Source organism: Dipodomys spectabilis, unplaced genomic scaffold (assembly GCF_019054845.1).
Source record: "Dipodomys spectabilis isolate Male_0828 unplaced genomic scaffold, ASM1905484v1 ptg000107l, whole genome shotgun sequence".
NCBI classification, from domain to species: Eukaryota; Metazoa; Chordata; class Mammalia; order Rodentia; family Heteromyidae; genus Dipodomys; species Dipodomys spectabilis.
Window position 1 is genome coordinate 560,377 of NW_024870784.1, and position 143,488 is coordinate 703,864.

The following is a 143,488-nucleotide window of genomic DNA, read 5'->3' on the forward strand; positions in this document are numbered from 1 at the left end:
CCAGAGCGGCGGCGAGGGCGGAGACGTTCCTTCACCCTCCCACCCCCGGACTCCGAGATCCAGACCACCGGACTCCGGGGCTCGGCCACTCGGCCGCGCCCCTGCCCCGGCCAGCGCCGCACCCCGCACCCCCTCCCCGGACGCCGGTCCCTAGCCCCCCGGACGGGATCGAGAGTGTTCTGGAAGGGGCTGGGCGACCCCCTCAGGAAGAACTTCCAGGGGGCGGGTCCCCGCTCTCCCGATCGCTCCGGGGCGGCCGCTATTGTCTGCGCGCGGCGCTCGGAGGCGCGGGGGGGCGTGAGCGCGGCCGGCGGCCCGGAGGCGCGGGGCGCGGAGACCCGGGGCCGGGCGGGGCCGAGCCCTGAGCGGCGGCGGCGGCGGGCGGAGCCGAGGCAGTCCGGGCGCGGGACCCGGAGGAGCAGCGGAGCCGCGGGGTCGGAGCGGCGCGATGCCGGCGGCGGCGGGGGACGGGCTCCTGGGCGAGCCGGCGGCGCCCGGGGGCGGCGGGGGCGCGGAGGACGCGGCCAGGCCGGCGGCGGCCTGCGAGGGAAGTTTCCTGCCGGCCTGGGTGAGCGGCGTGCCCCGCGAGCGGCTCCGCGACTTCCAGCACCACAAGCGCGTGGGCAACTACCTCATCGGCAGCAGGAAGCTGGGCGAGGGCTCCTTCGCCAAGGTGCGCGAGGGGCTGCACGTGCTGACCGGAGAGAAGGTGAGGCCGCCCGGGGTGCGGGGGGGGCCGGCGGGGCTGGGGGGGGTCCCGGCTGGGGACGCGCGGCGCCGCGCCGATCCGCGCGGGGTCCCGGGCCGGGGAGCCCGCCCCCAGCCTCCTGCTGGCTTCGCGCGCCCTTCGGGTGCTGGGTGTGTGTGTGTGCACGCGCGCGCGCATGGAGGGGGGCCATCGGGCACCCGGCGGTGGGTGGATTGAGGTCAGTGTCCCCGGGGTGCGGGGGACCCGGACTGCTTCACCCGCGAAGCCGTCCCGCGCAGTCTGGCTGAGCCGGCGGAGGGCGCCGCCTGGCGGACGGCCTCGCGGGGTCGCGGGCGGGAGGCGTGGGGGGCGGGGATCGGCGAGGGGTGGGGGGCGGCCGGACCCAGAGTTGAGGAGGGGCGGGGCGGTCCTGGGAGGGGAAGGGGAGCGGAGCGGAGCCAGTCTGCGGTGCGGCTTAGTTTGATCCCTTCTTGGGGCCGTGCCGCGCAGGCGGGGTGGGGGCGCCGGGCCCTGCAGACCTCCCCGTCCCCCCAGTGGAGCTGCGTGGCAGAGTTTCTTGCACCGTGCTGCGCACCCCGCTCGCCAGCCCGCGCTTCTCTCCTCCAACACCCCCACCTGCCTTCGCCACCAACTTTCTCACCTCCAGCCTCCCCCCCAACCTCCATGGAGCTGAAGCAAAGAGCCTCCCTCTAGCAGAGGTGCACCCCGACTTTAGGGGGCCGGGGATGCCTAATCCTTGTAGAAGGAAAGCGCCTTAGGCGGCCTCCACCAGTGACCCGGAGCGCCACCTCCTCACTCTAGTTAGAAGTTAGATGGTGGGGACCGGGGACAGGGACAGGGACATCTCGGGTGACATTTTGATCTAGGAGAAGAAATCCCAGAGACTTGAGGCTGACTGGCTTTGGGGACTGCGAGGCCGGCTGGGGCTGGGAGCTGCCTCCCGTCATCTCAGACTTCACAGCTCATACTCCCGGCTCAGGGGAAGGGAGGGAAAGTAGCCCCCTCGGGGTGTCCTAACCGAGCTAATAGTTGGAGCCAAGCCTTTCTCCCCTGTGTCCTGAGATGCTCTACCCAGCCCGGGTTCTGTGCACCACTCCGACCTTCGGCCCGTCTTTCCTTCCCACGCCTCACGCAACCTTTAGCTTTGCCATGCTGATCCGCCTGGAACCTCTTGTATCTGGGCACAGGCCTCCAACACCCTGTAACTTGCATTTTCTACCCTTTCTTCCCTCCCTTCCTTCCTTCCTTCTTTCCTTCCTTCCTGGAACTCAAGGAATTCAAGGACTTGAACTCAAGGCTCGAGTGCCATCCTTTAGCTTTTTTGCTTATAGCTGGCACTCTACCGCTTGAGCCACACCTCCACTTTCAGCTTTTTTGATGGTGAAGTAAAGAGTCTCATGGACGTTCCTGCCCAGGCTGGCTTTGATCTTAGGTCTCAGTCTCCTATGTAGCTAGGATTACCGGCTTGAGCTACCAGTACCTGGCTTGTCCTTTACTTCTATAGCCATTCAGAGTGAAGCCCTTCTTTAGTTTGGGCAAGTGGGATTAGAGTAGTTTCAAAAATCTGCCTTGGGGGTTGGAGGAGTGTTCAATATAAACTTACTATGCTCTTCAAAGAAGAAAAAAAGACTTTGAAAACCTCGCTGTAGTCCAGCCAGAGCAAGCAAGCAGTACTTTACCTGTTGATGTGCAGCAAGCTGTGGCGTTAGCCATGGGGGTGGGTGTGAGTCAGCCGACTCTTCTCCAGTGTTTCCAGTGGTGGAAACAAGTGGTAGAAGTTTGTTTGCAATTGAAAGCCGGCCAGTAAATTTCTCTCCCGAAAGTGCTGACCATTTACAGTGGCAGATGAAGAGTCCATCCTCCCCTTCCCACCTTCTCTCCACTTTATTGGGCTGGGGCCTCTAGACCTAAATAAACCCGTTGGCCTTGTCTGAACCACCTGTGGATGGATTCAGAGCTCACTTCCGCCTTCCCTCCACTACTCCAGTTTTGGAGCTCTGTGCTGGGTCCCCTGGAATAGTAGACATTATTGCTGAAAAGGATGATGAGGAGACTGGTGTTCTTCCCCTATTTCCTTAAGTGGTGACTCGACTTCCTGTGTGCACTGATCGGAGGTATTAATTGGATGTAAGATGATCCAGCGTCCCTGGCCTAATTGATTTGATCTAGTTAAAGACCTGTGGTTCTTAGCTGGGCCAGGGGAGAAGGGAGGAGGGGAGCAGGGGTGGTTTAATGGTGAAGAACTTGCTTTTCCCTGTTGTGTTTTTCCCTAGGATTAGAGCTCCAGGGACTTGTAAACCCTGGGAGAAATCTGGATTTTTAGCTCACTCAATTGCTGGCTTTCAAGAAACAATGGTGCCTTTCATAGCATTTATCTCCCAAACCCAAAACCTTTAATGCTTCACTAATAGATGTGTGGTTTAGCAGATCCTAGAGATTAAAATGTGCTGTTTTGTGTGTGTGTGTGTGTGTGTGTGTGTGTATTTGACTTTGCTTGGGAAGAATCAGTTAATGTGTGTGTGTGTGTGTACTTGACTTTGCTTGGGAAGAATCACTTAGTTAATGAATCCCTAGCTTCACTCTTGTTTGGGGCATTTATTTGCCTGACTAAGCTAGGCCAAAGCCCTTTAGGTGAAGGAAACTTCAGGCCTAACTTCTTTTGACAAGGCAAGCTGCAAGCTGAAGAGAAGACTTTATCCTGGGGAAGGGGTGTTCTGATGAGCAGAGATGTTGGTGTGAAAGGTCTTTGGGAGACATCTGCCATTCCCCGTTCCTTTTTTCTTGGGATACATACTTTTGGATAAAACACACACTCTCTCTTTAAATTGACATAATGAAGTCATGAACAATAGAGTGAGAAATAGATATAGCCCACCTCTCCCCAAGCCAAGATATAGCCCACCTCTCCCCAAGCCAAGCAGAGTAGAAGGATTCAGGGCTGCTTCTCTTGCTTGGGAAATCCGTTCTTGCAATAGAAATCTGAGAAGACAAGACACATCAAGTTTTGTGCGATCTAGCTGATCAAAGTGGCCTTCATCAAACTTAAGCACTTCATTTTGGGGGATTCAGGTACCGTCCAGAGTATCAGTGGGTGTGTGTTAGGTTGGCTTGTGAGCTTTGGTATATTTCCAAAATGCATTGGGTAAAGAGCTCTGTAGTCTCCTGGGAGATCATCTGAATTCAGCTGACAAAGGAGACCTTTTTTCTGGCTTTCACTTTTTTGGATTCAGCACTATCTTATCGAGAGGCTGTCTTTGCTGCCATCCGACATGATTGCATCTTACTCGCCTGTCCTCTGAAGTTGTTTGCTTAGATGTTCCTGGAAACTAGACGGCCTTTTTCACTGCTGGTAGAGAAAGGAGGACTCTGGGCTGAGACCTAATTTTTTCTTCCTTTGGCTCTGAATTAATACAATCTCTGTAAACCTGGCTTTCAAAATAAATAATTCACTTGATCGGGAATGAAGTTGCTCAGCAAAACTATGGCATAATGACTTTGAGAGGCAGAGTCTGAGCTTGCTGAGTGGTTTTTTTTTTTTTTTTTTTTTTGGTAGTAAGAATTGAACTCAAAGCCTCAACTTTGCTAGGCCAGTGCTTTACCACTTGAGCCATACTCCAATCTTTTTGATTTTAGGTGTGTGTGTGTTTGTGTGTGTGTGTGTGTGTGTTTCAGATAGAGTTTGCACTTTAACCCCAGGTGACCCCTATCTGATCAATCTGAGGTCAACTGCTGATCTTCCTACGTCTGTCTCCCATGTCTTCCTATGTCTGTCTGGGATTATAGGCGTATGCCACCATGCCTATAATCATACCTCCTTGAGATCAGTTCTTGGTAACTAGAAAATGTACAGTCCCTGGCATATAATAGGTTATGATTGCATTTTAAAAAATTAGTTGAAAAGGTTGATTGAGAAAAAAATGTAAGCATCTTAGGAATAGAGCTGGTTTGGCAGGCAAGCAAAAAAAAAAAAAATATATATATTTTTGTTAGTTGTGGGGCTTGCACTCTGGGCCTAGACACTGCCCCTGAGCTCTTCAGCTCAAGGCTAGTGCTCAACTACCTGAGCCACAGTGCCACTTCCAAGCAAAAATATATTACCAGAGCAGGCAGTCAATGCTGGTTACCTTCTCTGTGATTAAGAGAGAGACAAAGTTGAGAGCATAAAATTACCTGTTAAAATATTTCAGTATCTTACTCTCACTCTTGTATCCTTATTGTTATTTTTTAAAATTCTATTTATCACTTTCATCAGAGCTATTTTGGGAGAAAAAATAAGGATTGCCTGCTTAGTAAGTTGTCAATAATCACGCACAGAGCATGACAATGCCAGCTACCTGGAGTGAAGGCGTTACTAAAAATATCCCTTACTATGTTTTGCAGAGAAGGAAATAGGACTAATTTTAGAGGTGGCCTTTTGGCAAATCTGTTTTTAGCAGTATTTCTAAAGCAAACAGGTGCAAACTCCTGTATTTCATTGTCAGGGCTTGAGATTTCATGGGGGTAATAACTTAAGGAACAAGAAATGCTCAGAGAACTGGAAATTCCTATTACCCTCAGCTAGGTCTTCTTTCGAGAGAAGGAGGCATTTGCAAAAAGCACCTGCCTGGGTGTCCTGTGTTGACAGACAGTGTCTATAATTTTCCAGATTGCAGGGTACAGTCACGGGGCACATTCTTTTGAACTTCCTGCCCTGCCTCATCTTTTTGAAGTACATGGGAATGGTGGAAATTGGCATGTATGGCTCACTTCCTAGTGTTCATTGATACAGGACCCGGGGACTTCAAAGGATTCTGGGAGTCAGTGGAATTGTACCCACCAGGATGGTAACAGCCCTACATTTTCTCGGCAGGTGTTGAGGCTAGCTGTGGGTGTGTTTCTTATCCTTATGAAGAGGACTCAGTATGTGAGACTAGACTCCCACATTCTCTTTAGGGGAAGTACAGCAACTGACCATCCCTTGCTTATCTTCCCTGAAGAAGGGGCAGCAACAGCCTCATTCACCAACCAACAGACAGGCAGGTTGGGTGTTCCCCACAAGCAGGCAGTGCAGCCATGAAGTTTCATTCGCTTCGGTATTTTACATCCTTTCCCGATTATTCATGGTAACTGAGACTTGCTCTCTTGGGTAATTGCAATCCAGTTGGCGCGTCTTGCATTAGCTGCTGGTGCAGCCTCTTCTGTTGCTCAGCTTGGGCTAGGACCACATCTAGGTGCTGACCTGAACAGAATTCCTTGCTCTCTGATCAGATGCTGCTGGCTGTGGCAGCATCTTTCCTATGGGAAAGAGGTAGAATACTCAGGGTCTGAAGGCAACCTTCTGTTGATGCTGTGACCAACTTGAGAGAGCTGTTATGGTTTCTGTATCATGCATACCAGACTGGTGGCATTGTGGTTCATGGTTTATTCAGCATTGTTCATGCAGTGTTCTCATTTAATATGGGAAGCAATCCTGGACAGATGAGAACCAACTTGCTGATCTTCCTACTTGCATTGATCAGATGGGGGGAATGTCTTAGAATTTCCATTGTTTGCTATGATGACTGTAACAAACAACCAGGAGCTGGGTGTTTAAACTATAGCAGTGTATTCTTTTATACTTCTGGAGGGCAGAAATCCAGAGTGAAGGTACCTCCCCATGGAAGCATAAGGGGATAATTTTCCTTTGCCTCTTCTGTTGTCTGACGTTTGCCAACAGTTCCTGGCATCCCTAGCTTGTACCAATAGCATGCCAATCTTTGCATGTGGCCTTAGTGTGTATTTGCTGTGTAAATTTCACACCAGTTCCTGGGTTTAGGGTCTACCCTCATCCTATGTGTATGACCTCCTCTGAACTTGACCTTATTTATATGTAATGTCATGTTCACAGACACTGGGAGCTAGCCTTGAAGGTGTCTTTGCGGAGGATACATACCGTGTAGCCCTCTTCACCTCCTTAGCCTGTTGGGCTGGGTTGCAGGTGGCAACCCAACCCAACAAGCTGACCTTGTAATAAGATGGCTTGTTTTTAGGGAATACAGTTAAGCAAGTACCCATGGGGGGACGGGAGAGGCTGGAAGAAGGGGCGGAGCAGCCTGGTGAAGAAGGGGCAGAGCAGCTTGGTGCATCCGGAGAAGCTGGGCTCCAGTACAGGCTCAGGCACAGCCTGTGCCTATGCCAGGGAGATCCCTGGGGCTGACCTGGGTCTTGTCCAGGCTGGGAGTGAGAGGGCTGGCCTTTTCTTTATCCCTTTAGTCCTTAAATGGAGCCCACCCTGGCCCGGGACATGGCCTTGTTGAAGACTGGTCCTGGGAAGATGGCTCAGAGCCATCTCTAAGTTCTTTAGCAGTGTCTGTGGGATTTGGCCAGAGCCATGGTTCCGGTCTTCTGAGAAGAACAGGGCCGCGGCCTGGGGACTCCATCTTAGGCCAGCTCTGTAAGCTTCTCATTCAGTCAGAAACATGGTGTCTTGTGGGCAGATCTGTGCTCCACACACAGTTCCTGCCTGACTCCCCATTTCTCTTAGGCTCCATTTTCTGGCTGTGGTACGTTTTTGTCCTTACCCACCCAGGGCTGAGGGCTCTTGCTGTGCACCCTGAATTGGCTCTGAAGAACTGGGTGGCCTGTGAGTCTGGCACACTTGTCAACCCCGGACCCATGGAGTTTTCCTGGCAGACTCATTCCCTGCCTCCATCACTTGTGAGTGGAAGAAGTCAGTGAGGTTGTGAAGTTAGATTTTTGACAACTAGATGAAGAGTGCATAGTGTGTGTGTGTGTGTGCGCGCGCGCGCGCGCGTGCGTGCGTGCGTGCGTGCATGTGCACATGCGCACCAATCCTGTGACTTGAACACAGGGCCGGGGTGCTGTCCCTGAGTTTTTTGCACAAGACTTGTGCTCTATCGCTTGAGCAACAGCTCCGCTTCCAGTCATTTGGCGGTTATTTGGAGAAGAGTCTCATAGACTTTACTGCTTGAGATGGCTTCGAACCCTCAGTCCTCAGATTCAAGCCTCTTGAATAGCTAGGATTATAGGCGTGAGCCACCAGTGCCTGGCAAGAGTGCAGACTATTTTAAGGGACAAACAGATGCTTAGAGGAGGGCCATCTTTAATATTCCCTATCCCCTCCCCCGTCTCTGTCCTGGGCACTGTGGTTTCTGTTACTGGTTGCTTCTCAGATGGTAATCATTTCTGTGTTTTTAAGCTGAGCAGGGAGGTTGACAGGTGCTCTGTAGAAAAATCCTGGCTCAGAAACAGTGGGGCTTTCTGTAGGAATCGGTAGAGTTTTGGAGTGACCAGTGATCAGGTAGAAGCTGTCAAATATTTTATGCTGTCCTTGGACTGCTAATGGACCTCAGCTCTTTCCTGAGAATATGTACCACCACTGCGACAGATGGGAGAAAGGACTATTTGCAAACATACGTTCTAGCGAATGTCTCCCATGGAGATATATGTAGGTTTGGAGGCGGTCTCTTTGACGACCAGGTTTTTATATGTTTATTAGTATTTTAAGCCAGATCTTGCTAAAACATTTGCAGTCTTGCATCTGGCCTTGCCCATTTTCTGAGCTCACTTTGATTCGCGCCTCTATGATCTCTGCTGTGTTCTTGCGGCGTGTGAGTTTTGGTTGTCTTCCCTTCTACATCAGGGCTTTTAGGGAAATTGTCAGGACGTCTTTCTGCCCCTGTTGGGACTCTTGCTCTGTGAGGGGCCTTTCTTAGTCACCAGTTCTTGTTCTGTCTCTCTCCCTCTCCCTCCCTCTCTCTCCCTCTCTTTCCCTCTCTCTCTTTTTCTTTTCTAGTGGTTCTGGAGTTTGAACTCAAGCCTTTGCATTTGCTGATCTGTTAATTGAGGAGCCATGCCCCAAGGCGCCCCCCCCCTTTTTTTTTTTGCCAATCCTGCAACTTGAACTCAGGTCCAGATACTCCCTCTAGGCTTGCTTACTTATGGCTGGTGCTCTACCACTTGAGCCATGCCTCTAGCCTGACTTAGTTAATTGGAGATGGAGTCTACAGACATTACTGCCAAGGTTGGCTTGAACCATAATCTTCCAGGTCTCAGCCTCCTGAATAGCTAGGATTACAGGTATATTCCACTGGCACCTGGCTTGGTTTAGTTCTGTTTTCAGATGAGAGCTCAATCTTTTTGCCTAGTGCAGTGCTAGACATGAACAACAGTCCTCCTGCTTTTGCCTCTCACACAGCTGTTTATGGGTATGCACTACCACACCTGGGTTTTTTGTTGTTGTTTGATTCAGAGATAGTCTTGCTAACTTTTTTCCTTCTGGAACTGCAATTCTGCAAGTGTATGCTAGCATCCCCAGCCTGATCACCTGCTCTGTGCCAGAGGTCTGTGTATGGCTCCTTGGAAAGGGACAGCAAGAATGGGCATCCACTGGGCACAGAAGAAAGTTGTGCTGTCTGTGAGGGACAATAGCATGAAGTTTACATCCCTAGAAATTCCTCCAGTAGCACAGCCATTTGTTGGCCTGAAACCTACAGTGAGTGCTCTGTGCTTTGCCCACAGGAGGCAATTCAGTCCTGGTAATGACTGACACTTACCGAGGTCCTAACATCTGGGCTGTGGCCTACATGTTCACTGCATAAGACCAGCTTTGCCACAGAAGCTTTTTGTGGCAGGTACTGCTTTCTTCATGGTGTAGGACAGGTTGACCCTGTGTCTTGCTTTGCCCATGACTCTTGAGTTCAGCCTGGAAAGTCTCACATTTTGGGAAGCCTCGGAGATAATGGCAAAACCAGATTCACCCAAAAGACATCAGAGGGGTTGGCTGAGTGTTTCCAAATAAACACTCAGTGATGAATGAAAGCCCCAGGCATTAGTGGGGTGCTGGGTTGTGGGTAAAATCCTCCCTGTGTGGTCCTGGGGAGTTAGGGTGTTCCTACATCTGCAGGACGGATCTACTTTTTTTTGTTTTTCCCTATTTTTTTGTGCCTGTCCTTCCAGGGTCTTGAACTCAGGTCCTGGGCGCTGTCCCTGAACCTTTTATTTCTTTCTTTTTCTTTTTTTGTTGGTTGTGGGGCTTGAACTCTGGGCCTGGGTGCTGTCCCTGAGCTCTTCTGCTCAAGGCTAGTGCTCTACCACTTGAGCCACAGCACTACTTCCGGTTTTCTGGTGGTTAATTGGAGATAAGGGTTAGGGACTTTCCTGCCTGGGCTGGTTTTGAACCACAATCCTTAGATCTTAGCCTCCTGAGTAGCTAGGATTACAGGTGTAAGCCATAGGTGCCCGGCTCCTGAACTTTTTTTTGTTCAAGGCTAGTGCTCTACTCCTTAAACCACAACTCCACGTCTGACGTTTTTTTTCTTTTAGAAGTTCATTGGAGAGAAGACTTCCTGTTCAGGCTGGCTTCAACTCACAGGTGTCTAATCTCAGCCTCCTGGTGATAGGTGTGAGCCACTGACATCCAGCTGTTTTTATTTTTTATTTATTTTGTAATGGATTGTCTATGAAGTGATGAGCTTGAGCTAATACACACCCTTGTGTGTGTGTGTACACACACTCATATTTACATACAAAGGTGGATGTATATGTGTCAATGAGTATGTATACACAGATGCATATGTACATATGTATATATTGAATTAAATATAGTGATGGAATACAATGCTAAGTATAAATATATACAAACACATGCCTTTTTTTTGTTTGTTTTGATGGCAGTGAAGGAAGCAGGGGAGTCTGTACATTCAGTCTAACGTCAGAACTCCTCCTTGCGCTAGAGGGGAGAAGAGATAGTTAATTGGATGCAGCCCAGAGAAGTTTCTTTGTTCACTCAGCCTCTTACCACAGTGAACACAGAATATTTATTCAAAGCCAAACAGAATACCCTGTGCTTTGGGCCAGGTTTGTATGCAGGCTGTTGGAGCTGGACCAGCTTCCCCCAGCCTTTGAGGGGTCCTCAGGCAGACTGAGGAGGAGTATCAGAGGCAAAAGAAATGAGAAAATGCTTGGAGGGGAATTAAAACCTGGGGAAAGTTGTCTGTGTAGTTTGAGATTGGGATATTGAAGCATTTTATCTGAGTCCCACTTCAGTGAAACTTAAATAGATGATGATAAAGCGTTATCATTTATGTAATCTGGTTTTCAGTGGGAATTTCGGTTTCTCTGATGTAGGAGCCTGGTTTTCTTAGTATGGTCTTTATTCCAGGTTTAAAATTTAATTAGAGAAACGAGCCTATGACTCAGTTCTCAGTTGAACATTTACATTTAATAATACTAATAAAGCAAGCCTGTTTTGAAAACAGTTTTCCAGGTTTGTGAAGTGTCACTCCCATAGGAGGACATTTTATTCTATTAAAAACTAACATTTGTGAGCAGTAGTTGCAATTTCAAGGCCAATTTGATGTAATAAAACTTGAATTTCTCTCTGGAGGGAAAGTGTTAGGCTGTTGTACTCCTACCTAATTCATTACTCCCAGATGCCTTTCAGGAATGGCATGACTCCCTTCCTTCCTTCCTTCCTTCCTTCCTTCCTTCCTTCCTTCCTTCCTTCCTTCCTTCCTTCCTTCCTTCGGTCTTCTTGTCTCTCTCCTTCCCTTCCTTCCTGTCTCCCTGTCTCCTCTCTTTCTCTCCCTCTCTCCCTCCCTCATTCCTTTCTTCCTCCATTTCTTCCTCTTCTTTTTCTCTTTCCTTCTTCCTTCTTTCTCTCCTCATTCCTCCCTTCTTCTTTTCTTCTCTCCTGTCTCTCTCCCTTTATGGGAAGACCTTCGCTTCTTAGAATTCCTTAACTCAGTTTGGTCACAGGTATATTTTAGACTAGTTGAGGTTTTTGACACCTTCCAATAAATCCTGGACTAACCTTCGCTAATCGCCACACACGTTTTTTCTTATGTAGTCACTTCACTCATCCCTGTTAACTGCATTCTTTCCTGTGGGCTGTCCTAATCACATCCCACCTCAGCTCTCCCTCAGTCTTAGAGAGTGTCCAGAGACCTCCCCACTGCTAAGTTACACATGATTTCTTGCACTCCATTTCTTTTTAGTATTTATTTATTATTATTATCATTAAGTAGTTGTACAAAGAAGTTCCCATTCTACAAAACAGTCTATGAGTACAAGGTGTCTGACAACATTGTCCCCATCCCTCCTAACCCATCCCTTCTCCCGCTTTTTTAAAAATTGAAGTTGTGTGATTACATAAATTTCACATCTTTCACAGTATTGTGGAATAGTGACACTTAGTTAAAGTCACACACACATTTTAACTTTCACAAGGCAAATTGTCATTATCATGGTCTATATAGTTTGTGAATTCTATGAGCTTTGACAATACAAATTATTTTTTCCACATCCGGTGATGTGTACATTTCTTTCCTTTTGCTCAGTGTAGGCTGTTCCCACTTATTCTCCTGGCTTCCCTCTGTTGTGTGCATATATCTACCGTATATATGGTCTAGAACATGGAGTCATTTAGCAATGATATGACAAAATGGGTGGCTGTCCTTTGTTTTTTTTTTTTATTGTGAAAATACTGTACAGAGGGGTTACAATTACATGAGCAAGATAATGAGTACATTTCTTTTTTTTAATTTTTTTTGTCGGTCGTGGGGTTTGAACTCTGGGCCTGGGCGCTGTCCCTCAGCTCTTCAGCTCAAGGCCAGTGCTCTACCACTTGAGCTACAGCGCCACTATGAGTACATTTCTTATCAAGCATTGTAGCCTCCTCCTTTGTTTTCCCTTCCCATCCCATCCTCCCTCCCCAACCCTCTCCCTCCCCACAGAAGTTGTAAAGTTCATTTTCGACATAACGACTTGTACTGTATGTCTCATTGTTGCATTGGGCCCACCTGTATCTTTATTTAAACGATTTGTTTTTTCCCTTCCCCTCCACAAATTATAACAACATCAAATACAGTGAAAGCAGGGGTTATACTGTGGGGGAGGGACATATAAAGCAACAAAGAAATAATCTTATAAATGTGTTAGAAACAATCACATGAAAGAAAAAAAATTAAATACATATCTTAGGGTTCATTTCCCTAACGTCAACTTATCTGACCTTTTGTGCTTGACTCAGATCCTTTGTTTCTTGAGTCCTGTTACTTTGCCATATCTTCTTGCATTTTGGCTTTAGCCTCCACATATCAGGGAGACCATGTTGCACCCCATTTCTTGTGGAAAGTAAGCAAACCCACAATGAAGACTCTAGAAATCACCTGGGATCCCACAATCCAGCGCGCATCAGTTGTATGGGGTGTAAATACATACTCACAGCTGCTCGCTCTCCTTTGAATGCGCATGGTACAGCACTGGGGCCCCTGTGCGACTGTTCTGCAGCAACTGCTTCACAGGAGATAGAACACTTTTCCATGCTGCTAAACATGCTTTGAAAATTTAGTTTGGGGTGGGGGAAGGTGTGGCATTCTAGTGTTTGAAATACTGTAATTGTAAAAAGGACATGGAGAGTCTTCCAGTGTTTTCCCAATACAAATGAAGCTTCGAATCTATGCTGCTAAGTACATCTCTGAGCTGCTTTTTAGGATAAATGCTTAGAAGGCTTTTGATGTTTTACCCAGCTCCACTTTGGAAGGATCATACTACGTGGAAGAGCATTATGTGCAAATGACTTCTTTTTTTGTGGTACTAGGGTTTGAAGTCATGGCCTTGTGCTTTCTAAGCAGATGCTATACCATATAAGCCCTTTTTAATTTTTTTTTTTTTTTTTGCTTTCATTGTGCCTAAGCCAGCCTTAGATTGTTCTGTCTTCCTATGGCCTTCTGCATAGTTGGGATGGCATATGTATACTACTGTGCTCAGCTCATTGGCTGAGATAGGGGCTCACTATTTGTGTTGAACCACGATCCTTCTGAGTTCTGCCTCTCAAGTGTCTGGGATTACAACCATGGTCTACTGAACCCAATTTAAAAGTGAACTTTTTTTTTTTTTGTCAGTTGTGGGGCTTGAACTCAGGACCTGGATGCCGTCCCTGAGCTCTTTTGCTTGAGGCTAGCACTCTACCACTTTGAGCCACAGCACCACTTCTAGTTTTTGAGTGGTTAATTGGAGCTAACAGTCTCACAGGGACTTTTCTGCCAAAGCTGGCCTCCACCCTCGATCCTCAGATCTCAGCCTCCTGAGTAGCTAGGATTACAGGTGTGAGTCACCAGGACCTGGCTGAAAAGGACTTTTTAGATAAGTATTTTGATAATTAGTAGAGTTAATCATAATATGTGGTTGGGAATAATTGGTTGGGAAGTTATTTCTTCTTTTTATGAAATATTGTTACTAATTTCCCCATTTTTCTTCTATTTGTCTTAATGACTTGTATGAGCTCCATATGGTAAGGATGACCCCTTTTCATCTTTGTTAGGTTGCAAATGCTCTGATTTATTATATGGTTCTTTTTGGTGGGGAGGAGGAAGCTGAGGCATAATGAAATTTCTTATTCGTCTAAGTCAAACCAGTTCATCTTTTTGCTCTTATTTTTATGCTTTTATAAATCAAAGCGTTGTTACTGACTTGACTGTATCCATTATTGGCCAATGTCGCCATTGTTGTCTGAAGAGAAGTCTGTGTTGAGTTGAGACTTTTGCCTATGTCTTCTCTCCTAGTGCATAATGACTTAACATACAGGTACCATGAAAGCACAGGCTTTGGGGCCTAGCAGCTTTAGGTTCCTATCTTTTGATGAACTTGCAGGTGTATAATTTTAGGGAAAGGATTTAAACCTCTCTTATCATCAGTTCCTTAAAGCTCTAGGTAAGTTACTCTCTTTCAGTTGGTCACTGGTAGCTTATACCTGTAATCCTAGCTACTTGGGGAGACTTGAGAGCTGGGGGATCAATGTTTGAGGCCAGTCTAGGCAGAAAGGTTTAGAAGACCCCTCCTCAACCCAAAGCAGGGAACTGTGACTCATGCCTTTGTGGGTAGTTGACATCAGGAGGATTGCGGTTCCAGGTCAGCCTAGGTGGAAAAGATTCCATCTCAAGAGAAAGAAGCCATACCGGGTAGCTCGTGACTGTCATCTAAGCTATGATGAGAAACCTCAAATAATGCAGATAGTGGTTGAGGCAAGTTCCTAAGCAGGAAGCAAAAGGGTTAGAGGTGTTGTGCAGAGGAACAGCCTGTCTAGCAAGCATGAACACCTGAGTTCAAACTCTGGTGCTGGAGAAACTAAAACCTCCTTCAGATGGCAAGAAAGATACACCCTCAGTTTATCTGGGATGCTGGAGTTTCCTGGCAGGAGCAGAGGGAAGGCACCTTGCAGGAATCACTGCCCGCCACCCCCCTCCCCCTCCCCAGGACTGGAATGCCTCTCTGGACACTTTGGGGGCTCAGATGTCTGCATTCCTTGAATTCCTCTGTCCTGGTATCAGCTTCTGCCAGCAGCCTTCTCTGGCCACCCTGCTCCCTGCCTTCTCCTTGCCCCTGCCTTCTCTCCCTCCTGGCTTTTACTTTTTTGTTTTTCCTTTGTGCAATATTAGGTTCCCTTGATGATGTACAAGCAGAAGGATTGGTCATTGAACCCTATGGCCTCGCTCCTTGTCTCCTGCTTGGTACTAAGTATCCTTAAACGAATCATTTTCAAGCTAGAAGAAAAACAAAGTAAATGAATTACCACGAATTACCTCGGAACTCATGGAAAGATTATTGGACAATTTTTTTCCTCATGTTTTTAAATTTGCTATCAACCTCTTTCTCAACGAGCTCTCAGAGTTGTGATTTCTTCTTCACCAATGGCTTTCAAGGTGCCTAGTTCCTTTGTTTACTACCCGTTGTCACAAGTCCCTGTTGTTTCCAGGGTGTTCTATGATCTTCCTTTAGAATATGGGACTGAGTTGAGAGAATTTTGTCTGATTTGATTATTATTTCCCGGATTTCTGTGTTTCCAGTTTCTGTCATGTTCTCTGGCGCTCCCATTCCCCCAAGGAAGGCTACCTTATTTCTGTGTCTTTTGAGCCACTGGTGGTTCTCATTTGTCCTGTGCTGTGAAGATGGGATATTGATTGCTTCCTGTTGCCTGTGGGCCTGGAATGCTTCTTGACTTAGTGCTAATTTTGGAGTTTAAAGTAGTAAATGTCAACTTTGAAAGAAAGCATGTTAAGGTTCCTTTGTTGTAGAAGGGAAGGTCACCCAAGGCCCAGGGGAAGGGAAAGAAGGAAAGAGAAAAGAGAAAACAACCAGTGAGTCTCCTTTTTTCCAAACCATTTCCTCTACACTCATGGAAAACTCTTTCCATTTGCCTAAAGTCTGCTTGAAGATTTATTTCTTACTCTTAATGCCGTTTGTTCAGTAGACTGCTGGGGAAGTTCCCCACATATAACTGGTTGCAAACCCAACCAAAACTAAACAAAAATATAACCATTACTTGTTATCTTTAATTTTTTTTTAAATTATTATAAGGGGGAAAAACACCTCAGGGCTTGGGTGCTGTCACTCAAGGCTGGTAGCAGTACCACTTGAGCTATGCTGCCACCTCCAGCTTGTTGGTGATTAATTGGAGATAATAGTCTCATAGACTTTTCTGCTCCATCTGACTTTGACTCTTGATCCTAAGATCACAGCTTCTTGAGTAAGCTACTAAGGATTACAAACATGAGCCACTAACATCCAGCTTTGATAACTTTTATTAAATGTAGGACTTTTATCATCTGAACTTCTGTACAAATTAGAAAAGCTAGTCTAAGACAGACTTATTAGAAAAAGGTTTCACTTTGGGCAGCCAATTAGAAAAAGCCATCTTTCTGTACAGGCCACTTAGAAAAGGCTCCTCCTCTGGTAGACCAGTTGGACAAATGACTCCTGTCAGTGGATACAGCTTTGGGTGCTGGGAAAGGGGATGCACAGGTTAGCAACACACACTTTTCCTCTAGGCCACAGAGGGTGGCAAGCCAAGTAGGGTCCTGAAATTCTGTTCCCAGTGGACCCCTCAAGTGGAGGCCATTGTGCAAAATACCAAAGAGGCTGTCCCAGGCATAAGAATTAGATGGTGCTGGATAGAACATGCCCTTCAGGGTTAGTACTGAGCTGTGAATCACGGACAAAGAAAACCCCTGCTTTTACAATAAAAAAGTAAATCTTTCCTACAGAGTGATAGATTACACATCGCTGGAGGGTAGGGAATTGTCAGTCAAAAATCCATCCTGATCCCTTTTTGGCAGTCTACTTTGTTGCTTGCTTTGTGAAAGCAAGGAAAAGCAAGATGGGGAGTCTAGGTGAGAAATAAATTTAGTGTGTTTGTGTCATTCATTATCCAAGAGACACATGATATTGTCCATCATGGAAGATCTTCAGGAAATGCTATACCCTGTACGTCAAGACCTATAGCCTCTGTCTCCTGAGTCATCACTCAAGCCAGTCCAGGGACCAAGAACTCAGACTTCCTGTGTATGAAGAGCAGGAACAGCTGTTCAACCTGGGTCTAAGAGACCCCAGTCCATAAGTTCAAAGCAGAAAAATAAAAAATCTCTCATGGCACTGATTGCTCACCAACTCCTCTGCACATTTCCTTCCTCGGATGAGTAAATAGTGTGACAATTTCATCAGGGTCCTGTGACAATTCCATGCAAGTGGAAAGAATGAAAATTCAGAGCCTTTGAACAGGGATTTTGTTTTGTTTTGTTTGAATGGGAAAGGATCGTGGTGGTGGCTTGGGGTTTCTCAGTGTGTAATCCGAGATGCCCATCCATCTCTTGTGCGACAGCAGAAATTTTCAGCATTAGGAGTGGAACTTTGGATTTCTCACCAACAGCTGGGTGTGCTGTACCTCACTCAGTGCCCAGGCAGATGCAGCTTTTAAATATGGTCGCTCAGCGACCTGCCTTTAACAAGCCTGTCAGACCCTGGCACCCTGCACCTGTGTCTTGAGGCTCAGGTGGAAGAGGGGGGAACACCCAAACCTAACGAGTCTGACAAGATGGCTGCTGCTGGTTAAAGTGTGTCCTCCTACAATTCATATGGTGAAGTGATTGTATTTAGAAGTCTTGAAAAACGTAATTAAGCTGAAATGAGGCCACATGCATAGGTCCTATACCAGTCTGTTCCTACAAAAAGGAAATTTAGGCCCAGAGATGTGCATACACAGAAGAAAGGTGAAGACACACAGAAGTCATCATTTACAAGCCAACAAGAAAGGCCTCGAGAGAAATCATCCCTGCAAATGCCTTGGACTTCTTGCCTCCATGTGAAAACGCCTTTCTGTTATGTAAGCCATCCAGAAAAGTGGTACTTTGCGATAGCAACACTAACTGATGGTTTCTATGTCCAGATCCAGTAAGTGTCCCAAACTCCAAGGCCACCTTTAGCAGTCAGGCTAAGGCTCTTGAGCGGGGCAGGGAGTGGGAGAAAGGGTTCTTTCCTACAGAGAAAAGCTATTAAAAAGATCTCCTAAGAAAGAGCTCAGTAGCCAGCTCAGTACCAGCAGCCCTGCACTGTGGAGAAACAGCCTTCTCTGCAGTAGGGATTCTAGTCTTGCACATGGGACCCCTGGTTCCTGTGGCTATATGGCTCAGTATGGTGAGTGGAAAGACAGGGGAAAAGCCTTCTTTTTGAAAATAACCACTGGTTTCTATAACCATCAAAAGAATGAAGTGTCTTAAGTTCTAATTGTAAGGGATACATTTATGAATAAATGGTTAGGAAGCAGGGCACTGGTGGATCATGCCTGTAATCCTAGCTACTGAAGAGGCTGAGATCTGAGGATTGCACTTCAAAGCCAGCTTGGGCAGGAAAAGTGATAGACTCTATTCCAATAAACTCCCCACAGCCCCCCTACCCGCCCCAAAAAACAAAGTGGAGCTATGGCTCAGTGATAAGAGCACTCGCCTTGAACGAAACAGTTCAGGGACAGGGCTCAAGCCCCGAGTTCAAGCCCCATGACTAACAAAAAAAGAAAAGATTAAAAAAAAAGGTTAGAACGATCCATAAAACCATTTTATGATTAGTGGTTTAAAGGACATTTACATATAATTTAATCTGCATATAACTTATGCCAAGCCACAAGTGAAAAAGTTGAGCAAGAGTTTAAGTGCCTGAATTCAAGTCCTAGTATTAGCATGCATGCGTGCATGCACGCATATGTACAGAGATACACACACAGACACACACACAGACGCACAAAGGTGTTGTTATTGTTAATGACGTATTGTCCTGTGATTCTATTCCTGGAGTTGACTGGATAGCTCAAAGAACAGAAATGGTGTCTCATGATTGTCGGGTTGTTCCTTCTGTGACTGGGAGGGGAAGGGTCTTTTAGGCCTCTGTCTCAATTTCTGGTCGTCCTTGGTGCTTTTGGACTTGTAAGAGCATTGTATCTGTGTCTTCACATTGTCTTTTCTCTGAACATCTGTCTCTTGTCCTAATTTCCCCTTTTATAGCCTTATATTAGATTGGATCCCATCTTAATGACTTCATCTTAACGTGATTGTCTGCAGAGACTCTATTTATAACTTAGGTCCTATTCACAGATTCTGAAATATTCCAACATCTTTATAATTCAACCCATAACATAATGTGATATTTTTTTCCTCTCTTATTAGATTCCTAAACCACTTTGGTTTTGCACAGTGAAGAACAAGAGACAGGGGGGTGCAGTGAAAGAGGTGAGGTGGTCAGATCTAAAATCCTCAGGTGCTCAAATCTTTTAGATACCGGAAAATAGCATTGTGTTTGCATAGGACCTAGACACATTCTCCTGTGTACCTTCAGCAGCTCTAGATTGCTCACAATATCCAGTACACTGTCAGTACTATGTGAACATTTATGGTATTAAAGGACTGTCCCCTGAAATTCATGTGTTGGAAAGTCAGTTCCTTGTGTGGAAGTATTGACAGGTGGTGGGGCCTTCAAGAGCTGATCACGTGGTGGAGTACCACCCTTATGGATAGATTGTCATTCTCAATGGGACTGGATTAGTTACCATGAGAACAGATGGTCACAACACACAAGACTGACCTTTGTGCTTCTGTCTTCAGCATATGACCCTTTGCCTTTCTGCTCTTCCTCCCTGTTAGGACACAGCGCATGGCCTTTACTAGAAGCCGAGCACCTGGCAGCCAGCTCCATGTTCTCGAATTTGCCAGCTCCCGGTACATGAGCTAAATAAACCAATTTCCTTTATAAATCACACAACGAGATGTTTAATTGTAATTGTGAACTTGATTAGATTGAGAACTGTATGCTGTAATTTTGGGTGCATCTTCAAGAACATTTCCAGAGAGAATCAGCTACAGTGGAAAGTCCTGAATGTGGGCTGCACCATCCAATAGGCTAGGGGCCCAAAGGCAATAAAAGAGAAGCGAGACGCATAGCTTGTCCCTCTCTTCTTGCTGTCCAGCATGGGTGAGCTGCTCTGCTCTGCTTTGCCTTGCCTCTCAGGTCCAGAAAACCATGGAGCCATCCGATCATGGAATAAAACCTCTGAAACTCTGCATCTATTTTTTTTTGTCAGGCATTTATCGTGGGAATGAAACACAGGGACATCTAGTCTGGGGTATTTTGTCACAGGAACAGAAAATAGATGAAGACATGACATCACTCTCATCTCCGTTTCTCACTCCACATGGCCTTTCCTCCCTGTGTGTCTGCGTCTCCCGCTCTGATGAAGGCACCCGCCATATTAGATTTTTGGTCTGCCTAAATGGTCTTATCTTGACTGACTACATCTGCAAGGACCCCATTTCCAAGTGGGGTCACATTTGAAGGAGTGAGGATTCCAACTTATCTTTCTTGGGGAATCCCAGCTCAGCCCATAGTATTCCAAGCTGAGGTAGTATTTACCACTGCCCATCTGCTTTCCCCATTTCCTTCTTTGCCATTTTCAGCTTCTTCAGCTCGGTATCTTGGTACTGTCTTATTTCTTCCATTTTCCTCATCCTCTATTGGCTTACTTGGCACCATGACCTCTACATCTGGGTTGCCTTTTTTTTTTTTTTTTTTTTAAATTTTATTTTATTTTATTTGAGAACATACTGTACAGAGGGGTTACAATTACATGGGCAGGATAATGCATACATTTCTTACCAAGCATTGCAGCCTCCTCCTTTGTTTATCCTTCACCTCCCTTCCCAGCCTCCCCCCTCCCCCCCACTCAGTCATACCCCCCTCCCCCCCACACACCGACATTGTAAAGCTGGTTTTGACATGACATTTTGTACTTCTCATTGTTGCAACAGGTTGCCTTTTTTTTTTTTTTTGCCAGTCCTGGAGCTTGAACTCAGGGCCTGGGCACTGCCTCTGAGCTTCTTTTGCCCAAGGATAGCACTCTACCTGATAGCACTCTACCACTTGAACCACAGCACCACAACCAACTCTTTCTGTTTATGTGGTATTGAGGAATCAAACCCAGGGCTTCATGCATGCTAGGCAAACACTCTACTGCTAAGCCACATCCCCAGGCCTCCAGGTTGCTTTTTGATACTTTCCTTTCTGGTTCAGTCCTTTTCTACCCTCCCGATCTCAGTTCTTCATGACATTAATCCATCCTGGCTGGCTAGAAACAAACTCTAATTATGTATGCCACGTCCCAGCTGAAGAAGGCCAGTCTGTTCAAAGCAGATTCCACATTGAGAGCTCTCTGTCATCAGTTTCTCTCACAGTGCTTCTGGTGAGTTCTTTGCTCTCTTGAGTGTCCTCTCTGTGTGTAGGGGGCGGTGGGCAGGGGAGAGGTTACTGGCTACCTCTGCTTTCTGTTGGCACCCATGCCAGGTATTCCCATCTAGGCCCACTGAGATTCATTAACAGGGCCTCCCCCCATATTCCTGGCATAGAGCAGTGTCTCCCACATCTGCTCTGCTTCTCTATGTCACCTGTCCTGCTCTGTGGGGTGTGTCAACAGTGGTGATGGTGTATTGCCTTCTGTACCTCAAAACTGCAGGACTGTGCAGGGTAGAGCTGGGTCTTAGTCATTTTAAGCACATGCTGGTTGTGAAGATTTTCCCCCCCCCCACCCTCACCCCCCGCCCCCGCCACCCGTGAGAAAACTCTGGCTGCACGTCTGATTTTCCCACGTGGTTCCAAGTCTTTGAGCCTGGCGCTCTCCACATGGCCTCCGTGAGTCCTGTGAGCACAGTGACGAGCTAATCAGTGTCTGGAAGTCAGTCTTTATCTAAAGGCAGCTGTGGGTTTATTGTGGTTTATTTTTTAACTTCCTCATGGACTGGGTGCAGAGTGATTGGAAAGAATTTCCCAGAGGCATTTCGGGACAGACCAGGTGCTGGTAAACTCCTGCGTGCTGGGTTAGATTCCTGGAACCGCTACAATCCACAGCACAGGGTGGGTGGCTTAGAGCAGCAGAAATGTACCACACACAGTTCTGGAAGCTTGAAGTCCAAGGTCAAGGAGTTGAGAGAGTCATATGGCCTCTGAAGGAGTTCGGGGGTGGGGAGAATTGGGGGTCCACACTGCAGTGACCCATGCTTTCTTGATATTCTTTCCAGCACTGTTCTATGAGCATCTATGGGCATTGTTCCCCTTTCTATAAGAACACCAGTCATTCCTGATCAGGGTTCTTCCTAATAACCTCATCTTAAACTACAGTCGTGTCTGGAACAACCCTTGTTTCCAAAGAAGGATAGCCTTCTTTGGAAGGTTATTTGGAGGTTCTGGAGCCAGGACTTCAACCTGAAATGTTTTAGGGAACACAGTTGAGCCCATAGCAGTGACTAGCCTGGACTCTTCATCAGAGACTAGAGTTCTGTCTGCTGGGTGGTGTCGGGGAGTCACTGAGGTTGGTCAGCTGGGAAGGGCATACCCTCCGTGAGAGTGGTGACCATCTCTACCCACGGTGCCCCTTGAATCCCTGGAAAGACAGCTCCACATGTGTGTACCTGGCTGTTGATCCACTGTTGGCAGTTTTCCAAGGACGAGGCTCTAGGCTGGCAGGTAGGCTCATCCTGTGGTCCTGTAACAGAGATTGGGAGATCCTCTTAGAGGGAACTGCTGCCTCCGCCGCCGCCGCTGCCACCGCCGCTGCCTCCGCCGCCGCCGTTGCTGCTTTTCCTGTTCCTGCTCCTCCTCCTCCTCCTTCTCCTCTTCCTCCTCCTTCCTCCTCTTCTGCTTCTTCCTCCTCCTCCTCCCCCTCCTCCTTTTCCTCCTTTTCTTACCTTTCTTTCTTCTCCTCTTCTTTTTCTTCATCCTGTTCTTCCCCTTGTTCTTCTCCCTTCTTCCTTCTCTTTTGGCACTGGGGATTGGACTCAGGGTCTTATGCTTGCTAGGCAGGTGGGCTATTGTGTAGCCACTCTTCTATTCCTTTGTTTGCACTGGTTATTATTATTACTTTTTCTGGTTGTGGGGCCTGAACTCTTGGCCTGGACACTGTCCCTCAGCTCTTCAGCTCAAGGCTAGCGCTCTACCACTTGAGCCTCAGTCCCATTTCTGGCTTTTTCTGTTTATGTGGTGCTGAGGAATCAAACCCAGGGCCTCATGCATGCAAGGCAAGCGCTCTACCACTGAGCCACCTTCTCAGACCCTGCACTGGTTATTTTTGAGATAAGTCTCTCTTTCTGCTTTGGCATGCACTGGAACCACCATCTACTCCCTTTAGACTTCCCACCATAGTTGGCATAGCAGGCGTGTGCCACCATACCCAACTTCTTCTGTGGAGATGGCCTTTTCTGCCTGGACTGGCATGGATTCTCGAGCTTTCCATTCTCAGGGTTCCTCGTAACTAGCATGACAGGCATGAGTCACCAGGACCTGGTTTCAAAGGGAACTTTTGACATCTCAGAGTTCAGGACCTTGTATCTGTCACATCTGTGTTAATTAATAGAGTTGCTAGACACCTTTCCCTCTTGGCCTCGTTCTACCTGTACAGTTTCTTCCCCTGCAGAAGTATTCTGATGATCTGTGTTGGAGACCCTTCCTTCTGTATGACAGATGGCAAGAGCCAGCTCCTTAGGACATCGCTGGTGAAGAGATTTGGGTGTTATGTTCTGCAAGTGACCAGTCCAGGGAAGCCGATACTGTTCTTCCTTGCCTGTGTGGAATTACCATATGCAACAAACGCACTGGGTGGCCCAACACAGGCCCCACCCAGATCAGATCTCTCCTCTATACCAAGAGTGAGTTGAAAGTCAAATTTGGGCCCAGACATGGCCTAGCCTTGGTGGGTTGAAACAAAGTCAACTGAAAACAATAGCCTATTTAGGGGTAGCTATGAATATATCATTCCATGGTTTCAGTTTCTGTAGTAGAGTTAAAGATTTCCTTATGGGATACAGTGCCAACAATCATTTCTTCCTAGTGTCCATTTGCGTTTCTCTTTCCTCTGTGTGGAGCAGTTACTCATAGCTTTCTGTCCAGTACACAGATCATGGCCATTTACCACAGAAGATTGACCTTTTTATGTTAAATATTGAAATACTTGATGATTATTGATGTAGATTTGCTTTGGGAAATTTCTTTTGGGGAGGGTATATACTTTTGGCTTGTTTATGTTTTGCTAACTTTGTATTTTTTTTCTTACTTTTCTTTTAATTTTTGGCAGTACTGGGTATTTGGACTTCAGGCTTCATACTTGCTAGGCAACCACTCTACCAGTCAGGTCAAACCTCATCCCTATTAGCTGTATTTCTCAGGTAAGGTCTTGTGCTTTTGCCAGGAAGGCCTCAGATGATGATCTTCCTCCCTCCACCTCTCTTGTAGCTTAGATTACAGTGTGAACTACCACACCAGCTTGTTTTTCAAATAGTATCTTAGTAACTTGTGCCTGGTTGTGTCTTGAACTTCAGTCCTTCTGGCATGAGCCACTACCCTTGGCACCTTTTGCTAAACTTTAAATGGTTAAGAGTAGGAAGAGTCTTTATCTAATATTTCCTAAACTTGGCACATTACTGAAAGCAGCTAAGAAAAGGACAACCCAATGTGAAAATGCTAATGAAAATATAGTGTTCTCTTGCAGGAAGTGCAGATGTATAAAGTTAACATGCAAAGATTATACTCATTGGTAGAGAAGTAATAAAGTAGTAAGTGTACTGAAATAAACAACCAGGAAAACGCGACAGGGAAAGGAGAGACTCAGGTGCCATGTATGCTTGGAGGTGCTTGGATTGTTGGAGTTCAGTTTTCTTAACTCACCTCATTTCCCATCAGGAGCTCGGTCTCCAATCCTTGCACTGTCATCATTAAAATCTGTTAAAAAAATATTGAGTGTTGTTGGGTTGGGTTATATCTCCCTCACCATTAAGTCATATATTAAAGTTCTAATACCTAATAGCACAAAATGTGGCTGTGTTTAGAGATGAGGTCTTTAAAGAGATAAGTAAGTTTGGATGACAGCCCTTGGGTGATCGGTGCTGACTGGTCTCTGTAAGTAGTGGCCATTGATCTCCACTGCAGACAGCAGGAAGACTGTGGGACCTCAGTGCAAAGATGCCATCTGCAAGCTGGGGACAGTTCCCACCCTCCTCCCCCCCTCTCCCACACCCCCCAAGCCAACATCATTGACAGCTCACTCTTGGTCTTCAGACTTGAGGCAAGAAAGAATTCTGTCATTCCAGCCACCCAGCGATATTAAACCTGCCCAGAGATATTAATGACAGTGATTAAAAGAACGTGTGTTAAAGAAAGGCGAAGGATCCAGGGCCTGAGTCTTAGGATATTAGTCAGGCATCCTCTATGAACCTTTACCCCATGGAGAGGAATGGAGTGTGCAAACACACACCCGCCTCCCACCCGTTAGTCCCCTGTGATCTGTGTGTGGCTTGTGTGCCTTTCCTGAGCCCGCTGTCAGCGGCTGCAGAGCGTTCAGTCTTCTCAGGGAACAGGAAGGAGGCCAGGAGGATTTCTGGGGCCTCACAGGAACATAGATTGTGCTTCATTCAGACTGATAGCATCCACATGAGGAAGGCAGTGCTTGGTGGGAGAAAGGCCATGCTCTCGATTGCCGATGAGCACGCAGCCCCCCTCCCCCCCCCCCACACACTTCACCTGGTGTTCATGTGTCTTGGCAAGGTCTTCTGCAGCGTGTTGAAGAACTCTCCTGTGTGCATCAGCAGCCTGGGGACTGGGGACAGAGAGATGCGAGGATTCCTGAGCTCAGTGTAGTGCACAGTCTTTCTTTCCCCAATCTGCCAGGCCTGTCCTGCCTCTGACTCTCTGCCTTCCTCAGTGTTGGTTTGCTTGCATTCCCTCCCTCCCTCCCTCCCTCCCCCCTCCCCCCTCCCCCTTTCCCTCCCTCCCTCCAGCTGTCCGCTGTCCACTGATCCTGCTTTGTAACTGCCATGACTGGATGGTCACTTGTGTGCCAAGCACATTGCACCATTTACCTCGGCCACCGCATTCATCTGCATTATCCTCACTGGTGCAGCATCTGAGGTTTGTTGGGGGTGAAGTTTCTGGCCTGGGGTTTCTCAGTACTGGAACTCTGACCTTGCTTGGGTTCTAAAAGGCGTGGTTTCATTCTCATGAAAATGTGAGGCAGGTGATCTCCTGTGACTTTGGAGATGAGCCAGTGGCCATTGTTCCATCCTTTCCTTCCCTTTCCCAGCTTTGGTTGAGTGTTAGGCTGGGAGCAGGCTGGGTTTTGGTTTAGAGGGTGTAAGTGACTCTCGTGAAGCCACTCAGCCAGAATTTCCTGTCTACAAGAGAAGCTTCTTACCACTTCTTCCCTTCTTTGTGTTTGAGTGTAAAACATGAGCTGTAAGTGTAAAATGCACAACATACTTCAAAGCTACAGTGCTACAAATAGCTTATAACTCGTTGAAAATTTAAGGGCTGAGGCTAGGTGCAGTGGCTTATCCTTGTAATCCCAGCTACTCTGGAGATGGAGATTGGCAGGGTTGGGGTTTGAGGCTAGTCTGAGGAAAAAGTTAGCAAGAGTCTCATCTCAACAAACAAGCCGGGTATGGTGGCGAATGCAAGTGAACTCAGTTCCTTGAGAGACATGGGTTGGAAGATCAAGGTGCAAAGTCAGCTAGAGCAAAAAACTTGAGACCCTATTTGACAAATAACCTAGGCAAAAAGGGCTGGAAGCATGGCTCAACAGGTAGAGTGTTTGTCTCACATGCTTGAGGCACTGTCTGGTTGCATCTAAGCACAACAAAATAGAAGAAGAAAGAGCTAGTCATAGTGCATACTTGAAATCCTAGCATCAGGAAGGCTGAGGATGGGAGGCTCTTGAGTTTGAGGCCAGCCTTGCAAGGTAGCAAGACCCTGCCTCAAGCAAAAATCAAGAATCCTGAAATAGGGATCATGTGCTGAAAAACCATCTAAATACATTGGGTTGTAGACATTCAGTGAATGAACTTCCCTCGCTTCTTTTTTATGCGGCTAGGAAGAAGATATAAAATTCCATAGGTGGCTGCCACATTTTGGTTGGACAGTGATGGATGTGTGGCTGGGTTGGCTTCCATCCTGATTTCAGGCTTGTGCCTTAAGCCTGTGTGCTTCTCTTCCTTGTGGATCCTAGAAGCGTCTTGATTGGGAAGAAGGAAGAGCATATTCTCTTTAAGCGTCTGGACTTGTGATAGGAATCCCAGCGATCGATCACACCTGTCCTGGTCTGTGTAGCCTGGTGTCTACCTTGCCATCTCAGAATGCTCCACATTGCAGTTTTTGTTTTTTTTTTCCTCCTGTCTTGCAGGAAGCAGTTTCTCATTTCCTACCAGCGGGCTGTATTTCCATGGTGATTTGCTCAGTGAATCGCAGACAGCGCAGAGTATCCCCGGGAAAGTGGCTTCAGACCTCCACGGGTGGGCGTGGGAGGGCTTTCCCAGTGTCTGCTTTGAAAAAAGGTTCCATGTTTTTGCCTCATCCCTCTTAATGAGCTCTGTTGTTTCAATGGGGAAGGAAGTCCTTTTCCCCTCATTTTCAAAGCTGAGGAAAGAACACTTATTCTTTTCATTTACAAAAAAATAAATAAATAAAAAGATCAGTTTTTAGCATGCAGCAGCCCAGGAGAATAAGCCTTGGAGAGCTAAGGGTCAGAAGCAATTGAGCTCCGCTACATAAATAGCAGCAATTAATGGACCCCTATAAAAGACAGCCGTGTGTGTCGGCCGGTCTGGCATCCTTTCTGTGAATTGGAGCAACACTGAAATTAATTATAAAGGCAGCAAAGGAAATTTTCTGCTTCCTGTTAAATGAGTACCCTCCACACAGGACCACGTTCCATTTGGATGCGTTTACACACATTGTTTCTTGGGAAGAAGGCGTGAAACCAATTTATTTGCAAAACTTCCCACTGGATCTGGTTAATCACCTTGGCTTTCTGCTTTTTTTTTGTTTTTATGCTGAATTCAGGCCTGGGCTGCCACAGCCAAGCCCTCTGCCCGCTGTCATTTTCATCCTGGATTTTTGGGGCTTGCCCTTGTTACCCGTTCTGCTCAGTTCATTTTCCCCTAGCCTGTCATCCAGATTTTATTATTTCTGAGGAGATTTACAAGACAAGGCATTCTAATGACTAGTTGTCTACTCAGGCTTTCATAACAAAACACCAGGGACGGAGCAGTTAAAACAACAGTCTTAGATTCTCACAGTCACAGAAGTTTCAGGTTCCAAGATCAAGGTGTTGGCAAGTTTGCTTTCACCTAAGGCCTCTTTCTTTGTCCTGCAGGTGGTCATCGAGTTGCTGTGTCCTCACACAGCCTTTTTCTCTATGTGCTTTTAACAGCATCCAGACTGCTCTCCTTATAAAATCACCAGTCTGATTGGCTTGGAGACGCACCCCCTTTTTTTTGGTCATGAAGCTATGGCCAGCATTAAATTTATGAATACAATATGTCTTGATCAGTGTCATCCCTTTCAACGTTCTCACTCATCCCTTCCCTACCACCACTTCCCTCACTCTGCTTCATTTTGTAGGAGGCGCATTAGATTCTTGTCTGCATTTCCCCCTCTCTTCTCCTCTTCATTTGTCTACTGCTTTCGCCTCGATCCCACCCCACCTCTTTGAGGACCTGCTTCTTGATGTTTCACTTTGCTGAACTTTGATGTTGGAGACCAATTCCCCCTCCTCCCCCCAATCCTGGCGCTTGAACTCTCTGCCTGGACACTGTCTCTGAGCTCCTTTTGCTCATGGCTAGTGTGCTACTTCTTGAGCCACAGTGCCACTTCCAGCTTTTTTCCTGTGGTTAATTGGTGATTAGAGTCTCAAGGACTTTCCTGCCATGGCTGGCTTTGAACCATAATCCTCAGATCTCAGCCTCCTGAGTTGCTAGGATTACAGGCTTGAGCCACTCTCGCCCAGCTTGGAGACTCATGTTTATGACAATATTGAACCTTAATTGTGTCTTTGCAAAGCTCCTTTCTTCAAATATAGTCACGTTAGGGGTTCTAGGTTGTTGTAAGCGAGCTAAACCAGAAATGGGGACAGACACACTGTGTCTTTCCACAATGTCTAAATTCACTAACTAACTCTTAAGTCCACAAGCCGTGTCAGTGTCACTGGCTTGCCTTTGCCCAGTACTGTTGTGTTTACTTGATAGCCACAAGCCCTTGGCAGCACAGGTTGCTAACTCTCAAATCACACAGTACACGTCACACAAACTGTTTTGGCAAATGCTGAGAGGGGGTTAAAGAGGCCCCCGGGGCCCCGCTGGAGTCACCGGCAGACAGCAGATACACAAGCAAGGACAAGACTCTCAAGAAGATCGGATAAGAAGTTTGGTAAAGCTCAGCCACAGAGCTGTTCACAGAGTGGAGTTGTCACATGCAAGACGCAGTCGCAGGAGGCTTTGTCAGTTTGCAGTAGCCAATGTGGCACGGGCAGGAGAAACTGTCCCGGGACAGAGGCAGAAGTCCTCACTGGCGATTTTCCTGCACACGGCTCGTGGTCTGGTGAAGGGTTGGTGTGCCTGCCATGTCTCCGTCTTGTGGGGTTCCTTCTCTTACAGACCCAGGTGACATCTTGTGTGATGGATCAGTTCATGTGTCTTGAGGGTCTCAAAGGACCCCCAGCATAAATGCAACTCAGAATTAGAGGGCAAGAGAGAGGTGGCAGGGATTCCAGGCTTCTGTTTCGACCTCTTCCTCTTGTGCAAAACACGAGAGTTCTAATGATTGCCTTTCACCAAGGGCCCTGTTGATAGTTCCTGATGTTAAATACCGCTCCTGGGTTCCTCCTTTATCTCTCCAGTATTGTCTGAGGTGGGTGTTCTTGTGTCTGTCTCACCCCTCCCCCCCCTTTTAAAACAAGAACAAGTTGGGAGTCATTGGATCCCAAATTCAGAGCCTGGGTGCTCAGCTGCTGTTCTGGGCAGCCCTAGACTTAACTAGCAGCATGGAAAGTTGGGTGGGGTTAGGAGAAGAGCTGGAAAGTTTGTAGTCCTTATTCTTATACCTTCACTCCTCCATGGTGAATACTGTAGAACTGAGGCTGGGCAGGTGGCCTGTGGTCTTCCTTGGCTTCCATAACAACATACCATCCTCTAAGTGGCTCAAATCCTGGACGTTTGTGTTCTCCCAGTTCTGGAGGCTGGATGTGTGGGATCAATGAAATAATAGGGTTGGTTTCTCCAGAGGCCTCTCTGCTTGGCTTACAGATGTCCATGTTCTTGTGGCTGCACATGCCCTTTCTGGGCACAATCTGAGAACCAGAGGAAAACTCCAGTGTCTCTTCTCATATTGACACTGGCCCTATTGCATTAAGACCTCATCCTTACAGCCTTACTGTGTCTTGGTCACCTCTTACTTAAGATTTTGTTATGTCCGAACCAGGGCTTTGAACTCATGGCCTTCATTTTCACTCAGCTCTCTTGCTTATAACTTCTGTTCTGTCACCTGAGCCATGCCTACAGCCTGGCATTTTTCTGGTTCATTTGGAGATGGAATCTTACCTCTTGAAGACAATCTCCAAATCTAGTCTCCTTGCTTAGGACTTCCTATGTGTGCCTTCTGCGGAAGACACCTGTCTTCTAACAGTAATCTTGAAACAAGAAATGTAAAATATCCACCATGCATGACCCTGGAAAGCTACAACTGTTTCATAGCACAGGCTTGTCACCTGCCTCTGTGTCAGGTGTATTTCAAGTGCTTCATAAATGTTCACTGAACAAGGAAAGATTAATTTCATTCCAGCATACAGTACTCATTAAGAAACCAAAGTGTTCTGGGAAAGAAAGCTCATTTCCATGTCAAAAGAAAATTCAGTTGATCGGGACTTCTTATTCCCCGTGCATTTGGATGATTTAAAAGTGATTTGCTGGGGGATGAACTTTGTAAAATACAGCATACTATTGTACAAGGGGTAAAGCAGGTACATCTATTTCTGTGATATTACAAAGGAGTCTTGTTGCTCAGTTTATTTTCCTTCTTCTCAGTCATATGGAAGTTCCACTTTCCATCCGACTTTTCATTTTGGAGATTGGATGCATTGACAGTTCTTGATAGGGCTCCGAGTAATACATTTTCAAGGCAGTGAAGGGTGAGCCTGGATAAGGGGCTGAATTTAAATTCCTGCTAACGCTGATCCTATGTAAACATTCTCAATGAAGTCAGTAAAGAGGATGAGTCTAGGGCTGGGAATGTGGCTTAAGGGTAGAGTGCTAGCCTAAGCATGCATGAAGCCCTGGGTTCAATTCCTCAGTACCACATAAACAGAAAAAGCTGGAAGTTGTGCTATGGCCCAAGCCCTGAGTTCAAGCCCCAGGACTGGCAAAACAAAACAAAAGAGGATGAGACTAGATGGATAGATACTGCTTTGGGATGTAAAGAATATTCTATTCTAGACAGTTCGAAACACTTAAACACAATTCAAGCTTGTTTCTGTGCTCCGGCAGTGGGTCAAAGAAGTGCACATTTCTTTGTCAGCTGATGAACTTGAATGCTTTTTCACTGTCTCTGTAGGCTGATTGGTTGGAAGTAGAACGGTAATGGTAATAATGACATCAGTTTAGGGCGCATTTAACTAGTGGCAGGCATTGTGCTAAGTGCGTTATGTACGTTATCTTAGGGACCAACTGCTTTATGAAAGTGAGAGCCATTACTGAACATGGGTGGTTCTGTGCATCTCTCATATTGCTCCATCCTTGGTTTCTCTCTTAATCAATGACAAAGGCATCTAGCAGGAATCCTCTTCTGACACCGCATTTAAGACTGGGACCTTTTCTCCTTTCACACTGGAGACAGCCATGCTCCCATTCCATCCCATTCCATTCAGGACAAAAAAACCTTTCTGCTTACTCATTTCCTTCCTTAGGGTTTTCATATCCTCCAATCCTCTTACGCTGGAGAGACTTTCTAGTGTGCTTTTCTAGCTCTAGGATTTTCATTACTTTCTTAGATGCTTTAGCTTTTTTTTTTAGGAAACAAAAATTTTGTCTATCACTGGTAGTTACCTTGTTATGAACTTGGCAGAGGGGAACGAAGGTAGAGAGTTACCATATTGTTTGATCCGTTAACTTTTTTTTTTTTTGGGTCCGGTCGTGGGGCCTGAACTCTGGGCCTGTGCGCTGTCCCTCAGCTCTTCAGCTCAAGGCTAGTGCTCTACCACTTGAGTCACAGCGCCACTTCCGGCTTTTTTCTTTTTGCTTATGTGGTGCTGAGGAATCGAACCCAGGGCCTTGAGCATGCAAGGCAAGCGCTCTACCACTGAGCCACCTTCCCAGCCCCTGATCCGTTAACTTTTGAGAAATGAATAATCTGCTTCCAACTGTCATGTCCTAGAATTGCACAACACTTTGCTACTTCCTTTGTTGGAAATGTGGGGGGAAATCTTTGAAAACAGATTGCTGTGGAGAATTGGGGGTGGGGGTCGCTTTGCATTTCAGCTGCAATGAAGAGCTAGAATTGTGATTTCACAGTGAATTGTTTCCATTGCTCAAGACAGGATCTAGCCAGATACTGGTGGTTCACACCTGTACATCCTAGCTGCTCAGGAGGCTGAGTCTGAACCCAGCGTTGGCAGATAAATTTGAGGTTAACTAGCAAAAAGCTGGAAGTGGAGGTGTGGCTTGAGTGGCAGAACACCAGCATTGGGATTGCAATGAATGAGAAGCGTGAGGAGGAGAAAGAGGCTGTAGTTGTTAAAGATGGTGTTTTTGCCAAGCATGGTGGCTCATGCCTGTAATCCTAGCTACTTGGAAGGTGGAGATTGAGAGTTTCAAGGTTTGAAACCAATCTAGGCAAAAAATGTTCATGAGACAACCCCCACTCCCACCGTGTCCTGTCCTACCCTGCCTCACTCTGCTCTTTGATCGACTCCTGTCACCTTAGCTACACTAAAAGCTTAAGTAACAGGATTGTGATGCAGGCTACCTAGGAAAAAAGTAAGACACTATTCCAGCCCCCCACAAAAAAAACCAGAAAGGGATAGAGGCATGGCTCAAGAGGTAAAGAGGTAAGATTAAGGCCTTCAAGTTCAAACACTAGTACCACCAAAAAAAAAGAAAAAAGAAAAAAGTGATGTTTTTCACAATCACCATGGAAGGTCTCATAGTGCCTGGAAATGTGCCCTAGAGGGGCTGAATCAGGCGACAATTCCTGTCCTTAAAGTTCTTGTCGTCTTCTTCAAACATACAGTTAGTTTCTCTTGACTGCAGCGACAAATTTCCATACACTTGGTGTTTTAAAGTAGAAAAGTGAGAGTTCTGGATGCTGAGAGCCCCAAACCAGGCAATTGGTAGGACTTACACCTACTCCAGAGACTGGTGAAGAAGAATCTGCCCTTGCTTCCTCTAGCTTCTGGTAGCTGGTAGTCTCCCTTGGCCTGTGGCTCCATCCTTGTAAACTGGCTCTTCCTCCACATGCCTTCTCTTCTGTGGATTTATGCAAAACTTTTCTCTGTCCCAACGGAGAAAGAGCCTGGTGCAGACAGGCAAGGCCCACCCAGGAATTCATCTCATCTCCGAGTCCTTGACCACATCTGCAAAGTCTCTCTTTCCAAATCAAGTCGCACTGACAGAATCCGGGGATTAGCACTTAATGTCTTTGGGTGGCCAGTATTCAAACGAGCACAGGCAATTAACGAGCGAAATAAATTATCCTAACAGTAATCGTGTGCTCTGTTTTTTTTTAAAGGCAGATCGTATTACTGCTGGCTTTTAGACGGTTGTTTATCCATAGTACTTAGATTAAGATTTCATTGCCAAAGGGTGTAATTTTTAAAACATTACAACCACCAAGCCAAGCAGAGACAGAACTTAATAACTTAATTCTACTTTTCAGCCCCCACCCCCATCGCCCAAAAAGGATGATCACACACACACACACACACACACACACACACACACACACACACACACAGCGGTCAGGAATAAACATGGTTTATAAAGCTGTTATTCTAGCACTTATGGAATGGGTTGGGGCCAAGCCACAGCTGTTGTGTGCTGGGCGCACTGACCGCAGACTTGGGGTGGTGCAGGTCTTCTGCTGTGACATGCAGAGACCTGTCCATGCTAGTCAAGGTCCCTTTGCTGATTGCCTTGATCGTGTGTGTGTGTGTGTGTGTGTGTGTGTGTGTGTGTGTGTGTGTGTGTGTGTGTGTGTGTGTGTGTGTGTGTGTGCAGAGCCTGAGGCTTAAACTCAGGGTCTTGCCACTGTCCCTGATATTCTTTTGGTTCAAGGCTAGCACTCTACCACTTGAGCTACAGTGCCACTTCTGGCATTTTCTGAGTAGTTTGTTAGAGAAAAGAATCTCACAGCCTTTCCTGCCAGGGCTAGCTTTGAGCTGTGATCTTCAGATCTCAGCATCCTGAGTAGCAAGGATTACAGGTGTGAGCCACCAGGACCTGGCCTTGGCTGTTTTCTATCTTTACAGGAAGGGCCTAAAATTCTCTTATTAATTTGAAACTGATTCTTTTTTGTTGTTGTTGTCGTTGGTCATGGGGCTTGAACTCTGGGCCTGGGTGCTGTCTCTGAGCTTTTTAGCTCAAGGCAAGTGCTCTACCACTTGAGCCACAGCACCACTTCTGGTTTTCTGGTTGTTTATTGGTGTTAAGTGTTTCATGGCCTTTCCTGCCCGGCTGGCTTTGAAACCCCATTCTCAGATCTCAGCCTCCTGAGTAGCTGGGATTACAGACACGGGCCTCCAGTGCCTGGCTGAAACTGGTTCTCCTAAAGTGATAATAGATTGAGCTGTTTACAGCTAAGTTTACCTTGATGACTCCATGGATTAGCAAGCTATCTGTCACCTGTTGATTAGATCCTGTGTGTGGTGTAGTGGGGCTGGACCCTGCCTTAAAATACTGAGTTTCTCATGTTGCACAAATACCGTGCGCATGAAGGTAGGAAGCGGCAGTTGGAAGGGCCTCTAGAAGGGAGATGGCTCTTGTCTTGGCCTCTGAGGACTGGGGTGACTTGAATGAGGGCAGCAGGAATACTTAGAGTGTGACAGCATGTATCTCTGGGGAGTGTGGAGATCACACTCAAGACAGCCTGGTGGCTGGGTGGACCCATGGTGTGTGGCTGACAGAAATACTCCTCTAGGCAGCAGTGAGCTCGGAAAAGCTTCAGCAATCAAGCAGGTAGCCGGGCGCTGGTGGTTCACACCTGTAATCCTAGCAACTCAGGCGGCTGAGAGCTGAGGATCCTGGTTCAGAGCCAGCCTGGGCAAGAAAGTCTGTGAAACTCTTATCTCCAGTTAACCACCAGAAAACCTGAAGTGGTGCTGTGGCTCAAGTGGTAGCCCGCTCACCTTGAGCTGAAGAGCTCAGGAACAGCGCTCAAGCCCAGAATTCAAGTCCTAAAACTGACGAAAAAAGAAAGCATGGCACACGCCTGTATTCCCAGCTACTCAGCAGACAAGTTGGAAGGTCATGGTTAAAGGCCAGTTTAGGTGATGGTGTAAGATCCTGTTTCAGATGAAACACAACAAAAAGATTTGAGGATGTTGCTCAAGTAGTAGAGTTTTTTGCTAGCAAGAATGATGCCTTCAGTTCCGTTGCCAGTAATGCAAAAAATTAAAATTAAAAATGCAACCAGAGTTCAGCTTACTAATTTCCAAATGGAGTGTAGACTGAATTCAAGGACCAGTTTGAGGGCCAGAGAAGCTAGGGCAGAACTCTTTAACAGTTCAATCTGGCTAATAGGGGCAAGACTTTTTTATTAATATAATCTAAAGTTTGCCCTTGGTGTGTGTGTGTGTGTGTGTGTGTGTGTGTGTGTGTGTGTGTGTGTGTGTGTGTGTGTGTGTGTGTGTGTGTGTGTGTGTGTATTTAATTGTAGCTAAGACTTTTGAGGACTTTCCTGCCTGGGCTGGCTTTATTAATATAATCTAAAGTTTGCCCTTGGTGTGTGTGTGTGTGTGTGTGTGTGTGTGTGTGTGTGTGTGTGTGTGTGTGTGTGTGTGTGTGTGTGTGTGTGTGTGTGTGTGTGTGTGTGTGTGTGTATTTAATTGTAGCTAAGACTTTTGAGGACTTTCCTGCCTGGGCTGGCTTCAAATCTTGATCCTCAGCTCTCCGCCTCCTGAGTTGCTAGGATTATGGTTCTGATCTAGCAGTGCCCAGCAACTTGTGCATTTTTTAAAAAACATTCTTTTCATTGTTTTTTTAATAGCCTAATTATGTTTTAGTTGACAAGTAAAATGCACATGTATTTACTGTGTTTAGTGTGATGTTTTGATATGTGTATAGATGGTGATATGATTTCACAAGCTCATTAGCATAGCCATTATCTCAGTGGGGGACATGGGTGTGTGTGTATGTCTGGGTGTCTTTGTGTTGTGTGTATTTTAAGAACATGGAGACTTTACTCTCAACAATTTCCAAGCATGAAATACATTTTCATGAACAGTAGTCACAGCTGTAGTTCAAGATTTTATCTTGAACTATGTCCGCAAACTAACATTGGAGTCTCTCACTGCAATGTATATTTACTTACTTATCTATCATTTATGTATATACCTACACCCTATTCTAATATATATATATACACATATACCTCCATTATATATCTCTCTCTGTATATCCTATACTAATCTTGTGCATTGCCTATGAAAGAGGCACTATGTAATTAGAATATATAACAGAAAATATAGTTGCCAAAAAAAGGAAGGAAACAGAAATGGAAGGTCTGTTGTCTTCTTGCCATAGCTGGCTGTGAAAGTGTCTGTGGGAGACTGTGGCTTGGGTGTTTGGAGCAGGGTCCAAACCAGCATCTGTCAGATCTCTGTTTCATCAGAGAGGGAAGTAATAAAGCCATGAGAAAGAATAGGTGGCCAGGTGCTGGTGGCTCACGCCTGTAATCCTATCTTCTCAAGAGAATGAGACCTGGAGGATGAAGATTCAAAGGCAGCTTGGGCAGAAAAGTCCCCCAGACTTTATCTCCAATTAATTGGCAAAAAGCTGGACTGGAGGCATGGCTCCAGTGGTAGAGTACCAGCCACATGCAAGCAATGAGAGCTCAAAGTCCTAGTTCGTCTTGTTATTGATGTGCAAACACTCCTGTGTGGGTGCACATGCACACACATACATTTCCCCTCACCATAGTGAAGAATAATGGGTTTTAGGACTTGGAGGGTGAAATAGTGACTCCCCAAAGGAAAAAGAGAGAGAGAAGATAGTACAGCTTTTGAGTGGAAAAGATCATCTTCCCTTTCCCTATATCCTTTCCTCCATCCCACGTGTGTGTGTGTGTGTGTGTGTGTGTGTGTGTGTGTGTGTGTGTGTGTGTGTGTGTGTGTGTGTGCCACAGGTCCGCTTTAGGCTTTTTTAGTAGTTCAGTGGAGGTGAGTCTCTCATGTTTCCTGCCTGGGCTGCCTTCAAGTCTTGATCCTTAGATCTCAGCCTCCTGAGTAGCTAGGATAACAGGCATGAGCCACTAATGCCTGGCTCTACACCCATGTTTTGGAACGGGTTTATTGTAGGGAATTGGTGTAGGAGGAGCTTCCTGTGGGCAGCTGAGATGTGTGGTTGGCAGCTGACAGCAGGATGGGCAGTGACTTCTCCTGAAAGGCCAGTTAGCAGGGGTGAGAGGTCACCTGAGCCCGGCTGCTCAGGGTGCAGAAAGACTGGGGGCAGGAGAGACCGGAAGAGCCTCATCCTTGCACCGTACCTCCTTGTGTACCCTAATGGATCCCAGAACTGAAGAAGACCAGGGATTGCAGAGGGGATGTTGGAGGACCCAGATGTTGTAGGATGATGGACAGTCCTGAAAGGGAGCAAGAGAGCCCTTTGCTCTTGAGAAATGTGTTTCTTTCCCACCCCTTCCCCACGGAGAGCCACCCAGACACCATGCAAGATGCTTAAAGCAAATTCCACTCTCTTGCTTCCTAAAGGATTTTTTTTTTCCTGCTGCTGTTCTAGATGTTTACACCAATGCTATTCTATTTAATCATTGCCTTATTTATTTGCAGTACTGAGATTAGAACCCAGAGCCTTATGCATGATAGGCAAGCACTGTTGCTGAGCGCTGATCTATTTTTAAAAATTTATTTCTAATGTTGATACTTGAACTTGAACTCTGTGCTCTTATTTATTAGCTTTTTCACTCAAGGATGGTGCTCTAACACTTGGGCCACACCTCCATTGCTTTCTTTTTGCTACTTAATTGGAGATAAGAGTCTCTTAGATTTGAGTGCTAAAGCTTTTTTCTACTTGGGATCTTCAGATCTCAACCTCCTGAGTAGCTAGGATTACAAGCGTGAGCCACTAGCCCCTGGCTCCTAATACTATTTTAGATCCAATATTTCTTCTGGCAATGCTGCATTGGTCTTTTGTCTTTTGGATTTGTATATATCATTTTCCTAGCATTCTTGAGAGAAGTTGAGAAATAACCTTTGCTTGGCAGGGCCTGAAAACAGCCATGTTCTTCGGTTTCTCTTCAGGTGGCCATAAAAGTCATCGATAAGAAGAGAGCCAAGAAAGACACCTATGTCACCAAAAATCTGAGGCGAGAGGGGCAGATCCAACAGATGATCCGCCACCCCAACATCACACAGCTCCTGGATATCTTAGAAACAGAAAACAGCTACTACCTGGTGATGGAGCTGTGTCCTGGTGGCAACTTAATGCACAAGATCTATGAGAAGAAGCGGCTGGAGGAGTCAGAAGCCCGCAGGTACATCCGGCAGCTCATCTCTGCAGTTGAGCATCTGCACAGGGCTGGCGTGGTCCACAGGTAGGTAGCACGCTGGGGATGATGGGTAGTTCCAAGCATGGCTGGGGAGCTGTCGCTTACTCCGTTGTAAGTTGGGTTCACATCATTGCTGGGGATTCAATGTAGTGGCTGAAGCCAGTGTATGTGGCCTGTGCTCCAGCACTGCCCTTTCATGACTGCTCGATCTTGGTTAAATTATATCACCTCTCTGAACCCCAGTCTTTTCATCTGTATAATGGGACTGAAACCATTTCCCTCTCTATTCAGTGAGTTAGTCTGTGGAAATTGCTAGAAGCACAGTAAGTGCTATGTAAGTGGGAGTTACTCTTATTAGTGACAAAGTCAGGAGACTTTGTGTCTGGAAGAACGATCAGTCATGAGATGGAATGAGTTTGTTTTTCACCCAGTCATGGGGATGGTGTTCTCATTCTATTTGCTTTCAGGAAATAGCTTTTCAGATCCATCATTCCTTTGAATGGAGTCATCATTTGAATTCTGAACTTGCCCTGCAAATCCAGGGATGGCCCCCCCAAAGCCCAAGCAAGCATTGCAAATAATTACAGAACTCAAACTTGTACATACCACCTTGCTCTTGCCTGGGAGGGGGCTCCACACAGAAACTGAGTGAAAATGATGTCCTTAGCATTGTTGTTATGGGTGGTGGACACCTAGGATAACGAATAAATTAAAAAAGAATTTAAACCTGGATGCCTGGTGGCTTATGACTGTAATACTAGCTTCTCAGGAGGCCAAGATTAGAGGACTGCAATTGGAGACAGAAAAATCTGCCTGACTCCTTCTTCAAAATAATCAGCAAAAAGCAGGGCTGGAGGCATTGCCCAAGCAGTGGAGCACCAAGTGAGCAAGCAAACTGAGCAAGTGTGGGGTCCTGAGTTCAAGTCCCAGTACTGAACCCCCCTCAAAAAAAAGTAAGGTTCCGCTGGGCACCGGTGACTCACGCCTGTCATCCTAGCTACTCAGGAAGCTGAGATCTGAGGATCATGGTTCAAAGCCAGCCCAGGCTGGAAAGGCATGAGACTCTTCTCTCCAATAAACCACTCAGAAAACTGGAAGTGGCGCTGTGGCTCAAGTGGTAGAGCGCTAGCCTTGAGCTGAAGAGCTGAGGGACAGCGCCTAGGCCCAGAGTTCAAGCCCCACAACCACAAAAAAATAAAAAAGTAAAGTTCCCATTTACTAGTAAGTGTGTGGTTATTCTTTAACTGGAATTATAATAATTACTCACCGTGGAGAAAAATTGAAAAGTATGTTTAATTATTTCTTTCAAAATAAATGTGAGTACATATAAAGTATATTTTTCCTATATTTAAACATTTTAAAGTTTATGTGTAATCTACATACTCTAAATTTTACCTTATTTAAACATAATTCAGTTGTTTTTGATATATTCAGAGATGTGTGACTTCACTGCAGTACTTATTCTCCAGTAAAGAAACCCTTGGGGGGCTGGGAAGGTGGCTCAGTGGTAGAGTGCTTGCCTTGCATGCCTGAGGCCCTGGGTTCGATTTCTCAGCACCACATAAGCAAAAAGAAAAAAGCCAGAAGTGGCGCTGTGGCTCAAGTGGTAGAGCACTAGCCTTGAGCTGAAGAGCTGAGGGACAGCGCCCAGGCCCAGAGTTCAGGCCCCATGACCAGACCCCCACCCCCCCCCCCCCCAAAAAAAAAGAAACTCTTGGAAGTGGAGCTATGTCTCAAAGTGGTAGAGCACTAGCCTTGCGAAAAAGAGCTCAGAGACAGTGCCCAGGCCTCAAGTTCAAGCCCTACTACTGGCAAAAAAGGAAAAGAAAAAAAAGATAAGCCAGGAGCCAGTGGTTCATGCCTATAATCCTAGCTACTCAGGAGGCTGAGATCTGAGAATCATGGTTCCAAGGCTGTAAGACTCTTATCTTCAATTAACCACCCGAAAACAGGAAGTGATACTGAGGCTTAAAGTGATAGAACAATAGCCTTCAGCAAAAGAACTCAGGAATAGCACCCAGGTCCTGAGTTCAAGCCCCTTGACTGACCCCCCCCCCCCAAAAGAAAGAAAGAAAGAAAGAAAAACTGTTTCTATAGTAGTCACTTCCTGTCTGCCTTCTACCAGCAACTGCCAACTTACTTCCTGTCTGTATGGATTTGCCTATCCTAGATACTTCCTATAAACAATTATAATTGGAGTCTTTCACTTAGCATCATATTATATCAACTTGTATATCTTATAGTGTGTATCAGTACCTTCTTTTTCATGACTGATGTTTCTTTGTATAGTTATACCAACGTTAGTTGCTCTCTTCACCAATTGATGAGCATTTGGGTTGCTTTCACCTTTGGGCTATGATGTGTAATATTGTGATGAGGCTTTCATTGCTGAGTTTTTGTGTTTCCTACTTCTCTTGAAAGTTTCCACTCTTAGGAATAAAATTGCTAACTGCTATTAGCTTACGCCTTTATTCCTAGCTACTCAAGAGGCTGAGATCTAAGGATCTCAGTTCAAAGCCAGCTTGGGCAAGAAAGTCTGTAAGACTCTTATTTCTAGTTAACTAGCAAAGAAAAGCCAGAAGTGGAGCTGTGGCCCAAATGGTGGAGTGCTAGCCTTGAGCAATGAAACCTCCTGGACCACAGCCAGACCCTGGATTCCAGCCCCAGGATTGGTACACACTCACAAAAACGGAGTGAAATTGCTGGATCACATGACACCTCTCAGTGTGAACTTTTAAGGAAGCCTGTTTGTGTGTGTGTGTGTGTGTGTGTGTGTGTGTGTGTGTGTGTGTGTGTGTGTTAATTTGGTCTCTAATGGTGCCTTTTATCTTTCTGAAAGCAGCTCATTTTCTGATGCAGAAGAAAGCAGCTCTGGTGCTTTATTTAACAGAACTCTTTCCAGGAAGAAAGGGCCGTGTACTTTCTAATGAGGTTGGCACCGTGGGATGCCCTGTCTTCCCTTGTCTAAAGCCAGGGAAACCGCGGGGAGAAGCTGTTGCCTAGGCTTTCCTGGAGCCAGCCCTGGCAAGGCTGCAGGCTGGAGCAGGCTGCCTCCTCACGGAGGGAGACCCTCGTCACTGAGTGTCTTCAGGCACACACGCTGTCAGGCCATTACACTTTGTTCCAGCTCTGGATTTCCAGCCACAAGGCAGGGAATGTTCAGAAATTAGAAGCACACGACTTTTCTTTAGGCTTTCCCCAGCTACATGTTTCACGGTTTGCTGTGTCACAGCTCTGCCATGATTAGGAAAATGATGCTCTTAGGGTGCCTGGCTCTGGCTCTGGCTTTATTAAGATGATGGAGGTCTAAGCCTGTGGAATGAATCAGCGTGGGTTACAGACTGACCCTGCAGGTCACAGGCGAAAATAGCGCGGAGGACTTCAAGTGGCCGACCTATTGGTGGGGTCTGGGTGTGTTCCTAAGGGTTTTGTTCTGTCAAAAGTATGAGCAGTGGTATGAGGAAAGGAAAATCAGGAGAAAGCCATGCTCATCACAAACAGGTCTCTGCTGTAGGGGGAATTCTCAACAACCCTTTAAAGTCTTTTTTAACAAAATGCAATCCCTCTCAGTTCAATTACTGTCAGGATGTCAGGGGAATGAATTTAATGTTTGGATAGCGGAGACAATACTCTTTTTCCTCTCACCTCCTTTCTCTTTCTTCTCTCTTCTTGGAAAGAGGTTCATAATCCAATAATGGTGAAGGCTTAGGGTCTTTTATAGTTAGAGGAGGTTGGGAATGTAGGTAAATATTGACTTAGGAGCATTTCTTTGCTTTTCTCTCTAGCAGTCTCATTAATGCATGTCACCACAGGATCAGGTTGTCAAGACATCCATTCAAGTATTTCTTGAGAATGTATTCCTGGGTGCTTCTGACCAAATGCCTTGACTCTTCATTTGTTACTTGGTAATCCCTATATATGTGTATTTTTATAAATCCTTTGGGACACTTATTTTACTGTAATGTTGGGGAGAATTTTCTTCCTCACGTTGTAGGTGAGAAATGAATTTCAGAAATTATTTCCAGACTGGATTTTTTTTTCAAATGAATTAAGATAGTATAGGATTTCTGAGATGCTCTGGAGCCCTTGGAGATAGATTTCTGGGCATGTGGATTGGATAACAGACAAGGGTTTTGAACAAGCCCTTTGTGGCCGCGTGACTTAAAGCTTCGTGGTTGTCTGTAGGAAAGGAAGTTCTAAACCTTTGCTGTCCTGTCAGCTTTTTAGTGAAGGCTCTGTCTTTTTTCTCCCTATGATAATAAACCTAAATATTTAATTATCTATCCAGAACCGTGTAAATATTACCTAAAAGAAGACAACCTAATTAAATAAATCATATAAATAAGTAGATTTGTGGTGTGTGTGTGTGTGTGTGTGTGTGTGTGTGTGTGTGTGTGTGTGCGTGTGCACGTGCGTTCATGTGCTTGCCAGATCTAGGGCTAGGACTCAGAGCCTCACTTGACCAGGCTGGCTTTGAACCTCAATCCTTAGATCTTAGTTTACTGAAGAGCTAGGATTATAGGCATAAGTCACAGGTGCCTAGCTTGTGAGTAGATTAAAAAAATCTATATAGGATTTAGTTACAGGCAATAGTGGGCCTATCTAGATTTTTGCTATAATAGAAAAGGACTAATTCCTACACAACTTAATTTTTCCATGACTCTAAGATTGCCTTAGTTACGCCACATCTAACATGTAAGAGTGTTTCCTTCCTTCCTCCCTCCCTCCCTCCTTCTCTCTCCCTCCCTGTCTCCCTCTTCTCACCTCTCTCTTTTTGATACTAGTACTGGGGCTTGAACTCAGGGCCTGGGCACTTTCCCCGAGCTTTTTTGCTCAAGGCTAGTGCTATATCACTTGAGCCAAGCTCTACTTCCAGCCTTTTGGTGGTTAATTGGACATTAATTAGTTAGAGTTTCTTGGGCTTTTCTGCCTGGACTGACTTTGAACTGCAATCCTCAGATCTCAGCTTCCTGAGCAGCTAGAATTACATGAGCTCCTGGCACCTTCCAGCATCCTCCCTCCCCCTTCCAACGAGCTCTCTTGGCAGAATCCCAAAACGTGATGATTTGCCTATTGTACCCAGAGCATTGATGCTTCATGTGACTCAGCGAGAAGGCTCTTTCTCCTGAGAATCTAATTGGAGATTCATCTGTTCATTCAAAAGAACACATGCCGGTGGAACAGTACAGACACAACATTACTGAGTAATTGAGCATGCCTTTCCTAAACCCCTGACCAGCGTGTGCTAGAACCCGCGCTTGGACATGTGTCAGCTCTGTGCCTCACAGGGCCATGGCTCTGCTTCTTGGTCAATACTGGGCAAGGGCCCTCGGAGCTTAGGAGGATGGTGGGGAGGGAGGGGCTTTTCTTTTCTCTCTTGGGTTTGACGAGAAGCAGATACAACCTGGCCTAGGGTGAGATTAAGAAGCGCTCCTAACTTTCAGGCTTGCAGGGCTTCCCCACCTACCCCTTTGGCAGGGGAGCAGTGGTGAGGGAGATGACAGGGGATCATTTCTGCTCACAGTCAGGAGCTGGTTGCGATCCCAGGGCCTTCTGCGGAAAGCAGGCGCGTGTCCGGGGACAGTGGTTAGATGAAAGGTTTTGTGGGTCATTGGGTTCTGAAAACTCTGATTGGACAGATGAGATCCTTTTTTTTTCTTCACAAAGTGGTAGCTTGCCCTTTGGAGGGTTGGCATGTACAGTGGTCAGCGGTGCTGACTTTCGGCCAGACTGCCTGTGTCCAGGTGGCTTGGTGCCTCTTCACACAGGTGCGCAACAGGGAGAGCAGGTCATCCACTTTTGCGGTCACTGTGGACTTCCTGTCGCAAGGCTTCCTCCTGAGCCTTTCCATGAGGACTGACTTGATGGCGTTGTCACCAACGACATCTTATTTGTCAATGGCCAGGGCTCAGGGCCCCTTGGCTGTCCTCCACTTGTGAGTCCTCCCCATCTTTATCTGACTGAATCTTAGCTCTATGCTCGCCTTCTCCAGGAAGTCCTCCAGGTTGGCCATCTTGGCCATGGACTCCCACACCAGCCTCCATTGGCCTTCCAGTCACTTACCCCTGACTTTTTACTTGTCTGATCAGTTTTCTACCCAGATGGTGGTTTAGACCCAGGCCCAATCCAGGGCATGCACAGTAAGACGGTGAAATGAATGAAAATGGAATGGGTATAGGTAATGTCAGAGATGGCACTGACGGAAGCTTTCTGGTAGCCAATCTCAGGTTCTTTCTGGAATATTCCACCTTCTCCCTAGAATTTCAGAGGGCTTTCTTTACTGAGTTCGTGCCAATTTGTGTTCTTTTCTTTTCAGGTCACAGTTTATAGAATGCCATCTTTTGAGTGACTAGTTTTGTCATTTTTATAAACAGAATTTGATTCTGGAACATTATAGAAACTCAGTTGAGATTTCCTTTTGAATAAATAATTGAGGTCCAGGCTTAACAGATCCTTCTTGTGTTTTACGAACATACCCATCCTATAAATAAATCCACGATTTAAAAAAATCATTTGGTCTTAATGCAGTGCTTTTGAAGATAAAGCCTAAGCCCAGAGAAAAAGCAAACAATCAAAACCCTCTTGTTAGCTACAAAATGCCTGTTTGCCTTGGGGAGTTCAAGGCTTTTCTTAGATTCTTTATTCTTGGCTTATTACTAAAATCCATCGTGTGGCTATCCCCACAGGCAAAACTTTCTTCTTCAGAGTTAATCCTGCCTGAGTTTGGGTTAGCCCTTCCTGGGTCCCGTCCTTCAGTCTTTTGTAGCCATGTTCCCCAATGGTGTTTCCTCTTTGCGTATTTGTCACTCCTTGTAAGACCTCTTCTCCTCATGTGAGACTCTTCAGCCCCACTGTTTCCCCCCCTCCCGCCCCGCCCCCAAATCCACGCTCTCATCTCATCCCCGCTGCCTGGTGCTTTTCAGAGGCCACAAAGCAGGTAGAATTCATGGCTGTGCTTCCTCAGCTAATGGCCCTGCCTCCAGTCCTCTCAGGCAAGAATGTGAAGCCCAGGGAGATTGAATGAGCAGCCCAGGGGCTGTCAGTTAGAGAAGAAAAAGGAGCCTGTCTTCTGTCAGGAACTCTGGCTACTATATTTTGTTGTCTGTCTCTGCTCAACAATTCCCTGACTCCACAATTCCCTGGTCTTCCGTGTCTCATGCGGGACTTCTCACCCCTCCTTTTTTGTTGTTGTTGTTGTTGGTCATGGAGCTTGAATTCTGGGCCTGGGAGCTGTCCCTCCACTCTTCAGCTCAAGGTGAGTGCTCTACCACGTGAGCCATAGTGCCACTTTTGGTTTTCTGGTGGTTAATTGGAGGTAAGGTTTTCATGGCCTTTCCTGCCTGGGCTGGCTTTGAACCGTGATCCTCAGATCTCAGCCTCCTGAGTAGCTAGGACTACAGGTGTGAGCCACCGGCGCCTGGTCTCTCATCCCTCTTTGAATCCTGGACACGTCGGTTTTCTGCCTTTCAGCTCTTCCCTTTGTTTTTGCAGGCCCTCCTCTGAGTTTCCACTCCTCAGTTTCGATCTCTACTTTGTTGGGGTTTCTAGCTCACATCCCTAGGCCAAGGCCCAGGGATGACATCTTCCTTCAATCCCATCCGGCTGTTCTATGCACACACATAAAGGCACATGTAACAGTACAGTTTCACACACGTGCAGAAGGGCGTGTGCACATAGCCACATACACACTCCTATTTCCCCCACAGGCATCCACCTGTGTGCACCCACATGAATATGTGCTTGCACTTGAAATGCGCATACACAGACTCGTGCACACATGTACAGCGGACGCAGGCACAGTCGGAGCCACACCTTCACTCTTTCCCCAGGACTGCGCCCGGTGGTCTTTGCTCCCAGGAGGTCAGAGCAGTTGTTGTATTCCAAGCCAGCATCTCTGTGTGTCACAGACGGCATCCTTCCTGCCTCTTCCCCAAGCCAGGATCCACACGGGTCAGAGCGGGCTTCCTTCCTGACTCTCCGTCTGGCGTTGTAGGGCCTGGAGGTTCTTGTAGCCATTCTCCAAACCTGCACAGTGACATCTTTAAAGCCATGCAGGGGAATTTTGGCCAGGTGGGTGGGAAAGGAGAGTGAACTTTTCATAGTCAGGAATGGCTATTTTGAATGAAAACCTACATCAAAGGCCCATGAGTAGATGACGCAAGTGGAGTTGGTGCAAGAGTCCTTCAGTCCTTTCTCCATCTCTAGAAACTCCTCGTCTCAACGTCAAGTCTGCCCTATTGGGCATTTCTCCTTGGAATTGCCCAGTTAGGAGGATCTAGAAGCTTTTTCTCTTCCTGTGCTCACTGTCCGTCTGGGTGTCCTTGCTTGTGCCTTGCCAAAGGGCTGCTCCTGCGGTGTCTCCTTGTTAGGCACAGAGACTAGCCTTTGTTCTAAGGACCCTTGCCCCCCTCCAGCTCTGTCTACCCAAACCTGTCACACTGGGGTTCACTCTACGTTGTGCATTCCTGTAGGTTCCGACAAATCCACGATGCCATGGAACCACCACTACAATATCATAAAGAATAATTTCACCACCTACAGATCTTCTCTCCTCTACCTCCTTGCCCTATTTTCCCTCTTCCTCCCTTCCCATCCCTGGCATCCACTCATTTTTTTTTTTAACCACCTGTGTAGTTTTTCCTTTCTCAGAATGTCGTGTAGCTGGAGTGATCCAGCAAGTAGCTTTTTCAGACTGGCTTCTTTCTTTTTAAGACAAGCATGGGAGGTTTCCCTGCGTCTGTTCACAGTTCCCTCCAGACCTCACTCATTCGCCTCACTGTCTCAGCAGATCACAGCTTGCTTCTCCTCTCACTGACTGGAGGACATTTGAATCCTTCCACTTATGCAAGATTATGAATAAAGCTGTTACAAACACTTGTCCGTACATTTTCCACTCATTTGGGTAAATACAGTCTTACACCAGTCTCTCTGGGAGATGGGTTCCAGGACTTGATGAAGATGCCAAATTCTATGCATGCTTAAGTCCCTTATAGAAAATTTTTAGTCTTGAGCTGGTGCTGATGACTCATGCCTAGTAACTCAGGAGGCCGAGATCTGAGGATCATGGTTCAAAGCCAACCTAGGCAGGAAAGGGTGAGATTCTTCATCTCCAATCAACCACCAAAAAAGCCAGTGGATCTGTGGCTCAGTGGTAGAGTGCTAGCCTTGAGCACAAAGAAGATCAAGGACAGAGCCCAGACACTGAGTTTAAGCCCAGGACTGGCACATGCATGTTATCTGACATCTTTCTGTATACTTTAAATCACCCCTAGATAACTTATAATACCTAATGTATTATAAATGCTGTTTAAATAGTTGTTATTCTTCCCTGTTTAATGGTAAGCAAAAAACAATATGAATGTTCAGTACAAATACTCCCCCTCCTTGAGGATTTTCAATCTGACATTGGTTGAATCTGGAGATGAACTAACCCAGTAGAGAACACAGGGTAACAAGGGAAAAGCGACTTTTAAAAGTTAGGCATTAGGACCTTTTCTGTGAGGAGTCACAAGGAAAACAGACTTCCTACTCCTTCTAGATACATTTCAAATGACACAGACCAAGTCTACAACCCAGGACAGAGGAAGGTCGCTCACCTTCTTATTACTGATTAGAGGACCTTTAGGCGGTTAGGCTGGTTACCACTGGAATCTTTTAGAAACCTGAACAAAAGGGAAACGTACGGGTAAATACTGCAGGTTAGACAGGTTTGTTCTGTCCATTTTTCCTGGGGGTTTGAGGTGGGTTGGGTGGGAAGATCATGCTGTTGAGCTGATTTTACCTTTTTCATTTTGCGCAATAATGGTAGTTTTATACATCCCCCTGGTTTATGACATTTTGCTGATTTTAAAAGGCAGATAGTCCCTTTCCCCCTTTGTTTTCTTTTACTTTTAGTCTTTCGTTGATGATACTATTCTAATGATGGTAGTGTTCTCTGGATTTTTGTAGCTCAGAAGTACACAGCCTGGTTTGATTATTCTTGGCAGCTACTTTTACCCCATCTCTTTATGCTGCTTTTCTGCAAGATATTTATTCTGAACCAAATTTCTCCTCATTGCCTTGGTGTGACTTCTATTCTTCCCAGGCAAAAAGGCTTAATTTCACTTGAAACACACTGGTGTTGCTGCTATGGAATTGGTTTTCATAGAATCACAGTTTAGGCTATTTCTGGCACGCTATTTTGTATGTGTGAGCATGTGTCTTGGAATTACCGTATATGTTTGAATAGATGCCAACTTAGGTCGGTCGTCATGGTTTTCAGAAAAGAAGAGGTACCTTACGAAGTCTTCACAATCTCTTACTTTCTGGGGGCATACTTTCCACAAAAACATATAAGTTTGAGAAGACATGTAAACCTTGATTTGACTCACTGATGAGTTGGGGGATGGGGAATCTAGAAGTCACCCAAGGAACCTGATAGAAAGGGAGCAAAGACATGTGACAGGGCTTTTAGAGGTAGGGCTTCACAACTGAGATGGTTGAGAGAACAAAGTAAAAAAAAGTTCACCGAATGCTTAAGTTATACAGCTTTTGAATGGGTGCTTGCGGTTTGGGGCAAGATTTCTGGCAAGTATTTTACATACAGAAACAAAGTGTGCTTTGTTGTCTGAAGATGTCCAGAACTTCACTGTCTAGAACGTCACCTCCTCTTAAGTGTCTCCCTCCAATCATGTCATCAAGGGAAAGTGGCTATTCTATTGGACACATTGTACAATGACTAAAAGAACAATCTTACTTCTTCCCCTTGACAAATTAGAATCATTGTTTCAGGAAATGGGAGGGGGAAGTACAAAAACACTATTTCTAAAATTAACTGTGCTAACATTTTAGTATACAGTCTTAAATATGATGGTAGAGCTTCCTTACTAAATATTAGGAATAATCACATGATAATTCCCTTGCATGTCTGACATTTTGTATCTATGTTTTCCAAAATCTCTTCCTTAAGGGGCACATTGGAAAAAGAAGTGTAGTCATCTTGTATTAGGACATATGTAATACATTTTAAAGGCCACGGCTTTGAAGTATACGATGTATTTTTTAAAGGTATTTTAACTAGCATAATTGATTGTTTAGCGGGTTCCATTGTGATAGTTGTAACATGCCAACAATATGCTTTGTCTTTTCTTCTGTTTTGAGTTCACATATACTTGTGGTATGAGCGTGTTTCATTGTGATACTTCCATACATACACATAGTGCACACTGAACAAATATACTCCTCTACCATAATTCCATCCCTCCCTTCCCTCTTCTATACATTTGTGTGTGTGTGTGTGTGTGTGTGTGTATCCTTTGATCCTCTTCACCTCTCAATATCCTTTCTCTTACCCCTCTCCCACCTCGATAACCCCTCCTAGACAGTCCTTTTATGTTCATGTCACATTTCCATTACTGTTTATCATCAGTGTTGTCATTGTCATCATCATTATCATCTTTTTTTTTTTGGTTGTTCTGGGCTTGAACACAGGGCCTAAGCACTATTCCTGAGACTTTTGCTCTGTGCTAATGCTCTACTACTTGAGACACAGCTCCACTTCTGCCTTTTCTTGGTAGCTAATAAGAGTCTCCTGAGCTTTCCAGCCCAGGCTGATTTTGCAACATGATCCTCAGATCTCAGCCTACTGATTATCTAGGATTATAGGAGTAAGCTACCAGCACCCAGCTATTATCTTCATTTTAAGTCTGTACTCTACAAATGAGAAATCTAGGTTGGCAGTTTCTTGTTGTTTGTTTTTTGCATTTGAAATACATTATCCCATGCCTCCTTGCTTTTATGGTTTCTGTTGAGAAATTTGCTGTTGTTCCAATGGGTTTGCCTTTAGAGGTGATTTGCTACTTGCCTTTTACACTTCTATTGTTCTCGTCTTCTTCAGCACACAATGTTTAAACTATGATATGTCTCCAGGTTATTCTTTCCTGGTCTAACTTGTTGGGTGTCCTAAGACCCTCCTGTACTTGAAATTTTCTCCTATTACTTTATTGTCTTGTCCCTTTAGCTTTCATCTCTTCGCCATCTTCTATGCCTATGATTCTTAGATTTGGTCTCTTAATAGGTTCCCAGAAGTCTTTTTTTTTTTTATTGTGAAATTACAGAGGGGTTACAATTACATGGGCAAGGTAATGAGTACATTTCTTACCAAGTATTATTGCCTCCTCCTTTGTTTCCCCTTCCCATCCCCGTCACCCCCTCCTTCTTTCCCCCTCTCCCCCCAGCCAATGTTGTAAATTTCATTTTTCGACATAACGTCTTGTATGTCTCATTGTTGCAGTGGGTCCACCTATATCCCTATTTAAACGATTTGTTTTTTCCCTTCCCCTCCACAAATTATACCAACATCAAATACAGTGAAAACAGGGGTTATACCATGAGGGAGGGACATACAAAGCAACAAAGAACTCATCTTATAAATATGTTAGAAACAATCGCAGGAAAGAAAAAAAACATTTGAATCTTTATCTTGGAGTTCATTCCCCTAACATCAACTTATCTAACCGTTTCCACATAGAGCTCCCCTATGACCCACTTTTGGTTATTTACCCAAATGATCACAAACAAGACCATACTAAAGCTACCAGCACAACTATGTTTATTGCAGCATTATTTACCATAGCTAAGATATGGAACCAACCTAGATGCCCCTCAGTAGATGAATGGATCAAGAAAATGTGGTATATATACACAATGGAATTCTATGCCTCCATCAGAAAGAATGACATTGCCCCATTTGTTAGGAAATGGAAAGGCTTGAGAAAAATTATATTAAGTGAAGTAAGCCAGGCCCAAAGAAACATAGGTCCCATGGTTTCCCAGAAGTCTTGTATGTTCCACTCATACCTCTTTTTCCTTCTCTATTTCTTCATCTAACTGCTCTAATACATCTACTTTGTTTTTGAGTCCAATATTTTGTCTTCAAACTGATCTACTCTACTGTAGACACTTTCCACATTTTTTTAATTTGACATACAGAGCTTCCCATTTCCAGAATTTCAATTTTATAATTTTTTCAGGGATTCTTGTATCTTTATAGAATTCCCTTTTCATATCCTGTATTGTTTTCTTTACTTTGTTCAGTTGCTTATTTGAGTTTTTTCAGTTTATTTGTATCCTTTTGGAATCCATTTAGCTTTTTTTTTTTTTTTTTGGGTCAATTGTGGGTCTTGAACTTGGGATCTAGGTACTGTCCCTCCATGCTTTTTGCTCAAGGATAGCTCTCTATCACTTTGAGCCACAATGCCACTTCTGGTTTTCAGGCACTTTCTTGCCCAGGCTGGCTTTAAACTGCAATCCTCAGATATCATCCATTTAGCTTTTTGTATATGCCTCTTATTTCATTGATCATTATTATAATTTGTACATGCCTCTTATTTCATTGATCATTATAATTATGTTGTTGACTTCTTTGGACTTTCTTCCTCTTCACTTTCCTTAACATCTGTGACTGTGGGGTTCTTGACCTCTGGAGATGTCATATTGCCTTGTTTCCTCATCTTATGAACTTGAGTAGAGATTTATTCATCTGGAGCCAAATCATTGGCTATATGTTTTAAATTACCCATGATCTTGCAGTCAGAGTGTTTATAACACTCAGACAGGACTGTGTAACAGGAGCATTGTAGTGTAATCTCTTTACACTGGACTAGGGATAGCTCAGTAGCCAAACTTTGGCCCATGTGCATAAGGTATGTGGCCTGGCTCCCCAGAACCTCTCAGATACAACTAGCTAGGCTCTCTTACATTTGTGTTTGGATTGGTGTTATTTGTGGTTTGAAGGCAGGTCAAGGGTCAATTTCTACTTCTGTGCTGCTTCCATCTTAGAAACTTCCCTTATTTGTGTACCGGAAGCCTTTGATAGATGCATGGTGGTGTTTAGTCTACAGACCAGATTCCCACTTGTTGCGCAAGTCCTCTTGTTTTTGCTCCCTGAAGAGAACATGGGGGGTGGGAGGGTGGGCATGGACTAAAGAACTGAGTTCTGCACAGGGATTAGAGAACTGAGTGTCTCAACTGCTGTGCCTGCAGGTTTCAGTTCTCTTAGACCCTGCTCAGCAATTTGCTGCCCTATGGAAGGCTGACTGAGGGGCCTGTAGTGTGTGGGTCCTCGGTCCTGTACTCGGAGCTCCATCCCCCACCTGGCATCAAGCCTCCAGACATACCAGAGAATTCAGCCAGCCACAGGGTTGGTGCTGTTTTCGTAGTGATTCTCAGGCAGTAGGCTGGAGAATGGGGTCATTGACCTCCTCTAGGCCCTGAGCTCCTGTTGCTGCTTTGAATTCTCAGCTTGCCTGCATCCTTCTCTCCCCCGAGTATTTTCTCCTGACCATCTACTGATTGTTCCTTGCTACCCATGCCCCCAGGTGAGACCTAGTCTCTGGGCCTACCTGCCTTTAGGCTGCTTTCAAGGAGCTAATGATGCTCATTCCCGTACCTCCTCCCATCTGAGTTCCAGACAAGCCAAGGGCAGTGCCTTGTTTTGTGACAAACCCTTCAGGCAACGAAACGGCTCCCACCAGCCAGTGTGGGGCTGCTGTCCACTGGTCCCCTGTCGCTGCTTCCCTGGCTCTCTCTGGAGCCCTCAGTTGACTTGCGTCAACTTCTTCGCTTGAGTCAGGCTTCTTCCTGTCTGTGTTGGCCTCCAGGGTAACAGTCTCCTACCTGAGCACTTCAGCTGGGTGACCAGAAATTCCCGATTCCTGATTGTTATCTGACCTCCAAGACCCCTGATTATGGCTCAATTCCAAATCCTGCCTTGTTGCACGGCTGCTAGTATAAACAGATCGCTCTGATCTGAGCTGTAAACCAGCCGCTGAGGCCAGATCCCTTGTTTTCTGAAATGGGCCTTCAGCAGTGAATCTTCTCTTAATGGAAAGGGCGGGGCTGCTCTTGGCAAGGCCTGAGTAAAGACTTCTCTCCCACTCTGAGTCTTTCTTTGATGGTAGTCCGATACTTGGACCTTAGGTGGGTGCCCTAAATCTCCCCAGTCGGGGAGATGAGCCCTTGATTTCTAAGTCTGCGGTTGTGATTCTTCTGCCTCAAAGCCTACTTGGCTGCAGGTTGCTTCTAATCAGATAATATGAACTTGTTCTCCAAGTATGTTGGTCTCAAGCAGGAGGCCCTCCATCAAGATGGCGCCTCACTGGAGCTCAAGCAATGGGGAGTGAAAACTTTTCTCCTATGGGATTGGCCTGTCACATCAGGGAAGCCACTCACTGGCCACATCCCAGGACTGGGGTTTAAGGCTTATGGGAGTGGATTTGCATTTCGGGCTACCAAGCTGTGGTAAAACCCACCAGGCTTCATTCTCTCCTGCCCAGGGAACACCAGAGCTGGAACTGTAGGCAGTCTCCTCATTCTGTCACCTTTCAGCCATCCCCCGTTCCTGTCTTCTTGTTTTCAGTGCCCTCCCTTACTTGTGCTCTTCTGAGTAATGTCTCCTGTGTTTCTCAGACCCATTCAAAGTCTGACAGAGGATGCTACGACTCTGCCATCTTGCCAGTCACCCAGTATCTGTATTGTTTCATTTGAACTGAAGCGAATGTATTCATCCTTTCCTAATCATGAGTGCTCACAGGAAGGAGGTCTTTCTTCTCATCCAAGTGTTTAGACCTGGTGCTCACAGCATTCTTTCCATTTTTTTTCCTTTTCCTGGTCCTGGGGCTTGAACTCAGGGCCTGTGGTTGTCCCTGCGTTTTTTTGCTCAAGGCTAGTGTTCTACCACGTTGAGCAACAGCTCCATTTCTGGTTTTAGAGTGATTACTTGGAGATAAGAATCTCACAGGGACTTCTTTGTCCAGGCTGGCTTTGAACCCTGATCTTCAGATCTTAACTTCCTGAGATAGGATTACAGGTGTGAGCTATTGATGCCTGTCTGACTCTTCCAGTTTTGAGTCCATTCAGCACCGTAGAACTTACCTTTTTTCTCCATTTGATGATGACTTAATTTTTCTTCCTGAACTGAAATCTCTCCCTTGCTTGAGCAGCCTTCCTGGCTGTCTTCCTGCTTTCCCAGTGTCCTTCACTGCCTGCTGTGACAGTGCCCATGCTCCCAGTGGCTTGCACGCCCTGGTCTTTTTTTCCTCCCATTCTCTAACCTCATCCTGGGCAATCACATGACTTCATAGCTTTGGTCTATACCTACACTGAGGTTGAAAATTGGTAGTTAACAGGCTCTATTTTGCTTGTAAGGTTGGCCTACCTAGCATTAGTATTTTAAATGTGAGTTTGTTGCCAATATTTAAAATGGAGGTCAAATCCAGAATTCTGGGATGAGCTGAAAGTCCCAGACTGGGCTTTGAGGAACTGTCTGTGTTAAATGAGTCATCACGCTTCTGTGTGCCACAGAGAGACCTGGCCAGTCTTCCCTTTTGTTTCTACATATTGATGTAGTGTATCAGCTGACGTTTCTGTCTTATCATAATTATACCATTCAGTTTCTTACAGTAGAGATAAAAGAGTATTTTTTTTCTCATTTCTCTGTTCAAATGTAGGAAAATAAAATTTAGACCCAAGCCTGGTACAGTGGCTCACCACTGTAATCCTAGCTACTTGGGAGATAGAAAATTGGGAAGATTCCCATTCAAAGCCAGCCTGGGCAAAAGAGTTCATGAGACCACATCTCAACCAATAAAAAGCTGGATGCGGTGTTATCATTTGTCATTCCATCTTTGTAGGAAGTGGAAATAAGAGGATGGTGGTCTGTGCCAATCTGGGAAGAAAGTGAGAATTTGGTTGGAAAATAATGAAAGTACAAAGCATTGAGTATGTGACTCAAGTGGTACAATAGCTGTCAGGTAAGCACGAGGCACGAAGTTCAAACCCCAGTACTGGAAACTTATAAAAGCTGCACCAAGAATGGAGTGCTTCCTAAATATTGGGATATATATTTTTTGTATGTGTGTGTATCAAGAAATATTCTTTTATAATTAATATTCATGGTATGTCTGAGTTCATGGGCTATCATGTAAGACAAAGAGCATGTAATCGTTGATAACAAATTTGATGACAAATACATTATTTTTCCCTACATATGTACTTTTGTACAAATACATATTTTGCTTCCAAAAGTCTAAAATGGTCTCTTTAGTGGTCTAGAGCCACTGTTCTTTACTGAATATGTAGAAATGCAAAGTACTGAGATACAGTGGTGAGAAGTCCAAACAGGTTTGTATAGCACCAAGGATTTGGACTCGGGTATCTCTGGAATCCATTATTCAATCCATGATAATATTTGTTTTCTAAACAGATTAGTATATTATATTATGAGTTGTCATGCTATCGAGGGTCTAGGCATGGTGGGACAGATGAATTAAGTACACTTAGTTCCTTCTTTTTAAAAAAAAAAACTCCTTCACCAGATCTGTTCGTGACTGGCTGATGTTGCTTGCATGCTAGAATCGTGGCCATGTTTTTATTTCAGTGCATCCGTGGTAGTGTGTTCTGCTTTCTCTTCATCTGGGCTCTATTTAACTTCTACCTTCCAGTTTTGATCCCACTCTAGGACATTTCTTGTGATTTCTTCTGCCTTCTCTGTTCTTTCTCTTCTCTGCAAACCTTCACTTTTTTTTTTTTTTGTATTTTTCCTTGTTCTTGGGGCCTGAACTCAGGGCTTAAGCATTGTGAGCTAGAGCTAGAGCTCTACTTCTGTAGCCACAGCTTCACTTCCTACGTTTGATGATTAATAGGAAATAACAGTATCACAGAGTTTCCTACCCAGGCTAGCTTTGAACTGCAGCCTCAGCTCGCAGCCTCCTGAGTAGCTAAGATTTCAGGAATGAGCCACCAGCTCCTTGTTCAACCTTTATCTTAGTGGATGACAAGTGATTGTATTATGTCTTACAAATATTAGCTTAGTGGTTGAGTCAGTTTTGGTAGAAAGCTTTATGGGTGGGTGGCCAGCGGCCTAAAATAGTTCATTTCTTTTCAGAAGCAAAATGTCATTCACTGTTTCCAATGCTTATCTGAAATGTTTTTTTTTATTTCAGAGACTTGAAGATAGAAAATTTGCTGCTAGATGAAGACAATAATATCAAGCTGATTGGTATGACTTTTTTTTTTAAAGCAAGATTATCTTTTAAGTGTTGTATTGTTAATTCCCACCTTTGAAAATTATCTCTACCCAACTCTCAGACAGGACTACTAGATTACCTTCTTTTACTTCAGAAATAATTCTAATAGAAGTTAATAATTTATTTAAAAATAATTTAAGCGTAATTAAGAAGATATAACAAATTAGATGACAGGGTTTATAGCCATAGGTATAGCTGGCTTTGATGACAAATACATTCTTACGTGTACGTATGTACTTTGCTTCTAGAATCCAAAATAATCCTCTGGTAGGCTAGATTCACTGTTCTTTACCGGATATGTGGAATGTGCAAAGGCCCTTGGGTAAAACTGACTGTAAAATGATTTCATAGCCCCACATCAACATTGGTCAGCTACCTGTTGGTTTGGATTAGCTTGCCTCTCCTTATGTTCAGAGGGCAGGGGATTATTTGAGGTGATTTTTAAATTCAATTTAATAAGAAAAAAATGTCTTAAAAGTAGTAAAACAAGCACGACTCAGAAGTGTTTCCCACATCTTTATATGTTGTACTCCACTTCTCCATGATCCTAAGAAGGCTCCCAAAAAAGGAGGAATAAAACTAGCCTCTTTTTAATATAATCTGTGTGTAGATCCCATGGCTGAGTGGTGGCTATGCAGAGGTGCCACTGGAGGACAATTAGAATCTGGAACAATGAGAAGGAGCTTGGAAATGCTTAATCTTCATTGTTTCATAATTTAAGCTCTCCACTTGATGGCTTATTCTCAAAAAACATGAAGGTTTGTTGTTGTTGTTGTTGTTGTTTTTGTTTGTTTCATTGTGCCTGTATAGAGTTGGTACTAGCCATAATTTTCATACTCAGATTTTAGACAGTACTGTTCTTTTCTTCCTCTCTTTTCTTTTTATCCCCACCTCAAATGCAAGTATTTTTTGCCACCTCGGTGGCTTTGAAAAGATTTTCTATCAGGTGACTTTTCGTATACCTGGGAGTGACAGTGAAGAATCACACAGGAGACCCAAGAATTACAGATAGGAGGCCACAAGGACTCCAGCATTCTTGTCTGGGCAGTGAAGCACCATTGACTGACGTTGATGGGTTTTTCCATTATAGATGATTAACAAGTAAGAGGAAACCAATTTTCACTCCCAAAAGCATTTTGTAGAATCGATTCTTAGGCCATTTGGAGATTGTGTGTGTGTGTGTGTGTGTGTGTGTGTGTGTGTGTGTGTGTGTGTGTGTGTGTGTGTGTGTGTGTGTGTGTGTGTGTGTGTGTGTGTGTGTGTGTGTGTGTGTGTGTGTGTGTGTGTGTGTGAGTCGTGGGGCTTGAATTCTGGGCCTGGGCACTGTTCCTCAGCTCTTCAGCTCAAGGCGAGAGCTCTACCACTTAAGCCACAGTACCACTTCCAGTTTCCTAGTGGTTTATTGTAGATAAGAGTTTCACGGACTTTCCTGCCTGGGCTGGCTTTGAGCCGGGATCCTCAGATCTCAGCCTCCTGAGTACTAGGATTACAGGCGTGAGCCACTGGCACCCGACTAAGATTTTCTTTTTTGTTAAATGGTTTTGCTATTGCATTTCAGTCATCCTGAGGACTAAGTACAGAAACAATGAAATGAGGCTCGCTGGGATACCTGGAAAGATACTTTTCCTGTTCTGCTTGTTAAGATCTTTGCCGTTCACAAAGAGCTTCCTGATGGAGGATAAAGAATGGAGGAAAGGAGACTTTTTTTTTCTGACCTGTAATTTGTCTTTGGCACATGTGAAGGTGACAGTGACAGATTTGTCTAACGGCAGAGATCTTGAGAGAACAGGCTTACTAAAGGATGGATTTACATTGCAGTCCAAGTTAGAATAACGCACTCCATCATACAGACAAGGCTGGTGGGTTGAGTGAAGAGCCATCCACTGGTGGGTGGTTTCCATATGCCAAAGGAGCATTGCCCAGAGCATGTTCTTCTGTCTCACTCTCTGCCTCTGTGCTGGCTCTCTCCAGTGGTAACCCTAGACGATTGCTTATAAACCTACTCTGTGGAACAGGAAAGGCTGATGAACACAGACTGTCTCATTAATCAGACATTTACTCAGAAGATTCATTGTAAATGCAGGACCCGTTATAGAGAGCTCACAGATTGGCTGAGAGGTAAAAATCTCTTAGAAGAGACATATACAAATAATATGAAGAAATTGCATACCTAAATGAGCACTGACAGTTTCCCTATTAGAAAGTCTGATGGTTGTTTTTTGGGGACCAGAATCAAGTCCCTCAGAGTTCTCTCATGCAAGCTGGCCACTGCTGGACTGGCATATAAACAGGTATGGCATTCATGTCATTGGAATTGTTAAAAGACAAACTTAGAACAAATCAAGTTTTCAGATCTTAGTTGGCTTGATGTGTGATTCCAGAATGTGGGGCAGCGCAGGTTGTGTTGATAGCTAGAGAAATGGCAGTGCCATTCAGAAAATGGAAATGAGATACAGAGAACCTGATGGGTTACAACTCAGAACTTCCTTACAAGGTTTGAACAGTTGGCCACTTGTGATTGGCTGAGGTTCTGGTACTTGTTAACAAGAGTAAGTTATATATCAAGTTAGGTTACAGTCCACTATTTATAGAGATTAAACTTAAGTGAGGATTTTCCAAACTACTAAATAGGAAGCTGTGATAATTGGATTTCCCTGTCAGAACTTTCCCATTAGCTCCCAATCTCATGACCAGAGAAAGTTAACAAGCCCTAGCTTAAGCTTCCAAATGAAGGACACGTTGCAGAAGGCAGCTAGGAATTACATTTGCTTGGTAGAATTTGCATTCCCCTCCATTTCCAGGGAGGATAAACCTGTGTCTTGCAGGCTTTTTTTGCCTCTGGGTTGGGCCCTGTGGATCAAAGTTCTCCACTGACTCTCTCTGTAGGTTGAAAACCCTTTGAACCACATTATCTTCAAAGGAATTACCTAGTTGTTTTCCAGAGGTGATTATAGCTATCATCGTTTCCTCATAATAGTTTGTATTTCTTTGAAAGAATTCAGTTTAAATCAATTTACTGAAGCCATGTTTAAATTAACTAGAATTACCTGGTATAAGATTTGATTTAATCAGGTTTTTTTTTCTTCTTCCAAAAAGAAGGGGTGGGGGGGGGTGTTAATGTTTAGCAAATTTAATGTAATCTTAAAATGGAAAAGCCACAACTTAGAGGACAGTTTTATGCTAATAGCATTTACTTAGGCATTCTTTTAAGATTCATTTTCCAGCTCTCTGAAAAAAAAAATGGAGCGATAATGAGCTCATGTGTTTACTAAGTCTAATTGAAGCAGACCTATGTGACCTTTCTGGAAGGCGAATTTCTCTCTAGTTTCATGATTCTAATTACGGGCAGATGTGTAAAACTGTAATAATTACAATTATGAATGTGAACCACGTTGGCTATTTCTCTACTGTGTATTTTTAATCAAGTTCTTTTGGCCAGATTAACCCAAGTCACTTCACATGCAATTCTCCCCTCGTTAGTTTCAAAAATCCTCTGATAATTTATCTTCTTAGGATGTGTTTCGGGCCAGGCCTGCCAGGGATCGCAAAGGCTCATCTTGCCTCTTATCTCTCGCTTTCCCACCCTTCTGGGTAGAATAGATCAGGAACCTAGAGGAAAGGGAAGGAAGAAGGCTTTGCCCTTGCCCTGCCCTACTGACATTAGAAATGGAGCCATTTGCCTTAACCTCAGAAATCTAGGGATGTGTTTCCTGGGACTTCTGGGAAGTTAGGCCTTTAACATGACAATTCAGGAAGCTTTCCTTCAAATGTCACCACCCAGCACTGTCATCTTTACCCTATGGTGCTGTCTTTCCAGTTTTTCCCTAGTAGGCACAATGAAAGCAATCCTCCCATGTTAAAACGATGATTTTTCTTATTATAAAAATACCTTCTTGTCAGTGATATTGCAGCCTGAGATACTAGGGTCTGAGAACAGTCCCTCAAGTTATGTGTAATGTATCTCCTAAGAGGGACCCAGAGATCCTCTGTGGCTCTCAAAGGGCTTTGCTGTATAGGGCCTGGGAAAGGAAGTGGGAAGGGGGAGAAGAAGAAGAAGAGGAGGACAAAGGAGGGAAAAAAATGAAATCACAACAAAACAAGAGTTCAGTGTTCAAACACGTAGCATTCCTGGTTGGTGGGTTGGCCCAGCCCTGTTGTGAAAGTCTGTGCTGAAGCGTTTAAATGGTTTTCAAAGTCTTACTTCATTTCAGAGCTCTGCCTGAATGGAGTCCTATTAAGGCTGTTGTTACAGTTTCACACTGTTGGGAAATTTCCCTGTGGTATCTAGTGTGGATCCCCGGTGGCCCCAGTGACCCCTAGTTCCCCCCTGGGCTCCTCGCTGCTCCTCCCCTGAGCTTCCCTACAACTTTCATTACCTGTCAAGCCCTTTTCAGGTAGAGACATGCCAAGAGGAGGGAAATGCTGTAATGAGACATGCATAGTGCCGATGAGAAAATACAGGGTTTGGTTCCAGACTAAGGAGCTAGTCTCCGACTGCAAGAGCCAGGCAGTCTGGGTGTCTTCTCTGGGGGGGTCGAGGGGAGGGACCACAATATTTACATTGGGCTTCAAAGGATGACCTGTGATCTTAATTCTGAGATCAACAAAGATCCAGGCGAGATAGCAGCAAAGTACTGTAATCACACCAACAGCCGCTCCATTCCCATCAGTTGCAGTATCTTTAAGATCAAAAGTAACACAGCACAAAAGACATAAGAGACCCAGAGTAGCTGGAGATGGATGGAGCTTCTCTTTTATTCATCTGCCAAGAATAAAGCAAAACACCATCACTCAGTCTAATTGGCATCAACCATCCTCCTGGCATTTTGTTTTTTCTCCAGCCTCTAACATACAGGGATGTTTAAATTGTTGGTTCATATTCCCCCCCCCCCTTTTTCAAATCATACTGTGTGCCTTGTATATTTGGGAGACATTTCTTCTAAAAGAATTATGAAATGAGGGCTGGGAAGGTGGCTCAGTGGTACAGCGCTTGCCTTGCATGCATGAGGTCCTGGGTTTGATTCCTCAGCACCACATAAGAAAAAAGCCGGCAGTGGTGCTGTGGCTCAAATGGTAGAGCGCTAGACTTGAGCTGAAGAGCTGAGGGACAGTGCCCAGGCCCATGACCTGACCCAAAAAAAAAAAAAAAGAATTATGAAATGAAACATTGAGATGAGGTCTGTTATGAATGGCTAGATCATACGTTACTGAAGTCAGTGATGGAAAGAACCAGCCAGAAAAAAAATATGTGTATGTATATGTACGTCTATAGCTCAAGAAGACTGGTATATACCTATATCCATCTATAGGTGTGTGTATGTATGTATATACATACATACATATATACACACACACCTACATGTATATATATATATATATATATATATATATATATATATATATATATATATACCTATATCTATAGGGGTGTGTGTGTGTGTGTATATATATATACCAGTCTTCTTGATCTCCCCTGCCTTGGTCACTGGGAAACCAAAAGGCAGGTGGACTCTCTTCCCAGCTCCTCTGTGAGTTCCTTCTGCCTCCCTCCCTCAGTCCTAGAAAGCAGGGGCCTTCCTTTTCCTGAATGACTCATTTACAAGACTTGATGGAAATATGTTTCAGTTCAGCAGAGGCTTAGCTCCAGCTAGATTTTTATAGGGAGGCCTGATGTAAAGTGTTCCAGTTAAAATCACCACCTGACCCGCTTTTGTTTGGAGACTGAGATCCAGAGGTTATGGCTTGCAGCTGTTGACTTCCCTCTGGGATGTTAAATTATGTGTTAGCTCGAGAGAATGTTTCCTGCTGTCTGCCCTCCCCCTCCCCTTCTTCTTTTTTATTTTCCTTCTTGATTCTGCAATGTTTTCTAATTTGGAGGTGATTTTGTCCTCTTTTCTTGCAGACTTTGGTTTGAGCAACTGTGCGGGTATCCTGGGCTATTCGGACCCCTTCAGCACCCAGTGTGGTAGTCCTGCTTATGCCGCACCAGAACTTCTGGCCAGGAAGAAATATGGCCCCAAAATTGATGTCTGGTCCATGTGAGTTACTGAGTTCATAAAAGTCAGTGTTTTCTCCTGCTGTCTCCCCCGCTTCCTACTACAATGTGATTCGTAGTGTGTGATGAGAATGTATTTAGAAATTGTGCTGCAATGCTGTTCTATGGAGCGTGCCTTTCCTTCTCTCCTCCTTCTAGTCTATGTGCACTGCCAGATGGCCTTTACTTAAATCCACTGAGCTTCCTGGGAGAGAAGAAAACCAAGTCCTAGCTATAACTGCCAGGAGGTTAATGCCTAGAATCCTACTACTCGGGAAGCTGAGATCTCAGGTTTGTGGTTCAAAGTCAGCCCAGGCAGCAAATTCCATAAGACTCCATCTCTAATTAACTATCAGAAACCCTAGGCTGGAGGCATGGCTCAAGTAGTAGAGTACCACAAGAAAGTGGAGCAAGTAGGAGGCCATTAATTTAAGCCCTGGTATTGAAAGTAAGGCAAGAAGAAAGGAAGGCAAAAAGGAAGAAGGAAGGAAGGCAAAAAGGAAAAAGGAAGGAAGGAAGGAAGGCAGGAAGGCAGGCAGGCAGGCAGGCAGGCTGGCAGGCTGTAATCTTAGCTACTCAGGAGGCAGAGATCTGAGGACCACTGTTCAAAGCCAGCCCTGGTAAAGAAAGTCCATTAAACTCATTTCTCCAATCAACCACCAGAAAAAAAAAACAAAAAACGGAAAGTGATGCTGTGGCTCACCTTGAGCTGAAGAGCTCAGGGACAGTGCCCAGCCCAGAGTTCAACTCCATGACTGACAAAATAACAACAACAACAACAACAACAAAAACTGCACTGTGCATCTTCCCACCTCCCATCTTTGTGTCCACTCACCCCCTGGAGAGACTCCTGGCCTTCCCTTCCCCACATCCGGGTTTCATCTGCTCTTCTCTTTGCCTGGAACACCATTCCCCACTCTTCACTCATTCCCACCTTCCAGCTCCAATCCTGGCATTGCTGCAGACTCTTCACTGTCCCAACCAAGGGGATACCCAAAATCTCTCCTCACCCTGTACATGTCCCCTGTAGCATCTGACATAACCATTTGCTTTCCAGTTTGTCAACCCCTCCATTATCTTCTCCCCAGTCATTAAAACCACGACGACGGGGCATTCCGGACTCATTTATACTTAGTGGAAAGTTATGAAAGGGAGAATTTGAGTATCAACCTCCCCCCCCCCAAAAAAAAAAACCATAAAACCAGGTTGGGGGGGTATTGAAGATACCAAGAGATCCTCCAGGGTGCCGAATGACTGGTGATCAGAAGGTGGAGGTACCTAATGGAAGGGAAAGGGGAGCTGGTAGGTGGGGGAGCAGGTTGACAAGTTGGGGTCCTACTCTCCAGGGGACAGATAGAACTGTCTGCCTCAGCTGCCAGTGCTGAGGCTCAGCCCGGAGACTGGGCCCTTTCTGATCTAATCTGGTGGAGCAGGCTTTTCTTCAAGTCCAGAGTACCGGGAGAGGGGGAAACCATGTGTGTTGTCAGAGCTGGGGCGGGTCCTCTGGGCTCAGGCTCCCAGAGTCAGGAGAGATGCACAGGGAGATGAAAGGCACGGCTGCCTGAAGATTGGTCCTTGCTCTTGGTCCTACACACAGCTTGCCCAGAGGGGATTAAAAAAAAAACAAACCCTCATTTTTGGAAACCACAGATGTTCCGTTTCTCAATGTTAAACCCCATAACTAAAATAAGGGATCTTGTCCTCTGCAAACTTCCTTCCCATCCAGCCGGCCCTCTGCCTCCTCTGCCCCTTTCCAGTAAGCTGAAGTAGGATTCTCTTAGAGGAGCTGGTGGCCAGTGGAAGCCGAGGGGAGGGTAGGAGGTGATGCTAGGGCAGGGCTTCTGCCATGTCAGGGGCTGGGGCCTCTGGCCAGAGGATCAGCTCAGCTCCCTTCCCATCCTGGCTGTGGTGTGCTGGGGTTGCTTCCAGGTCAGCTGGCCCTTTCTGTGGCAGCTTCCACTTAAATACAGTTTTCATTTTCTTTTGTCCTCCTCTCCCCCCCACCCGCCCCAAGAAGTGATAAACAGCTGCAGGTGCTCTGCAAAGCCCCCATGAGGGGACGCTCTTGAGGCCTGGTAAAATAAACTGCTTGCGAACACCTTTGATACACGGCAGAACTGCACATATTGGCACTGGTCTGTTCAGTTCATGGCAGTGCTGTTCTAGAGAGATGAGAAAAAGAGGGGGGAAATAAGGAAATCTATGGGATTCACTTACAGATGCTGGAAGAGTCCCTGGAGTAAAAAGGGCAGGTGCTAGTGGACCTTCTTCTTCCTCTTCCCCCCTTCTCCCCTTCTTCCTTCCCCCTTCCATTCCCTTTCCCCTTATTTGTCCGGGGCTTGAATTCAGGGCCTGAAGCAATCACTTAGCTTTTTCTGCTCATGGCTGGTGCTCCATCACTTGAGCCATACCTCTACTTCCAGCCATAAACTGGTTAATTGGAGATAAAAGTCTCTTGGATTTATCTGCCTGGGCTAGCTTTAGACCACCATCCTGATCCTAAGATCTCAGCCTCCTGAGAAACTAGAATTGCAGGTGTGAGCTACCAGTGGCTGGTTTTCTTTTACTTTTGACATAGTCTTTCCTACTGTCCAGGACCCTTTTAGCTTTATTCTACCCAACAGTGGCTCACCCTTACTTGTTCCTTCTTAGAAAGACACAGGTAGCAATTACTTGTTTCTGTCCTTCATCTCTGTCTCCAATCACTATTTCGTTAAAGCTATCTGATTCTTTGGGCCAGTGTCTGCCCCGGGGAAGCTGGGGAGCCCCTGGGCCCTATTTCAAAAGACCCACTTGGAAATTCTGGACATGTTTTGAAACTCCACGTAATTCTCTGGGATTACAGAGGTTTATAAACTGCATTCCACATTTCTCCCTTGGTATTCTTGAATACTTGCAATATGTCAAAGGGACCAGATTTCTCTTTCTCCAGATATTAAACATGGAAGAAAACTCTAGGGGAGAGGAATAAAGATGCTCAATCTGCTTTCCCTTTTACAATCTCCTGAGACTACTGGACACGACTGTTTTTGTAATAGAGCACAAATGTAATTGAAGTCTTTTCCCCTCTTATTTTTTTTAAAGATCTTTTATAAGCTGGACCCTGGTGGTTCAATCATGTAATCCTAGCTACTTAGGAGGCTGAGATCTGGGGATTGAGGTTCAAAGGCAGTCTGAGCAGAAAGGTCCTTGAGATTCTTATTTCCAGTTAACCTGGAGAAAGCCAGAAGGGGTGAAGTGGCTTAAATGGCAAAGCACCAGCTGTGAACATCTAAGGCCCTGAGTTGAAGCCCTAGCACCAGCACAAAAACAAAACAAAACAAGCTCTCCTAAAACAGTAGGCCTCATTTATGGCACATTTATTGAGCATTTAATCTTTGACCCTCTGATCATTCTGCAGGTAGTGGCAATAGTACTACTGTTCACATTTTGTAGATGAAAGACCCCCAAGATGGGAGAGCTAGTTTTTCCTTAAGAGTTTGTGACTTGTTCTGTTGATTATTACCTCCTCATAGAGAACTGGGGTTCTTGGATCGACACTGGGGTGATGGAATCAAACTGCCTGCTGGATTCTGGTTGAGCCCTAACATTCCCTGGTACCACCTTTAAAACAAGCACCTTAGCTGGCCATGGTGGTGCAGGCCTGTGATCTTTTTACTCAGGAGGCTGAAGCTCAAGGATTGTGAGCTCTAGGCTGGCCTGGGCTACATAGTAAGACTTTGTCTCAAATAAAATGCCCAAGCGTCTTGTCACCTTGTCTGTGGTTCAAGCCAGATAATGGAGAGACAAAGGCCACTGTCACATGTAGTGACTTGAGGTTTGGTCATCTTTGCAGCCATCTGTGATAAAGGGATAAGCAGTAGGGCATCTCTAGGTCTCCTCAGAGAAGGAAATGTTCATGAAAGTCTTAAGGTTGGTCCTCTTGCTTTGTACATTCACCAAAACCCTTCATTGTCTTTCTCTATACTACCCCAACAACCTGTTTCCTAAAGGGACCCTGTATTAAGTGACAGGAAGCCATGTGTCCCTTAAAGACAAAGGGAATATAAAAAGTCCTGGATGCAGTATTCTGCTCAACAGTGATGTGGAAAGGAAAAACATTGCTATGCTCATGTTTTTATTTAAATATTAATTATAAGTGCATGCATCCAGAGTTAAACTCTTTTAATAATAGCCCTACATAATTAAAAAGCAAAACTAATTTCCAAGTTAATACCACTGAGACCACTGGAACTATGTGGAGTTCTTTTTGTTTTTGTTTTTGATTTTAAAGACTCCAGCCAGACACTGGTAGTCCTTGTCTGTAATCCTAGCTAGCTACTCAGGAGCCTGAGATTTGAGGATCGCAGTACAAAGCCCGCCTGTCTAGACAAATCCAAGAGACTCTTATCTCCAGTTAACTAAAAACATATTAGAAGTGGAGGTGTGGCTCAAGTGAAAGAACACCTGCCTTGTGTGGACAAGTTGTGGGAGAATGCAATCCCTTGAGGGGGATTGCACACACACACACACACACACACACACTCTCTCTCTCTCTCTCTCTCTCTCTCTCTCTCTCATGCAGAACTCAGGGTCTGGGTGCTGTCCCTGAGTTGGGTTTGTTGTTGTTGTTGTTTAAGACTACAGCTCTTCCACCTGAGCCAAAGCTCCATTTCCACCTCCCCCGGCCCCCCCCCCCCCCCCCCCCCCCCGTGATTAATTGGAGATAAGATTATTGACGACTTTCCTACCCAGTCTGCACTTCAACCGAGATTCTCAGATCTCAGCCTGAGCAGCTGAGATGACAGGCTGGAGCCATCTGTGCCCTGCTTCACCTGCTTGCTTAGAAGTTCTCTGTCATCTTTAATCTACTCTTGTCAGAATTTAGCGTTTTCTTACCCCTGTACTCGCTGATAGTATTTATTTGTGTGCTTGTTGATTGCTTCTTTCTCCAAAATCTAAATCCAAGGTGGTGAAACCCTGTTCTGGCTCTCAGTTCCCAACCCTGGGAGCCTTCTGTGAGGGCAGAAGGGCACACAGCAAGAATGCAAGGAATGAATCTTTGTGTATCTGTCTCCCTAACTGTTCTCTAAGTTCAGAGCAGAACCTGGTTTTAGCCTGTATCTGAAATCTGAGAATGTCTGAAGCCAGAGCCCCTGGGCTGGATTACCTGTTATTATCTTTGAATGTGAAGATTCAGAGGCGTCTAAGTGGAATTAGGCCTCAAGGGTCTTCATTTCAATCAGTCTCTTTGGGTTTGTTTTGACTGGAAATCCTACTGCATTTCATCTCCATCAGGAAATCTCATTGGAATGATATTAGCCTCACACATCAGGAAAATAAAATCTTCTAAGAAGACTTTTCTGTTCTCCAGATTGGCTTTGGAGATAAGCAGTTAAGTCCACTCAGAAAGTATCATCAGCCACTGCTGAGATATTGGGCCAGGAGCTATTGGCAGAGGTCTCTCGAGAAATAATAAAATAAGAAATAACGCTGAGCAGGGTAAAGCTGAGCAGAATTCAAAAGAAGGGAAAAAGACTGTTTCTGAGCTGGGTGTTGGTAGTTCCTCTCTGTAATCCTGAGAACAGGGGGATTGCAGTTCAAGGTCAACCCAGGTAGGTGGACTGCAGTTCAGGTATGGGCTTGGGCAAGAAGCCTGACTTCATCTCAAAAATAACCAACAAAAAACAGGGCTGAAATCATGGCTCAGCAGTAGAGCCTGTGCCTATGAAGTAAGAGCCCTGAGCTCAAATCCTAATATTGAAAAAAAAAAAAACCAACAAATAAAGACTGTGTCTGGCTTTGTTTCAAAGACCTGAGGGATAACCTGTTGGACTGGTTAGCCGGGGAGTAGTGGTGCTCCCTGATGGTCTTGTTCTCTATCTTTTGGTCTGGCCTTTTCCAGGGTAAACCTAATAAACCACACTGGGGAAACCACATAATAGTAAGACTTGTAAGGTGGTGAGGTTAGCAAGGAAGTGACAAATAGTGGAAAGTGGCTCATGCCTATAATCCTAGCTACCAAAGAGGCTGAGAGCTAAAGATCATAGTTTGAAACCAGCCTGAGCAGGCAAAGATCCATGAGACTCTTAATCTCCAACTAACCAGCAAAAAGCTTGCCTTAGAGGTATGGCTCAAATAGTAGAACACCAACCATGAGTGAAACAAAGCTGAGCCACGCTGGGCTGATGCCTATAATCCTATCTACTCAGAAGGCTAATAACTGATGATCATGGTTCAAAGCCAGCCTGGACAAACAAGCCCATGAGACTTATCTCTAATTAACCAGAAAAAAAAAGTGGGGGGGGGGGGGGGGAAGACATAAATTAAGCTGTGTCTCCAGTGGTAGAGTTGCTAGCCTTGAACAGAAAAAGCTAAGGGACAGCGCCCAGACCCTGAACTCATGCCTCAGTATCAGCACACACTGACAGCTTTGAAACTGCAGCTAAGCATGTGTCCTCTTCGTCCTCCCCAACCCCAGCGCCACTGTGCTTTCAAGCTCTGGTCTCCTTCTGTTTTTCAGAGGTGTGAACATGTACGCCATGTTGACTGGGACCCTCCCTTTCACAGTGGAGCCTTTCAGCCTGAGGGCTTTGTACCAGAAGATGGTGGATAAAGAAATGAACCCCCTCCCCACCCAGCTCTCCACAGGTGAGCCCCTGCTATTCGGGGTTTGGGATTTCAGAGCCTTTGTGCGGATGCCTTTGGGTCCAGTTAGGAAGCAGGATTTTGTTTGGCCAATGTTGTCACTGCTGTCACAGCTGTACATTTCTTCCTGCTGTTAAGTCGCCGGTGGCTTTCCACCTCTAAGCATCCCTGCCAGTCTGCTCACCTGCTCCTTTCCTTTTCCATTGTAATTCTGAAGCGCTGACCTGCTCCTTTTGCACCAAATTCAGAGAGGATCTTCTGCTGTCCACTTGGAAGATAACTTGTTTTAAAACTCACTCTTTTCCAGTGTTGGCTTAGGGAAAGTTTTAATCACATGATGTCTTGAGTTAATTCCCTGTGACGTTTCATTCCAGGTTGGACCTGTGATTTGTTCTATGAGTTTTGGAGCCTCTCCTAAAGCTTTTAAATGTACATAGGTTTAGTTGCTTTGTGAGACTCAATTATCAGGTGTGTTTGCAAAGTCCTTTCCAACTTTTATCGGCTTCACATTCCATACTAAGGTTTGGTTTCAGATCCAGGAAAATACTAGAATTTGATCTTTTGTTTGGTTCACAGATCGTCTCAGGACTCAGCTCTGAGGCTCATTAATTCTCCCTTAAAAGAAGCCCAACTTCTCTGAGTGGAGGCTTGACTTCCTCTCCTACCCCCTAAAAAAGAGGAGAATTGTTTAATTTCAGCTAATGATTAGTGGTTTAAAATGCAGTATTTTCTTTGACTACTGTTAGATCTCCTCTTCCCCTCCCCCAGTCAATACTTGCCAATGGAATTTAAGCTGGAATGAGTCTCGTATGTAAATATCTAATTCTGGCCATGTTGTTACCTTTGTGAAGGAGCAAGATACTGTGGAGGTCAGAGGAAGGAGACACCGTAACCTCGGTGAGATAGCTAGAGTTGGTGTCCTGAAAGAACTGCTCAATCACAGAGACATGTAACGCTCAGAATTAGAATTGTGCAAAATGTTGATGGAGTTGTTATATTGAGGCTAGACCTATCACAGTTATTAAAAGCGCTGTAACAGGTGAAGAGCTCATTTTCATTCACGCACTCATCCATCCATTCCATATTTTACATCTGATCATTTATTCCATGAACAACCAGTCATATGTTAAGCGTGTTCTAGTCCAGATGCAATCTGTGGAGCTTATAATCAATGGAGGACACAAAAATACAAATGTACCTGATAGTTGGTAGTGTAAGTATGCTAAACTGAACAAAATAAAAAGTAACATAAATTGGGATACTGAAAGTACACGTGGTGTTTTGTTTTAACAAGTAAGACTTTTTTTTTTGTCATGTGTGATAGCACATACTTTAATACCAGTATTTGGGAGGCTGAGATAGGAAGATTGAGAATTGGAGGTCAGCCTGTGCTATAGCTAGACCTTGTCAAAAGTCAACAGAGAGGTTGGCGGCATGGCTTAATTAGCAGAGTGCTAGCCAGTGAGCGAAAATGTCAGGTACTGAATTTGAATGCCAATCTTAGACCAGAAAAGAAAAGAAAGAGAGAGAGAAAAAAAAAAAAAGAAAAGGAGTCAACAGAACAAAACAGTAGCAGAAAAGCTGACTAAAAAGACTCATGGTGACATTTTTGTCCCACGCGGTTGTAGCAGATAGTGAGGAGGAGCCCATGTATCCTTCACCCAGTTTTCTATAGAAATAATATGTGTCTAGAGTTTGGTGTCACCATCAGGAAATTAAAGTTGGCAGAAACCCATGTGTGTGTTGGTGTGTATTTAGTAGCAGGTGTTTCTGTCAGGTGTTGGTTTGTGGTGGTCATGTAACATTCCTCTACATCCAGATCCACCTTTTTTCTCTCCTCCCTCTGTAATCCCTTCCCAACCACCTGCCTGGACGCCATCTCTATAACATCTTCAAAATGAGAAAGTGATGGAGAACATACATGATAAATGTCTGTTTCACTCACTGTAGCACCTTTGTTGCGCGTGTTAGGACTTTCATCTCTTTTCTGTTGCTGAGTAGTATTCTCCAGTGTGGCTGTCCCACAGCTTGCTCACCACTGGTTCATCCATTGAAGGGTCTTTTGTTTTCCCCATTTAGGGCTGATGAGAATGAAGCTACAGTGAACATTCGCGTACACATGTTTGTATGAACATGTTTTTATTTCTCTGAGACACATTGCCAGAGAATGAAATTGCTGGGTCAGATAGTAAGCACATATATAGTTGTACAGGAAGCTTCCATACTCTTGTTCAGAGTGGCTTTTGGGGTCCCTTTGGCAAAGTCCAATGGTCACAAATATTTCTGTCTCTCAGAATAATTCTGAAGCTTCTCGGATGGCTCAGACCCTGCCATGTCCTAAATGAGCCATAACATAGGACGATAGGATGTTAGCACCTTGTGTCTGAAAAAGGCAAACAGAGCTCACCCTGAATTTTACTAAGACCCTACGGCGCTAGAAGGTTGCTGATCTTCTGCCTTCTTCTTGGATTCTTCAGGATGGGCTAGGTTACACCGCAGTAACAATCCACCCCAGTTCTCAGTGGTTTGAAACCACCAAGATTTGCTTCTCACTCAACCACGTATTTACAAGGAACTGGATCAGGGATTGGAAGGTTTTACCCATGCCAACGGTATGTTCCAGGCTGATAGATCAGCCGCCATTTCCAACAAGGAAGGGAAAAGAAAGAGGAGGGCTCTCAGTGGAATTTCCCACAGAGCCCTTCTACTGCTCCCTACTAGTTTTCCAGACTTGGCTTCTTTCATGTAGCAGGGATGGTACACGCAGATCCCTCCCGTGGATCTGGAAGGTGGAAAGTCAGAGGTGCTTGTGAGCAGAACTAGCATGAGCCACCCCCAGACAGTGGGAACAGGAACAGGCGGTGCAGTCTGGGGTGGGCAGCCAGGCAAGACGATGGCGGTCCGTGAATAATGCACCGCACACTGCCGCATTCCTTCAGCGCTTGTTTTTACTCCCAGTGATCTTACCTCGCTTTCTTAGACTGCTAAGTATTCCTCCACTGGGAAAATTAAATTTATCCTTAAAGAAGGAACATGTGCATGCCTTAAAATGTTTTTAAGAAAATAATCCACAGGTAATTGCACAGAAGAAATGTTAAAAATGTTCCAAGCGATTTCACCATCATTGGCGTTGGTGTCTCATTTCACATAGCTCCTGCTTTAAGTTGAGCCTTCCTGCGTGTGTGCTTGTGAAAGATCTTCACATTCCTACTAGACTTGGTGGGTTGTTGTTATTATTATTATTATTATTTGACTTGTCAAGCTTGAATTGCATTTCTAGATCTGACTTTTCCCTCTTAATGATCTGCCCTCGACTCCTTTAACTGTTAGGATATATAAATCTCTCTCCTCCACTAGAGCATCAGTTCTCTGCGCCAGGTGTCAAGGGTAGTCTTTGCACATGATCAATCCATGCACAGAAGACAACATTACTGACTCAGTGGTGACCTGGGAAGGTGGCTGCCCCATTAGTTCATTTGACCACTAAAGGTGGAGCTGGCCCCATGGGAGGATTTAGAGTTGTACACCAGCCGCAGAGACAGCCCAGGGCAATCGTATCTTGTTCCTAGATGGAATTATTTCAGATTTAGGGTTCATCTGTTGACTTTCTGACCACCTCCTACTTTTCCCGCACACTTTGTACCCTACTAAGTTTACCTGTTCTCCCTTCTAAGCAGCCTGGTCCACCTTTGTATTCTCTTATGATCCTATCTGCTTACCTCCAGAAATATGAGTTTCCCAGTAACAGGAGTCACTATCATTTATTGAATGACTAGGTATGGTTTTATCATGTATTATCTTGTTACTCACCTGTACAAGGTAACTATCATTGCTCCCAAATTACCAAGGAGGAAAGTGAATCTCAGAGGGCTTAAATCTGTTTCTTTCCCTTTGATTATTTTATTGAGTATAGATGTAGCTCTCCCTCTCCCCGCCCCTCCCCCACACACATAGGATCTGAGAGTATCATCTATTACCTTTATATCTTTGCATTTTAAGTAATGCCAATCTAAATTTTTAAAAAATCACTTTTACCATCTCTCTCTAACACATATCTTTATTAATGGGATGATTCTGTCACTCCTATATGTAGTCATTAAATTCATTATCGTCCATATCTTTAAGAAAGTTTTTGGGGGCTGGGAAGGTGGCTCAGTGGTAGAGCGCTTGCCTTGCATGCCTGAGGCCCTGGGTTCGATTCCCCAGCACCACATAAGCAAAAAGAAAAAAACCGGAAGTGGCGCTGTGGCTCAAGTGGTAGAGCGCTAGCCTTGAGCTGAAGAGCTGAGGGACAGCACCCAGGCCCAGAGTTCAGGCCCCACGACCGGACCCAAAAAACCAAAAAAGAAAGTTTTTGCATTTTCATGTCTAAAGCACACAGCATCATTGCCCTTGTAAACCGATGCAGTGTGTTCCCAAACAATGATCGTCTGCATTTCCATCATGTAGTTGGCAAACTGACACTCTGGGGGCCTCTCAGTTCTCTCTCCTGGACCGTTTCCTCTTTCTGCAAGCTAGCACTTGTGTATCACCAAGTAGTGACTGCCTTTCAAAGCTTGAACATTTTTCAGACTGTTTATTCTGTCATCATGCGTCTCAGTGATCGCATCTCTAAGACATTCCTCACAGTCACTTCCAATTAAGAGGGGCTTGGGCCATGAACTCACCAAAGTGAAGCTGGAGGAGGGAGAGCATTGGGGAAAGCTGAGCCCGGGCCGGGTAAGATTTCCAACCTTGCCCAGACAATCCTGTAGCTGGGAGGAGGGAAGGAAGCAGCCTGTAGCGGGATGGGCCTCCACTTGCAGCGAGTGGGCTAGGCTTACTTGAGAACTTAATGGCTTTGTCTCTCTCCTGCAGCCTTGCTCTGGTCATGGCATTCAAGCTCAAACAAGCCCAAACTTGGGAAGGCTGACATCTCGCAGAGGGAAAAGGACTTTGCACCACTGCAGTGTGACTCTGGGCTATGTGAAGGGTGGCATCACACCCTTGTCTCTCACCCTGGCTCTGCCAGCCTGAGTGGGGAACCCAGATCTTGGCTCAGAGGACTGCAGGGTGACATGGATTTCTGGGACAGGAGGAGAATCTTAGCCATAGGGCTTTCAAGACCTTCACGTAGACCTCAGAGAGCTCTAGGGGCTGTCTCCCAAATCCTTTCAGAATAGCAGTGCAATGTGAGTGATAGCCGAAGAAAGAAAATTTGTCAGCAGAGACGTGAACTAAAAATTACTTGGGTTCATCAGCAATTTATGAAGACTCAAGAGTGCGTAGTTGTGAAAATAGAACAAAAATGCATATCTAGTTTATCCTTAGCAATTCTGGTTAATTGTACTCCGTACAGGTCCTCAGGAAGGTACCCTAGCTTAGCAACCTGCCCAAATGGATTCATTTAGCTCATATCTTTTCCTTTTCCCTCTTCTTTTCTCTTTCTACCTTTCCTTCCTTCCTTCCTTCCTTCCTTCCTTCCTTCCTTCCTTCCTTCCTTCCTTCCTTCCTTCCCTTCTTCCTTCCCTTCCTTCCCTCCCTTCCTTTCCTTTCCCTCTCTCCCTCCCTCCCTCCTTTCCTTCCTTCCTTCCTTCCCTTCCCTTCCTTCCCTTCCTTCCCTCCCTCCCTTTCCTTCCCTCCCTCCCTTCCCTTCCCTCCCTTCCCTTCCTTCCTTTCCTTTCCTTTCCCTCCCTCCCTCCCTCCCTCCCTCCCTCCCTCCCTCTCTTCCCCCCTCCCTCCCTCCCTCTCTTCCCCCCTCCCTCCCTCCCTCCCTCCCTCCCTCCCTCCCTCCCTCCTTTCTTTTTTTCTTTCTTTGTTTCTTTTTCTTTCATGCCTATTCTGGAGCTTGAACTCAGGGTCAAGGCACTGTCACTGAGCTTTTTTTGCCCAAGACTAGATCTCTGCCACTTGCCACAGCTTCACTTCCAGCTTTTTTGGTAGTTGGAGATAAGAGTCTCATAGACCTTCCTGCCTGGGCTGGTTTTGAAGTGTAATCCTCACATCTCAGCCTCCAGAGTAGCTAGGATTACAGACGTGAGCCACCAGCAGCTGGCCATATCTTTTTCTTTTAAACAAATACCTTAGTTAAGGTCTAAGTTATGGCTGCAATGTAAAGATGCTGAGGGGAGGAAGAAAGAAAGTCCAAAAGCCAGGAACCTTCTCTTTGGGAGATCCATTTGCTTACCAGACCATTGGAGAACATTTTAGGAAAGTTTCATTTGGAAACCAAGCCATCAGACTTAAAAGTATCAAATATACCTCAGGACTGTTAGCATGTCCAGACATAAATTTTTGCCTATCACATTCTGAAAGGAAGATCGTCTTACGATTTCATGAGCTATTGCCTGGAGGAGTTACCTAGGGGAATGCCTTTCAAAGGACTGTTTGTCTGGAGTTTATTTTATAATCTCACAACTGACCTTTTTTGATGTCACTCAGTGAGAAGGGCCTCTTCGTATAGCTAGTGAATTGCACTAGCTTGAAAACTCAATGGCAGCTGGGCATGGGGCTCACGCCTATAATCCTAACTACTCAGGAGGCTGAGATCTGAGGATCACGGTTCAAAGCCAGCCTGTGGAAAGTCTATTAGACTCTTATCTCCAATTAGCCAACAAAAAGCTGAAAGTGGAGCTGTGGCTCCATCCATGGAGGGTAGAAACAGTGCCAAGTTCAAGTCTCAGTACTGTTGTAAGAGAGAGAAAGAAAGAAGAAAAAAACCTAAGATACAATTTTCCATGGAAAGAACCAAGATCAAGGATGGGCTTTTAGTACTTGATCCTCTTGCTCATTCCTGGGTGCTCTGCCACCTCCTTGGGAGCATTTCCTGCTTATTTGCCTTCATTTGTTCTTTTTCATTTACTTATTTTTATTATTTTACTTTTTGTCAGTTGTGGCATTAGAGCTCAGGGCCTGAGCACTGTTCCTGAGCTTTTTCCACTCAAGGTTAGCACTCTATCACTTTGAACCACAGCGCCTCTTCGAGTTTTCTGGTGGTTAATTGGAAGTAAGAGTCTCACAGACTTTCCTGCCCGGGCTGGCTTGGCACTATGATGATCCTCAGATCTCAGCCTCCTGAGTAGCCTAGGATTATAGGCCTGAGCCACCAGCACCCACCCAGCACCTTCATTTTTATGTATCCTTCTTTGGCTCACCTCCAAGCAGCCAGAGAAGACCACAGGTTTTATTGGGAAGTACGTGGCTGAGGGGACCAAACCCAGTCTTAGTCTGTCATGTTCAGTAACACTTCTTGGACAGATACGTAGGGTAGTTAGTACCTCTTTTTGAAAAAGATAGGGAAAGGAGACTTTAAATCCTCACTTTTTGAAGAGCTAGAACTGAACCTACCATCTATAAACCATCCAATCAAAGCCTAGCCCAGACACCTAGAGAAAGATCACCCCAACTGAGGCTCAGGAAGGGCAGGCCAGGTGCTGAGCCACCCTGAATTGCTCTTTGCCATCTCTGCACCTGTGTTCAGCCTATAACCTGGATGTGTTCTTTGCCCAATGTCTTCCAGGGGCCATCAACTTCCTTCGCTCTCTCCTCGAACCAGACCCCGTGAAGAGGCCAAATATCCACCAGGCACTGGCAAATCGCTGGCTGAATGAGAATTACACGGGCAAAGTGCCCTGTAATGTCACCTATCCCAACAGGTAATTTGGCGCACACAGAGGGACTCCGGCCACACAGGGCTCGCTCCACCAGCTCCAAATAATTGTACACAGGACTTATATGATGGGAAATGAAGCTGCATTTCCTCCTGGATGTCCTTTCCCGCCTCTGCAGAGGTGCATCCACACACCAGACCAGCTCCCCAAGTAAAAGGAAGTATAGAAAGGGCCGTCCCATGCAGGAGCAAGGGGTGCCCTGCAGGGGGCGCCAGGCTGAGTTCAGTGAGTGGAGGCTGAATTCCAGGCCACTCCTCATTGCCCAAACCACCTCTTCCTCCTCCTCTTCATCTTCTTTGTCTTTTTCATCTTCATCTTTGTCACCTTCTGTGTAGTTGTCTTTAGGCTTGAACTCCAGGCCTGAGAGTTATGCCTGAGCTCTTTTGCTCAAGGCTAGCTCTCTATCTTTGAGCCCCAGCTCCACTTCTGGTTCTCTGGTGTTAATTAGAGATAAGAGTCTCAAGGACTTTTTAGCTTTGAACCTTGATCCTCAGATCTCATTAGCTGGGATTACAGGCTAGAGCCACTAGGGACAGCCTAATGTTATTCCTTGGTGCATCTTTTAGCCCCAACCCTGTCTTAAGGCCAGGTCTTGTGGACTTCCAGAGGCTTTATGAACAACTAGCAGTCCGCAAGAAGACACCTAGAAAGGAAGGGTGCAGACAGACCCCCAGCATAGGGATATGGAGGGTCACTTGATGCGGCCTTCACTGAAGGGACCTTGCTGGGCCGCTGCCTGCAGGTCGGAAGGAGTATGAGGAAACACTTTCTTGTGTGTCTCTTCTACTTACTCTGGTACCGAGAACCAATCTGAGTGTGGGAACAAGGGTGCCACCATGACTGCTTCTGACCAGGCTCCTTCCTCCTTTCTTCAGACCTACGAAGGCCTGCACGTTCAACCAAGCTTGGATGAGAACTAGAGAACCCTTCACCAATGGAGAGAGAGATTGAGGGCTGGGAGGAGAGAAAAGATGAGGTGTGGGCAATGTCTTTTGTGGTCGTATTTCCCAAATAGCTAAGAAAGCCTGGAAGTGGCCACACGTCCTCATGCAAGGGGAATCACTGAGTTCTCTAAGGAAGATGGGTGGCAGAGTGCTGTCTTGAGATGGAAAGTTCTAGAAGAACTTAAGGGGTATAGATTGGCTTCTTCAAATCTTCATCCTTGCTCCTGGGTCAAATTTACTCTTACCCCAGTCATAGAGGAGATGATTTTACTCTGTTTCCCTCTAGAATTCTAGCATTTGGCTCCTGGGTGGTAATTTAGACCAAGTCTAGGGTGACTTGGGTGAGTTACCAAGGGAACCTGGAAATAGATGCTGTTTTCCAACACCTGCTCAGTTTGGGCCAGAATGTGAAACAGGCACGAGAAATATTATCCCAGTGTGAGACGGGAAACAGAACTAAGGGGGCCAGGCCTCGTGACCAATGGCTATGGGTGTGCAGGTTTGCTTTGTGTTAAAGGAGGGATGTTATGACAGCCAAATGAGTCATCAGCTAATGTAATCACCTTCTAACTCAGCATAACCACGCCAGCTGTGGGAGGCGCTCGGGTCAGAAATGCAGGGAGCCCCCTCTTTGGCTACATCTTCACTGACAAAGAGTTTCCATGTGCTATGTTATCTTGTAGTAGCTTTTCCACCAGGTGCAGACCGATTCCCATACATCAAAACTTCTAAGTAAATTTTCTACACTGATTTGGCCAGATGGATACTTTTGGCATTTGGATTCAGTGAGTGAGAAACATAAAGATTCAGCATGCAACCAGTTAGAAGGATGGTTTTTAAAAAAAAGAAAGAAAGAAAGAGTTGCCGGGCACCAGTGGCTCACGCCTGTAATCATAGCCTCTCAGGAGGCTGAGATCTGAGGATCAGCGTTCAAAGCCAGCCTGGGCAGGAAAGTCCATAAGACTCTTTTTTGTTGTTGTTGTTGGTCATGGGCTTGAACTCTGGGCCTGGGCACTGTCCCTCACTCTTTAGCTCAAAGCTAGCACTCTACCACTTGAGCCACAGCACCACTTCCTGCTTTTTCTGCTTATGTGATGCCGAGGAGTTGAACCCAAGGCCTCATGCAAGCAAGGCAAGCACTCTACCACTGAGCCACCTTTCTAGCCCCGTAAGACTCTTATCTACAATAAACCACCAGAAAACAGAAGTAGCACTGTGGTTCCAGTGGTAGAACGCTAGCTTTGAGCTGAAGAGCTGAGGGACAGCGCCCAGGCCCAGAGTTCAAGCCCCACAACTGACACCCCTACCCCATCCCCCAAAAAAAGTTTTTGGTCGTTCTTTTTCTGGTTCCAGAACAAAGGAAGAAAAACAAAAGCAAAGAAAGGAATATTTCCTATCAGGAGAGTTAGCTCAGTTCTGCAGTCCTAGCAAGTTGGGTGGTAGAGATTGGGGGATTGTGGTTTGGGGCCAGCCCAGACTCCATGTCAGCCAATGGTCAGGTGCAGTGGTCTACCCTTGTCATCCCAGCTGCTTATGTAGTACAGGGGCTGGGCCCATACCCTCAGTGACATGGAGAAGCACAAGTAGGAGTGCAGTCCAGGCTGGCCCAGACACAAAGTGAAACCCTAGCTCCAAAATAACCAATACCAGCTGGGTGCCCGTGGCTCATGCCTATAATCCTAGCTACTCAGGAGGATGAGATCTGAGGTTCATGATTCAAAGCCAGCCCAGACAGGAAAGTCTGTAAGCCTTATCTCCAATTAACCACAGAAAACTGGAAGTAGAGCTGTGATTCAAGTGTAGAGCACTAGGCTTGAGTCAAAAGAAGCTCCCGGACAGCGTCTGGACCCTGAGTTTAAGCCCCAGGAGCAGCGTGTGCGTGCATGCGTGCATGCGCACGTGCGCACACACACACACACACACAAATGCACAAAAGCATGCACACACACACAAATGCACATGAGCATGCACACGCACGCACACACACAAACCCACAAAAAAGGCTGGAGGCATGACTAGGGGTAAAGTTCCTGCTTGGCAGGGGTGAGGCCCTGATTTCAAGTCTCAGAAGGAAGACAGAGAAGGAGGGAGGGAGGGAGGAGGGAGGGAAGGAAGGAAAAGTGTTTTCTTTATAAAGTATGTCATGTAGTTTCCCAATTTCTAGCTTCAGACTTAATTATTTGAGATGTACTCAGTGTTTTTCCTTTGGGAAAGTAAAGAAAACAAAACCTGCAAGTTTACATCACTCTTCTTTAAAGCTTTTCCCTGTGAGGTCATTTGGGCCTTCAGGTTGATCTCTAAACGGCAGGATGAAAAGAACATTAGGGGTAAATTTTTTATGATAAATATTCATGCCACTCAGTCAGCACATGTTTGCTGAGTGACTGGCTTGCCTTCCTGACCTGGGCACAGAAATTGGTGACAGAGCTGACCTAGATTCCTGTGTCCCAGTAGGGCCTGGCAGCCCCCTCCTGACCCCCATCCTCCACCCCCGCCCCCCATGTAGCACTGGAGGTAGGTGGACGGAAAGGAGATGATCAGTAATACAGGACAGGGTTGGATTTTTAGAAATGGTATGAAATGGATTTAATGTACTTTTAATTGATCCAAATGATCCTTCATCATAATCTGGAACATTTTAGTATCCTGTTTGGCCCATACATGCAGAGATAATACAACTTCAGTAACATTGGAGAGCATCCTGTACATATATTATTGGTTAAAATATTATTACTCTCAGTCAAGAATTGGTTGCTAGACCTCATTTTGGCATGGCTGGCTCTCCTAGTTTTGAACCACAGAGATAAAGGACAGAGGCAAGGTGTCTGTCTCCACACACATTCCTCCTTCTTATCTCCATTCTCTTCCCTGCTATGGTGCCATCCTGTGCCCTACCATACCCCTTCTCTAGGCCAGAATGAGGCTGTGCAAGTGTTGATTGTGATCTCATTGGCCATTGGCAGGGTCGCAGGTGATTGGCTAGTTACAGGACCACACCCACTTTGCCATTTCCAGTATTTTCACTCATACCAATCACACAATCACGTGCTCAATGTTTTGACAAGCAATTGTAGTATAGAAGAATGATAGAAGAAATAAGGCTGGGAGTGTGGTTCAAGTGGTAAAGACTCTAGATTCAAGTCCAGTATGGGAGGGGGAGAGAAAAAGGGGGGAGGAGGAGAAAGAAGAAAAAAGGAGCAGGAGGAGAAAGGGATAGGGAGAAGAGGAGAGGGAGGGAGAGGGAGAAATGATATATTTGCTTTTAAATATTTGTTTTGGTGCTGAGGTTAGAACTCAGAGCCTCATACATACTAGGCAAGCTCTACCACCCAGCCGTGCTTTAACCAATATGTTTCTTTAAACACATCACATGCCCCCTCTCCCTCCCCCCCCCCCCCGCCCCCGACTTGTTGTCTAGAGCTTATCATTTAGTATCTGACTGCAGTAAGGAATTGCTCTCCTGGGCATGGTGTATGATGAAGGGAGATGCAGGTTTCATGGCAGGTGGAGAGTGGTCAGGAGAGGCAGTTTTGCCCTGGGTCTGCCAGCTGACCTGCTGTGTGCAGTGAGCGTGCCAGGCCTCTCTTTACCATTGAGGTTAAGCTGTGCAGTGTCTATGTGTGCGGGGCTATTGGGGTTCCTTCAGGGAGACCTCAGGTGCTGTGGGGGTGACAGCAGAGCTGGCCAACAGACGTGTTCTGCTCCAGTGCCTTCCTTGTATCTCTTTCAAGGATTCTGGTATCCCCGAGATGCTGGCACACACCCCTTCCCAGCCCTCACTGGCTTAGCTGCAGCCTTTGTGTGCTGGTTGAGAGTAAGGGCTGAGCTCCAGCATCCAGACTCCAGACATTGGCTTTAATTCTGAGGGTACCCCTCCTGTCTGAGTCGCCCTGGGACGGCTACTGCACTACCGTGGGCTTCAGTTCCTCAGATGTAAAATGGAGATAATGATGTCATGTTGTATGTAATTAGAATACAGTGAATGGTCTGGCACTGGTGGCTTATGCCTATAATCCTAGCTACTCAGGAAGCTGAGATCTAGGATCATGGTTTAAAGCCTACCTGAGCAGGCAAGTCTGAGATTCCTTATTTCCTATTAGCCAGCAAAAAGAAGCCAGAAGGAAAGGTGCCAGCCTTGAGCCAAAACCTTAAGGGAGAGTGCCCAGGCCCAGAAATCAAGCCCTACTACCAACACACACAAAAAAAGTATGTGTGTGTATGTGTGTGTCGTTGATCAAGATGCATTGTACTCATAAAACTGACATATTGAATTGCAAATCCATTATACAACTACAGAAAGATCACAAAAATAGGGGCTGGGAAGGTGGCTCAGTGGTAGAGTGCTTGCCTTGCATGCATGAGGCCCTGGGTTCGATTCCTCAGCACTACATAAGCAGAAAAAGCCAGAAGTGGCGCTGTGGCTCAAGTGGTATGGCACTACCCTTGAGCTGAAGAGCTGAGGGACAGCGCCCAGGCCCAGAGCTCAGGCCCCATGACTGGCAAAAAAAAAAGAAAGATCACAAAAATATAATGAGAAACAAAGACCCAAACTACAAAACCGGGGCGCCAGTGGCTCATGCCTATAATCCTAGCTACTCAGGAGGCAAAGATCTGAGGATCGCAGTTCAAAGCCAGCCCAGCCAGGAAAGTTCGTGAGACTCTTATCTCCAGTTAACCACCAGAAACTGCAAGTGGCGCTGTGTAGCTCAAGAGGTATAGTGCTACCAGGTCCATAGTTCAAGCTCCATTACTGACCAAAAAAAGTGAACCATACTGTCTGGGAGGCCCTGTGGGAAGATCTGACCGTGTGCTACCATGTTGGTGAGCCGCTCCAGCAGCTAAGGAGGTGATGGGTTTTCTGTCTCTGCCTGAAGGATTTCTCTGGAAGACCTGAGCCCCAGCGTGGTGCTGCACATGACTGAGAAGCTGGGCTACAAGAACAGTGATGTCATCAACACGGTGCTGTCCAACCGTGCCTGCCACATCCTCGCCATCTACTTCCTCCTCAACAAGAAACTCCAGCGCTACTTGTCAGGGGTGAGTGGGAACCTAAAGGAGGTTTCTTCTATCCAGCCCTGCCCAGTGGCAGCCACCTGATCCAGGCTGATCATTTAACCTAACGTAAGGCTGGGTTTCCTGCATGTGGGGGAAAGTCATAGCATCTAGGAGAGCACCTTGAATCTGAGATGTTTCTCTGAAAAACGAAGCCTGGGACAGAGTTGTCAAAGGAAGGAGGGTCCCTTCCCACCTCCCTTTCTCTCAGCTTCCCAGTTGCTTATATTTCTTCTGACATTTCTTAGCTATTGGGGATTCCCCATATTAGAAGCTTTGAGGAATTCTCTGGTTGTAGAAAGTTAGGAAGCAGTACATGGTAGTCACACATCTCCTCTCTAAAGCATGGAGCGTGAGGAACACATGTGTAGCCAGCCCTCTGTATCTAAAGATTGCTCATCTGCCAGGTCCCAGCAACAGACTGAAATTAATGTGAAACAATTGTGTCCGATATACGGCGACCAAATGTAGCAATGGTACCCACTGGATAGTGTCTAGCTATTCAGGAGGCTGCGATCTGAGGATCATTGTCTGAAGTCAGCCTGGGCAGGAAAGTCTGTGAGACTCATCTCCAATTAACTACCAGAAGAGCTGGAAGTGGAGCTGTGGCTCAAATGGTAGAATGTTATCCTTGAGCAAAAAAGCTCAGGGACAAGTGCCCAGGCCCTGAGTTCAAGCCCCTGGACTAGGACCACTACCACCCCACCCCACCCCACCCCCCCCAAAAAAAAAAGAAGAAAAGAAAAGAGAAAGAAATTGTGTTTGTCTGGAGGTAGACTGTTTTTTCTTAACCATTATTTCCTAAACAGTAACAAAATACAATTAGAAGCCGAGTGGTGGTGGCTCACACCTGTGATACTAGCCACTTAGGAGGCCGAGATCTGAGGATCACAGTTTGAGGCCATCCCAGGCAGACAGATCTGAGAGACTTGCTGGATTCTCCCAGTTATCCAGCAAAAAGCTAGAAGTGGAGGTATAGGAAGTGGTCGAGTGCCAGCCTTGAGTGAAAAAGTCAAGGCATAGCATGAAGCCCTGAGTTCAAGCCCCCAGTACTAGCACGCACATACAAAAAGAACCCCACAAAAAAACAATAACTAGTTACATAGCACTTATATGGTATTATACATTATATATCATCTAAAGCTATTCATAGTTTATGTGTAAATACTGAGCTATTTATAAGGGTCTTTGTATCTATAGATTTTATATTTAGGGTTCCTTGAGCCAATCACCCAAAGGTACCAAGGGACAATGATGCTTACACATCTCCAGGAAATAAGAGCATAATTGAACCTCACTAGCTTGAACCTGTCACCCACACATATTCTGGGCGTCAGAAATCCAAATACACTGTCACACACGGGTCCCGAACCCACCACTGCGTGAGGTGGACAGAGGTACTCCAACATCCTCATCCCCTTCATAGTTTGGGCCACAAAGAGTTCATATATGTTGGGAAATGGTGTAGAAACGCTTCAGTATCAGAGTTCACAAAATCATCTCCAAAGGGACAAGACTTGGAAAGAACTTTATAAAGAAAACTGCACCCAAGGTAAAATAGATTCTCTGTGCAACTTCCATCCAGATGGGTGGCATGGACCAGCTCTAACAGGAAGTCAGCCCAAGAGATGCAGAGTTGGCAGGAAGCCCATCGGAGACGTACCTGAGCATTCATTCACTCGCGTTCACCAGATGACCTTGACCTTCTTTGTGTTGCACCTTGAGATATGATGTGTAGTTGCCTTCGTGCTGTGTGCAGTCCCACAGTAACCCCAATCTCTCACCAAATTTCACCAAAGCAATTGGTTTGGAATCCTGTTTGGGAGTTTTTAGAGCAAAACTGAGGATCCACTTGCATTTGGGGAAATTATATTCTCCCTGCCATCGTAGAAATGACCAAAATAATAATAAGAACTCACAAGAGATAGTCTGAGTGTGTCTCAGATAATAGAAAACACTGCCCAACACAGGAACAAGCTCAACAGGAGATTTGTTAAACAGTTAGATGAAAGAACAGATGTTTCTAAGCTGATTCAGCTTAGGATATTTGCTAGCGTTTGCTTCTACAGGAAATGATACACAGAACGTGTGTGTGTGTGTGTGTGTGTGTGTGTGTGTGAGAGAGAGAGAGAGAGAGAGAGAAAGAGACAGAGACATAAAGAGATCAAAGGAAAGATGTAAATTAGAAGAAATAGCATGGACTGGGAATGTGGCTTACTGGTAAAATGCTTGTCTAGCACGCATTAAGCCCTGGGTTCGATTCCTCAGTACCACATAAACCAAAAAGGCTGGAAGTGGTGCTGTGGCTCAGGTGGTAGAGTGCTAGCCTTGAGCACAAAGAGGCTCAGAGACAGTGCCTAGGCCCTGAGTTCAAGCCCCAGAACTGGCAAAAAAATGAAAATTTTTTTTTAAAAAAGAAGAAACATTGTCAACAGTAAAAGGCTTTGCAAAGTAAGAGTCATGCTTATGGGGTGAAAAGTCCACTCTGCATAAGCAGCAATGGGATGGCATTTCTGGCAGGAGCAGATGCATAGCCTCGAGGCTTTATTACTCAAGGGAAAGCTGCTGAAAGAGAAGCATCAAATCCAGGAAGACAAGACTTTTGACACCTCCTATGTGCAATAGTCTGTTTTCTATTGCCGTAACAAAGTACCTAAGGCTGTTGTGTTCATTAGCTCTCTATCGCTGTTACCAAGTTACTTGAGAGAATAACATAAATAGCAGAAGTATTTATTTTGGCTCATGGTTTCATAGATTGCAGTTCAGTGGCTTTGATTCAGTGGCTTTGATTAGGATAAGGCAAAACCTCATGGCAGTGGAAACATGTGGCAGAGGCTGGGCAGGAAGGAGGAGAGAGAGAGAGACATGGACACACACACACACACACACACACACACACACACACACACACACACACACACACACACACACACACACACACACACACACACACACACACACACACACACACACACACACACACACACACACACACAGCCTATGCTAATGCTGGCAGACTTTCTCTTTACCCCTGATTCCATCCAGACCCTCTGTAGGAGGGTGCTGCCCACATTCAGGGTGGGTCTTCCTGCCCTTACTTAATCCTCTTTGGAAACACCTCACAGACATCACTAATTTCCTAGGAGGCTCTCTCAGTCCAGCCAAGCGGTCAAGCAAGATCAACCATCACAGCTAGGCTGGCTTCTTAGTGCCTGTGTCTCACATCTGTAATCCTAGCTACTCAGGAAGCTAAGATCTGAGGGCTAAGATTCCAAGCTAGGGGCTGGGAAATTGGCTCAGTGGTAGAGCACTTGCCTTGCATGCATGAGGCCCTGGGTTCCATTCCTCAGCACCACATAAGCAGAAAAAAGTAAGAACTGGCCCTGTGGCTCAAGTGGTATGGCACTAGCCTTGAGCTGAAGAGCTGAGGGACAGCGCCCAGGCCCAGAGTTCAGCCCCCACGACCAACAACAACAAAAAAGATTCCAAACCAGCCCAAGCAGGAAATTGGTGATACTGTTATCTCCAAAAAACAGTAGAAGTAGAACAGTGGCTCAAGTGATAACAGTGCCAGACTGGAGCATAAAGCTATTTAAGAGGGAAGAGTGTGAGGCACTGAGTTCAAGCCCTGGTCCCAGCAATCTAGCAATCCATCCCATGTATCCATCCATCCATCACTGAGCAGATTCGAGCAGTCTAGTTCTCTAGGTAGTTTACTAAGATGGAAGCATGTCTGATTTTAAAGTTTCTGTGGATCCTTCCACATGGACAGATACGAGGTTTGTTTAAAATAATCCTAGCCCCTCTGTTATTCACCTTTAGAGTAACAATTTTAAAAAATAAATAAAAGGAAATAATTTACAAGATGATCTTACAAAATAACTGGGCAGCTCTTCCCAAGCGAGTGACACCTCTGTGTTGCTTCTGAGTGTCTTGCTTCCGCTGCGGTCCGCTCCTTTGCTTGTCAGGCATCAGGGTTCCAAAGCCTGAAGAACATTTTCTGGAAACAGCCCAGACGCCGTTTGGGCTGGAGAAGGTTTTCATGTTATTGTGCCAGTTTTTCACACTTGACTTTTCAATCACAGGACATACCTGTGGGAAAAACCAGATGAGGCAAGTGGATTAATTCCCCAGACAACGACTGCTGGTAATTTCCAGACAGGGTTCATTTAACTGTGCTGTCTCAGTTATTCATCTTGTCGGCCAGTTATTAGCAGCCAAGGCATAATTTGGAAATCCAGTCTAATGGACCAAAAAGTAAAATATTGCCCTTTTAATTATTTGACATTTCTCCTCTTCTTCCTTGGTTTCCTTCTTTTAAAACCAAGATGTGTGAGTGAGTTTATAAAGGGCACTCATTAACTGTGGGTTGACAAATTCATTAATCAATTAAATTTTCTCTGCCTTCAGCCAAGATTGAGTCTCTGTCATCATAAGTCACCTTAATATCTATCATAATTTTCTAGGTTGTGAGTTTGTGCTCTATAGTTGTTTACTTACTATTGGTATTTATTGTGTGAATGTGTGCTGGTACCAGGGCTTGAACTCTGGGCCAGGATGCTTCCCTTTTCTTTTTCCATTCAAGGCTGGCACTCTGCTACTTGAGCCATATCTCTACTTTCAACTTTTTGCTGCTTAATTGGAAATAAGAGTCTCATGGGCTTTTCTTCCCTGGCTGGTTTAAATAGCTGGGATTACAGGCATGAGCCGCTGGCACATCTGGCTTTGTGTGCTGTTTTCAAATAAGCAAACAAGCAAGATCAATATTCTGCTTAGTGGTTTGATAAAATAGGCATTCTTCCCAGCCCACCTATTTAATTTCTAATTTCCCAGATGGCATAGTCTCCACTGCCCAGAAGAAAGAACGAGGGCCCCGAGGGAGCAGTGACTGGCCCAAGGTTACCTGACCCTCGGATGGCAGAGCTCCGAGGGGAAGGGAAATCCCTGACTCTGGGCGGAGGCCTAGGACTGTGGTGCAGAGATGGGACCTTGCTCTCAAATTGACCGGCTTTCTTTTGGTCCAAGCAAGCACTGGTTTATGATTTCATGTCCACTCCATGGACCTTTCTGTTTTCTAAGACTTAAGCCACGTTTTCTCTTCCTTCCTCTGGCAGAAGTCTGAACTCCAGGACAACGTGTGCTACAAGACACAGCTCTACCAGATAGAGAAGTGCAGGCCCATCAAGGAGGCTTACGAGGTGAGTGAGCACCCCCAAAGCAAACCCAGAGGCTCAGAGCCCAGGTCTCCAAGTAGAGGGGGCAGTAGAGAGAAAGCCAGGTACTGTGGGACACAAAGACTGAAAGATAAATACCTTTGGCGCTGAGCCCTGAGGACAGATTTACAACACAGCCATCATTGTTCAGGGCCGCCTCCCACGCCCAGCTCACCCCCAGGCCTGATTCCTATTTTGGGTTCACTCCCATGGCTTCCATCCAGGCTTGCTGAGTACCTGTGACTTCTGGGGCTGCACAGACTGTTCCGTCTCCTAGAATATTCTTCCCAGCCCTCTTTGCCTAGACAATATTGGTGACTCTTCAGATCCTAAGGCCAGGACAGCTCCTCATGGACTCCTGCCATTCCCTGACCTCGGATGCCAGATCCCATCCCTCTAGGGCAGCTTGCCTTCCATGTTGTGCACCAGAGCAGGGCCATTGACCAGATTCTCATTTGAAGACTCTTTGATTAGCTTCTCTTTCCCAGCCAGGACTGTGAGTCCCATAAGAGCGAGAACGGAGTGAGCATCCTAGGAGACTATGATAGCTGGCATGTACTAGATATTTGCTAACTGGGTGAACAAATGCAGCAGTGGTACTCACTATACAACTTGTGGGTAGGGACGAGAGGGAAAAACTGGAAGAGAATGGGGAAAGGGATGCCACTGTTCATTACTTGACTCACATAACTCCTCTGTCCATCATCTTTATAATAACAAAAAATAAATACTGCCAGGCGCCGCTGGCTCACACCTGTAATCCTAGGTACTCAAGAGGCTGAGATCTGAGGATCTTGGTTCAAAGCCAGCCCAGGCAGAAAAGTCCGTGAGACTCTTATCTCCAATAAAGCACTAAAAACCCAAAAGTGGTGCTGTGGCTCAAGAGGTAGAGCGCTTGCCTTTAGCTGAAGAGCTGAGGGATAGTGCCCAGACCCAGAGTTCAAGCCCCATGACCGACCAAAAAAAAATACTTAAAATATATTTGCTGGGCTGGGAACATGGCTCAGTGGTATGCATGAAGCCCTGGGTTCAATTCCTCAGTACCACAGAAACAGAAAAGGCCAGAAGTGGCTTTTGTGGCTTAAGTGGTAGAGAGCTAGCCTTGAACACAGAGAGGCTCAGGGACAGAGACCAGGTCCTGAATTCAAACCCTGGGACTGCCTATAAAAACAAAAATAAAAAGAGAAAAATATTTACTGAATGGTCAAAGTGAAAGAATCAGATAGGACTTTGTCCCAAGGCCTGGAAAATAGGTAGACTTGGGGCAAGTACCTGGGGAAGACAAAACATTCTAATTGAGACACCTAACTTGAGTAAAGTAAGGGACACACCTGCAGCACAGCACGCATAGGCCTTGTCACCGGCAGATGGCCGAGTCTTCCAGCAGGAATCCCTCAGAGACCCGGAGATGCAGAATCCATTTTAGGCTTTTGGCCTCTTCTCTTGCATTTGACTGTGATAATGCTAATAGCCACTGCAAGGGACGAGAGACTGGTGTGTGCACCCTCTGTGGCTGCTGCGTTCCCTCTTGGTGCCCTTGTGTTCTGATCTCTGCTCTTCTCATCCCAACCCTTGTGCTATGTGGCCAGTGCCAGAGCTGTGATGCAAAGCTCCCCTTTCTTTCATTTGGATTCTTTTTCTCTAGTGATTATTTCACTTGGCTCAAGTGCACATGGTGATCGTTTTAAACATTTGTTGAAATATCAAACAGTTAAGATTTAAATAGGAACACTAATGGGCAAACAGGATTTCAATTTTCTATGATCCATTTGTTTTCTCCAAACTGCAGTGGTTATTTCTGTTAATTGAATTACAAGTTATGACTAGATTGTCCAACTTGTCTGTGCTGGAAACGAGAAAGTGTGGTGGGGGGCTAGTTGGGAAAAATACTATTATATATAGCCAGGCATGGTGGCACATGCCTGAGGCAGGAAGATCACAAGTTCCAGACCAGACTGGGGCTCATATTGAGAACCTGTCTCAAGGAGGGTGGGGGAGAGAGAGAGAGAGAGATCTGGAGGTTGTGAGAAGATCCATACTTTACTAGTTTTACGCTAGTTACCATGACTGGCCTAAGAGGCGAGACATCCATGCTACAGGAGTGCGATGGATGGAGGCAAGGAGGCAGGGGACAAAAGTGGCAGATTGTGTGAGTGCTGACTGGCAGTACACAGGTCCCATGTCCCCAGGGATGATGGCATCAAGCCATGTCCTGTGTACTGAGTGCATCTCTGGGCTCTTATTTCCTCCTTGTTCTTTTTCTCCTAGGAGCTCCGTGAGCTGAATTAAGTTGTTTTCATTTCTCTGCTAGGTTTACAATTCTTTGATTTTCAGACTTTTCTTCTTTGTGTAAGAGTATAGCGGAGAATTTCGTCGTCGTTGTTGTTTCGGTCCAGTGCGGCTTGAACCCAGCACCCTTGTGCTCTCACTCGCCTCTGCCCAAGGTTCATATTCTACCGCTTGAGCCATGCTTCCACTTCCAGATTTTTGTTGGCTCATTGGAGATAAGAGTGTCAGATTTTTCTGGCTGGCTTTGAACCTTAAGACTCAGCTTTCAGCCTCCTGAGTAGCTAGGATTATAAGTCTGAGCTACCAACACCCAGCGAGAAAAGACATTTGTGAAACTGAGATCTATAGATCTATAGATCTATAGATGTGTCCAAGGCACCGTCTCCCGGGGAAGAGACCTGGGTAACTATGAGAGTGGAAAGAGGGTAGTCATCATTTTTTGACTACCTATTAAGGCCATGCAGGACGTAAAGCCATTTTTGTTCAAATCTCTTTTGGAAAGTGATGTTGATGTCTACAAAACTGTGAAATAGAAGTAGGAAGCGGCCTTTGTGATAGGAAGTACTGCTTTGGAGTTTGGAGGGAAATGTGGCATAGAGAAAGCAGGAGACTGGATTAGTCTGCTCAGGCTGCTGTACCAAATACCACAACTGGGCAGAAATCTGTGCTTTTACAGTTCTAGTGCTGGCCCCCAAGATCCAGGCTCAGCAGGACCTGTTCCTCCCCAGGCCATGAGGGGAATCTGCTGCCGGCCCTACTGTGGGTCCTGGGAATCCTTGATCTCTTAGATGATGTTCTTGTGGGCCTACTATACTGTTTTTGTGGATATCACTCCAGTGGGTTTGGGCCCACCTGAGTAACCTTAGGTTAACTCGATGACTTCTGTATAAACACCCTGTCTGTGAGCAAGGGCACGTTCTGAGCTGTCCTGGGGGTTCGAACTTTAACATACAACATTTAAGACAGTCTGAATCAACCTGCCACAGGGAACATAAGTTAAAAGGTAAATGCTTACATGTTGGTTTGTGTCAGATTTAAAAATCGTGTACAAGTGTAGAATTGGATCAAGCATGTGTGAGGCTGGACATGGAAGTGGTGGTTTCTTTGGGGCGCAGCGAGGCTGGAGAAGGCCTGATGGGAGGCTGGCAGGTATCAGCTGAGCCCTGGGGCTTGCTGTGGTGACGTGGTTGCTGTTCACATGGCCGATTTTGCTGTTTGCTCATCTGTAGGATGCTCCTCAGTTTTGAATCTTCATATTTAATAAGGTTTACCTAGAAAATCTACTCAGCATGTGAATCAGGACCTTCACTGCCTACTGCCACTCTGATTTATGGGTCTGATATTTTTTGATGGGGACAGGAAGATTTGTAAACACGGAAAGGAATCACTTCAGTATGAGCTGCAGGAGAGGAGGTGGGGGGGGTGGTAAAGTTGAGGAATTAAATAGCAATGCAGCTTCTTGGATCATTGAAAAATACTGCTCTCCACAGGCCTCGCTGGATACCTGGACAAGAGACTTTGAACTCCATGCTGCTGTGCAGGTAAGAACTTGGACAGAGAGAGAGAGAGACAAAGACTAAGAGATTGTGTGTGTGTGTGTGTGTGTGTGTGTGTGTGTGTGTGTGTCTCCAAGGGCTTGAACTCAGGGCCTTGTGTGTGTGTGTGTGTGTGTGTGTGTGTGTGTGTGTGTGTGTGTGTGTCTCCAAGGGCTTGAACTCAGGGCCTGCATCCTGTCCCTGAGTTTCTTTGTTCAATACTAGCACTCTACCACTGGAGCCACAGCTCTGTTTTCTCTGTTTCTCTCTCTGTCTCTCTCTTTCTCTCTCTCTATGGGAGGGGGGTAGCTTACTGCATGAGAGTCTTCCAGGCATTTCCTACCCAGGCTAGCTTCAAACTATGATCCTCATATCTAATTAGCTAGGATTACAGACATGAGCCACCAGCCCGGGTTTGAGAGATGGATATAGGCTTGCACAATTCTGATCTTGGCAAGTCCAAGCTCTGTAGAGCAGGCCACTGGGCCCAAGACCTAGAGCTGGTCCAAGTCCGTAACCCTTTCAGAGGCAGAATTTGTTTTCCAAAGACCTGAAAACAAAAAACACAGGTGTCATGTGGATTTTTGTTTATCCTCACAGCTGAAAAGAGCACACACTTTTGTTTATGGATGGAAAACACTTCCCCTCCAGTTGAAGTTCCTTACTCAGGATCACCAGCCAGTAGCAGAGTGAGCCAGGAATGGAGTCTGCATTTCCATATTACCAGACTACTAGCATGGCTAGTGTCCCAGCAGCTCCGGTCATTCTTCACTAGCTGTCAGCCCCACTGAGTAGCCATCAGCTAAGAGTCCAAGCATGGACAGACCCAAGAGCCCAGGGGCTGGGCCTCTGCCAGGGGAGGTAATTGAGAACCATCTCTTCCCAGAAGCCCGGGCGATCATCAACACCTTGCTACTTCTCCTTTAATGGCCACAGGAGTTTAGGGTAGGCCCAGGGCAGTCATGCTGGCGTGTATATGATCCCAGCTACTCGGGAGGTGGAGGTAAGAAGATCATAGTTTGAGTATAGGCCTAGGTGAAGTTAGTAAGACTGTATATCAAAAGTAAACTTGAAAAAGCAAAGTGGACTTGAGAGAGTGTCACAAGTGGTAGAGTCCTGTTCACTCTCCAGTACCATGTATACACGGAAGGAAGGAAGGAAGGAAGGAAGGAAGGAAGGAAGGAAGGAAGGAAGGAAGGAAGGAAGGAAGGAAGGGGAGAAAGATATAGATAGGTACAAAGAAGGAAGTTCTCAGAGCAGAGCTTGAAATTGTTCCTTGGCTCTCAGGCCCTCATGGATGGCAGAGACGCTGGTGGGCAGAGCCTGGAAGGCCAGGGCTGTGCAGGGAGTACAGGTAGTAGCATTGGGGGGTGGGCACATGCCTGTGCAGAGCATAGTGTGATGAGTCCTTCCAAAGATCTTCTGTTACGTAAGGCAGTTGAGCAGCTGGCTCCCTAGGACATTTCTTGGGGAGAAAATAGGCCATGCAAATGAGAAGGTAGAATGGGGTGATCATTTGCGTTTTGGGACTGTGTGCTCAGAGGGTAATGAGATCTTCTGGTTGTAAACAACCAGCTTTCCTCCAGGCTGTTGACCCTGCTTCACGGGCTGGACAAGGTTCTGCCCCTCGGGGAGGGAGAGGTCTGGAACCAGTTCTAGGCTGAGCAGGACCCTGGGAGCAATCCCAATAAAGGTAGTCTTAGTAGAGTTTTCTGGAACTTTCAATCAAGCAGTAAAGTGAAATTTCATTTTCTCTTTGTTGACTAGAGGAAAATTTGGTCATACAGGCTAACCTTAGTGTCCTTCCCAGCAAACTTTGGGCTCCGTGTGTGTGTGTGTGTGTGTGTGCGCGCGCGCGCACGCGCACGCACATATACATATGCTAGTCATAGAGCTTGAACTCAGGGCCGCATGCTCTTGCCTGGCTTTTTGGCTTAAGATTAGTATTATACCACAGCTCTACTTCCAGCTTTTTTTTTCTGCTTAATTGGAGATAAGAATCTATTGCTTTACTTAGCCGGCTGACTTCAAGATGGGATCCTCAGATTTCAGCCTTTCAGCCTCCTGAGTAGCTAGGATTACAGACGTGAACTACTGATACCCAGCATGCAGCTCTTAATGCTACTTAGGTCAGTCTGGGAGACATTTTGTGACTTGCTCTTTAAGTATTTGAGACCCCCAAGGAGAGGTGGAAAGGCGCTGATGTGAGCCCCTAGAGCTGCTGGCCGTTCGGTAAGCTTGGAGGTTACAGAACAGCTTGAAAGAATGTTGCCTGCCTGGGATTTTTTTTTCTTTGGGGGTGTCATGGGGCTTGTACTCTGCCTGGGCTCTGTCTCTCAGCTCTTCAGTTCAAGGCTAGTGCTCTTTCGTTTTACTTGTGGTTTTTTGGAGATAAGAGTTTCATGGACTTTCCTGCCCAGGCTGACTTTGAACCGCAATCCTCAGATCTCAGCCTCCTGAGTAGCTAGGATTACAGGCGTGAGCCACCAGCGTCCAGTGCCTGTGATTTTTTTTTTTTTTTTTGATCTGCAAAAGGGGTGAATATAATTTATTCTTTAAAAAATCAATATTTTAAAAAATGTCTTACAGAAGTACATTTGGCCCTTTTCCTATGAAAGGTGTTGACACAGAGCAATGGTAACTTGTGCATAAAAACCAAGAAAACTGCAAAAGGAAGGAAATAGGCTAGACTTCTAGAATAGACCATTTATACGCCCCCCCCCCACCCCCCATGGATGCTGTAGATGTGTGTGTGTCTGTGTGTGTGAGTGTGTGTGTGTGTGTGTTGTCAAAGCTCATCTTTCTTCACATTAGACAAATGTTTACTTTCATGTAAACAAAGCAGCAGAAAACAGCAAAAAGTTATTACTGTCCCAGGTCCCGAGGTGACGAGGTGACCCTGAGCACATTGTAGCATACTGGATTTTTTTTCTGTAATGGATTACCTGAGTCTGGGTAATTTACAAAGAACAGAGACTTATTCCTACAGTTCTAGTGCAGTTCAAAGGCATGGCATGAGCCTGTGGGCAGGACCTTGGGCTTCATCCTAACCTGAGGGAGGAGGGCAGCTCACGGTTAGGAAGTGTACCTAGGAGTCAGAGTGATGGCCAACCTCATCCTTTTAATTAGCGGCCTCCTCCCGCCACAACCAACCCAGCCCCAAGACAACGAGTTCACTCGGTGACAAGCAGCCCACTGCTGTGATAATGCACCGCGCTTCCCATGACCTTGTCCCCTTTTAAAGGACTCACCTCCTCCTCCTCCTCCTTCTTTTCCTCCTCCTCCTCCTCCTTCTCTTCCTCCTCCTCCTTCTTTTCCTCCTCCTCCTCCTTCTTTTCCTCCTCCTCCTCCTTCTTTTCCTCCTCCTCCTTCTTTTCCTCCTCCTCCTCCTTCTTTTCCTCCTCCTCCTCCTTCTTTTCCTCCTCCTCCTCCTTCTTTTCCCCCTCCTCCTCCTTATTTTCCTCCTCCTCCTCCTCCTCTTCCTCCTCCTCCTTCTCTTCCTCTTCTTCCTCCTCCTCCTCTTCTTCTTCCTCCTTCTCTTCCTCCTCCTCCTCCTCCTTCTTTTCCTCCTCCTCCTCCTCCTTCTTTTCCTCCTCCTCCTCCTCCTTCTTTACTTCCTCCTCCTCCTTCTTTTCCTCCTCCTCCTCCTTCTTTTCCTCCTCCTCCTCCTTCTTTTCCTCCTCCTCCTCCTCCTTCTCTTCCTCTTCCTCCTTCTCTTCCTCTTCTTCCTCCTCCTCCTCTTCTTCTTCCTCCTTCTCTTCCTCCTCCTCCTCCTCCTCCTCCTCCTCTTCCTTATCTTCCTCCTCCTCCTTCTCTTCCTCCTCCTCCTTCTCTTCCTCTTCTTCCTCCTCCTCTTCTTCCTCCTCTTCTTCCTTTTCTTCCTCTTCTCTTCTCTTCCTCCTCCTTCTCCTCCTCCTCCTCCTTTCTTTTTCTTCCTCACCCTTCCTTTTCTTTTCTTTTGTTTGTTTCTATTTTTTCTTTCTGAGACAAGATCTATGCCACTCAGCTTAGGCTAGCCTGAAGCTCACTATCCTTCTGCCTCAGTCTCCTGAGTGCTGGGATTACAAGCATGCACGACCATGCCTGGTGTTAAAGGATCCACCTCTTAGTACAGTTACAATGGCAAGCCACAGCACCAGAGGGTAACCTGGAGCCTTTGTCTTGTGCCTCACGTTCAGACAGCCTTCCAGGAACCAGACTGAAGTATGTTCCTAGCCCCTGCCCTTGCCCTGGCCAGTCAGGTCTGCTCTTGCTCTCCTCCGCTGATACTGCCTGACACTCACTGCCAGGCTTTAAGAGGGCCGTGTGGAGTCAAGTGTCCACAGTACCGACTCCAGACCTGCAGAAGTCTCTGAATTTAACCGCCCGAGCTGTGCTCCTTTGTAAAGGGATCAAATGCATTCTGCACTTTGGGGGGTCCTGCATTTCATGCAGCTGGCAGCCGCCATCACTGCGACCTCATTGGAAGTTGTGGCAGGAGTCTGAGGAGGCTTTGCCTCTATTTCATTCCATTTTGCTCTTCCACTAGGAACCAACCACTGAATCAGATTTAATCCCCTTCCCCCAAGAGCTACGGCCCACAACGTGGCTCTGAAGGCCCTGCTGTCTACTGCCTCCTGTGCTTTTCCACTCGCACATTGGACGTAGTGAGTCACGCTCTTCAAAGGCATTGAGCATCCTTGTTGGAAAGGGCACTTTTACAAAAGTGCAAAGAGATGTTTCTTTGAGAAGCTTTTCAGCAACGTCAATGAAAAATAGATGAGCTCTCTCGAATTGCAAATACTCTTCAAAATTGGAAGTAAAAAAAAAAAAAAGAGTGGAAGGCTGCCCCTTTCCCTCAGCCAGGCCCGGGTCAGCCTCAGTCTGTTGGTAATGGTAAACATCGCGCACTGTCTCACAGGCCAGAGAAGGAATTTCTACACCATGGCATTCCTCCCTTCCCAGAGATTTGAACTCAAGTCATCTGAACTCTTATTTGGTTTCTACTGACCTTTTTGAAAATGTTGATTTCGATAGCTATGTATTATGCTTTTTCCTTAAGTGCCTGGCTTTATGCCAGAGGTAGTGGGGTTGAGGATAAATCAATAGTGACAAGTTTGCTCCTATCAGAGGGACTATAGCCTAGTTAAGTAAAGATAAAATTCACAGCAAGATAAGGCTGCAAGCCTGTGAGTTTTAGTTCTACAAGGAAGCGTTCCCAGGCCTAGAGGATAGAAAGCACCAGAAACCCACAGGGCAGTACTCCGACCTCTGGACTCTCCTATCCAGTTGTGTCGGGTTCCTTGGCCTGGCAGAGAAGGGCATCAGCTACATCTCAGGTTGCAAGGCCTCACTGAGCGTAGCATCCCAGGGTACCACTTTATTTATTTATTTATTCTGAATTGTTATTTCTTGTTGGTTTGAGACAGAATGTTATACATCCCAGGCTAGTTTCAGACACATGTAATTCTGCCTCCTCTTCCGCAGTGCTCACATGACCCCTGTGCCTTCCCCAGCTAGGGTACCATTGTAAATGGTACATGATAGGTTTGCAAAAGACCTCATCTGCCTCACTTGAGTTTGTTCAGCTCGGGTTTGAAATAACCAACTCCTAGGGAGGCCTTGGCCTGTGTTGGAGACCCTTGAAACGGTGCCGTGAGGTATAAGAGACAGCCGAGGCCCGCTGGTCAAGCGAGCGGAAGGAGCTGGACTCCTTGGAGCATCTTCCAGACCCAGCTCCTCCCTATGGCTCCTGTGGGAGAGAGAGCATGCAGAAGCAGAGAGCTAGGATTCCTCCAATACGCTCCGATGACTTTCCAAAGAGGAGGCCCATGTGTGGCTCAGTATGTATGTTTGCTTCTGATTTGAAGGACAAGAAGCCCAAAGAACAAGAGAAGAGAGGGGATTTCCTTCATCGACCTTTTTCCAAGAAGTTGGATAAGAACCTGCCCTCCCACAAACAGCCCCCGGCCTCCCTCATCACGCAGATTCACAACACCAAAGCCCTGCTGAAGGACCGGAAGGCCTCCAAGTCTGCCTTCCCTGACAAAGGTGGGTGATCTCTGAGGACCCTCTCAGCTCACCTATGTTGAGCTTGGTATCTGCAGTGTACCCCCCATAGGGGACACAGCTGTGTGTGCCCAGACCAGGGGACTCTTGGATGGTAACTCATTGTCTATAGCGTGCTGGCTTCTGAGTTGGAGGGTGGGGGAGTGGGGGGGGGGGGGAGGGGCGGAGCCTCTTTGTGTATCTCATTTCATCCAACAGGTTGAGCGGTTACAGAAGACCCTGAGCCCATGCTCCATCCCAGGAGCTACCCTTGGGGAAGCAGGAGGAGAACCAACAGCCCAACTGTGGTGTATTAGCCACCTGTGCCGGGGGGGGGGGGGGGGGGGGCGGCTGGGAACACAGAGCAGGTGGGTGGTGGCATTATGGAGACAGATGGGAGAGTACAGAATCACAGAGACTGGGGAATGGCATTACAGGAGCAGTGATCAAGGTGTGTGTGCTTGGGGAGAAGAGACTGGAGTACACCTGGCACAGTTGGGGCAGAGGTGGAGTGCGTGGTATTATAGGAACAAACGTTGGGGTGCTTGGTATTGTAGGAGCAGAGGATAGGGTGCTTGGTATTGTAGGAGCAGAGATTAAGGTGCATAGCATTGTGGGAGTAAAGGTTGGGGTGCATTGTGTTTTAGGAGCAGAGGGGTTCACAGTGCTGTAAGACAGAGGTTGGGATATATGTGTATGTGTGCAATAATCAGGCATTACAGGAATAGAGGCTGGGGTACAGGAATAGAGGCTGGGGTACAAGAACAGAAGCATAGATTAGGGCCTTTGCCACAAGCATAGCTCCTGTGAAGCCTGGAAGTGCAACTAAGTCTGCACTCTGGGCTGAGGATAGGGTCTCAGACCTGAGTTCAAATCTACATTTACTGCCCGTGACTGCCCCAAGTCTTCTTTGCTTCTTCTCACAGCTTTTCCCTGTTGGAACTACCAGGTAGATGGAATGAACTATTTATGTAGGGCTCCTCTCCTAGTGCAGATCTGTGCTCTGCAGAATCTGTGCTGTCCTCTGGGACAGGCAGGGGAGGATGTGGAAAGGAGAGAACTCCCCAGACACTGCTTTGATGCACAGGGGAGAAAATACCAAGAGAAAGGACACCCGAGGCTGGGGCATCCTGGCACAGACCGGGGCATTGGACGACAGACAGTTCTTGTTCTTGGGGCGCTGGAAGAAGTCACATTGTCCAGGCTCTCTCTCTCTCTCTCTCTCTCTCTCTCTCTCTCTCTCTCTCTCTCTCTGTCTCTCTTTTTGATGTGAAGATGCAGGATTTTTAGAAAGAGAGCCATGTCCATCTGAGGTCAACTCAGGCTGGCCGGGCAGTTAGTGAGGCCACTGGACAGTGGCCACTCTGTCCCCATGTAGCCCAGAACAGCCCGCCTTCCTGGGTGCAGAGCACCTAGCACATGCTGATGAGATACTGCCCGTGTGTCCGCCGGAGACATTAGGCATTAATGAAATTTTACTTCCTCTCGCATCTGCTGCCTGAGCAGATTTATTTTGGTGTCTCTGTTTATTTATGTAGGCAAGGAAGAGTCTAGTACCCTCAGCTGCTCCCGGAATCACACACAGTGGGCAGCTGCTTGCTCCTGCAGCTGGGCCTGGATGGGGCCTATAAAATGAAACACTGAGGGAAAAGAATCTGTGACTGGGCATGTTGCATATGAGCTGGACTTTCTTCCCCTCAGCGCCACATCTATAAAGGGATTTCCCCTCTCCTTTCTGATACTGTTTGTAAACCTGGATTCTAGCCTGTGCCAGGTTGAAGTGGAATTTATGAGAACTGGCCGGTTGCCTTAACTGTGTAGATGAACCTCTTGTTCAGATGGGTCTCCCGAAGTTCAGAAGTCATGAGAGAGCCCTAAAAGAGAGGGAGATCCTGACACACGCCACAGCACACGAGGACACGGGGGCCAAGGCGCTGAGTGAAGTGAGCCAGTCATGAAAGAACAGCTTCCGTGCGATTCTGGTCATAATAGTCAGGTTCATGGAGGAGGAAGTAGCATAGCAGGAGAAGGAGAGGCAGGGAGATCAGCTACAAGACGAAAATTGCTGTGAAATTTGATTGCGTGGTACGAATATACGTCACTGAATTATGTAGTAAAAAAAATGGTGACAGGAATCAGTGTCCTGCTCTGTATGTTTTATCAAGATACACTTAAAAGCAAAACCAAGATGCCCATCCCTGAAGGACACAGTTCTTGCAGGGCAGCAGGTGAAGGACCAGATGGCAGGTGTTTTGGGCGTGGTACACTTGCAGGAATTCAGTAGGTATCCTGTCAGTGCCTGGTCCTTTTTACTCAAAGGTCCCTTGACTGAGTCCAGAATTTTTTTTAATTATTTTTACTAGCATACATTAATTGTGCAAAGCAGTGTTTCATTGTGATTTCTTTTCCATTCTTTTCTCTTTTTTGCCAGTCCTGGGGCTTGAACTCAGGGCTGGGTACCGTCCCTGAGCTTCTTTTGCTCAGGGTTAGCACTCTACCACTTGAGCCCCAGGTCTACTTCTGGCTTTTTCTGTGTATGTGGTACTGAGGAATCAAACCCAGAGCTTCATGCATGCTACGCAAGCACTCTACCACTAAAGCACATTCCCAGCCCTCATTGTGATTTCTATGTATGCACATAATATACCATGATCATATTCGTTCTCTTTATAAAGTTCAGAATTCACATGTGCGCACGCGCACATGCGCACGCACACGTGTGTGTGTGTGTGTGTGCATGCATGTGTGCGTGCATGCGTGCCAGTTCTGGGGCTTGAACTCAGGGCCTGGGCACTGTCCTTGAGCTTTTTCACTCATGGCTAGTACTTTACCATTTGAACCGCAGCTCTACTTTTAGGTTTTGGTGTTGTAGACTTCATTGCCTGGGCTGGCTTTGAACCATGATCCTCATATCTCAGCCTCCTGAGTAGCTAGGATTACAGGTGTCAGCCTGGCTCCTGGTTTACAGTCTAGAATTTTAAGCATACAAAAGGAGAGTCGTAATGGCTGACCCTTCTCCTGGGGAGTTGTGGCCATTTGTTTCTTGATTCCATGATCCTCCATTGGGGTCCTGTCTCACCAAGCTGAGCCTCGGTGCCGGCAGAAGGCTGCTGCTACGTGCATCGTTTCTGTATTTGTCCTGATTTCCTTGATCTCTTGATGTGCAGATTCCTTTGGCTGCCGCAATCTTTTCCGGAAAACCTCTGATTCCAGTTGTGTGGCGTCTTCTTCCATGGAGTTCATCCCCGTCCCACCTCCCAGGACCCCCAGGATTGTAAAGAAAGCAGAGCCCCAGCAGCAAGGGCCCGGCAGTGCCGGCATCCTCCCTAAGGAAGACCCCCTGATGCTGGATATGGTGCGCTCCTTTGAGTCTGTCGATCGTGACGACCACATAGAACTGCTGTCTCCTTCTCACCACTACAGGATTCTGAACTCCCCTGCAAGCTTGGCCCACAGGAATGCCGGGGACAGGACACTCTCTCCGGGGCTCTTGTCTGGAAGTATGTCACCTCTCCAGACCCCACTGCATCCTACGCTCGTCTCCTTTGCTCACGAAGACAAGAGCGGCCCCCCCAAAGAGGAAGGCGTGTGTTCCCCACCTCCCGTGGCCAACCATGGCCCCATGCAGCCACTGGGGAGCCCCAATTGTGTGAAGAGCCGGGGCAGGTTCCCGATGATGGGCATTGGACAGATGCTGAGGAAACGACACCAGAGCCTGCAGCCCTCTGCGGAGAGGCCCCTGGAGGCCAGCATGCCCCCGCTGCAGCCCACGGGCCCCAGCAGCCTTTCCTTCCACATGGCTGATGGAGTCAAGGGCCAATGTTAACCTGAGCCAATGAGATTGTGAGACAGCAGTAGAACAGAGCGCGCCACACATCTGAGAGAAGGAGCAGTCAGAGACTCATGGGAGCTTCCTTTAGAGCCTCATCCCAAGTATGGACCAGCTGAAATCCAGTCCCCACATCTGTACAACAAGCCTTTCTTAAGGGACCCCCGCCCCACCTACACACACACACACATTCCTGAAAGTCACGAGGAGGTCTGGGTGTAGGGGCAGCCACTTCCCATCGGAGACTCCCTTTGCACTCATTCCTCATCCACCTTATCCATACCCAGCTGGGCTTAGGGTTGAAAGTCCCCCTGACTTCCTGGGTCCCTCGGATCTGCAGACTACCCGATCTCTCTTTCCTCTGTGCTATGCATGTGCCTCTGCGGACCACTCTTCAGCAGTCGGTCACGGGGGCCAACAATACCCTAACTCATTCATCCTGGCCAGAATTTCCTCTGCAGAAGGAAACGGTGTGGCCCTAACAGCAAATCCCTGCAACCCAGCCATGCAGGAGCAGGAAGCCCAGAGGAAGAACCTTGGGCAATGGTGGAACCAAATGGAAAGGATCTGATGGCAGAAAAGACTGAAGGAAACACTTGTTCCCAAGCAGAGTTTTGACAGATTTTTTTTTTTTTTGTCTTCTTTTGGTTGAAACTGGTTGGTAGCAGAATGATTTTATCCAAAGAGTGTTTTTGTTTGTTTGTTTTCTTTCTGTGACGGTGTTAAATTGAATAACATCATTCTCTACACCCTAGATGGAGAGATTGAAAAGCACTTGCACTGAATTCATGTGTCCATGAGAGGAACAGTCAAAAGGCTGGCTTGGGTGTTGTTTGTAGTGGGGTTGGACCACAGTGTGCTGCCAGAAAGCCAGGATCTCAGCCACCTTGTGTTCTTCTCATTGCATCAACAGAGAGCCTTGATCCCTCCAGAAGGTGGAAAACACAGTTACAGGTGGTTCCTTTAAAAGAAAGAACAAGATGGTTGCAGCAGAATCTGAGTGAAGGCTACATTCCCTGTGTGCACCCCAACTTCCAGCTCCCCAGAAATGAGTCTAAGGTGGAGTGCAGGTGGTGTCTGTGAGCAGTGAACTGGCTTGCCCTTCAGAGAACTCATGTTCATGCACACCAAGCTCCTTCCTCAACGAAAGCTGTGTATCCTGACTTCCAGTCCATGTGGTGTTTCCACCCCTCTTGCCAAGGATCGAACCAAAGATGCGTCTCCAGTTGTGACTGTACCGTCCCCATGTGTACGTTTTGTGGATCTTAGTGTTATCTGACTGTGTCCAGCTGGACAGCCCAGTGGAGGCCACCTCCCTGGCTTCTGGAAGCAGGTTCTCTGTTGTGAGCGGAATTGCAAGAAGGGAATGTGACTTGGCACAGGTTGTGTAGTAGTTAATTCAGGAGACATATTACAGAGCAGCCTGGAATCTTAGACTTTTGCGTAGAGTAGATGCAAGTGACCGCTGCTGTGATTGATCACTGCAGAGCAGTCATCTGGTCCATTAGTTCCAACGTGGGCCAAGTCCCTTCATATTGTACATAAGGCTAGCCTTCATCTCACTGGCAGCCAGAGAAGAGAGGGGCGATTCTGGCCTTTCTCAGTTACCATTTGAGACTTTGTTAGACCCTTCAAAGCTGACTGGATGAGGTAAGGAAAGGTCTTTGGGTGATTCTGGCCGCCACTGAGATAGCTCAGTCCCAGCTGACTTTGGGGCTTCCTGATCCTTTTGGATGGATTGACCCCAGCCCTAAGAGCACACTAAGAAGAGGGCAGTCTCCTGCTAATCCTCCTTTGTGTGACTTCAGTCTGGGCTCCAGAAAAACAAGAGCTTTTGAAGAGTCATCTGGTCAACCCTCTCTTCATTGAACATGAAATGTTCAATTTGGGGTGGGTGAAGAATCTGTTTTTTGTAAAGATAGCTTCCGACTGTTCTGCCCTGCAGGTTGGAAGGATGTGTCCCCGTGCATTGTGAGCTTCTCGTAGCGCCTGGCTTTTCCTTGCATCTGACAGTGCTCACCAGATGTGGGTGGGTGGCTCTATGTTACTGTTAGCTCGTGGAGAACATGGTCCCCTCTGTTTGCAAGCTTCTGGAACAGCTGCAGTATGGTACCACTAGCTGACCCTGTTGCCACTGGTAACTTGAGACTCCAAAACTCAGGTGTGTTGTGAACCCGGTGCGAGGTGAAAGAGAGTGAGGGGGAGGGGAAAGAAACTGTGTTTTTGGTGTGTGTGTGTGTGAGCACCTGCCAGACAAATCTATGAAACTGAATTGAGAGAAGAAATGTTAAAAAGTCTTTATTATTTTATTATATTTATATGGAAAACTTGACTATTCCTTTGATAAGTACAAAGTGTGTTGTCTGTCCGACCCGTGACTGTCCTGCATCGGTCTGTGCCTGTGATTTCAGTCAGCCTATTGCTAACTGACAGAAATGACCAATCATTCATCGTGCTGAAGTCCAAGAGGAAAGAGTCCATGTGAGTTGTATGGTTCGGTCATAAGTAAGGACGATATTTATATCACCATTATTCAATGTATGTACTTTTATAATGACTGTGAAATACACTTTTTCTTCACTACAACTGCTTCTTTATTTGCTGACAGATCTTAAAACTATCAGAAATATGGTGAATATATGTTTACTTATATTTCTTGGCCCAGAAACTGGACACAAGTGGGAGTTGAGCTTATGGGTTATTGGAAGGGATTTTCTGTTTTACCTGTACCAGGTATTCTCCAAATATCTGTCCGCCTGACATATGGCAAGGGACAGTTCGAGATCACTCCTCATTCTTCACATTCCTTTCAGTTTTGCCAGGTCAACTTTTCTCGTGGAGAATGAAAACAGCCCATGAGACAAGGCACTGGCCTTGTGTTAAATGTGAGTCAGGGCTGGGAGAGGAGGGATGATAGAGTCTAATTTAGCTATATGAATTGTTCTAGTAAACCATTCCTAACCATTCACAGAGTGTTTTTGAACATATTACATTGCTTAAGCCCTTGGGTCCCCTTCTATGGTGAAGACATTAAGCTTAGTGGTGATATGCTGAAAAGCTGAGACAGCAGATTAAGTTGTGGTTCCAACAGGTAGTTTTTGGTTTTGGGTGCCAGTCCTGGAACTTGAACTCAGGGCCTAGATGCTGCCCCTGAGATTCTTTTTCTCAAGGCCAGTGCTCTACCACTTGAACTACAGTGCCCTTCTGGCTGTTTCTGAATGGTTTATTGGAGATACGAGTCACAGACTTTCCTGCCCAGGTTGGCTTCAAACTGCAGTCTTCAGATCTCAGCCTCCTGAGTAGCTATGATTACAGGCGTGAGCCACCAGTACTCAGCTCTAACAGATAGTTTTGAGATTCCGCACAATTGGAGGCCGGAGAGAGTGGTACTGGAGTTTGAACTCAGGGATTCTCACTTGCTAAGTAGGTATTCTGCCACTTGAGCCATACTCACAGTGTTCTTTTGCATTAGTTTATTTTTCCAGTAGGATATAGTGCTTTTGTCCAGGGTCAGCCTCGAACTTAGATCTTCCTGTCTCTGCCTCCCATGTATCTGGGACCTCAGGCATGTCCTACCACATCAAGCTTGATTTTGCAGAACTAAGTCTAGTTTTCCTAGTTGTATGGATTTCTGAGCATCACACCGTATCAAGGCTGGAGATGCTTACTTTGTGCCTCTGTCTTCCTCCGTTGGTCTCCAATATAAGCCGCAACTCCTTTGATGTATAGCTCAGCTATTAAAAGGCTACTGGGAGCCATGTGCTGATGGCTCACACCTGTAATCCTAGCTACTCAGGAGGCTGCGATCTGAGGATCTTGATTCGAGGCCAGTCCGGGCAGAAAAGTCCATGAGACTTTTAGGTCCAATAAACTCAGAAATGCTGGGCATGGTACTATGGTTCAAGTGATAGAGCCTTAGCCTTGAGCAAAAAGAGCCTCAAGGATAACGCCCAGGCCCTGAGTTCAAGCCCCAGCACTGGCACCAAAAAAAAAAAGAAAAAAGATGATTGAGTCTCACTAGATTAAATCCATAAAACAACATGCAGAGAGCCTTACAGAGAAAGAAAAATTCAGAAGGAATGTAAGGCTGATTTATGTTTGAGGGTGGGCGGCGGGTCTGGCAGTGTCCTGGTGACTGCATCTGCTTTCTGTGTGCCGTCCTCTGCATGCCTTGGGTGTGGGGAGACGCATTCAGAGCAGTACTGGGAGGCGGTTCAAGTTCATGTCATCACTTTCCAATGAAAGGAGCGTGTTTCCTGAGTAGTAAATGAGAGGATTCTTTGTGGCAGCCTTTTTCTTTCTTTCTTTCTTTTTTTGTCAAGGGAGCTTTTCAGACATCTGGCTCCAAAGACAAACAGGGTACATATTTGTACTTCTTTCCTGTGGATGTGTTTTCAACACACCATTGGGTCTTGGATTGGCTATCTGTGGGTAAGAAGGGGTGGGGAGGGGAAGGCGCTGGTGTGCAAATGATGAGGCATTTGAGGAAGCCGCCTCTGGGAGTGGAGAAGGGCCGTGATGTGCAGGCTCCGCTGGGGATCCGTTGGAGCGGAGTACTTCCCAATGGGGAGGTGGTGTACGGCGAGAGCACTTTGCCAGGAAGCTTCTTGACGTAAATGATGCCGTCCGGGCCTGCGCCACTTGCCTCTCTACTCAGAAGATGAGCAAGCACTTTGACTTAAACTTTACACTTCCACAAAACCTTAGTTTTGTTTGTTTTTTTTTCCCCCTAGACCTGTTTTCACAGCCAGCTGCAAGAGGGTGGATTGCAGTCCTGCAGGAGGAGCAAGATTTCACATCCAAAGTCGGGCGGGGAATTGGTGGCGGCTCTGAGGAACAGGCCTCTTCCTGTGGGTTCTCCCCTGGCTGCCAGTTTAGAGGAGAGATTGGGCTTTTTACCTCCCCAACATACTCCAAATCTCAGGGACCATTGAATAAGTGTTTACTACACAATTTATCTGTGTGTGTCTATGTGTGCACGTTCACGTGCATGCATGCCAGTACTGGGGCTTGAACTCAGAGCCTCATACTTACCTTTAGCATTTTTGCTCAAGGCTGGTGCTGTACCACTTGAGCCACACCACCACTTCCAGCTTTTTGCAAGTGATGGGTGATGAGAGTCTCCCAGAGCCTGGCTTTGAACCATGATGCTTGTTAGGTTTTTAAAAAGAGGTAGCTGAGTAAGAACAGCACCAGCACACACGTGGTATTCAGGTAAGGGGTAGGTTTATTCAGTAGACCTGCTGGGACCAGGCAAGGTTGGTACTCCATGCGGCTGGGAAAGGCCTGGGAATGAGAGAGAGCTGGGAAAGAGAGGAAAGAGCTAGAGCAGAGAGAGAGCAGAGAGAGATAGAGCTAGAAAAGAACAGCAAGAGAGAGAGCGCGTCTGGGCCTGGGCTCGGCCTTATCTAGGGTATGGGCGGAGAAAGGTGTGGCCACATCAAATTCAGATGTGACCTCTTCCAGGTGTCCCAGTTGCCTAGGTAACGCAGGTACTGGGTGGAGACTTTGCTGCGAGGAGGGTGGAGTCTGCTAGCCATCCAGCAACGGACCTTACAATGCTCAGGTAGCAGCCTCCTGTGTAGCTAGTATTCCAGGCAGGAGCTACAGGAGTCCGGTTTCCTAGACAAATTTGAATGAGGCTTGTGACTCCGGAACGGCTGTCTTCCGCATGGTAAGCCATGGTGCTTCTGCTTTATGGCTCCATCCACTCAGAATTGAACTTCTGTAGTTAGGCCAGCGAGGAAGAGAGAACTTCCACCAGCCAGCCAGTGCTCTGTGAAGGATATATCGCATTATTTCACTGTCCCCTGCCTTCAGCGACTCTTAGCCTTGTTTATAAGGCTAAGACTGGGATATAGGGGGAGTATGTGGCAAACTGGGGTCCAGTCAATGTTTCAGACAGCTTCAAAAGGCGTAGATGCTGTCATTTCAAGGCTGTCTAGAGCTGAACCTAGTGATACATGCCTGTAATCCCAGTAATTGAGAGGCTGAGGCAGGGAGGTCTTGAGTTCAAGGCCAGACCCAGCTATATAATGAGATCTTTTCTCAAAAATACATAAATGTCCCCTAAAGTTGGACTAGCTTTGTCCCATTCTTACACAGCTATAGTACCTCATAGTAGGCCAAAGTTGTCTTTTTAAGCTGGGCGCTGGTGGCTCGCGCTTGTAATCTTAGCTACTCAGGAGGCTGAGGTCTGAGGATCTTGGTTCAAAGCCAGCCCAGACAGGAAAGTCCATGAGACTCTTGTCTCCAATAAACCACTAGAAAACCAGAAGTGGTGCTGTGGCTCAAGTGGTAGAGTGCTCGCCTTGAGCTGAAGAGCTGAGGGACAGCGCCCAGGCCCAGAGTTCAAGCCCCATGACCAAAAAAAAGTTGTCTTTTTATTTACTTTTTTCCTTATGTATAAGTAGTGGTGCACAGAGTGTTACGTCAGCGTGTCACCTTGTGAGGACATGCATCTTGATCAGTGTCACCCCTTTGATCATTCTCTCCCGTCCCTCCCAACCCCACGCATCCCCTCAATTTACCCAGTTCTATGTTCACATACATACATTGACTATTAAGGATTGCCTTTTCTAGATGAGGGGATCCACACTGGTAATTTGTACTCATTTTAGGCTTATTTATATTCTCCCTCAAATTCATATGTTGAAGTTCTAATCCCTTCCAATGTGGGTCTCACAGCGTGGCCCCGTTTGAAGATAGGACGCTTAAAGGGTAAATTCAATGAGGCCATTAGGGTGAGAGCTACTTGAATCTGAGCAGTGTGTGTATTAGAAAAGGTGACAAAGGGACACCAGGCGGAGGAAAGATCATGGGAGGACACAGCACACAGGTGGCCGGCTGCCAGCCGAGGAGCGAGGCCTCGGGGAGTCAACCCTGCCAGCACCTTAATCTCCCTCCAGCCTCCACGACTGGGAGCAAAGAAATGTCTGTTGTGTAAGCCAACCTGGGCGATTCACAGGGGAGAAGCCCACAGTAATATTTGTATGATCTTCAAATCTTAGGAATTTTGTCTCATCTGACGAATCCATTGACCCTTTCCTTACAATTAAGTGACTCTGCAGGAAGTTCCCTGTTTGCAGAGTGAAATTCCACCTTCTCTCTGTGTTCCCTTTAGGCTGAGCTCACAGTACGGAGCTAAGAGCCTATTTTCACAAAGATTTCTTCCTTCAATTCAGAGAAGGTCTGCAGCCTTTGGCTGCAACGGCCCAGCTAGTGGATACTCTAGTTTTGAGGGCTGCCATGCAGCCTGTTGCATGCTCTTTGCATTATTTTGATGTTTTCTGGTGGAGCACAGGTTTTGGTTTTGTTTCACAGCTGTTTAAAAATATGAAACCCGGGGCTGGGAAGGTGGCTCAGTGGTAGAGTGCTTGCCTTGCATGCATGAGGCCCTGAGTTCGATTCCTCAGCACCACATAAGCAAAAAGAAAAAAGCCGGAAGTGGCGCTGTGGCTCAAGTGGTAGAGCACTAGCCTTGAGCTGAAGAGCTGAGGGACAGCACCCAGGCCCAGAGTTCAGGCCCCACAACTGGACCCCCCCCCCAAAAAAAATATGAAACCCAATTCTTATCTAGTGGACATAGAAAGACAGGTCACAGTAAATTTCAGCCCTCAAGCCATAATCTGCTCAGACCTGATTTAATCCTCACAAGATCCCTGTTAACTGTGGTATTTTCAGTTTTACATATATTTTTAGTGCATTCCCCCCAGTTCTCATAAGCAAGATTTCTGCAGTCACCCCCCCCCCATAAAGGTTTGTTTTAAGAATTCACCACTTGAAAGTAGAGAGGGAAAAGATGGAAAGGAAGAAAGAGGCAGTTAGAGAAGGAATAGAAGGAGGGCAAGAGAATTGAGGAGAGGAAAAGGAAGAAGAGGAGAGGAGAGACCCTTTTGTGATATTATCCAGGCCTGTGGATTCTGACTCTGGTAATGAACTGGTTAAAAATTTGGTAGTCAGGAGGCTGATAAATGAGAATCACGATTTGAAACCATCTGAACAGGAAAGTTTGTGAGACTCATATCCTATTCACTAGCCAAAAGCCAGAAGTGAGGTTGTGGCTCAAATGGTAGAGTGCTGACCTTGAGCAAAAAAGCCCAGGGACAATGATGAGGCCCTGAATTCAAGCCCCAAAATCAGCACAAAAAGAGTAGCCTTTGACAGAATGATTTAACCTAAGGGAAAATGGAAGTGAGGAGAGCCTGGCTTTCCTCTTTACTATGCCTTGTGTTACTTTTGGTAAATGCACTAGTCCTTTTTGTTGTTGTTGTTATTTTTAATTATTATAACCAAATGCATAAGTAGCTTTATAAAGTCAAGTTGTTTGTTTAGTTCAGAGTTCTGAGCCAACATCAAGATGGGCTTCTTCCTGTCTGTTTCTCACAAGCAGGACTTCTGTAGTCACCCATGATAAACACTCATTTTAGGAATTCTTTACCTGAAAAAGACAGGGAAAAATAAGCACATGTTGGCCAGGGAAAGTGGTGGGGGACAAGGTATTGTGGGGCAAGGTATTGAGAGACAGGAAACACACATGTCTACATTTTCTGATCTCTCTAGGTAGCCACTTGTGCTCAGTTGTTCCCTCCCACAGAACTAGCCAATCTCCATCTCCTCCCAAAAGCCCCACCTCCAAACAGGAGAGCGGGATTCAATTTCAACACATGAACCCTTAGGAAACACACCCAAACCACATGCAAACCACAACAATAGATTTTCAGAGAAGTTTGCTGTGTGTGTGTGGGCACAGTGCCACCTCATCACCGGTCTGCCATTACCATTTAGTTCCCACTATGAGATCCATTTCTGCCCCTGCTGGCTCTACTCATCAAATTACTTTCCATTTCCAGCCATTTTTCCATTTCATTTTTTCTGAATGGTTCCCGCAAGTGGGCTCGGATTTGCATAGGAAAAGTGCTTACTCCAAACAAGGATTGGGGAACAGGTCTGAAAGTAGTGCAGCTGTCAAGCTGAATGATGTTCAGAGAGAAATTATGGTCATTACTTACCACTGAATGACATGGACCCACCAACTGGACAGAGCAAATTCTATCAGGTGAGTCATAGAGTTCCAAATAGTCCATTCAGTGCCCTCCTCACCCACAGGTACTTCAGTTCTGTGAGCCATGCTTCCCACAAGCTATGTTGGAACATTACAGGGACCTTGACATTGACCTGCTTCTGGGCTTGAGGCCCCAGGACTCTGAAGCATCACCAAGAATCATGGATTCTTGGAATAAATACAATACAGCTTCCAAGAACACAAATTGTGCAACTCACAGTTAATATCACAGGAAAAACAGAACCACAACTGGTGTGTGTGTGCAGATGCAAAATCAAGTGTGGATTTTGTGAACCTGTTATTGCCCTATCTGCTGTGGAATATTTGCGGGGATAATTTTCAAAAGTAGAAGTAGAGTTCATCCTCCTTCTTTCACAGAATGGGGCCAGAATGGGGAACGGATGAGCTGAAGCCCTCATGGCTGCTTGGCAAAGACACCTGCCTCCAAGCTCAGTTCTTGTGTGTGGAGGAAGAGCCTAGAGTTAAAGATGCATTCCCCTTGGGGATGCTTTGAGGTACCATGGTATCTGCAGTCACTCCTTGCTCAATTTTGCACAACTTGTGACTTCATGGTGAGGACTGTCATAGAGAGTAGGAAGATTTTTTTTTTTCCCTCCTCTGAGCTCCACTGGGTATGTGGGCTACCACAGAGTATGCTATGTGACAGTTGATCACTTGCACTACTGTACCTTCTGAACCTCTGGGACACCCCCTGACCCTACACTCAGTGACCCAAACACATGACGAATGCATACATAGATGATGTTTGGGTATAAAAATGAATAGCTAGGATAGATAGATAGATGATAAATACATCAATAGATGGATAGATGATACATAGGTGAGTAGGTGGATAGGTGGATGGATAAATGGATGGATTAGCAGATGTTTGGGTAGACAGATGAGTGGTTGGATGTGTGGAAAGGACAGATGGATTGATGAAAAGTGAAGTTGGAAGTAAATGTTTAAAGGAGTTACACTCTTAATTTAGGGAGTTTCTGGAGCATATTAAGGAAAGGAAAATACTCCTCTAACTGTGGGTGTAAGTTCTCAAAGAAGTGATTTTTCTTCTCAAAGGAGGCCTAGGAAATAAATATCAGGGCTCTAAGTTGGGGTATTAGCATCCTTTTCAAGACAGCAATGGCTTTTCCTATAGCGGGTCCAGTTACCTAGGGAGCAAAGAACCAAGGGAAAGCCATGTCTCCACTTATCAAATACATGTGTCTCCATTACTTGTTTTCTTTTGATGACCTTATAGAGATTGCAAAAAAGATGAAGTTACTATTAGGTACATGGGCACAGCTAACTTGTTTCTTTATCTACTCACACAGTTGCTGAGGCCCAAACTCCTCAAAAAAGAAAAAAACAAATGCCAGTTCTCAAGTTGTGCATTACTCTTACTTCAAGTCTTGTCAGCTCAAGGCTCCAGATGTGCTGTGTTCAAGTCATCTAAAAGCCACAGATAGGTGATGCATTTTCACAAGGAGGCATGTACTCAATTGAGATGGCATCCACACAACTTCATATGTTTAATATGATTCTATTGTTATTATTAAGGTGTTATATACAGGGGTTACTACTTAATGAATTAAGTAATGAGTACATTGTTTTTTGTTTTTTCTTTTTTGGGGTCCAGTCGCAGGGCCTGAACTCTGGGCCTGGGTGTTGTCCCTCAGCTCTTCAGCTCAAGACTAGCGCTCTACCACTTGAACCACAGCGCCACTTCCAGCTTTTTGCTTTTTGCTTATGTGGTGCTGAGGAATCGAACCCAGAGCCTCAGGCATGCAAGGCAAGCGCTCTACCACTGAGCCACCTTCCCAGCCCGAGTACATTGTTTTTGGACAATGTTACCCCTTCCTTCCCTTTCCCCCAGCTCCCCGCTTCCATCCCTGCCCACAAGTTACATAGGTCATTTTCCACATAGTGTATCCTGAATAATATGATTGCGTTTGTTCACCCTTCCTCCCTCCCTCTTTACACCTCCTCTTGACTCCCCCGCCCCCTGCAAAAAAAAGAAAAACAAAAGCAAAGCAAACACCATGCCACTACCAGTAACAAAAACAAAAACAAAAAAAAACCCCATGTTCCCATTTCCTGGAATTTGTTTGGATAACGGCATTTTAAGTATTCAGAGAAGTTTCACCTTTGGGTTCTTCCCATAATGGTATCCACTTTTAGCCTAACTTTGTGTGAATGCCTAAAGTATTGTTTAGGTCATCATGCTCAGTTATATTTTAGATCTAGCTTCCATGTATGAGGAAAACATGCACCATTTGTCCCTCTGAGTTTGGCTTACCTCACCTAACATGATTTGTTCTAGGTCTATCCATTTCCCTGCAAAGAATATAATATTATTCTTTCTAATGGATGAGTAAATTCCATTTTGTATGTACCACATTATTTTTGATCCATTAGTCTATTGTAGGGCATCTGGACTGTTGCCCTAACTTGGCTATTGTGATTAGTGCAGCAATGGATATGAATATGCAAGTGTCTTTAGAGTACCCTGACTTGTGATGTTTGGAGTAGGTGCCCAAGAGTCGTATGCCTGAGTCATAGGAAAGTTCTATGTTTAATTTTCTGAGAAACCTCCAAACTGCCTTCCAGAGTGATTGTACTAGTTTATATTCCCACCAACAGTGTACATCCTTGCCAGCATTTGCTGTTCAAATTCCTGATGTTGGCCAATCTAACTGGGGTGAGCTGGAATCACAATGTTGTTTTGATTTGCTTTTCCTTTATGGCCAGGGATGTTGAGTGTTTCCTCATGTGTCTATTTGCCGTTCTTGCTTCTTCTAAAACTCTCTCTAGAGCTCCTTTGCCCATTTATTGATTGGTTGGTAGGTTTTTTTTTTTGAGGGGGCGGTGCTAGTTTTTTGAGTACTTTGTATTTTTGGATATTAGGTCTTTGTCAGATGTACTGCTGGTAAAGCTCTTCTCCCAGTCTTTCTAGTTTAGTACCTATGTCCTTTGCTGTGCAGAAACTTTTTGTTTTGATATAATCCTATTTGTTAAGTCTCCTATCTGCTGTGCCCCTGAGACTCTTTTCAAAACGTTCCGACGTATTCCTTTAAATTCTGATGTTTCTCCTACTCCATCTTGGAGTAGGTTCAAAATTTCAGATCTGACAGTGAGGTCTTTGATCCGCTTTGAGTTGATATTGGTACATGGTGACAAACAGGGATCCAATTTTAGTTTTCTACCTAGGTATTTCCAATTTTCCCAAACACCAATCCTTAAAGAGGCTGTCTTTTTTCCACCATATATTTTTGGCTCCTTTGTCAAATATCAGATAATGGTAAGTGTACAGCTTTACTTCTAGGTCTTCTAGTTTGTTCCATTGGTTTTCAGACCTGTTTTGCTACACAACTTTTTCTTGTCCTAGCTGACCCTTAGCACCTCCCCACTGCTACAGCCTAAGTTGTATCACCATAATCCTATGTTGAAACCAAATCCTAAAACTCAGTACTTCAGAATGTGACTATATTTAGAGGCTGAGCCTTTTAAAGAGACCAAAAATGTAAATGAAAATACTTGGAGTAGACCCTAATCTACTCTGACTAGTGTCCCTAGAAAAGGAAGTTTGGGTACATTATAGAGGTACAGAGATCATTCAAAGCCACGCAGAAAAGACCATGTGAAGACCCAATGAGAAGCTACCATCCACCCACCAAGCAGAGAGACCACTGAAGAAACCAACCAGCCAACACCCTCAGTCACCAGAAAACTAATCCCTAGCAAACAGACAATGCCCATACACCCCGTCAAGAGGGTCCGACAAAGGGGCACAAATGTGGCTCCCACTTGATCTTGACCCAAAAACAGGCAGAAGAATGGAGAAGTTGATGGGGGGAAAGGGAAAGCTTTGAGTATGCTTGGATATGGGTTCTTGACCAGAGGAGCCCCAAGGCCCACAGTTATCTAGAATTGGGAACATGGTGGGTGGTGGATTTGGTTTGGTTTCTTTCTGGCTGGTTCTGAGTTGGAAGTGGGGGTAGGGGGGAGTAGAAGACATTGGCAGTCCTGGACCATGTCCCGGACCAGGTCCTGACCATTCTCAGCTGATTACTGCCATGTTTGTGCTCATAGACTAGTTCCTGCAGAAGCTGATTGTCAGAATTCTATTTTCATATACAATCTGGCTATTGTCCAATTGCATGTACAGTATGCAGGGGTGGAAAGGTGTTTTCTCACTCATGTTTGTTTGGCTGTATTCATTTCCCAGTTCTGACACAACAAATTACCATGAACTTGATGACTTAAAATAGAAATGTTCACCTACCAGTCTAGAACCTGGATGTCTGAGATCAAGGTGTTGGTGGAGGCTTGCTGAGGCTCTCAGACAGAGTCCATCCTTCACTCTTCTTGTTCCCAACAATCCTTGGTGGGTTTTTGAGGCTCTGGAAAGAAGAGCTTTCATTCTGTACTGGAAATCTCTGTACTGTAATCTTTGGAAGTAGTTCACTAAATCTATCCCACCCTTAAGGTGAGGGTGGGGAAGATGAAACTTCACTTCCCAGACAGGAAGTATTTACATATATTTACATCCCTCTGCTATGTTATTTGCATAATCACTTCTTTATATCCACTGGGACTCGTGGATATTTACTTTATACTTTGGGTTCTAATCCATTTATTTTGCATAATTTATTTTGCTGCTCAGATTGTGCTAGCTTTGGCTGTTAATTGTTCTTTCTGACTGGCTCCTAGGTCTCCTTAACCCGCTTCCTTCCCTTTGTTCTTGAGTGTTTTCTCTCCTCCTGGCACCATCAGATGCTTCAGGATCATCTGGTATTTTCCAAGCCGAGCTTCGAATCAGCTAGTTCTCCATAAAGCCCTAGTTCACCATGCTCTTCTGAGTTTTACCAATAGTGTGGAGTCCACTTCTTTAGGGAATAGGTTTTAAAACTATATTAGCAACCAAAAGTCATTTGAAATTACAGCTGGTGAGACAGATCAGTCATACTTAAATAACATTTTTCACCCAAAATCTTGTGACAGAAAGTAATCTGCCAGTCAAAGCATTGCCGTTGCTGTGAAGAGAATTGTAGTCTCATTTAAAACTATAGCCTATTTGTCAATTTATGCTTAAAATGATCTGATCAGCTCTGGGCTTTCGTAGGATGAATTGAGCAATGTAAATGATGTTAAGAAATCAAATTAGCCTTCTCTTTGCTTTTAGCTTTGAAATGGGAATTTTTCCTAACTTTGAGGATGATGTTGAAGCTTTCTACATCAAGCATTCATGCTTGGCTTCTGGATCATAGTAGAAACATCCATGCTCCGTGTTTTTGTTTTGTTTTCCTCTCAAAAGTGTGGTTTTTATTTTTTTCTCAAGCCTCGCTTGAGCAAATGCCAAGACTTCTGCATTGAAGTTCGCAAAGTCCTTGGCAGATTTTCACAGAGTTTCTGTGGTGTTTAAGTCCTTTCCATGTGATTGGATCACATTAGCCACTGTGCTCTCCATTCGCTGTCCAGCTCCGTGACCTTCCCACCGTCCCTCCACGCTGATGACAGGCCGCGCTTTTGTGCATCCTCTCTTAAACCTTCTGCGACAATCACCAGCTCTTGTCTCTGCCATCTGTTCTTGGCATTTTCTCCCAGCGTTCCTTTTTACCATGTCAAAATGTCCTGCTCACCCATTGTTTCCTTTTGCACGAAATTTAAACCTCTTTGCTCCTGAAACTGCCATCTTTTTTTTTTTTTTTAAACAAAGCCATGAAACAAATTACTCTTCTAGTCTCTGACACCAATTCCTGTTAAGCGGGTTTGATTTCCACCAGCTTCACAGGGCATTTCTCTGGGCACCCCCAAATCACCCCAGTAGATGGCTAAATGTCATGACATTTCAGCTCTGTCCTTAGAAGGACTACAGGTCATTTAGCAAGTCCCCACAGAGCCCCATAAATTACATAAGGCAACCAGCACTGCCCTAGCTTGACCGACACAGTTCCAGTCTGACACTGTTCTTTTTTGTGTGTCTTTTCTTCTTTTGTGCAGGGAATCAAACCCAGGGCCCTGCACTCACTAGGCAGGTGCTTTGCCTCCCTGCCCCCGAGTCTGCTCTTGCTCCTTCTCTTCTTATCCAAACACTGAAAATGTTGAAATTGAAATGTACTGAAATTTTAAAAAAATGCAGCCTTCCTTTTTTAACATTGTTCAATTCATCTTCTACACTGCATTCTGGATTCTTCTACCACTTCATTCAAATTATTCTCCAACATTGCCAGGAACTACCTTATTGCCAAATGAAAAGAGATATTTTCCTCTTTTTTTCATAGACTGAATTATGTATCTATATGCCATTCATATATGGAAGCCCTAACATCTTACATGACTCTATTTCTTAAGAAGGTAATAAAGAGTTAATCAGGTCCTAATCCAACAGGACGAGAGTACTTTTGACACCAGAAATGGACGAAGAGATTGGGAGGGACCAGGGAGGAGATATACCTATCTGTAAGTCAAGGAGAGAAGCCTGGGGGGTGGGGGGTGGGGCGGGTAATCAAACTCAAGGTGCTGGTTTGTTTCAGCCATTGCTGTGGTATTCATTCTGGTGTCCTAAGCAGACCATCCTCTCCCATCAGAAATGGGCTACTGCCTGTAATCCTAGCTACTCAGGAGACTGAGATCTGAGGATCACAGTTCAAAGCCAGCCTATGCAGGAAAGCCCGTGAGACTCTCATCTTCAATTAACCACCAGAAAAACCAGAAAGTAGAGCTGTGGCTCAAAGTGGTAGAGCACTAGTCTTGAGCACAAAGGTTCAGGGACAGTGCTCAGACCTTGAGTTCACACTCCACGACTGACCAAAAAATAAATACGTATTATTATCCAGGGGTGGGTTCTCTTCTCTCCTCCCATGATTCCCAGGGCTCTTCTTTTCCCAAGTGTTCTGAGCACTGATTTCTCTGTCTCTCTCTCTCTCTGGCCATCTTCCTCACTCATTCTCTCATCTCCTACCTAAAGTCAGCACGTGCTGTTACTTACCAGCTTCCCCCTGCATCAGCTCTCCATTATAGTCTCTGTCTACTTCTCCTGGAGGCACCTGGGCCAGAACCCTGGCTCACACTCTGGGTCTTCTCTAACAAACTAACTAGCAAAATCTGCCCCTACAGTGAAGCCTCTGCAGCCACACAGGCCTCCCTCATCCATGCCAAGCCTGTCATTGGTTGTTTGTTGTTATTTTTGGTTTTGTGCTGGTCTTGGGGCTTGAACTTAGGGCCTAGGCGCTGTTCCTGAGCTTTTTTGCACCAAGTTAGTGCTCTGTCACTTGAGCCACAACTCTACTTCTTGCTTTTTGGTGTTTACTTGGAGATAAAAGTCTCATGGTTTTTCCTGCCTGGGCTGGCTTCAAATCCTGATCCTCAGATCTCAACCTCCTGAGTAGTGAGGATGACCGGGGTAAGCCACTGGCACCTGGCTGTGTCATTTGGCTTTTTGAGATGCATCTTTCCAAACTGGCCATTGTGACAATGGAAGGCTTTAGCATTGACCAGTTGGTCCTAGTTTGTGAGGGACGTGCCCAGTTTTTGCACCTGAAAGTCTTTGCAAGGGTGGATCACCAACACATTAGCAAGACATTGCAGCTTAGGGGGCAGCCATTTGGGGTAACCATTCTGCCCTCTTGTATTCAGTTAATGTACTTGCACAAGTGATGAGACAAACTGAGAACCTTTGCCTTGGCTGCTGCAGACAAGCCTCTGCTGCTGTGTGGTTGAGTAACTCCAGCAGGGACATCTCCTTGGGCTGCTGATAGAAGGGTTTGCATCCAGGGATATGGCAAGACCTCCCTCCCATCCCTGGTCTGGCTCCCTTCCGTGGCGGGAATGCCCGCGGAGGCATTCGTACTTGGCAGGGCTTGAGGAAGCTGTGATGGAAGACAGCTGCCAAGGCATCCCAATCCGCAGCTGGGAACGGACAAGTGGTGCTGGCACCCGGCCTGACCCCATCCCTGCGGTGCCAAATGGCCCCAGGATGGACACAAATGGGAAATTCAAGCCCAGACGTGTGTTTGTGGCCCTCTCTGCTGTCCCTAAGTCCCAGCTGGTAAGTTTCAAAAGCTTTAAACAAAACGTAATACCTTTCCACTGGGCAGAGGACGCCCAAGACCTGGAGGTTAGCCAGTATTTCTGTCTCGACATGTGGTCTTGCCGATACGTTTCATGGCTTTTAGCTTTGTTTCATTTGGTTGTGCCAGTCCTGGGGCTTCAACTCAGGGCCTAGGCGCTGTCCCTGAGCTGTTTTGCTCAAGGCTAGCACTTTCCCACTTGAGCCACAGCTCCATTTACAGCTTTTTGATGGTAACTTGGAGATACAAGTCTCACGGACTTTCCTGCCGGGGTTGGCTTTGCACAGTAATCCTCACATCTCAGCCTCCTGAGTAGCCAGGATTACAGGCATGAGTCCCTGGAACCTGGCTAAGTTTCACATTTTGATAGACCTCCCTGACAGCCACAGCCTGGTGGCCAGTGAAATATGACAAATGCCCCTGCACTAACTCTGCCAGGAATGGTTGGACTGTCCCTGAAGATCACAACACAAGCATTTCCCTCCTCCACATTGAGAACCAGGGCAAAATTCTCACAGGACTGGCTGCATTTTCTGGGGGGTGCTGATCCTTGCTCATCCTGTCTCCTGACAAGTTGTTGAGCTGTGACGTTTGGAGGTGGGATGTGGATGGACTGAGAGCACAGGAGAAATGCCTTATGGCCATTCTGGGATGTGGAAGCCTCCAGTTAAAGCCACAACAGCTTTCCTAGTGGACTTGGAGAAGCCGAAGAAAGGGAAGGAAAAGGAAATTCCAGCAAATGGAATAAAATCTGTCCTTCAACAAGCAGAGGGTGAAGGGTCGTGTGAACATCCCTTCTTGAATGTTTCCATTGTTAGAGGGTGGCAGGCAGCTTCAGCTGCACCGCAGAGGGAAGGCAGCCTCGTAGCTCTGCCTCCAACCCTGTCACTTCCCCGGAGGAAAGAAGAGCTGTTAATAAGGAAGGTCCCTGGGTTTGGACAGCTTTATCAGCTGTCTTGTTTATCCTCTGGGGGACATGCTACCAGCAGAACCATGTGGGACAGTCTGATTGGGAGGGAGTCAGAGGGTAGCAGAAAGAAGAGTCTGGCCAGTAGAAGGATTGGATAATTTCCTTGAGCAATAGCCAATGGCAGCCAGGTGTTCTTCCTTAGGACCAATATGAGGCGTAGCCCTTCCGCTATTGGTTTTTTCCGTTTCCGCCACTGGTACTGGGCAGACCCTCCTGTGGCTTGATTTCCACTGATCATGGAAGAAATGAAACTGACTTTCAGAGCCCTTCCCTTCATGGATTCCAGCTCATCTTACCCTCGAAGCCAGGTCAGCCTTTCCTGCTATAGCAGGTGTACCGGGAAAGCAGGCTCGAGTTATCCATTATCTATCTACGTGCTCACAGACACAGAAGAGGTGTGTGATCTGACTCAAACAATTGAAGCTTCTCATGGCCTCCACTAGAGTCATTGACCTCTAAAGTCTGGTTTTTGTTGTTATTGTTCTATTTCCTGGCCCCATCTGAGCTGAGAACAGCTCAGCTTTTGATAATCTCATTTGGCCTCTAAGATCAGGAGAGCTGGGTTTCCGGTGTTTGAACTTCAACAACCAAACACAGAAATGAGTTAAAGCGAAGCAGAGTGCCAGGCACTGGTAGCTCACGCCTGTAATCCTAGCTACTCAGGAGGCTGAGACCTGAGGATCACAATTCAAAGCTAGCCCTGTAGGAAGGTTCATGAGACTCTTATCTCCAATTAACCACCAGAAGATTGGTAGTGGCACAGTGGATCAAAGTGATAGAGTGCTAACTTTGAACAAAAGAACTCAGGGACTGGGCCCAGGCCCAGAGTTCAAGCTCCATCACACACACACACACACACACACACACACACACACACACACACACACACACACACACGAAGAAGCAGAGCAAACCCTTTAAGTGAAATATCAGCTGTAACCTTTGGAAACTGCCATTTTCCTAGCCCAGTTTTATATGGTTCAACTTAATCCATGCAAGTCCACTGACAGCTAGAGCAGCCCTCTCGGTTTGACTGCAACTGAGATGCACGGGGGAGTTTACAAAACAAAATAAAATGAAAACAATGGCCAGGCCCAACTCCAGACCAATTAAATTCTAATCGCTAGGTTTGAAATCTGAACAACACGATTTTCATTCAACTCTCCAAGAGATTTATTCAGTGGGCTGTCAAGGCTGAGCATTTCTAAAACAGATTAAATATGTGATTTCTAGCTGGGTGCTGGTGGCTCATGCTATAATCCTAGCTGTTAGGAAAGATTGAGCGGACAAAAGGAAAGAAAGAGACCTCAGCAGATCAGATCAGATTTTATTCATTGCTGAATAGGAGTGCCGAATAACATGAACAGAGTTGGAAATACAAGGGGTGGGGATCCAGGGTTTAAGTATGGTCAAATGAGGAAGTTGTAGATTGTGAATTACAGCAGGCAATTGCAACAAAAGGTTGCACCCAGGGCGATGCATTAACCCGGGGATGACCAGGTCTGGCCGTTCCCATACTCACTCTGCATCCTACTAATTCTTTCATTCCTTCCATGCTTTGTTATTCTTGTCCAACCACTCCTGGCTGGTGGAATAACTGCCATTTCTCAGCAGTGGTATCCCATGATTAGGTTAAGACAGAGTTCCCTCTACAGAATCAAAGGAGTGGGTCCTCCCAATGCCACCGGAAGTGACACAACTCCTCTTCCCAGCAAGATAGCCAGTTGGACACCTGGCAGTGTGAGATCAGATCAGGAACTGGGAACATTCCCTCCCATGGGCAACCTGAAACCCACCAACTTCCTTCCTTTTCTTTTCTCCCTCACCCCACAATGACCCTGTGTCAGCTGGAAGTAACCAGAAAATACCCTGATGCCCTTTGACCTTTAATACCTCATCAGGGACTCAAATGATGGGAATCTACATTATTCTCATAACCCAATGTCGCCATCATGGCTCACTGAGCCGCGCCCCCCCCCCACTTTTCTCCCTCCCTCTTTCCCTCGCTCTGTCTCTGTCTCTGTCTCTCTTTACACACACACACACACACACACACACACACACACACACAGTGTTTTCTACTAATTTATCAGTAGTCCTCCCTTGTGGATTTTATTTACCAGATACTTTTAGGGCCTCACTCTGAGCCTGGTACTGATTAGACCTTAGAAGACAGGATCCCCTTGCTGTATCATTCAGTAACCTCTCTATGCCCCTTCCATGCATGCCCATAGCTCTGCATACCCAGACAAGGAGCCATGGCACTGAGCAGCGGCCTGGCTTTCAGGTGGGCTAGAGTGACAGCGCTCAGGCGCTGCAGGTGACCTCCCCTGTAAGATCCCTCTTAGCTCTTCACAACTTCTTGAAAGACCACAACTTTTCTGCAGTCCCCCATCGGCCAGCACAGACTTCTCATGGCCATGTTTCTCCAAGCAAAGCCACACCGTATTATGCTTAACTAGTGTCCTTTCCCAGGTGGACAGCAACTCACCACTAGCAGAGACTGAAGTACCAGGGTCTCCTTACTTCCTGTCTCTGTGACATAAAGGTACAGCCAGTAATAGTAGTCCACAAGGTATGAACATGTTAACTAAAATCCTCCCCTTTGTGACTCAGACAGAAGCCATTCAACCAACCATACACAGCCTGAGTGATCATTCAATATGCAAACAGTTGACCCGAAGCAGGAACTAGAAGGGTGAAAATGCAACTAAAACATCACTGTTGATGGTTGGAAGCTTGCAGAATGAGCATGGACATGGTCTATACAATGAGTGGGCAGAACAGAGGAGGTAGATGTGTAACTCAGCCTTACTATTTTTTGGACCTGAGGCTTGAACTTAGATCCTCATACTTGCTAGGCAGGGGCTCTGCCGCTTGAGCCACGCCCTCAACCCTTAACCTTACTGTTGATTAGACACAAAATATTTTCTCCCCTCTAGAATCTTCTTCGGTCCTGTTGGCAGGCACTGTGTCCAGTGCTTACTTCTAGAGTAATATCTAACCCAAGGGAAGCTGTTTGAAAGATAGGCTCAGACGGTTGTGACTCATCCTTCAGGGCAGGTATCATATATATTCACTCACCCACCTGCAAAGTCTATTATTAGTGATGATGATTATGATTACTTATTTAGAGGAAGGAGCCCGGCAGCTGATGATTCAGCCAGCAGTGTCCAGCACACTGAGTCTCAGGACGGGGTCCTCTTGACCGTTTTTCATCCCTTTATTATCACCCACAAAATACATTCTGCTCTCTGTAGTCACAGAAATTGCCCTTAAAACTTTTTTTTTATGAGCAAACCAAGTCTGGGTTGCCTTTGATAATGTCATAGCAGAGTTAAGTGCACCATGGTTTACGAACAGACTGAACCAGAGTTGACTCAGTTCTGCTTCAGAAGCTGAGCCGTTTGTTATGATTACTGAGTTGATTCATCTTCTGACTAAAAGGACTTACCATAGCCTAGTAGCCAACATCTGCATTTTGTTCACAAACTGGCTGTTATTTACAAAAGACAACCCTCCTCCATACCCAAGCCACTGGCTACATTGTGTATTGGTCCATTTTCTGTCTTTATAACAAACAATCAGAGGCTGGATGCTTTATGAAGAAAAGAAGTGTATGGAGCTTTGAGTGTTAAAGGCTCAAGAGCAAGGATACCAGCACATGCTTAGTTGGAGAAAGTCTTTTGGATAAATGTCACCAGGACAGGTGGCATTATGGTGGGGACCAATAAGATCTCATAGTGAGAGAGATGGAGAGAAAGACAGACTTGGGACATGTTTGCTTTTTTTTTTTTTTTAAACTAACCAGGGAGCCTTGAGAACCACATTAATTTTGGGAAAGGGCTGTGCGTCCCTTTCCTCACCAACCTCCCTTGGAAAAGATCAGAGGTTCCGGTACCGGCGTTTTCTTCACACTGTGACAACATTGTCTTATATACATTTTTCAAATAGTGAAATAAAGCGAATTAACATAAAAGTAAAACAACAACAACAAAAAAGTTTAGTGGCAGTGTGAAGTCCCAGCCAAGCCAGACTGGGAATAGCAATTCAATTTACCTGATAACTGAAGTTATCACAAGAAGTTGCTCCAAAGGGAGGCTTACCCCAGGAGCCATGTAAGGGCAGCCAGCAGCACCATTGGACAGTTAGAACGCTTTGGTTACACGCTGTCTCTCCAGTCCAATCCCACACCTACAAGAGCCATGTGGGAAGACTGGGAGTTCTAGGTCAGTGTAGAACTACATAGTGAGATTCTGACTCAGAAAACTAAAATAGAACAACAATTTAAAAAGATGACAAGTTGGGCTGGGAAGGTGGCTCAGTGGTAAAGCGCTTGCCTTGCACGCATGAGGCCCTGGGTTCGATTCCTCAGCACCATATAAGTAGAAAAAGCCGGAAGTGGCGCTGTGGCTCAAGTGGTAGAGTGCTAGCCTTGAGCTGAAGAGCTGAAGGAAAGTGCCCAGGCCCAGAGTTCAGGCCCCATGACAACAACAACAACAAAAATAAGTTGAAGGGGAAGAAGGGTGAGGGGCAGTGAATGAGCGAGCAAGTCTGATTAAGGTGCGTTGTATGCGTATAGGGACCTGTCCAAATTAAACCCCCTGGTACAATGAACTGAGGTTAATTAAAAAGCATTAGAAAATATGCCAGTCTCCCTTCATAACTACTAAGCATCAGAGCTTGTCAGCTTGTCAGATACCACTGACACCAACAAGCCTCTTCACTTTTCTCTTTCCCAGCTTCTTCCTTTATTCTTTGGACATACCAGCGGCCAGGCTGATCTGTGTGTGCCTGGATTGCAGTTCCAATTCTTAGAATTTATTAATGAAGTTGTCACTGGTGACTCACACCTGTCATCCTAGCTACTCAGGAGGCTGAGATCTGCAGATCACTGTTCAAAGCCAGCCCAGGCAGGAAAATTGGTGAGACTCATTTCTAGTTGACAACCAGAAAACTGGAAGTGACGCTGTGGTTCAGAGTGGTAAGGTGCTAGTCTTGAGTGGAAAAGCTCAAGTATAGAGCCTAGGCTCTGAGTTGAAGCTCTGTGACCACCACCACCAACAACAACAAAAAGAATTTATAAATTATTGTTTATAAATTTATTTTTATAAATTTACTTTCTAAATTATTTTAAAATAAACCCCTTTGTTTGGAGATTCCTTTCAGTGAGTTATTGGAAGCAATGATATCAAAGCCCCATTCTTCTCTTATGTAGAAATCTTCCCACTCTTAGGAAAAGGGCTGGTCCTCCAGGGTATTGGTTTAGGTTGATCGCTCACTATGTTTGATGGGTGTCAGGGAAAGAAGGGCCTTCCTCACACGGTGATTGAGCAATGAGAAAAGAGAAAGAGAAGTGGAGGAAGCGTTCTGGTGGGAATCTTGGGAACCACCCTGGAGAGAAGAGGACAAGGCTGATTAGGAGGACTCTGTCCCCAGCGAAAACAGGAGGGTGGTCTGGATGTGCAGAAACTCCCTGTTACCATTTCACCCCCTCAGGTCCCCAGCCTCCCCCACTACATTTCCCCGGGGCAGCTGGTCGCCCCCAGCAGCATCAGCAGAATGCCCTCCCACCCAGACCTGAGCTCCTCCCTGCCATAGAACTCTCCTAGGGTTGGTCTGCATTCCCACTCTCTACCCAGACCTAGCTATGCACGCAGAGAACCTACCACCTCTCTAACGTCCGGTGTTACAAGGAATCACCCGGATGGGGACAGGTCCACACTGCTCCGTCTCTCATGGGAAAGATGGCCCTACTAATAAACCTCTTTCTCCTGTATGGGACTGTCTCCGAGTAGTCTCCTGGATGGATCGTTGCACTCCCCTGTATAAGGTGCTGTGAGACAGAACGTCCCTCCCTCTTCACACGGCTCCAGCCCAGAAGCGCCTGCCAGCCTCTTCTTTCTGCCTCCACCTTTATCTTGCTATAAACCCACAACTGCCAGAGGCTCCCATGGCCCTGGGCCTTCACCCCTGCGTGAAGGCGCCCAAGCGCCTGCCCCGACTCACCCCTGGCCCCTGCGTGCTTCCCACTTGGGGCCAGCACCTGCTGTTGTGCCCATTTCGTGATTTACCTTTTGTCCCCACCCTTCCCCACCCAGCTGTGGAAGCCGCCCGTCCTGAGCACTGAGCCTCCAGATGAGCCTGCCCTGAGCAGGGAGCTCAGGGAGCCTTTATTTACTTACTGAAAGCGAGCCACCACCGCTGAGTGGCAGGGACAGGGCAGGAAAAGCGTGAGAATGTCTGAAAGTCGGCACAATCTGGTCACCTAGGTGATCGTGGCCAAGACACCCACAGGGCAGGTGACAGGGTGACTGGGAGGGGCCCTGCCCTGGGGCTTCCCACTGGCCTGCACTGAGCCCAAAGACATAGAGTTCCCTCTGCGCGTGCATGCGTGTGTGTGCACGCACACACACACATACACGTACTGCCCAGCCTTGCTGAGCTGGTGCAGAAGTCCATCCCTGACAAGCAGATGGACACAGAAGCCCTTCTGACTGCAGTCAGACCACAAGCAGGCCTGGACCCAGACAGAGGCTCAGAGAAACTCAATTGGCCTTCCTCTCTCCAGGGACTTCCTGGCACATCTGCCCTGTGGCTGTTCCCATCTGCCTGGTTCTGTCCACGCAGAAGGATGAGCTGATTTTCAGAGCTGTGTCCAAGAGTAGTCTATCTCCTCTACTTGCTCCTCCTGTCTCCAGCAGGTGTGTGTGTGTGTATATGTGTGTGTATGCATGTGTGAATCAATTGTGTGCACGTGTGGAGTGAATCGACAAGTGTGTGAATGTGAAAATGTGACTCTAAATGGATGTCAGTGAGTGTGCACGTATGTACACATGCTAGTGTAAGAGTATTGTGCAACAGTGAATGTCAGTGAATGTGTAAAAGGATCGTGTTCAAGACAAATGGTGCATGTTTTCCTCTCCTATGTGGAAGCTAGATCTAAAATACACAGGGACATGATAAACTGTACAGGAGTCTAGACACTCACACAGTGAGATCAGAGGAGGATAATCTCAGCAGAGGAGCTCAACGCCTCTGTGCCTCTGATCACATAAAATAATATTGATCCAAATGAACTCCAGGAACTGGAAACAAGAGGGTTTTTTTTTCTATTTACTGTTTTTGTTTTCTATTCTTTGTTTTATTTTGTTTTTCTTTTTTCTTTTTTGTCAGTCATGGGGCTTGAACTCTGGGCCTGAGTTCTGTCTCTCAGCTCTTCAGCTCTAGGCTAGCACTCTGCCACTTAAGCCACATCACCACTTCTGTTTTCTGATGGTTTATTGGAGATAAGAATTTCACGGACTTTCCTGCCCCGGCTGGCTTTGAACCGCAATCCTCAGATCTCAGCCTTCTGAGTAGCTAGGATGACAGGCGTGAGCCACCAGCACCCAGCCTGGCTTGTTTTCTATTCTTTTTGTCTTCTTAGTTTATCTGTTTTGAGAAGGGCAAGGATGGGCATAGAAATGGAGGGACACAGGGTGAACAAATAGAGCAGTCACTAGATACTATGTTGAAAATGAACTATACAACTTTTTCAGAAGGGGGAAAGTAGGAGAGAGCGAGGGGTAACAATGTCCAAAAAGAAACGTACCCGTTACCTGACTTATGTACCTGTACATTACCTTTATAATAACAATAAACATTGTTTTTTGTTTTTTTTGGTGGTAGGGCCTGAACTCTGGGCCTGGGCGCTGTCCCTCAGCTCTTCAGCTCAAGGCTAGCACTCTACCACTTGAGCCACAGCGCCACTTCTGGCTTTTTTCTTTTTGTTTATGTGGTGCTGAGGAATCGAACCCAGGACCTCATGCATGCAAGGCAAGCGCTCTACCACTGAGCCACCTTCCCAGCCCACAATAAACATTCTTAAAAAGAAGATAGTGTAGAGTATGTGGGTGGATTCAGTGGGAATGGATGATAGCACGTGCTAGAGCACACAAGTGTGACGCTCACGCGTGAGTTCATGTATGAGTGTGAGTGACTCCAGGAATGCACACGGGACACCCAGGATCACACATGGGTCTCTGCACAAGCACATGGGCCTCTGATCCACACGGAAGGAAGCCCAGTGGGGCAGGGGAGGCCCTGGACTCTCCTCTGACTGTGGTAGATTTTGTTCTTGGAGAAGCTCTCTGGAGGGTTGGGGTGTTTCCCAGCCAGTCGCCCTGGCCTCAAACAATATTCCCTCCAGCTGAGGCACACGCAGGACAACTGGGGACACACAGCCAAAGGTACCCCACTGTAAGCATGCCCTCGGTGACCGGCCTGATGGCAAGTGGACAAATACACTGAGTGGAAAGCAGCCACGCAATGATGGGTGCCACTGCTACATCCACAGAGACGTTTCCGTAGCCCATATCCAGAGGCCTCAGTGCAAGCCTGCAGCGGCACTCACCCTGCGCAGTGGCCAGGCCCCGCGGCTGGCCTCTCTGCCATCGCCCTCTGGAGAAGTATATGTATGTGCTCACTTGTTTAATTTAGGGGGCTTCTGAGTTGAAAGCTACAGCACTGTGTAAGTCAAGGCATTTATTTGCAGCATCTGGGGATCTACTGAATGGCTACAGGGTACCCCCAGCTTGCATTTCCAGGATCCCATTAAAAAAAAAAAAAAGGTCTGGGATTCATTCCCATGAAAGTGAAAATTTATAGATGCTGAGGGAGCCTTTTATTTTTCTAGTCATGGCTGGGGTGAGTGGGAGGGAGAGGACTTCCCACTTCAGTTCTGTAGGGACGCGGAGATCATAAAGTTGTGTGCACACAATTGCAACCTGACACCCAGCCATGTCACACTCCAGAAGACAGAAAAGCAAAGGCACAAAGGAAAGTTTTAAAGAAACAGAGGGAGGTGTGTGTGTGTGTGTGTGTGTGTGTGTGTGTGTGTGTGTATGTGTGTGTGCACGCTTGCTCGCATGCATAGGACACCTTAGCTATGAAGGAACAGGATAAATGACAACAGACTTCTCTTTAGAAACTACATATTATGATTTGAATGCATCCCCCAAATTTTATTGGAAAGTAGAACCTCAAGTTCTTCTTTTTTTTTAAAATTTGTGCCATTCTTGGGGTTTGAAGGCTTGAACTCAAGCCTAGATGCTCTCCCTTTCTTTCCCTCCCTCCCTTCCTTTCTTCCTTCCTTCCTTCCCTCCTTCCCTCCTTCCCTCCTCTTTCTTTCCTTTCTTTCTTTCTTTCTTTCTTTCTTCCTTTCTCTCTCACACACACTCTCTTTCTCTCTCTCTCTTTCTTTTTCTTTCTCAAGGCTAGTACTCTATTGCTTAAGCCACAGCTCCACATCTGGCTTTTTGATGGTTAATTGGAGATAAAAGTCTCATAGATTTAACTGCCCAGGTTGGCTTCAAATCAGTATCTTCAGCTCTCGGCCTCCTTAGTAGCTAGGATTACAAAGGTGAGACACCAGGGCCCAGTGATCCTCAAATTCTCATGTGAATGGGGCAGGGGAGATGGGGCTTTGGATTTGGAGGTGGGGCTTTAGGAGGTAAATAGGCTGTAAGGGCACTGCCCTGGTGAAGGCAGTGATCCACCCATGATTAATAAAGAAGTGGGTCATTGAAGGTGTGGCTTTGTTAGGAAAGTGAGCATCTCCAGCAAGCTGCTCCATGGCTATGTGATGAAAAGGGTCCTCACCAGGTGCTAGCATCACATTCAATTATACTGGCTCAGTTATAGCAAAGAAAGAGGTTAAGATGGCAGGTGAGCAAGAAGAGAATGCAAAGAAATACAAATGTTGGAAGGAAAAAAAAACCCACCAGCCTAAAATTCTGAACCCAGTGAAACGATTTCTTAAAAAATGAAGGAGGAAGCCAGGCACCGATGGCCTAGCTACTCAGGAAGCTGAGATCTGAGGATCACGGTTCAAAGCCAGCCCGGGCAGGAAAGTCTGTGAGACTCTTATCTCCAATAAACCACTAGAAAACCGAAGTGGCACTGTGGCTCAAGTGGTAGAGCGCTCGCCTTGAGCTGAAGAGTGCAGGGACAGTGCCCAAGCCCAGAGTTCAAGCCCCATGACCGACAAAAAAAAAAAAAGGAGGGGTTGGAGGCGTGTCTAATTGGTAGAGCATGAGTCAATGAGGATAATCATCAGATACCAAAAAAGAAAGAAAGAAAGAGAGAGGGAGAGAGAAACTCCAGAGTTTTCATTCTGGAACTCGTGCTCTAGAGCTCATTCACCCTCTTAAGCCTGCATTCTTGGACTCACACTCTAGTGAGTGGTAAGAACAGATATGAACAGGACACAGAAGGTGGTGATGGCAGAAGAGGACAGTCAGGAGGCGACATGATCTAAAGGTCAGTGTTGGAGCTGGCCTGGGGGAGGGGGGTTGGCTCTTGTCTTTGGCTGGGGCATGGCAGGGCCTGGTCTAGGACAAAGCTCACAAAGCTCACCTAGGTAGTGGCTTCAAAGCCCAGTGTGCGGCTTTGATACTGAGGCTTCTTCTGTATTCTCTGCCAGACTCTGCAGCCCCAGCCTGCTGCTGAGAAGCTGCATTTGTGTCGGCTGCCAGAGGTGGCCAGGGAGGAAGTATCATGCCAGCTTCTCCTTTGGAAGTCCTTGCCTTGCCCTCTGCACGCCTGTCTCTCTGTCTTGAGGAGTCATCTTGCGGCTCCACTTCTGAGGTGCCTCGCTGTCGAACTCGGGATAGCACAGTGGTTAAGGCTGTGAACTGCAATACTATGCATCTTAGTTGTGTGTCCTTGGTTGAGTTGTGTGTGTGTGTGTGTGTGTGTGTGTGTGTCTGTCCTGGGCATGAACTCAGGGCCTGAGTGCTGTCCCTGAGCTTTTTAGTTCAAGGCTAGTGTTCTACCACTTGAGACACAGATCCACGTCTGGCTTTTTTGGTGCTTACTTGACGATTCATTAGAGATAAAAATCTCACAGACTTTCCTGTCCAGAGTGGCTTTAAACCGTGATCCTCAGATCTCAACCTCCTGGGGAGCTAGGATCAGGATTACAGATGTGAGTCAGCAGTGCCTGGCAAGGCTGAGTTTCTTAATGCCTCTGTGTCTCAGTTTTTACATTTGAAAGATTTAAAAAAAGTGCTACTAATGGGTACCTACCCTGTATAATTGCTCATGTGGCCAATGAAGAATGCAATGACGTGCATAGACCAATGCCTGGCACATAGCAGAATAGATGATCATGTTTCCAGGCAATAGCAGCTCTAATCTAAGCAGAGCTCTGGGTTGGGCCTGTGAGCCAGACTTAGAAATGCAACAGATAAGGCCCATGCATGGGAACCTAGCTTGGCAGATGGGGCACAGGAGGGCAGGCAGCCTGGTGGAGGCAACCTGAGCACTCTCAGAGCTAGGCTGAGTCTGCAGAAGGTCATAGCAGCCACAGGGAAGCTGGTATGGGCGAATGCTGAAGTTCAGGCCTCCTGGCCACCATGAACTACTGAGTCCTGCTCTCTGAATAGCCCTCCCTCAAGTGCTCGTGTTCAGGCCGGGCTGAGCTTGCTCATTACGGCCCAGCCTGTGGGGCTGCGTTGATTACCTGTACCATGTGCTGGTACCACCACCCCCAGTGGGATTGTTAGTAAAGCCAGTTAGCACATGACCTTCCCAGGTGGGTCTAGGGTGAGCAGCTGCACCAGGAAGCTGGTGGATTCGATTTCCCAGGCTCTCAGCCCTTTCCCTTGGTTCTCATGGACCTGGAACTTTGTTGTTATTGGCTGACCAAAAGTCTCTGACTTCAGACCTGTCTAAGCCTGACTTTTCCCTCATGCCCTACTTGACATAACACATTCCTCTCCTGCCACTCAGACGGTCCAGTCCCTAACTAGACACCAACTGTCATGTGGATGACAATAATCAGCCAATTCCCACTTTCCTAGGAATGGATGACCACCTTTGGCCCATTTGTAGTTCAATACAGATGCCTAAGCCAGGCTCCAATGGCTCACGCCTGTAATCCTAGCTACTCAGGAGGCTGAGATCTGAGGATGGGTTCAAAGCCAGACCAAGCAATAAAGTCCCCTTGAGGATCTTATTAACAACTCAAAAACTAGAAGTGGTATTATGGCTCAAGTGCTAGCTAGCCTGAGCACAAAGAGGCTCAGGGACAGTGCCCAGGCCCTGAGTTCAAGCACCACCACCACCAAACAACAACAACAACAATGCGCGCACGCGGGCACACACACACACACACACACACACACACACATCTGCAGCCTCTCTCCCAGATAAGTATGGCATTTGAGGAAGCCGGAAACACTGGGTGTTTGCTTTGCATAGCCTCTACCTCCTCCTATTCTTTATAAAAAGGTGTTTGGAGAGAAGTAAAGGGGGAAAAACAGGTGCAAGATTATAGTCAGTGTACATATTTTTTTAAAAAAACCATACTGTCCCTTCATTTGTTGCTTTACAGATCACATCTAGATCGACAATGAATATGGGATTGATTTGTGAGCAAGAACTGGGATGCTACAACAAAGCCCTTTTCATTATGACCAGCCACTGACTCAGAGCTTTTTAAGGTCTATTTTCTGTTGCTATAGGAGAAAACCAGAGGCTGAGTAATTTCTATAGGGAAGAGATTTATTTTGGCTCATGGTTCTGGGGGTTGGGATGTTCAACATGAGGCAGCCTCTTCGTGGGGCTTCAACTCAAGGAAGAAAATGGAAGGGCAAGTGGGTAGAGGCTGAAAAGGCCAAACATGAAGGCTGATGTTGCTTTATAACCATCACCTATTCTTAAGGTGATGCAAACAGTCCTGTGAGAATGAACCCAGTCCTGCAAGAAAAGCATTCATCCCATTTAATGTCCCAAACACTTCCTAGGGCAGCCACCTCCCAACATTACCACCATGGTCATAAACTTGAACCTGAGTTTCAGAGAGGATAAAACAAAGTCAAACCATGGCAGAACCACGTATGGAAGGCCTCTGCTTCTCTTTGTTCTGCACTGTCCATCTTTTGTTATAAATCAGAAACATCTGCATGTAATAATTGCATGCCTGGATAGTCTGGTCTGTTTTCTTGGTCAGTTTCTCTTTGTGCCGTGATACACTACATCTCCATTGTTATCAGGCTAAGCCTCCATCTATGTTGCTTTTCAGGACTGGTGTGGCTATGCTTGAAGTTTTGCCCTTCAATATATATTTAAGAACCATCTTACTGCCATTCACTCCTATAATCCTAGCCACTCAGGAGGCTGAGATTTGAGGATTAGTTTGAAGCCAGCCCGGGCATGAAAGTCTCTGAGACTGTTATCTTAATTAACTACCAAAAAGCCAAACTGAAGCTGTGGTTCAAGTGGTAGAGTGCTAACCTTGAGTGAAAAAGCTAAGGGAGGGACTGGGAAGGTGGCTCAGTGGTAGAGCGCTTGCCTTGCATGCCTGAGGCCCTGGGTTCGATTCCTCAGCACCACATAAGCAAAAAGAAAAAAGCCGGAAGTGGCGCTGTGGCTCAAGTGGTAGAGCGCTAGCCTTGAGCTGAAGAGTTGAGGGACAACACCCAGGCCCAGAGTTCAGGCCCCACGACCGGACCCAAAAAAAAAAAAAGAAAAAGCTAAGGGACAGAGCCCAGGCTATGAATTCAAGCCCTAGTACTGGGCACACACTCAAAAAGAGAACCACCTTACCAATTTTTACCAATACTAACCAAGATATTGGCTGTAGCTGCATTTACTCTTCATTTGGGTAGAATGGATATCTTTGCATATTAAAGTTCTAATTTGATTTATTTAAACTTTCATTTTTAAACTAATATTTCCTCCTTTCCCAGGCCAGAGTCTCACCTATGTTTTGTTATATTTATTCTTAAGCATATACGATGCTCAGTCCTGTGAGTGTTTTTCTGAAACTCCCTCTGATGTGATTCCTTTGTAAAGAGTCTAACATTTTTTAATTTATTATAGGTACACGTAAATATGATTGAGGATTGCTTTTTGAAAACATATTGACCTTGAGCTCATAAAATCTAAATTGACTTCCAAAAATATTCGAGGTATCTGTTACAAGGTAATGTGTGTTCTCTCCTAGTTCTGGAGTCCAGAAACCCTAAACAAGATCATGCCAGGAGGGCTGGGATCTCTCTTGAGCCAGAGAAGAGTCCTCCTTTGTTTCTAGTAGCCTCTGGCAATGCCACAAATTCCCTGGCTGTGGCAACAAATCCCTGATCTCTGTACGTTGGCACAGGGCCTTGTTCTGTATGTCTTTCTGCCTCTAATTTTCTCCCTCTTCTTTGTATCTCAATTTCTCCCCCCCTTCTTCCTCCCCCCCTCCTCCTTCTTCTTCCTCTTCTTCTTCTCTCCTCTCTCTCTCCCTCCCCCCTCCCTCCATTCTAGGGATGACACGCAGAGCCTTGCACTTACTAGATTTTTATCACTGAGCTATATTCTCAGCCTCTGTTTTTGTTTGAGATAGGGTCTCACTGTAACTACTGACAGTCCTTGGATTCATAATCTTCTTGCCTCTGCCACCCAAGTGTTGGGATTGTAAGTATTCACTACCACACCAAACTTGCCTCTTTTTTCCTCTCCAAAGAATATTTGTTTTTGGATCTAAGAACCACTCTAAACCTGAAATATGCTTATTTCAAGACCATCCACTTGCTTACATCTCCAAACAAGGCCCATCCCCAGGTACTGGAGGGTTAGGGCTAAGATCTGTATTTTGGAGACACACTTGTATTTTGCATTCAAGCAAACACATAATTTTACCCCCTCTCTGTTGCTATAGCTTGGATCTTGAATGTCTCCTAAAGACTCAGGTGGTAAAGGCTTGATTCCCAGGCGTCATTGTTGGAAGGGGGCAGAATCTTTGAGAGGTGGGGCTTGGGAATATTATGGGGCTGGGGCTAAGGAGAGGTCTTTATGTCATTGGGCTCATGGATCCCAAGGGGGCAGTGGGACTCTGATCTAGTCTTCTTCCTCTTCTTTTGCTTCCTAGCCATGAAGTAAGCCATTTTGCTTTGTCAGGATCTGCTCCCTTGCCACAGGCCCCAAAGCAATGGGTCCCAGCAATCATGGACTGGAACTTCCAAAATGAAGAGCCCCAACAAAACTCTTCTCCTCATACATTGACTAGCTCGGGTATTTTGTTACAGCAATGGAAAACTGATGAACACATTCATCCACAAGGACATTTATTCTGCAACTTGCTTTGGTTTGCTTAACAACCTGTCTCCCAGATTCCAGCACAGGATGCCTGCCCTTGGAGTCCTGCAGTGTTGCACTGTGGTGACAACAAACCAGCCTTTCAGGGACCCATTCTTCATGGCTGCACATGTGGGACTGAGCAGAGCTGTAGAGCCTGTTCAGCCACATTCTGGCAGTGACCTTCCAGGCCAGGTTGCTTCATGCCTGGCCTCAGGCGCCTCCTCTATAAATTGGATGGTGGTAAGGAGGATTACACCTTGCCTTCTGGCTGCCAGGCGTCAAGATCTATGATTCCTGAATTCCTCCTCCAGTCAGCTCTTAGGAGCTGGTGAGCAGACACAGAGGCCCTGGCCATTCTTGCTTCCTGCCTGGGGCACAGATTGATGGTGAGCTCTGGGGGAGGGGCAGGAAGTGCAGGAAGAGGCAAAGGGTCTCGGTTCAACTTGATGAAAGCCAGAGACAAAGGCAGAGGAAGCTTCCTCAATGAGGTCCAGATGGTTCAACTTTTACTCACCATCGCTCCTGTCAAAGCCAGGGGTGTCTCCAGGAGGAGCATGGCCGGATGCCCTCTGTCTGCAGCTTCGCCCACCCCTGCAAAAGAAAGCAGGGCTGGCCCAGCCTTCCAGGGTCCGGCTTGCTTCCCCCCTTTATTTTTGTAAGCCTCTCACTGACCTCCATGGCTGAAATACAAACCAGATGCCGGTCGTCTGGGTTCTGTGAGTGTTTTCGGAGCTGCTGAGCTCTCAGGTGGCACAAGGCCGCTATGGCCATGTGCTGGTGGTGGTGGTGGTGGAGGGGCGCTGGGCTCTGCTGCAAACATCAAGGGTTATCATATTATTCTCCAGCACGAGTTCACGGCTGCCATTTTCCTCCCTGAAGGCAGTGAGACAATCCTCTGAGGCCCACCAGGATCCAGGCTGGGAGGGGGGCACATCTGTGCGTGCATGCCCTCCATCATCCCGCCCTCCAGCCTTGGTTCAGCCGGCCTCCGGGCCTTTTAGATCATCCTGGAGTGTGTTTCTGGGGGGAGCCTGGAAGCCTCCTATATACGCCAGTCTCTTCCTGCCCACCAATCAGCCACCAAATTCCAGCAACACACATCCAAAATGTTACCCCCAACTTACCTTTCTCCCTCCCCCAAAAAAAGGAGGAAGAGGAGGAGGAGGAGGAGGAGGAGGGGGAGGAGGAAGAGGTGCTAGTGGTAAAACTTGGATAAGATAAAATTTGTATTGGAATTGTAGCTCAGTGCTTGTCTCATAGGCAAAAGGCCTTAGGTTCCATCCCTAGTACTGAGTGTGTGTGTGTGTGTGTGTGTGTGTGTGTGTGTGTGTGTGTGTGTGTGTGTGTGTGTGTTTCAAACGTTAATGTCTATAAATAGTGGTGCTGGAACACAGTCACACTTATTTATTTACAAATTGTCTAGACTGTTGGGGGCTACAATGGTGGAGATGAAGAGTTACAAGAAAGACCATATGGTTTTCAAAGTCTAAAATATTTTATTATTTGGCCCCTTGTAGAAATAAGTTGGCCAACCCACAATTTACACCAAAGCGACAGAGGTGAAAGTGGCAGGAAGATATGGGTCTAGGAAAGATGTGATTGGAGTAGAATTAATGGATTCTGTTAATGCACTAGTCACTGGTTGAATATGGGGTGAAGAAAGGAAATCGTCTTCTAGTTTGGGAGCTTTGGTAAGAGAGAAAAATGAGCCATGTTTTAGCATCTCAAGAGTCAGGATTTGGCTGGGCACTGGTGGCTCAGCAGCTGTAATCCTAGCTACTTGGGAAGCTAAGATCTGCAGATCTCTGTTCAAAGCAGGAAAGTCCATGAGATTTTTTTAAATCTCAAATGAATCACCAAAAACCCAGTAGGAAAGCTGTGGATCAAGTGGTAGAATGCCAGCCTTGAGCAAAACAAGCCAACAGACAATACCTAGAACCTGAATTCAAGCCCTAATATGAGCACGCGCACGCGCACGCGCACGCGCGCGCACACACACACACACACACACAACACACACACACACACACACACACACACACACACACACACACACACCTCAAGTATCACGTTTGGAATTGTGGGTATTATAAAGTCCTGGGAACAGGATTCAGGACTGCTGGCCTGGATTGAACTGGAAGGCAAGAACAGAGCCATGCCTAGACTCTTGGGCACATCAACCTGCCGTGCAGGGTAGAGATCTGGTGGCCTGTGTAGAAGCCTGAGAGGGCTGGACATAGAGATGGGCAGAGACTAAAGCTACTCCGAGCACTCAGGGAAGGAGAAGAATGCATCCAGAAGCATCGACGGACAGGTCCACAGTGGGCTGCCCTACAGAGAAGGTGGTCATGTGTGTTGAAGAGAGATTCCTGAGGGAGATTTAGTGGTGGTCATAAAAGATTTGCCTGAACTTTCAAGCACTATGGTTTAGATAAGTGTTCTCCAAAGGCCCATGTGTTAAAGGGTTTGGGCTCAGCCCATGGCACTATTGGGAGGTGGTGGAATATAGAGTCTAGTGGGTGGCTTCAGTCAACCTGGCTTCTTTTTCAGTTGATTGATCTGAGGCACTTGCTCTAGTAATGACAAGCTGACTGACCTCAGGGGAAGGAGAAGATGACGATGGAGTGAGGGCTGGAACTTGAGTAGGAAGTGAGAAAAGGCAGATGGCAAGTACAGGTGGTTCTTTTGCAGCACGTAGAGGTGAAGATTCAAGAGGAAAGCTGCAATGAGCGGTGTGGATGGTGCACAGGGGGCTGGAGGACAGGCCTGTGTGCTGCTGGTATTGTGTTCATTTGAATAGACTTGAGTTTTGCATTTTGACAATTATCATCAGATAAGGAGAGGTTAAACACAGAGATGACAGCAGAGAAAACTAAGGAACAAGATTCTGGTCCTTATGGTGAGTGCTGAAGAGGGGGGTTCATGGTGGGGAGAACAAATTTCACTGACCCCACCACCATGTTTCTACACGGCCCATAGCTGAGTACTTGGGCCTATCATTTTCTCACTCCTCTTCTCTGTGGGCTTCTCCATCCTTCTGCTGATCTGTGATAGATACTGATCTGGTCATGAAAAAATCCTTTCTTTGACTTGTCGCCAAAATACTTACCCCAACTTGAGTCTCACCAAAGAAAGTCTGAAGCCTGGACACTATTTTAGCTCAAAAGCATTGATGCCATTTGCTGTCTTGAAGAGAATGGTAAGCTCAATGTTGATATTTTCATCACGGTTGTCTCTTTGAGTGGCAGATTTAAAAGTAGTTATCTAAAGATGTTTGGACAGATCAACGACACTTCATGTCAAATGAGAGGTGCAAATTATGAACCATCCTTTAATAGTTATTGCTCAGCTTAAGAAATTCATTGTAGGGAAATACACATTTCTGGGATTGATATATAAGTTGCCAACCAGTCTACATTTCCAAAGCATTTGCTAAAATACTTTGGTAAGTGCTAAGCCTGGGAGAATGTTTGTTGGGTGACCCTCAGTCAACCACACCTTGCAGAACTCACTGCCCTTAAACCACCTGTGGCCTGTTCAGTAAGGAAAGTATAGCAGAAGAGATGATATAGAGAGAAAAATAGAGAGAGACAGAGATAGAGAGGGATGATAGATGGGGATTTTGCTCTGCCATGCTTGCTGATTTTGCCACCAACACCCCACCAGAGGCCCAAAGCACAACACCAACACCCCACCAGAGGCCCAAAGCACAGGGGTCAGTGGGTCATGAACTGGAGCTTCTAGAACAGTCACCCAAATAAAACCTTTGTATAAGCCAATGGCCTTAGGTATTTGTTATAGTAATCTGAGAGATGCAATAATTAAGCACCAAAAAGCTGAAAAATTGGTAGATTACCAACCTTGAGCCAAAAAGTTAAGGAATAGCACGCAGGCCCTGAGTTCAAGTCCTAGAACACTTACCACAAAGAAAGAAGAAAGAAAGGAAGGGAAGAAAAGAAAAAGAAAAGAAAGAAAGAAAGGAAGGAAGGAAGGAAGAGCGAACAAGAAGAAGGAAGAAAGAGTGGAAGGAAGGCAGGAAGAAAGGAAGGAAAGAAGGAAGGAAGGAAGGAAGAGCGAACAAGCAGAAGGAAGAAAGAGTGGAAGGAAGGCAGGAAGAAAGGAAGGAAAGAAGGAAGGAAGGAAGGAAGGAAGAGCGAACAAGCAGAAGGAAGAAAGAGTGGAAGGAAGGCAGGAAGAAAGGAAGGAAAGAAGGAAGGAAGGAAGGAAGGAAGGAAGAGCGAACAAGCAGAAGGAAGAAAGACTGGAAGGAAGGCAGGAAGAAAGGAAGGAAATTAGGAAAGAAAGAAGGAAGGAAGGAAGGAAGGAGGAAAGGAAGGAAGAGAGAAAAATAGAGGAAGAAAGAGAAAAAAGGAGAAAAGAGAAGACCAGAAAAAAATCTCCTTGGCCTTCTGAGATAGAGTGTTCCTCCAAGTTCAAGAATGTGACTCAAGTACTTTGATCCTTCTGGCTTCTGTCACTAAGAGCATATCTTTAACAATGTTGTTATCAATGCCTTGTAATGTTTTATTATTTCCTTAGAATCACTTCCAAATGTGGGAATTCCTACTCACTGGCCAGGTCCAGTAACTCACACCTATAATCCTGCTACTTGGGAGGTTTAGATCAGGATTTGAGGCTAGGCCAGAGGAAAGTTGAGTGTGGAGGTGTGAGCTTGTCATACCCGCTATGTAGGAACTATAAATAAGATCAGAGTCCAGGCCAGTCCAGGAAAAACATGGTGGCTCAATGGTAGAGTGCTTGCCTTGTGTGCATGAGGCCGTGGGTTTGATTCCTCAGGACCACAAAAGTGGAAAAAGCCACAAGTGGCACTGTATCTCAGGTGGTAGAGTGCTAGCGTTGAGCTGAAGAGCTGAGGGACAGCGCCCAGGCTCAGAGTTCAGGTCCCACGACCAACCAAAACAAAAAATAAATAAATAAGTAACAAAAGAAAGAAGGGTTTGGAGTGAATTCAAGTGGTAAGAGTATAGAAGGCCCAAGTTCAATCTCCAGTACCTCCAAAAAACAAAAAGGAATAGGAATATATTTTATCTTTTACATACATTTCAGTGCTTTTCTAGAAAGGCTGCACTAATGTATAGCAGTATACTTGTGTGGTTGGAATTGCACCCTTAGGAAAATGAGTTATCAAAAATATTTGTTGATTTTTGACAGTAAAATGGCATCTTATTGATGTTTAAATAAGATATATTTAATTTCCAGATGTTTAGACTATTTTCAGGTGTATCTTTGTATTTTATTTCTTCTGTGAAATACGCACTCATGTTCCTTGCTTATTTTGCTGTCTTTCCAATTTTCTTATTTTTGCAGGAATTCTTTTTTTATATTTTTTTATTGTAAAGATATGTACAGAGAGGTTACAGTTACATGAGTAAGGTAATGAGTACATTTTGCAGGAATTCTTTAAAAACTAGCAACACCTGTTATAAACAATGCAATTCACCTTTTGATTTTGCTAGGCTGTCTTCCTGGCATGGGGAAATTCTGTGTTTCTGCATCTCCAATCCCAGTAAGCTGCATCTTTGTGATTTTATTCCCCCTTGCTTTTATGTGGGAGAAGTTCTTCTGTGGGTTCATCCCCTAACCCCATAGTACCTTTGAAGTTTCTCTGTTAATGGCTTTATGTTTTCTATTTAATTCTTTAAGCCATCTGGAATTAATTTTAGTCTAGGTTGAGGTGAAGGATGTGACTTTATCCCTCTGCCTTGCAGAACTAACCATCTGATCTGGCTCTGTTGACTAAACCCCTCCAAACTCTTAATGTGTCTGACTTTCCCTCTCAAGCATTGGAAAAGCAGACCCAAGGGAGGAGGGGGGAGGTGGTGAGAAGGAGGGAGGGGAACAGATTGCAAGAGAGGGAGGAGGAGGCGGTGGTAGAGGAGATTCTCCAGTCTCACACCAAAGCTAGACTGCAGTAAACACTGAAGAGATAGGCTTTGGTCTGTGATAAGGGACTCCTGACAGTGAATCCTAACGATGCACTGAAAATCCTAAATGAAGCCAGCTCCAGCACTGTGATCTGTGACTGAGAATCAAGCAGTTGGCCAAAGCCATTTCAGGTTCCAACCCTGAGACTTCTGACAACTCAGGCTTAAGCTGAACTATCCACCCGGGTGTGGGAGGCAGGGCCTTCCCGGCCATTCACGTGGGTTCCAGTGGGCTCGAGAAGACTTCCACTAGGCGTCTACACAAACACGTCCATCTGGCCCCTTCTCCTACATGTGTGTTCACAGATGTCCACCACTGAAGAATTTTTCAGATGTTTCTTATATTTCCTGGAGACCGGAACCTTGGCTGGCACCTTGCCAGGCTCTGAGTTCTCCCTCCTGGTTTCCATGGTACCATGTCACTCATTTACATATTTACAGTGCGGGTGAGATGACATGTGGACACCATGTAATCCCTTCCCTGCCTTGTAGGAATTGGTCAAAAATTACACCTGGCCAACATGTGCTGCTATGGTTTGGGCCTCAAAGGATGGGTTTGAAAGAATGGTGATGATGATGGGGATGGTAATTATGATGGTGGTGGTGTTAATGGTGATGGTGGTGGTAATGTTGTTGATAGTTGTGGCATTGCTGGTGACTCAGTGATAGAGATGGTGATGGTAGTGATGGTGGTGGTGGGGTAGTGCTGGTGATGGTAGAGGTATTGGTAGTGATATGGTGGTGATGATGGTGGTGGTGATGTTTCTGGGGTGATGGTGGGTCCCATAAGTTAGAGGCTTGATTCCCAGGATAGCAAGTAGTGGAACCTTTAAGAAATAGGGACTAGTGGGACAACTTTAGGTCATCGGGTCAATCAAACTTCTGGGGCAAGTTAGAATGTCAACCTCCACTGGGACCTCAGCAGAAAGGAAAGAATGCCCATAAAAAACCAAAAGAGGAGACAGCAGAGCAGGAGAGAGGATTGGAGAACAAAGGGCCCCAAAGCAGGTGTTCCTGGAATGAATGGAAGGTGAGGTCATAGCAGCAGAGGCCTCTCCCCCACTCTGAGCTAGGCTAGGGGTAGCCTGAACAATCGGTGGCCTGGTCAAGATGCTTCATCTGTCATCTCCAGTCCCATCTTGTTGCTAGGAAACACATGGCTCACATCCTTCCTGGTTGGCTCTCTCCTCTGCTGAGCAGTGGTTTATGAACGAAGGCCCGTGCTACCTACAAGCAAGTTTGGCTTAGTTGGGTATTGATTCGGAGTGATTAAACAACACCGGAACCCAGAACCCGCAGGGAAGATGGTTAAAATAGACACTTCTGGGCCTGCCTCCTGTACCCCAAACCTGGCACTTAAACTGTGGGCCAAGCACTGCTTTAAAATACACCTTCCGTGTGCTACTCCGGCCCTACAACCCACTGAATGGGTATGAAATTTGTCCCAGTCACATGGCTCCAAAGTTGTGGAGGCAAGAGATGAATGTAGACTCCGCAGCTGTAGAATGCTCGCCCTGGCCAACCTGCTGTCTCAGACAGAGACAGCCTCTCAGAAATGACTTCCCAACCCAGGGGTCTAATTAGTGCTCATTTGCAAGTCCTATAAGCATAAAGAAAATAACTATTAATCTATCAAATTCCTTTCACAGTGGTTTTTGAATCAAACAACCCCCTTGCTGTCTGCTAAATGATAGCCTATTATTTTCTCCTAAACTCTGTAAGGAAGTATTAAATCTATTGGCTAAATCTATTCAGTGAGTGACCTCTTTGAAAATCTAGGGGTTCTGTGCCCAGAACAAAAGCCCCATCCCTCACATTTTATATGTAATAGCAGGGACTCCTAGGAATGTTGTGAGCCCCAACCTGCCTTCAGAGACTGAGCCCCAACTTTCAGAGATAGGTTGTTTTTCCCTCAGTCAGGTCTCTTTGACTCTCTGCTTATCTCTTTTGTAATCATCTGTAAGGAAAGAGGCATACCTAGGAAAATTACTGGATTGGAGTTAAAGCTTTTCCTTGGGTACTTCCAAACACTCATCTTAATTAAAGTGCTCATTAGAAGACCAGAAGCAGGATGACAAAGAAAATCCCTCGGGATTAGGAAAGCCATCGCTGTTGACCCAGTGACTTTTCACATTTGAAGTGGCTCTGGCTTGGTGGCTTTAAAAAGATTCTATCTAGCTGTAGGCATTGGGTGGGTGGTTTACGTTTTCTCTCTGAAGCTGGTTTTGGCCATTATAGAGTTATCTCCCTGTACATTAGCCAGCAAATGCTCTTCCTCTACACTTAAGAAATATCATGGGCATCAATTTAGCACCGGTTATTGCATTAAACCATAATCTAGGCGTGGCTGGGAAGGTATGAGGCAGATATGGTTAACAACTATAATCAGTGAGCAAAGTAACAGGAGATTATCCCCACTAACAGGGCTGGGCCACACCCAGTTCTTTATGGCTGGGTGAGAAAGGACTGACATTTCCA

General features: G+C 46.1%; 1 protein-coding gene across 1 annotated transcript; it reads left to right on the forward strand.

Annotated features, from left to right (window-relative positions):
* The first annotated feature begins 334 nt into the window (after positions 1-334).
* Positions 335-104,487, forward strand: Hunk (hormonally up-regulated Neu-associated kinase). Its single transcript, XM_042687269.1, has 11 exons — positions 335-709; positions 38,340-38,632; positions 56,569-56,624; positions 62,555-62,690; positions 69,189-69,316; positions 76,812-76,947; positions 82,781-82,943; positions 88,073-88,156; positions 91,951-92,001; positions 97,845-98,025; positions 101,190-104,487. Exons 1-11 carry the CDS (start codon positions 449-451, stop codon positions 101,846-101,848), a joined length of 2,148 nt encoding a protein of 715 aa, XP_042543203.1. The 5' UTR covers positions 335-448; the 3' UTR covers positions 101,849-104,487.
* The last annotated feature ends 39,001 nt before the right edge of the window (positions 104,488-143,488 follow it).

What these genes read in the sequence shown, in the direction of transcription:
- Hunk (XM_042687269.1), top strand. Translation starts at nt 449, where the DNA reads ATGCCGGCGGCGGCGGGGGACGGGCTCCTGGGCGAGCCGGCGGCGCCC. An exon ending in ACGTGCTGACCGGAGAGAAG is followed by an intron (nt 710 to 38,339) that starts GTGAGGCCGCCC and finishes GTTTCTCTTCAG; the next exon opens with GTGGCCATAAAAGTCATCGA. An exon ending in GTCTGCCTTCCCTGACAAAG is followed by an intron (nt 98,026 to 101,189) that starts GTGGGTGATCTC and finishes CTTGATGTGCAG; the next exon opens with ATTCCTTTGGCTGCCGCAAT.